The sequence below is a fragment of the Lepidochelys kempii genome, chromosome 1, assembly GCF_965140285.1.
Source record: "Lepidochelys kempii isolate rLepKem1 chromosome 1, rLepKem1.hap1, whole genome shotgun sequence".
Lineage (NCBI taxonomy): Eukaryota > Metazoa > Chordata > Testudines > Cheloniidae > Lepidochelys > Lepidochelys kempii.
In genome coordinates, this window is record NC_136380.1 from 324741090 (window position 1) to 324859722 (window position 118633).

Sequence of the window (118633 nt, forward strand, 5' to 3'; positions counted from 1 at the left end):
AATGGTGGTCTTCATACAGTAACAATGTATGTTAATAAATGTGTGATGTACAGTAATGTAATGTTGTAAAATGTATTAGATAAATGTGAAGACATGCTAATTAATTGAAACAGTGAACACATGAAAGCGGAACAGTGATCCCAGCCACTAAAGAGGAACTGCCATGAAAATGGACTTTGGTGGGTCTGGCACATTTTTCAACAGCAGCTAAGCATGGGGGAGGGGGCGAATACATCGATAACTTTGTTCCCGCTGAAGTTACTTCCTCTATTTGTTAGAGACTCCCTTCTTCTAACACACACAGATAACATTCTAAAGCACCTCATAGGACATCTACATGGGAAAAAAATGTTCCTCGAGGAGAGTCCAAAGTCATTCTATACAATGCAGTGGTTTCTTTCTAACTGCACCACATTTTGACATTTGAATTTCTCACTTCATCTTAAGCGCTACAATGAACTGTGGGAAAGTGACTCAGGTAGCATCAAACTGGGATATAGAGTACCTATTGCAGATCTTCATTGCTTCTATCCACTGTTCTTGCGTTTATCCTGTTACATGCTACGTTGCAGTGAGTATAAGAGGAAAACAGCAACATAAACTACCTAGTCAAATCAATGGGCCAAACTAATCTCTGATATATATGTGTCTCATATTTGAGGTATCTTTTGGCATTCCAGGTAACAAATGCACAGTCAGTTAACAGGTAAAACTGTATCCAGAGTAAACCAGGATGTGACAGAGGGTGAGAAGCATTAGGCTAGGTGCTTGGTAGGCATCCCCACCGAGGGCAAATTAGGGAGATAATGGGTTAAGGACTGAATAACTAACCAATTTGGACAGCTAAAAGAGAGACAGGAAGAGGAAGAGAGGTAGGTTGGAATGAAGGGCTGCTGAAGCGCAGGCTCTTAGGTAGGTGGGAACTTGCCTTCCTCTCGCCCTGTACCTAGGGAGAATGTAAGCATCTTGAGCTGTGGGGAACTGTAAATAGAGCATTGGGTGTTGAACTTGCCACAGCTTCTGTGTGAGGATTGTTTGCAGTAAGTAGAGCAAGGTGAAGGGACGTTTTCCTTTCATGTTCCCCGGACTGGCACGTCTTTAAGCTCTCAGAAAGCTTCTGGCATGGAGCAGATAGTTAACATCTTAATACAAAGGTTTCCTAACAAATCATCTCTGACATTTCCTTGTATCGTTTCCAAGAGGGCTTCGTGCTCTTCCACATTGTGCAATGTTTTCGCTTCCTAGCCCTAGTCACAAAGAAATGTACTGCCAACTAGAACTGACTGAATAGTGTTTGACAAATACACCATTCAACAAGTATCACCATTTTCAACAAGTACTTTAGTCAAGGAATATTTTGCCATATGTAACCAAGCTGTTAGAATACTATTAACTGAATGAAGTATTTGATGAAACAGTTACGTTCACACACTGATTCATTCAGGGTGAAACTAACCCCTTTGCAGAGGACCAGTGCAGGGCCTATGTCCCAATTATCAGCATCAGTAACAAACAAGGGAACTGACTTTCCATCCATTACTGTGATAAGCTTCAAACTCTTACAAACCACCACCCATCCACCACGTATGGCTGACAGACCATCCTCTAGTTCAGCTATTCTCAACCAGGGGTTTGTGGCCCCCTGGGGGTCCACTAGCAGTTTCAGTGGGTCTGTGAAAGAGGGCTGGCTTTAGGAAGCAGGACTGGGAGCCAGGGCAGAAAGCTCAAAGCCTTGAGCCCTGGCACCCTACGGCTGAAGCTCTGAGTCCGTCCTCCCCAGTCTCCCACCACATCCTGCAGGGCTAAAGCCCAGAGCCCTGGCACCCTAAGGGTCAGAACAGAAGCCCCAAGCCCAGGGCTGTCTTTAGGATTTATGGGGCCCTATGCAGTATTATTAAACTGGTGCCCTTATGCCCAATGGCAGCCGAGGCTTGCATGTGTATTTTAGATAAGGGAGGTCTTTTGAAGGATTTATTTAAAAAACTGTATGTCTGAAGATCCAAGCATTTCAGGCTAAAGATGAATACTCAGATTGTGCATCTAAAAATCTATGCAAGGATTTTTTAGAGATGTTATTTTATAATCTTCAGATCTTCAGCAACACACTAATGAAATATTTTTAAAGCAAATTTTAAACTAAGGTCCTGTAGACTAACATGTTCTGAGTAAATATTACAGTAATGCACAACTGTTTTTGTCAGTAACTTCATAAACTGACAGTATATACCTGGGAATTGGCAAATGCCTGTTAAATGGCTTCATTATCACTTGAAAGGCTCTTTAACAGTTTCAATGTTGTGCTATAGGTCTGGCAGGCTGGAAGGCTTTTTCACATTTAAGTACTAGATCCCCTCTGGAGGAAGACTTGCCAGGCTGCAGCAGCCAGCTGTGGTGGGAACCTGCAAGAAGGGTCAGAACAGGGATAGGAAGAGGCAGGAGGGTGGACACTAAGACCCAAGGGCACCCCAAATTTTTGGGTGCCCTACGCAGCCACATATGCCTAAGGATGGCCCTGCCCAAGCCCACACACCGGCAAAGTTAAAGCCTGGAGTCTAGGCACCCTGGGGGTTGGAGGCCCCAATCCCTGCCATTCTGCGGCTGAAGCCCAGAGCCCCAAGCCCCACATTCTGCAGGGCAGAAGCCCTGAGCCCCCCGCATCCCATGAGCCCCACCATCCTGCAGTAGAAGTCCAGAGCCCCAATCTCCCCTGACCCACTGGGCAGGAGCCCAGTGCTTGGCGCCCTGCAGGGCAGGAGCCCTGAGCCCCCTGGCCTCGTGGCTAAGCTCCAAGCCCCCGGCCCTGCTGCCCTGCAGGTCAGAAGCCCCAAGCTCCCTCCTTTGCCACAGCTGAAGACCTGAGCACCCGCTCCCCATCCCCTGCTGGGCCCTGGAGTTTTTATAGCATATTTTGAGGGCTCAGAAAGAAAAAGGTTGAGAACCCCTGCTCTACTTCATCTCACCACTTTTTTTGAAGAGACATCAACATGTTTCTTCTTATCTTCCGTTTACAGACCAGAGACTCAACTCTCCCCATGCCCACCCACTTACTATGGTCAAGAGACCACAAGATATCATGTTTTATTTTCCATATTCTCTTCAGTCTAGGAACATTTCCCAATCAATATTCAACTGAATCAGAAAGCCAAATCTACCCCATCCTATATGGAGTTGAACTCCCTTTATACCTTCCCTATTCACTCTTCTAATGTGACTCAGAGACCATCCTTTGACACTCCACACCTTCCTGGTTCAGACTAGATGTCCTCCTTCACCCACTGCACTCTAAGTGTAGTGGCCCATGTTCCCTCTTAGTGATTAGACCCCTTGGCACTGCTTTTGTGTTGCAAAAGGGCAAGAAAGAAGATTATCTTTCCAGTTCTCCAGGCAAGGGGGAATCCAAAGGGAAAGTAAAGTCAATGAGAGGTGTGTTGGGGTTGCACTGCACTCCAACAGCCCCAGACTGCAGACAATCCCTTTGAGGGGCCATAAAGCTTAGAGGAGCCTCTAGGCTACTCTAATCTTCACCAGGATTGACATGAGCCTAACCCCAAAATCAGGGAGTCACAACCAACTCCTTTGTCCCCACATCCCTTTGCTGCACCCAATGGAAACTTGTTGAAGCAGAGAATCTAGCCCATAGCTTGCAGACCTCAGAGTGTCGAATGCTTCAAACAAAGCTATGATGTTATTTACCTCAGAGAAGCCTGAGAATCAACATATCTGCATAGTGTGTTACATTTTTAATTTGTAACTAGTGATTTCAAAATGTCTTCTTGCTGGATAGATGGAGAATGGCTCTGGCGTAGGCAGAGTTAAGTGTTTTTTGCTATTGTACATAATTTATATGTGTACATTCATTTAAAAGTTTGTATTGTATGAACTGTGAATATATTTGAATATTTATCTACCTTTCCTTAATTGTTCATTTCCATACTTTTCAATATTTGGAGATTTTCTTAACTGTAACTTTCCTTAGTGTACATATATAGTAGCAAGCTCAAGTTAAAATTATCAGAGAAGTTTTGCTTGTCGATTTACTTGTTTTTTCAGTGCTCCATGTTTCCTTGTTCTTAGGACACCTGTTGCAGAGGAGCTGTATGAAGTTACTAGCTCACCCATCCTATCCTTTGCTTAATTAAAACATTTTTTCTTCAACTACTACCTGTGCATGAGTTTCCAAAAGAGATTTAATTTGGTAAAAAGTTTCCAAGGACGGTAATGAGCCTTTTTCAGACTAGAAGGACATGAAGAAGAATTAAGTATAAAACAAATTTCTCCCATCAGGGTAATTCGTAATTTTCTGTAATTCCAAAAGAGCATGATGTGACAGGGTCGGGCCAGATGGCTACAGAGAGTAATAGAAGTATTCAAACTTTGCAGAAGAGTTCAACTTAACTTAAAAATTATCACCTTATTGTCAGAATAAACCTGTCAATTTTTCAGGCCACCGGAGTTATGGAAAAGCTATAAATTGGTGGATTACACTGGAACTTGGTTGCAAATTTAGGATGGATGAAAATATTATCTTTTCATAACAGTTTAATTTGGTATGTAGAACATTAATAGAGTAAGATCGATCTTATGCCTTATTAGCAGATACTATTATGTAGAAGACATTCAAGTTAGACACTAACTTATTTTATTTTTCAGGAACACAAAAGTGATACGAAAGACTGCTGCTGCCTCCGTACTTGTAAGTGTATTTTGCTCCAAATAGATAGATAGATACTAGAAGCACTAACCTTATTTTAATTGCTCTTTTACTGTGGAGGTTCTTTAACTTTCATTACAGTTTGTTGAAATGTGGTTTTGAATTTTTTTTAAATGAAGTATGATTGGCTTTTTAAAAACCATACTGGTAAATCTAGCCTTGTACTTCAATAATCACTCTTCATGCTGCTATGTGGGATATCAAAACAGCCAATAGGGATATTTCAAAACCTTCTGAGTTTGAAAACCTATTGGGTGTTATTCTGTGGTCAATTTGTAACTTGAATGGGAATGACCTAACCCGCTGTTTACCGGGCAATATTTGTTCCCTGGTGTTTGTTTTCTTGCTGAAACTAATTTAAAACTCGATTTGCAAGTAAAAATGTTGGACAAGATTTTCCAAATTGACTCATGACTGTAGGTGGCTAACATTAGTCCCCTTTAAAGGAGCTTGATTTTTAGACAGTGCTGAGCCTCCCACTCTCTGAAAAATCAAGCTCCTTTCCGTTGTCTCAAGAGAACCTAAAATAATGGGACATCCAAACCTTACTAGTCACTTTGGAATACCCTGCCCATCAATCTTATCTGCAGAACATTCTAAATTATTATTTAATACAATCAGTAAAGGCACACTTTTTTCTTAACTAGTGCAGTTCAGTACAAGTCTTTCCTCACGACTGTAATCTCTCTTTTAGGTGAGAAAACGTGTAAGCTGGTGCCTACAGTCATCCAGTTTACATACAAACGTTGTAGCACTTCAGTTAATGCATCGAAATGCAGTGATCATTGCAGAAAAAAAGAAAAGTAAGTTATTAGGCTGTATTTAAATAAAATCCAACCCGATTTGTTATTGAAAATGTCTTTGTATGAGATTCTCAATTGTATAAGAACAAATTATTTGATTTTTTTAAATGATACTATAAAAGAGGGAGTGCCCTATTTCCCCCCTGTGCTTCTACAACTGAAGAAGAGACAAACTCACACTATCATGGAAAAGGTGAGGGAAAATTGGTTTCAGCGTGCATCATGGTCCCCTCTGTGCCCAGACCTGGAGAAGCCGCCATATGAGTACAGTATGGTTCTGAGTGGAGCCAGGAGTGGAAGAAGTTGGAATCTGCTGCCGTTTTTTCTGAAGACTGGTGGTTTCCCACTCGAAATCCAACTGGGAGGTGTTGATGCTTTGTAAACAGCACTAGGTAGCAGCAGAGTATGAAAGTGTAGGGCAATGGGCCTTTGCAGGTGTCCCAAAATCTGTGTGGAACCTGAGACATCTGCTGGATTAGAAAGAGGAACATTGCAGTGGGAGAGGCTCCTTACAGTGGAATGAGGAGGAGGAAATGCCAAGAATTGGAACTTTGAGTCTCCTTCCCTTCACAGGCAGGGCTGGATTAACTTTTTGTGGGCCTGGCGCCAAACATATTTGTGGGCCGCCCAGAGAATGATTGTAAAAGGGGCTGGGGGCAAAAGCATAGTGGGGTGGGAGCTAGGGTTGGTCCCTGGAGCAAGGGAGGGGCCAGGGTTAAACTGCAAGCACAGCAGGGCTGGGGAGGGGGTAAACAGAATCACCCCCCCTCGCCCCTGCTCACATAGAGCGGGTACCTACCTGGTTCTAGCCCATTCTCTTTGTCTCTCTCCGCACTGAGCTGCCCCTCCTCCCGCAGGCCCACGTGTGCTGTACTGCTCTGGTAGGTTGTTCTTGCACAGGGGAGGGTGTGGCTGTGAGGCAGAAGCTTTGGCCCAGATCCTCAAAGGTATTTAGGTGCCTATCTCCCTTTGAAATCTATGGGAGTTAGGCACCTAAATACCTTTGAGGATCTGGGCCTTTGTTCCTCACTAGTTCCATTATCTCTGTTATTTTTGATTCAGGTGTAAATCTTCACTGGAGGCTGTAAATAAAATCTCTCTGTACCTATCCAAGCAACTTTCAAAACAAAACATAAAGCAGTATCTAAAGGAGTTTGAACACACTAGAGCGAGAGGTCTTATAACCAAGGAGAATTTGTCTTTTGTTTTTGTTTTTCCTACTGATGCATCAGAGGATGAATTATTACAATAGTTAGACTTCAGGCCTGACAACATAGAATCATAGAATCTTAGGACTGGAAGGGACCTTGAGAGGTCATCTAGTCCAGTCCCCTGCACTCATGGCAGGACTAAGTATTATCTAGAGTAGACCACCCCTGACAGGCGTTTGTCTAACCTGATCTTAAAGACCTCCATTGATGGAGATTCTACAACCTCCCTGGGCAATTTATTCCAATGCTTAACTACCTTGATCGAAAGTTTTTTTCCTAATGTCCAACCTAAACCATCCTTGTTGTAATTTAAGCCCATTTCTTCTTGTCCTATCATCAGAGGTTAACAAGAAATTTTTTCTCCCTCCTCCTTGTAACAACTTTGTAGAGAACAAGTACCTTATTGTGTTAATTGTATAATAAAGACACTATTTAAGAGAGCATTTTGTTTGCAAGTAAATCATTTTCAGAAAAAAAATGAATACAATTTGTATATGATATCATGCCAGATTGATTTCCAGATGACAGCCTCTCACAGGTTTGAGAGATTTTAGCCAAAATGATCATGGTTATTACAGTTGCACTTCAGAGCCAACCCAGAATTGTGCTAGGTGCTGTACCAGCATAAGTAAGAGAGGGCCCCTGGCCTGAAGAGTCTAAGGAGACAAGAGAGACAAAGCATAGGGGAAATGAAAATAGCATACAAGCAAGTGAACTGTGTCATGGCAGCAAGGCTTATGTTAACTCTGTGATTATTTTGGTTTGGTTTTGTTATTTAAATCCTTTCAGTAGGTTATTAGGAAGGGATTAGCTAAAACCAAGGAAGGGAAGCAAATGAAAGGATTGCAGCCATTCGGCACAGGGGATGGACTGTTCAGAATGAAAACTGTAGAAAGCAGGCTGATATCATCAGTGTGTATAAGTCTTTGCTTGAACTGCTTTCTGCAGCTGCCCTGCTGGCTTCAGTCTCTGGCTAGCTCCTCCCTGCAGTTTCTTTCCCACATCACAGGCAGGAGGGGGAATGCTGCATGGCAGATTTAAGATATAGAATAATTTGGGTAAATGTGCACAACGTTAATACTGAATGGAAAACCAAACTCCTTTCTTCATGTACATTAATCAGCTCTGCTGTTTCTTTTATGGAGAATCATTCTTCCTGATCTATATGCAAGTAAGCAGTTAATTTAGACAAGAACAATTGAAAATTGTGAAATGGTTTGATTGACGAAGGTAGAAGAGTCTTACAAACAGAAAAGATAGATTCTATTGTTTCGAGTGAGCAGTTTTGAGCAAACAGGTATCTTATGAATAACACAGAATCTGTCAGACCGGTCAGCTTGCAAAATACTCTTCTTTATCTGCTTAGAGATGTCAGGCTCTCAGGTGATGTTATGAAAAACAATTTTACATTAAAGCTTGGCACTCTGAAGTTGTATTTAACATTTCAAAACAATACAATTTACCAACAACAACTTATTTCTTCCCTTTAGCTTTGATTACAAAGAACGCCAATGTTGCTGCTGCCAGGAAGATAAAACTGAGGCTCAAGTTGGTACTCTTATTTGTAACAGGGAAACTATTGACTTCAAGTACAAAAATGTCCTCTCTTGTGCATGCAAAGATTGTGCAAAACCATAAGATGTTATTATTAGCAGAAAATCAATAGTCTTTTATTCTTAAAATTATTATGTGATTTTGATCCTTTCTAACTATATAAAGCTGATTTCAGTAATGATCAAACAAACAAAAATAAACATAGGGTCCAGCTTGTTCCAGTATATGCAGGATGCACAGCACATACCCCTAGGAGCAGCCCACATGGACAGCTCTCAAGCGAGTTATTCTGTGGAGCATATCCACTCCCATTCTATACTAGCCTATATAGATACACATACGCAGCATGCCCTCAGTTGTACCAGGATGCTTAGATCCAGGGGTGTTGGAACAATTTGTATAGTGGAGGTGCTGAGAGGCATTTAACCAAACTGTAAACCCTTTATATAATGGAAGCCACTTCAAGCCAGGGGGTGCAGCTGCACCCCCAGCACCCCTAGTTCCAGCACCTATTCCTAGATCAGCATGGGGTATATCAGGGCCGAGAGCTGGAGTAATAGCTATTGTGTTTCGTTTGCAAAGAACCGTTAGTTCTCGGGGCCAGCTAGTAAGTGACACATGCCGGTCATTCTGTTTTTTGCTGAGCTGTATGTTTGTGTATAGGAGTGTTCCTTCAGCTTGCACCCTGTGTTTGGCAGGGTCCTTTATGGTATAAAGACTACCAGCTGCACCTGTGCCCATGCTGAACTGCCAGCACTGATGGTTGGCACAGAAGATGCTAGCAGGCATTATTCAACACTCACATCCATGCTAATGACTGACTGGGGGAGGCAAAATTTACATGGAGGGGTGCATGGGAAATTAACCACTCCTACCATCACGCAAGCATCCCAGGCCCTTCCCAGAGCTACTCTATACAGGGAACTTCTGTGCAGTGACTGAGGTCTTGATCCTACAGCCTTACTCAGGTGGTTAAGGGATGCAGGATCGGGCCATGAATGTGGACTCTTGTTGTGTTTTTTCCCAACATAGGCAACTGAAACACACACGTTCCTGTTTTTCACCATGGTACTGCACTGGGCCCTTAGGCTACGTCTCCTCTGCAAGTGGGCTTGTGATTGGAGCACACGTCCACATACCTGAGCTAGCTGTGTTCTAGCTAGTGCTCTCGTACCAATAACAGCGAAGCTTCAGCAGCACAGGCCTCGGCGCAGACTAACTGCCTGAGTAAGTACCCAGCGTCCCAGGTGTCGCTTCCACAGCTCATGCTGAAGTCTCTGCTGTGGAGGCTTCAGTGCTATTGGTGCTCACGTTAACTAGCGCAAAGCCAGCTCGGGTATGTCTACATGGGCTGCGCTCACACCTCTGACTGCAGTGTAGACATACCCCACGTCATGATTTCATTTCAAAACAGATGAAAATCACACATTTCTCTCCTCATTAGCTCTTTACTAATCACACCTGTCAAATAAACATTTCTTTGCATTTAAAATATGTGATGCTTAGTTCATTGTGAGCTGGTGTTTGATTTTATTGTTAATTATTTCATAGCAGCTAAGTGTGGGCTAGATGCTTCCCTGAAGACAAAGAAATACACAGTCCCTGCCTCAAAGAGTGACAGACTAAATAGCAGCTATGTGATAGAATGACTGAGGCTTATGAACAGACGGGAGGGGACAGCACTGTGATTGCATGTTGCTCGGCGTAGGAACTTGCACATCATGTACTTAAGTTAAACCTTTTGTTAGTACTTTACATGTAGGTAACTCTTCTGCCAGGTGTTCTCGGCAGCAAAAAGGGCCAGAATCAAATATCTAGAGGGGTCTTCTTAAAATTAACAAACACCACTGGCTTGAGATGCCACCCAGAAATCTGAGGAAAACTACATACCTTCCCTGGGCACACTTAGCAGGCAATGCTTCCCCTCTTGCAAGCACACAGTCTGTGTATAAAACAAAAACAATTTCATTAAGGGGGAAAAGGAACACAGCATTAATCTGGGAAAACACAACAATGCTAAATCAACTATGTGTTTATACAAATAGTAAGTAAAACACCCACTTCTACCGTATCTTGGGCAGTAGTCCTTAGTCTCTGTTTTCCACCTTGCTACTGTGAACATCTGATGGACAAATGTCCCTTTGAGACCTCATGTCCTGCCTCTTTCCCCCCTGGGGGGAAATTAATCATTAATCCACTTAGGGTTTGGTGAAGTCCCAGAGCCTGAGAGTGACGTGCACTCAAACAAGTTCAGCTCCAGGCCGAGGGGGAAGTGCTGTCTGGCTTCCTGAACAGATGCCTTGCTGCCACCTCTGCATCATCTCTCATTGTGCCCCTCTAGCCAGGATGCTATCTCTCTTACCTTGCCACCACCTCTGCCTGCAATGCCATCTCCGTGCCATCTCCTCTATCTGCCTCTATGTCTTTTCTCACCACGGTCACCTCTTATTGCAATGGCAGATGTGGGTCTTCAGGCTCCTACGCCAGTGATAGTGATAACAGCTCTTGTGGTGCTAGATCTAGGTCCCTCCCAGAGTTCACTCCGCTCTGCCATTATACTATGTGAAGAGTCTTGAGCAGAGTCTTGCCACCAGGGATTTACTCTTCCATACCAGGTAAAAGCCCCCTTCCCCTCCCTGTCTGCCCAATGGTCCCAGTTCCATTACGCAGAGGTGTATGGCTCTTTGCTCAAGGCATATTATGTACAGTTCTTTTGTGCTTTTGTCACACAATAAGGATGACAACATTTAATTACCCAAACATCCCATACTTCATTGTATTTTAACCAAAATAGTCACACTGGGAGAGCCGGTAATGAACATGCAAATGAGGTCTACTCACCAAGAGATGGGAGCTGAGAGGTCCTTCCCTAGAGCTACCAAGCTGCCATAGGCTTACATGTATAAAAACTAGAGCTGGTCAGGGTTGCATTAGAAAAACAGATATTTTTGTTTTGTTTTGTTTTCATTTAAATTTTTTGTTAATTTTTTTCAGGTTTTCATTAAAAACTCAAACCTCCAAAATTTTCCAGTTTTTGACAACCAGCCTTTTGATTATTTCAGTGAAAACCCGCAAAATTAGGACAAAAACAGAAATGTTCATGAGAAGGTCTCCATGTAATCCCACAGGCATTTTTAATCAAAAATATTCTCAATGTAAATATTTCATCCAGTTCTAATAAAAATGCAAGGACTTTAAAGGAAGGGGCCAGAATTTTGAAAGAGCTCAGGCCAGATTTTCAAGGGCTGAGGCGTCTGGGCCAGACTTTCAAACATGTTCAGAAGCCAACAGCTCTCACTGAGATGTGCTCAGCTCTGTCGAAAATCTGGTCCCTTGTTTTGGTGTTTCCTTGGGAACCAAGCTGGGTGGAATCTCAGGGATGTAAGATACGGTGAAAGTTTTGTCTGGGTAAGGACTTCAGGATTTGACCCAGGAATTCTGCAATGAGAATTGTTGAGAACATCCCATTTCCTTTTACTTTAATGGGAGGTACAGGGTCTCAGCACATAGCAATATCCAGTCCATATTTTTTAAAGTTCTTTGGACTCCACAGAATGAAGAGTACAGTATAGATGTAAAATATTACTACAGTCTAAATGAAGCCCAGCAGCCATTCCTCCATACACACCCCTTCGTCCCCATCATACTCTGGTTAGTCTTTATGAAGGAAACATATTGATTTTGTTAGCAACTTTGTGGTTTACTTATCAGGCTATATCAAGAATGGACCTTAGTCATAACAACTGCAACCATCAAGCCTGTGATGACGTGACAAGTCATAGACCAGATCCATATTGCCCTAGCTACCAGTGGAAATGATGACTCACCCTAAATCCAGATCATTTGCCAGTGCTGGGACCAGAGATGTAGGAAAGAGGTTTCTAAGTCCCTGCCTCCAGTAGTTTGAGGCCCCACTCTTGCTTGGGATCCTATATAACTCAAAAGGCTGGACCTACCTGTAACTTATACATAACATATACATCTTCCGCTAAATTCCTTTCGCACATAATTTTTCTGCAACAAAAATGTTTTTCCTACAAAATGTTAATAAAAGATCAAGCATTATTTTACAATGTAGTATTATCCTAAGAATAATATTCTCTTACAATATTTGACCCTTATCTACACTGACACCTTGATTAATCATGAAAAATAGAATGTACATCTTGTAGGAAAACTGATTTATTGCTTAATCCTTTGTGTTTATTTGTCAGTATTTATGCCCACTAAATGTAAAGCACTTCTACAATAATTCATACCCCCTGTAGATGAATACACACCAAATAAGGGATGAAGTCAGCCTGAGAAGATGTTGTGCTCCAACAAGTAATTTACAAGTGTTCCTGAGGAGAAACATTTCTAAAAATGTCAGTGTGTGAATTATTTCTGCAAAGAGCAATCCTGGTGACAGAAGAACAGTCACAACACTAAAGCCTTAATTTAGGAATGAAAGAACTTTCTGGTCACCATAGAAATTAAATGAGAGAAAGGTGATCCCCTGGTTATACAATAATGTGTATTTTGCTCATCTATAGAACTTTCTATCACAGGATCTCAAGGTATTTTACAAACAAAACAATGGATTAGGCCGCACAGCACCCATTCTATACGTAGGGAAACTGAAGCTCTGAGGATTTAAGATTAAAAATTTCAAAAGTAGCCACTGATGGTTGAGTGTCTTAGTGCCCAACATTTTTTGGGTGTTCAACATTTTTGAAAATCAGAATCAAAGTGTTTCAAACTGGGGAACCAAAATTGGAGATGTGACATTCTGTACCTTGGGGGAGCACCCTGTAACCCCCAGATTCCTCGTTTTTATATCATTGTGATCTGACATATACTGTAAAGTATGCCATGTGAGGAAAGTCACTGTTCTCTCTGCATATGCATATCTTTAGCGCATATGAAGTTATGAGATTGTGTTGTATTGTTGTCACTAAAACATGCTGTAAGTTGGGGAATCAGCCAGATATTTGCTCCTCAGAGACAACAGCCAGGAAAGTAACCAATGCCAGGGTGAAGTGTCAAACAATCATCAACAGCCCACTATCCAGCAAGGGAGCTACAATTCAATGACTCATCTTCATGAGGCCACACCAGGGGAATTGCTCAACCTTGCCTGGGGAATCAGCAATGACCCCAGACATGCCTGGACTTGTGCTCCCCAAGCACATGGGACTGAAGGTATAAAAACAGAACATATCAGGCCCATGCTTGGCCTTTCTCCTGCCCCCACCTACACTGCAAGCAACCAAGACACTCAGAAGAAAACTGAAGACTCCAACAGAGGAGGCTGGCCCAGGTTTAAGGGATAACCCTGTATATTAAGGATTGCTATATCCAGTGGGGTGAGAAAAACTGCTTAATCTAGATGTTACCCAGTCTAATAGGGTCGAGAGTTTAGACTGCGTGCTTATATTTTATTTTATTTTATTTTATTTTATTTTGGTAACTAACTCTGACTTTTTGCCTATCGCTTAATATCACTTAAAATCTATCTTTTGTAGTCAGTACATTTGTTTTATTGTTTATCTTTACCAGTGAGTTCGTATGAAGTGTGTGGCAAAACTGCTCAGGTTTACAAAGGGTGGTTTATATACACTTTCCATTGATGACATGGTGAAACAATTAATAAATTTTCACTGCTCATCTTGAGCAGTTTAGGATGGTATATTCCTGGGGTACAGTGCTGGGAGCTGAGGGGATCTGGCTGGTGCCTTTCCCTATGTGATTCATGAGCGGCTCTGGGAGCATTCATGCAATCTAGCTGGGTGTGGGGCTCCACATGCTGTTGTGCTGAGTGATCACAGCTCCCGGAGGGGCTTGCTGCTTGTTACTAGCAAGGCATTGTGAGAGACAGCCCAAGCTGGAGAGACTTCAGGGGGCACAGCGGCCCCATGGTCCCAGGCTGCACTCTGGGGATCGTGTCACAGGAGACACCCTGAATCAGTATCCACTTTTGAAAATGTGGCTGTGACTTGTCCAGAGCTACGCAGGAAATCTGTGGTAGTGCGAGGTACATGGCCAGATCTCTTAGCTATACTTGTACCACCAGCCCCTTATTTTCAGTGTGTGGTTCTACATCGTCTCCTCAGACACAAAGGATTGATTCTTTAAGTCAACGTGCACATCTGTTGGAAGTCCACTCTACTCTGGTTTGAATTGTCCCTACCCAAATTAGGGTGTTCACATGCTACTAACCTTTTGTTGTAAATTAGATATAAATACTGTATGTTGGTTCTCAGCTACAAAGTGGAACACAGAATCAAAGACACACAAGCCAGCATTTTGTGAATCGTTGACTAATTCTTAAACTAAAGTAATGCTATTTTCTGCTCTAAATATACTGATCGCTGTTTCTATTTACTGCATGTATTTGCTAATGCCAAAAACTCAGGCTGAATGAATTCATAAATCACCTCTTTGGTAGGTTTTAGACTGGTTCTCCTTTTCTTCTACGCCCAGATGCCTGAGGGTAAGCACTTTTCTTTCTTAGCTGAAACTCACTGGTATGTCTTGTCTTGCTGTCTTCATTTTGTTCCATTCATTTCTAGAAACGCTTCATCTTCCCAGGTCCAGGTAAGACCTATTTTAACATTTAACTTTCCTGCTATGCATTTGAGCTACAGCATGTCATTTTTGCTGATTGTCATTTCACATGTTAAACCAATGCAACAGCAAAGGTAGGCTTCAGTGAATATTGTTAGTGCAGCACTTTATAATATTAGTAATTCAGATACTGTAGTAGTGATGGGGCCATACAGGTACCTAGATAGATAGGTTACTATTGACACGTATCTTACTAACAGGCCAAGTGCTGTTCAGTGGCAGTACTTAAAATTGTACTTAGGTCCAGTGATGAGCTGCCAAAATCTTAACAACCAGTTCCCTATCAAAAGTTCTGATTTAAGGGATGTGCCCCAGTATATATTTTTTGTACCGACAAGGTTACCATACGTCTGTATTTTCCCGGGAGGAATTTTTAACTTTTTAAATTTTAAAAATTCCTCCCGGACGGCGATTTAAGAACCAAAAAGCCTGACCTGTCTGGGAAAATATGGGTGTGTGTTAACCCTGCCTAAAGTTCTTTTTTTAAAAGATGGGCCTGAACTAGAAATGAGCTCTGTTTCACGTGTGGGTCCCTGCCACTCCCTGGGGGTGTGCTAGGGTGACCAGATGTCCCGATTTTATAGGGACAGTCCCGATTTTGGGGTCTTTTTCTTATATAGGCTCCTATTACCCCCCACCCCCTGTCCTGATTTTTCACACTTGTTGTCTGGTCACCCTAGGGTGTGCACATATGTGGGTCCCAGCTGCTCCCTGCCCCTCCCCATTGAAGCAGGTGTGCAGGGTTACTGCCCTGGGAACTGCAGGGCACCAGTGGATGTGGGGCCAGCTGCAGACAGGGCGTGGGCCAGGGCTAGCTGGAGGCAGGGGGTGCTGGGTTGGCTGCAGGCAGGGCAGGGGGTGCGGAGGTGGCTGAAGACAGGAGGGTGCTGGTTGGCTGGAGGCAAGGGGGTGTGGGGCTGGCTACGGGCAGGGCAGGGGGTGCGGCAGGGGCTGGCTGGGGGCAGGGCACGGGGTGCGGAGCTGGCTGGAAACAGGAGAGTGTGGGGTTGGCTGGAGGCAAGGGGGTGTGGGGCTGGCTACGGGCAGGGCAGGGGGTGCGGCAGGGGCTGGCTGGGGGCAGGGCATGGGGTACGGGGGTGGCTGGAGGCGGGGATGGCTGGAGGCAGGGCAGGGGGTGTGGCAGAGGCTGGCTGCAGGCAGAGGATGCAGGGGTGGCTGGAGGCAGGGCAGGGGTGCAGGGGCTGGCTGTGGGCAGGGGTGCAGGGGCTGGCTGGAGGCAGAGGCTGGCTGCAGGCAGGGGATTCGGGGGGGCTGGAGGCAGGGCAGGGGGTGCAGGGGCTGGCTGGAGGCAGGGAGTGGGGGGGGCTGGAGACGGGCTGGCTGCAGGCGGGGGGTGCAGCAGGGGCTGGTGCAGGCAGGGGGTGCAGGGGTGGCTGGAGACAGGGGCTGGCTGCGGGCAGGGGGTGCGGCAGGGGCTGGTGCAGGCAGGAGGTGTGGGGGGGCTGGAGACAGGGGCTGGTGCGGGCAGGAGGTGCGGGGCGCTGAAGGCAGGGGGTGGCTGCGGGCAGGGGGTACGGGGGGGCTGGAGGCAGGGGCTGGTTGTGGGCAGGGGGTGCGGGGGTGGCTGGAGGCAGGGCAGGGGGTGCAGGGGCTGGCTGCGGGCAGGGGTGCAGGGGGTGGCTGCAGCCAGGGTGTGGGGGTGGCTGGAGACAGGGGCTGGCTGCGGGCAGGGGGTGTGGTGGGGCTGGTGCTGGCAGGGGCTGGTGCAGGCAGGGGGTGCAGGGGGTGGCTGGAGACAGGGGCTGGCTGCGGGCAGGGGGTGTGGCAGGGGCTGGTGCAGGCAGGGGGTGTGGGGGTGGCTGGAGACAGGGGCTGGCTGCGGGCAGGGGGTGTGGCAGGGGCTGGTGCAGGCAGGGGGTGCAGGGGTGGCTGGAGACAGGGACTGGCTGCGGTCAGGGGCTGGTGCAGGCAGGGGGTGTGGGGGTGGCTGGAGACAGGGGCTGGCTGCAGGCAGGGGCTGGTGCGGGCAGGGGTGGCTGGAGACAGGAGCTGGCTGTGGGCAGGGGGTGTGGCAGGGGCTGGTGCAGGCAGGGGGTGCGCGGGTGGCTGGAGACAGGGGCTGGCTGCAGGCAGGGGGTGTGGCAGGGGCTGGTGCAGGCAGGGGGTGCAGGGGTGGCTGGAGACAGGGACTGGCTGCGGGCAGGGGCTGGTGCAGGCAGGGGGTGCGGGGGTGGCTGGAGACAGGGACTGGCTGCGGTCAGGGGCTGGTGCAGGCAGGGGGTGCGGGGGTGGCTGGAGACAGGGGCTGGCTGCGGGCAGGGGGTGCGGCAGGGGCTGGTGCAGGCAGGAGGTGTGGGGGGGCTGGAGACAGGGGCTGGTGCGGGCAGGAGGTGCGGGGCGCTGAAGGCAGGGGGTGGCTGCGGGCAGGGGGTACGGGGGGGCTGGAGGCAGGGGCTGGTTGTGGGCAGGGGGTGTGGGGGTGGCTGGAGGCAGGGCAGGGGGTGCAGGGGCTGGCTGCGGGCAGGGGTGCAGGGGGTGGCTGCAGGCAGGGTGCGGGGGTGGCTGGAGACAGGGGCTGGCTGCGGGCAGGGGGTGTGGCGGGGCTGGTGCTGGCAGGGGCTGGTGCAGGCAGGGAGTGCAGGGTGGCTAGAGACAGGGGCTGGCTGCAGGCAGGGGTGCAGGGGGTGGCTGGAGATAGGGGCAGGCTGCGGGCAGGGGCTGGTGTGGGCAGGGGGTGTGGGAGTGGCTGGAGACAGGGGCTGGCTGAGGGCAGGGGGTGTGGCAGGGGCTGGTGCAGGCAGGGGGTGCAGGGGTGGCTGGAGACAGGGGCTGGCTGTGGGCAGGGGGTGTGGCAGGGGCTGGTGCAGGCAGGGGGTGCAGGGGTGGCTGGAGACAGGGACTGGCTGCGGTCAGGGGCTGGTGCAGGCAGGAGGTGCGGGGGTGGCTGGAGACAGGGGCTGGCTGTGGGCAGGGTGGTGGGTGCTCATGGGGAGAGCGGCTCGGAGCAGCCCGAGCAGCAGGACGCAGCCCAGGCCCAGCAGAGCAGCTGGGGACCCACCAGGCAGCAGCGGGAGCCCCAGGGCCAGGGGTCGGGGGAGCAGCAGCAGCAGGAACAGGGCTCGTGCCCAGGGCCAGGCGGCAGCCCACATGGCTCCCGCAGCACAGCATCCCCGGCAGCCGGAGGAGGAATTACATCACTTCTCGGCTGGAGCCCATCAAAGCCTCAGCGCCCCCTGCAGGGAAGCAGGTTAACAACCGGTTCTAAAACTGCTTCAAAATTTAACAACCAGTTCACGCAAACCGGTGCGAACCAGCTCCAGCTCACCACTGCTTAGGTCTGTCTGTTATTTTCATACAGTATCAAATTTTGAAGTTCAGCTCAACAGGAAAATGTTTGCTGAATTATGCCATAGGAAATTGGGTCTGCTGGAAATTCCCTTCACAGTAACTTCTCACTTAAAGTCATCCCGGTTAACGTTGTTTCATTGTTACGTTGCTGACCAGTTAGGGAACATGCTCGTTTAAAGTTGTGCAATGTGCCCTTCTAATGTTGTTTGGCAGCCGCCTGTTTTGTCCACTGCTTGCAGGAAGAGCAGCCCTTTGCAGCTAGCTGGTGGGGCCTGGAACCAGGATGGACCGGCAGCCTCCCATCAGCTCCCCACTTCCCTAAGTTCCCTGTGCAGCAGCTGCCCAGCAGGCTATCAATTGCCGGCAGTTCAGCTGTCCCTCCCCCCACTGCCATGTGCTGCGCCTGCCCTCTGCCTTAGAGCTGCTCTTCAGAGCCTCCGGCTTGCTGTGCGGGGGGTGTGGGGGGAGAAGAGTGAGGCTAATGTCAGGGTATCCCCCTTCCCCCTGCTCCTGCACCCCACTTACCCCATCTTCCATAGAGCAGGGGGGATACATGACAGGGCTCAGGAAGGAGGGAGCTTCCTGGCAGCAGCTGCTGTCTCAGCATGCTGATTAACTTAAAAAGGCAGTGTACTTAGAGTGGGGTCAGCGTACTTAAAGGAGCAACATGCATCTCTCTCTCACACACATGGTGTGTGTCTCTGTCTCTCTGCCATGCTGTCTCTCCTCCCTCCATTTATGCTGCCTTGTAGAGTGTGAGGCTACATTAACAACAATGAGTTAACCCTTGAGGACTCAGCCAATTGCTAGTTCATCATTTAGCAGTAAGGCATTCCCTGGGAAATATCCCACCCTCTGACTCCACCATCTCAACCAAGCTTCACAATCATCATTGCTGTATACAGTATTAAATTGTTTGTTTAAAACTTATACTCTCTCTGTGTGTATATATATATATATATATATATATATATAGTCTTTTGTCTTTTGTCTGGTGAAAAAAATTTCCCTGGAACCTAACCCCCCCATTTACATTTATTCTTATGGGGAAATTGGATTCGCTTAACATCGTTTCACTTAAAGTCGCATTTTTCAGGAACATAACTACAACGTTAAGCGAGGAGTTACTGTACAACTAGATAGCAAAAGGCACAACTGCACAAAGGTTACTCAGCTTCTCATACATAGTTCTTCAAGATCCTTCAAAGCTGCTGTACGCTAGGGGGAACTGAAATAATGAGATACCAGCATAGAGCACAGAAGGCTGGTTGTCCTTTTATAATTTTTTCCCCACTATTATAGCTAAAATAGCTGTGTAATTATGGAGATTGCAAAATATGCTAACATAGGACCCAATTCTGCAAATAAGTAAATGACTTTACTCATATGACTAGTTCCATGGAAATGCTTGAAATGCCACTACCCTGGTATCCTGTGGAATTTCATCTTAGCTTACTCCACATGGCAAGGGCTGTGTGGGAATTAGGATCAGGGATGGAATTGGAAAGCTGCTATTCTCTGCTACTCCACAGAAGTTAATGCTCCAAGCAGTATCAACAAGTCCTCTGTGTCTGCTTGTCCCTCTTGAAAGGGAGTGGGTTATAATGTACACCGGGGACAGCATGGCTTCATTTGAGGTGGCAGGCAAGCAGGCACAGAGACTGCCATCTGCTTTTCCAAGACCCTTGAGGTTTATAGGTCTCACTTCTTCCCATTCTGATTGCTAATCCTTCCCTTGGTAGGAAGGATGCAGAGAAAATCCCACAAGGAAAAACTTTGTCTTCCGATGATTCCCCTTCCACAGGTCTTTCTGCAGGGCACGAGCACCTGGTCCAGAGCTACTAGCTATTTTCCTCATTGCACATGCTTAATGACTCACTCATAATATTGTTTCTGCTATGCATATCGGCATGAGACAATTATCATGCCTCAGTTGATCTGCTTAGGGTTAAATGGGTTATATTTAAATGATAAGATGGGACTTCTGCTTATAGCACTTTATTTTTATTTTTAAGTGTCAACAACCTTTTGAAATCTTATCAAAAGCAATTCTGAGTTGTTCTTTTGCTTTGATGTAGCTGTTAGTCACTAGCAGGAAATCAAAGCCTGCATTTTCTTTTCATCTGCCTGTATTTTTATTTCAGTGGTATCAGTTAATGTAAGACAGCTATGAGCATAATGTATACATGAGGAGAGGTTTGATGAGGCAAACTGTTAAATGTCATAACAGGTTTCTTTTCCTCCTGCAGGTATCCAATTCGTTTGGTTGTCACATAAAAGAATGTGGCTTGAGCTGATCATTCTTTTAAAGTTTGGTAGGTGCAAATACTTTACACATGTCCAGGCTAAACCTTTTTGGTTAATATTGTGTAATTTACATATTTTCCCAGCCTTTCATTACATTGCTTCATCTTTCCTCTAGTGATACACAAAGTGTTTTCAATGGTTATTAAATTCTACTGAAATATAGTCCTGGTAAGACACAGGTGCAACACTCCAATGACTCCTCTTTCCAGTACCTGCATTCCAAAGACCTGATTCAAAGTTCATTAAAGTCAAAGGAAACCCTCCCATTGTATTCAATAGGCTTTGGGTCAGGCCCTAAAACAGATAACCCATGCCTGCCAACAGTTGATAAATGTGAATCTGGGAAGCAAAGTAGGGCAAACCAAACACTCCTATTACTTGACTACGGAAAATGCTTGTAAGTAAACTGCCTGTCTGAAGTATATCCTAAGCCATAAATTGAAGTTTGACAGTTCAGCACTCCCTACAAACACTCTTAATTGATGCTAGTCTGCTATTTCTAACACTGCATTAATAATCTCTCTAGTTTCCCTTAGAATCCTAAAACACAATTTTTATCAGAAGTTGAGCCAAGCAGAGTTAAACAATGATGCCTCCAAGGCTCCCATTCCTGTTCAATGTTTCAGGACAGAACTTGCCTAAAAAGGGTAAAACCCTGCAAGGAAAATCTTAACTTACTGGGAGGAAAATATTGAAAGTCATGTCAGGCAATGCAAGCCATAAAGCTTTGTGATTATCTGATTCCTAATTATTTCTGTTCCTAAATGTCCATCTTATCCTGGAAAATGTGGGGTATGGAGACCAAAGCTAGGGGTTCAATTCAAGTCATCTGACAAGCTGAGGAATCACTGACTTGGATTCCAATCTCAGTTACGCTGGTATAAATCTGGAGCATTTCAACTGCAATCAGCAGAGTTACTCCAGATTCATATTAATGTAAATGAGGTCAGACTCTGGCCCTGTGTATGGGGTCACCTGTGATGTTATCAGTAATACCTCATCAGTGCTTGCTATATCTACATATGAAGCACAAAGCATAACAAATTATTAGAGCCTGGCAGTTTCACATATTTATTGCACGATGTAATATTGATCAAAATTTTAGCACTGATATGCAATATGCTAGTTACCAATTTATTTATAATTATCTGCAGCAGGTGGGTTCAGACTGGAAATAAGGCACACATTTTTAACAGGGAGGGGAATTAACCATTGGAACAACCTACCAAGGGTTGTGGTAGATTCTCCATCATTGGCAATGTTTAAAAGACATGGTCTACTTCAAACAGGAATTAGTTTGGGGAAGTTCTTATGGCCTGTGTTATACAGGAGGTCAGACAAATGGTCCATTCTGGTCTTGGAATCTATGAACCTATGAATTAGAGAAGCTCTTTTGAATCCTATCAAGCAGCTTAAACAAAGGACAAAAGGAAAGTGTAGACAAAGGACAATTCAGGTGACGTTCCAGTGTAGCTGCTTTTCTCTGGAGCATATAGCTGAGTATGTCACAACACCATTACAGCTGTATTTGTCTTTTGTGTTCAGTGCTGTTTAGTCTCCTGCATGCAGAGGATGAATGTAATAGTGGCTCCTGTCATCCAACCGTTGGAGATCTTCTGGTGGGTCGCAGTGAGCAACTAACAGCCTCATCAGTTTGTGGACTGACTGGCCCTCAGAAATACTGCATTATAGGCTACCTCGAGGTTGGTTTATTCTTATTCATAAAATAACTACACAATACATAATAATAAGATGCTACATAATAATAAAATGCTTCTAGATATGTTTAAATAATTGTCAGATGACAAGAATACACCTGGTGAAATTATATATTCCATTAGGGCAGGAAGATAGCTTGGTAGTAGCCTTCAAGGTGATGTTTAATTTCTCAACAGAAATGGCAATGCATTAGTGAGACATAAGAACAGCCATATTGGGTCAGACCAATGGTCCTCTAACCCAGTATCCTGTCTTCCGACAGTGGCCAATACCGGGTGCTCATGTTGTAGGAGCAGCAGTGATCTGTATGCTCTGTATGACTATGCTCTGTATAACCTGTAGGTTCAAAAGGTCTGTTACACCTCTTCCCCCCCTCCCCTTTTGTCTCCTCTCCCTTTTTGAATACCTGTGAAGTGGCTTTCCCCCTCCCCGCTCCTTCCTGGAATGGTTGTGGGATGAATGGGCTGCTTGAGCAGCTGGAAGATCAGAAGAGCTTGCAGGTAGACAAGGTGGCTGGGACTCTGATTAGGCAGTGATCAAATGCCCAATGTATGGACACTACCCAAGGTGGAGTGTAACCAACCAGATGTGGCCAAGTCATCTCTAGTCATGGGCCATGAGGAGCAGGTCCTTAAAAGGGGAAGGGACCATGTGCTCGGGAGTGCACTCATAAGATTGTACCTCCTGTGAGGGCCCTTCACCCGGACTGCCTGGCCAGTGGTTCGCCACATTGCATTCCATCGTGCCTCGGGAAGACTTACCTTCATCGCACCATCCATCGCTGCACTGTGGGACACTTACGTTGAAGGATCCTGACACCTCCAGTGCTGTGCCTGTGCTGGGTGTGTGAGTATGCAAGTGTGAGTGTGACCCCCCACACACACACTTCTTCTGAGCTCAGCTATCAGTATAATAAACGTGCTGCTTTCTGCCAAACTCTGGTGGGTCATTAGTCCTCCCTAAGCTTACTAGCTGGCCCGATTTCAGGTAACATTTCAGAGGGAATGAACAGAACAGGCAATCAGCAAGTGATCTATCCTCTGTTGTCCACTCCCAGCCTCTGGCAGTCAGACGCTAGGGATACCCAGAGCATAGAGTTCATCCCTGACCATCTCGGCCAATAGCCATTGATGGACCTATCCTCCATGAACTCACCTAGTTCTTTTTTTAACCCCGTTACAGTTTTGGCCTTCACAACATCCCCTGGCAACAAGTTCCACAGGTTGACTGTTCAAGGAAGTAGTGTGATGAAGTACTTCCTTTTGTTTGTTTTTAAACCTGCTGCCTATTAATTTCATTGGGTGACCCCTGGTTCTTGTGTTATGTGAAGGGGTAAATAACACTTCCTTGCTCACTTTCTCCCCACCATTCATGATTTTATAAACCTCTATCATATCACCCATTCGTCATCTCTTTTCAAGCTGAAAAGTCCCAGTCTTTTTAATCTTCCATACCCTTAAATCATTTTTTTTCCCTTCTCTGTACCTTTTCCAATTCTAAAATATCTTTTTTGAGATGTGGCAACCAGAACCACATGCAGTATTCAAGGTGTGGGTGTACCATGGTTTTATATAGTGGCATGATGATATTTTCTGTCATCTTATCTATCCCTTTCTTAATGATTCCCAACATTCTGTTAGCTTTTTGGACTGCTGTTGCACATTGAGCAGATGTTTTCAGAGAACTATCACAATGACTCCCAAGATCTTTTTTGAGTTTTGACAACTAATGTAGACTGCATCATTTTGTATGTATAGTTGGGATTATGTTTTCCAATATGCATTACTTTGCATTTATCAAAATTGAATTTCATCTACCATTTTGTTACCCAGTCACCCAGTTTTGTGAGATCTCTTCGCAGTCTGTCAGGGACTTAATTATCTTGAGTAGTTTTATATCATCTGCAAATTTTGCCACCTCACTGTTCACCTATATTTTTTCCAGATCATTTATGAATATGTTGAACAGTACTAGTCCTAGTACAGATTCCTGGGGGACACCACTGTTCACCTCCTTCCATTCTGAAAACTGACCATTTATTCCTACCCTTTGTGTCCTGTCTTTTTTTAACCAGTTACTGCTCCGTGAGAGGATTGTCCCTCTTATCCCATGACTGCTCAGTGTATTCACAAATGAATACATGAATCTCCAGTAACACTTTGCTGCTGCTGTCCTCAAGTAGTTTTCCTGTAAAATGCCTCATAAAGGCAAACATACACCGTATATGTCAGTCTGATGGGCATTCATGCATGTGAAGAATGTAGTTTTGTAAGGCTACGTCTACACTTCAAGCTGGAGGTGTGAATTCCAGTTCAAAGAGACATGCCCTCACTAGCTCTGATTGAGTCAGCACACTAAAAATAGGGTAGCTGTGTTGTTGTGAGGAGCTAGCCACCCAAGTACATACCTATCTGAGAAGCATATATTTGAGGTGGCTAACTCTTCCCATGGCTCATGCCACCACAGCTATGCTCTACCTTTAGTGAGCTAGTGTCATAAATATAAAGGGAAGGGTAAATACCTTTAAATCCCTCCAGGCCAGAGGAAAAACTCTTTCACCTGTAAAGGGTTAAAAAGCTAAGACAACCTCGCTCGCACCTGACCACAATGACCAATGAGGAGACAAGATACTTTCAAAGCTGGAGGGGGGGAAACAAAGGTTCTCTCTGTCTGTGTGTTGCTTTTGCCAGGACCAGAGCAAGAATGCAGGTCAGAACTTCTGTAAAAAGTCAGTAAGCCATCTAGTTAGATACGCATTAGATTCTGTTTTGTTTAAATGGCTGATAAAATAAGCTGTGCTGAATGGAATGTATATTCCTATTTTTGTGTCTTTTTGTAACTTAAGGTTTAGCCTAGAGGGATTCTCTATGTTTTGAATCTGATTCCCCTGTAAGGTATTTACCATCCTGATTTTACAAAGGTGGTTCTTTTACTTTTTCAATTAAAATTCTTTTTTTAAGAACATGATTGCTTTTTCATTGTTCTTAAGATCCAAGGGTTTGGGTTTGTGTTCACCTATGCAAATTGGTGAGGATTTTTATCAAGCCTTCCCCAGGAAAGGGTGTGTAGGGCTTGGGGGGATTTTGGGGGGGAAAGACATTTCCAAGTAGGCTCTTTCCCTGTTATATTTGTTAAACGCTTGGTGGTGGCAGCAATAAAGTCCAGGGACAAAAGGTAAAATAGTTTGTACCTTGGGGAAGTTTTAACCTAAGCTGGTAAAAATAAGCTTAGGGGGTTTTTCATACAGGTCCCCACATCTGTACCCTGGAGTTCAGAGTGGGAAAGGAACCTTGACAGCTAGTCTGGGTATGTCTTCTCGAGCTGGGAATTACACCTCCAGCCCAAAGTGTAGACATACCCCCAGTGGCAAGATTTTGTTTCTTGTGTACTGCACCTGTAAGTCTTTTGGGTGCCTAAATGCCTTTCAGGATCTAATCCTAATGCCCACTGACTTCAATGGAGTTAAGCACCTAAACACCTTCGGGGTTCAGGGCCTAAGAGTCTGCTGGATGCAGTTGCCATTTTGTGTTCAGTTTAGATGTAATGTGTTGCAGAGAAGACACATACACAATGTGCTCTCTTATGTTGTTTTGTTGTGTAATTTAAAATAAAAAGTAATTAATTGAGCAATCATTATTTGTGTATGAAAAACATAACAGTGTGTGTATGCTCTTTGACTGTGCAGGGAGGTTGGGCTGATCTCCCTGACAGTTTTTGTGAACATAAGAGAGGAATAGGAGCCAGCATGAGCAAACACAGCATTCCCCTGAAAAAGCTGCTAAAGCTGTCAGTTCTGACATTGAGATACATTTATTTGGGTTGTTGTAATTCAATGAGTTGCAATGAATTCAAAGCTGTTTGCACTAGAGGACCATACACTCATTACCTTGACAGATGCATCTTGTCCTCTTCCACATGGCTGCAGTGGGCCTCGCCTGCACTAAAATCAGTCTGGCTTTGCCACATAAGGGGCTGGATGCATAGAAAAGTGCAGAGGGAGTCTGCACCCTCTGGATGCCATGGAGCCCAGCTCTGAAGGGACCCACATCTCTGTGCAGCCGAGCTTAGGTGACAGGGAAGTGATGGATAGCGCTATGCGGATCCAACAGTCATTGCCTCTTATCAAACTTCCTACTGATATAAATGGGAGTTTCCCTGAGCAAGGGTTTCAGGACATGGTCCCATGAAGTTAATGAATCATCATGAGAAAATATTTTTCACTAAATACCAGATGTGAACTGCAGAGGAAGTTAATGAGACATTACTCATTTTAGAGGTAATTTTAAAATGACTATTTATCACCTTCTGGTCAAGGACTGTGACATGTTTAAAGTATAATATACTGCAGAAGTAAGAGAGTCGGACGGTACATATCAAGCTAATGCAGGTCAACTTATTCATTGTAAATCAGTGATCTGATCAATTTAACCACTTTTTCCATTCTCAAATAGTTTGTGAATCAGTCCTATTTTCTGTGAATCTCTTCACTTTTTGTAATTATCCACCAAATAGTGTGAATGAACAATTCTCAGGCAACATGGTTATTCATGAGCTATTCCCTATAACTATTTACTCTGTTTTTTTGTGTGGCCTCAGATGCACATGTTGTTTCTGATCCCTGACTGGTTGACTGCAACTTTTTAACGAGGAGATTGAAGAATGAGAAATAATGAATAGTAAATAATCTTGTTTCTTCATGCCTACCTTTGATATCGTGTGAATATGGTATTGTTAAGATGAACAGCCATTCTTGAGACATTAGTACAATGATTTGTGTGATTTGACACTGGTTAAGTGTCATGTCCTCTCTAGTTATTATTTTGCATAGAAGATAAGAGCCTACTACTGCTATCACCTAATGGGATTATTCCTTCAAATCAAAGAGTGGAGGCCTGTGCTTTGGGGGCTTGACTCTTGTGACAGGGTCAGGCCAGATGGCTATAGGAGAGTAATTTTTTTTTGAAGCAAAAGATATTTTTATTTGCATAACACACTTACAAAGTAAAAACAGCAGCATATGCAATGTGTAACACAGCAACCTATCACAATTGTTTTCTCATTAGCTTCAGGGGAGGGAAGTGTTCAAGCTTGCCTGGGCCCAGAGTGGGGGGCTTCCTCAACTCTTGTGGTCTTCCACCCTTCCGAGTTACTTGGTGGCCCAGAGCGAGGGGACTTCATTGACTCTCGTGGTCTTCCACCCCCTCGAGTTACCTGGCGCCACCCCCGAGCGTCACCAACAATTCCCTCCTCTGAAAGCACCCGACAAGAGGGGCAGGCTGTGGGGTGGACAATCTGGGGGGGGGCACGTGCACCCACGTGTGAAAGGACCCCTCTAGGGTGGTGATGTCCGCAGCAGCAATGGCTGGGGCTGGGGTCCCTTACTCTCTCCCCCAATCAAAGGGTCAGACAAAGGGACCCGGATGTGGACACCAAGCAGAGAACCTCGGACAGCGTCCACCGCTCCTTAAAAGCATCAAGGGAGTCGGTGGACGCCGCCCAGAGGAACTCCGCCCAGATACATGAATGGACCGAGGATCGTAAAACAGCTCCACAGTCACAGGAAACTCCATCGGCTAACCTCCTTTTTAGCCAGGGCCAGGAGGAGGTTAACTAGGAGATCCCGCAACTTTGTGAGGCCACAGATGGGGAGTGCATAAATAAAAAGGTGAGGGGAAAAATGCAACCAAAAACATAATAGGAGATTTGTGAGGAGCTGGAACAGGGGCTGCAGCCTGGCGCACTCCAAATATATGTGCGCCAGGGTTTCCCTCACACCACAAAAGGGACAAGTATCTGGGATGGGGGTGAACCACGCCAAGTACATGCCCGTGCTCACAGCTCCATGAAGGAACCGCCAACTGATGTCCCCAACGGGCCTCGGAACCAAGGTGGAATATAGGCTGGCCCACCAGGGCTGCTCACCCTCCAAAGGTGGCAGAAAGTCTCGCCACTTTGTGTCGGGGCAGGACACTAGGGTGAGGGCGTGAAGGTTGTGGAGCGCGATGTTTCCTTGGCTCGGTTTAGAAGCGTATCGGCTGCAGTTCATGCAGCCGGCTCGCAGTGAAGGGGTGGGGGGGTAGATTGGATCTGCGGGGCAGGGGTCCAATTAAAAAGTCCAGAGGGCCTGGGGTAGAGGGTGGGCGGGGCGTGTCCTTGAGCAGGACCTGGTCAAGGTAAGCTCGAGCAGTGGGCGGCAAAGCGGCCTTCACCTCCTGAAGTACGTGCCGGAGGGGTACAAGGTCTGGAGAGCCCCATACGCCGGGCGAGCATCAGGGGATCCAGCCAGTCTCCCCAGTCGTAGTCCAGGAGGTCTCCGACTCTCGTGACTTCTGCCAGGATCAAGCTCTGGCGCATCGAGCGGGACTCCGCTACCTGCACACGGAGCTGGGGGTTGTGTAGCAGAGGCTCCGCGAGGAGATCTACTCCCTCGGTGGCCACCATGGACCTGGTCGTTAAAAACAGTTTCCAAGTCCGGAGGAGGTCCTGGTAGAAGACTAGCAGCCCGAAGAGGTCTTGCGGAAGACCTCCCGGATGGAGATAAAAGAGCTGCCGGTCATATCAGAGCCCTCAGATGCAGCGCAGGATGGCGTGCGCCAGTGTGCTCCACGCCGAACTACTTGCACCATAGAGGAGCCTCTGTAGGGCCTGGAAGCGGAAGACACGGACCTGAGTGTGTAGACACTTCAGGCCCTGTCCTCCTTCCCTCAGGGGTAGATGAAGAACCCCTACAGGGGCCCAGTGTGTTCCTGACCAAAAGAACCCCAGAATCGATGTCCGGAGGTTGGTCAGGAAACCCGGGGCTGGGATCAGGGTGTTGAGCCAGTACCAAAGCATGGACAGGACTAGTTGATTAAGCACCAGCGCTCTCCCTTGGAGGGAGAGACATCGGAGTAGTCCTGTCCATTTCCGGAGCTGCTCTATCACCCTGCCCCTAAATTTTCCCAGTTCTCCGGTGGAGAGGGATGCATGGCAGAAAGGTAAATACCGAGGTAGAGCAGCGGACCCGCGCTCCACCAGATGGTCTGAAGCGCGGGTGGGAGGGAGCTCGCCTGCCGCCAGTCTCCTACCACCAAGCCAGAGCTCTTGACCCAGTTGACCCGGGTGGAGGAGGCTGCCGAATAGATGGCCTGGCAAGCCTCCACCCGCGCCAAGTCGCCGGGGTCCTGGATCACAAGGAGCATGTCATCGGCGTATGCCAACAGGACCAGCCACAGCTCCGGCTTCCGCAGCACCAACCCTGTCAACCTCCTGCGGAGGAGAAAGAGGAAGGGCTCGATTGCCAGAGCATACAGCTGGCTCGAGAGGGGGCACCCCTGCCGTATTCCTCGCCCGAAGCTGACCGGTTCAGTCAGGGTCCAGTTGAGCTTAACCAGACACTCTGCGGAGGTGTACAACACCCGGAGAAAACCCACAAACTGGGGTCCAAAGCCAAACGCCTGCAGAGTGCTCAGGAGGTACCCGTGGTCCACCTTATCAAATGACTTCTCCTGTTCTAGGGACAGGAGGACAAACGACAGACCGTCTCTACACCCGAGTTCCAAAAGGTCCCGAACCAGAAATAGGTTATCAAAGATACTGTGGTCTGGGATGGTGTAGGTCTGGTCTGGGTGGATCACGTCCGCCAGCACAGACCCTAGCTGCAGCGAGATTGCTTTTGCTACGATTTTGTAGTCCGTGCTGAGGAGTGAGACGGGACGCCAATTTCGTAAATCGCGGAGGTCCCCCTTCTTCAGCAATAAGGCGAGCACAGCTCGCCTGCACGAGAGAGGGAGGACCCCGCTCTGCAGAGACTCGGCCCAGATGGTGACTAGATCTGGGCCGAGGACGTCCCAAAACACGTGGTAGAACTCCACAGTCAGCCCGTCCATGCCTGGAGACTTATTGGTGGGCATATGACAGAGGGCTTCCGAGAACTCGGCCAGAGCGAGAGGCAACTCTAGCTGGTCTTGGTCGCTCGCGCTGACCGTAGGGAGCTCCACCCAAAGCACTCTGCAAGCGCTAGGGTCGGTCGGATCCGGGGAGAAAAGACTTGCGTAGAAGGCTCGGGCCCTCCCGCACATCTCTGCCGGTTCCGTGAGGGGGGTGCCGTCTTCTGCCAGGAGGCAGGTGACGTGTTTCTTGGCCCCCTTTGTTTTCTCCAGGGCATAGAAGAAGCGGGAGCTGTGATCCATCTGCTGAAGGAGGCAGATGCGGGATCGAACAAAGGCGCCCCTGGCCCGATGGTCCTCGAGGGCCTGGAGTTCCTTCCGCTTCTCCCAGCACGCTCCGCAGAGGAGCGGGTCTTCGGGGCTGGCGGCCAGACGCCTCTCCAGCTCTAAGACCTCCCGTTCCAACTGCTCTATCGCCGCATTTCTCTGTCGGCTGGTGCCCCGAGTGTAGTCGCGGCAGAAAAGCTGGACGCGCACCTTCCCCAGGTCCCACCATTGCCGCGCCAAGGGAAAGGCATGCCGCTGCCCTCACCGGGCCAGCCAGAATTCCCAGAAGGACATCACGATGCCCTCATCCTCCAACAGGCTGTTGTTAAAATGCCAATAGGCCGGCCCTGGCCTCTCCGCACAGAGGGAGGCTGTCACGGTGGGTAGGTGATGGTCAGAAAATGGGGCCAGCCGAATGCTGGAGGAATGGGCTCGTGAGAGATGGAAGCGTGATAGATAAATGCGGTCCAACCGGGAGTGGCTCGACCGATGGGCTTCCACCCGGACAAAGGTGAACGTGGAAGTGTCATCCGAGTGGTGGTCATGCCTGATGTCCACTAGGGAGTGATGTTCAACTATCTCCCGGAGTGTGTCCATGGTGGCCAGGCACTGCTCAGTCCCTGAGTGGTCTCGCTTCTTGAGGGTGGTATTAAAATCCCCTCCCAGGACCAAGCACTCGTGAGAACCTAAGGTGCCGAGGAAGGCGGACGCCTGCTGATAGAATTGCAGCCACTCCGGGCCCGATGTTGGGGCATAGATGTTAACGAGGTTAACCACGAGCCCCTCTATACGGACCTGGAGATGCAGCAGGCAACCCTGCATGGCCTCGGCAACCCCTAGCACCTCGGGCCGTAGGTCGGGGGAGAACAGGGTCACCACTCCAGCTTGCCGAATCGTGGAATGGTTAAAGTAGACCCTGTCCGGAGGAAAAAAATCCCCCCATCGCTGGAGAGCAAGCTGTTGCGGGAGCCATGGACATCCTCTAAAAACTTCCGCAGCTCTCCTCGCAGCTCATGGGGAGGTGGGGTTACGGTTTCCCAGTTGTTCCCCGGTGGGGCCCTTGGTGCAGCCCTGTGGTCCACTAAAATGGACAAGCAGGGTGCGGACCCCCGACGGGGTGCCTGATGGGCTGGAGCTTCTAGGCCCACCTCAAGCTCTGGGGCGATAGGGGGCAGTGGAGGGAAAATAGCAGCCCCAATGGGTCGGGGCAGGAGAACGCAAAGGCCGCTCCCTGGGGGTCATCAGTTGGAAAAGGGAAGGAGACAGCCCCGGGGGCGGCAATAACATCGCAGGAGGTAGACTGGATAGGGATAGGGGCAGGGGCAGGGCAGAGGCATGGTTCTGGGTTTCGGGAGGCAAGCAGCTGGATGGTGGCGCCTCCTGATCAGGGTCAAGGGTTAAGAGGGTGGGGAGGGAGCTCTCAGTGACACTGGGCATGCTCTCTGTGGTGGATTTAGCGGCCACAGCATCAGGAGGTGGATTATCTTCTGTTGGGCCCCCGCCCAGGAAGGAAATCAATTGCTCCGCACCAATGGGGGGTGCCCCTGGCGGCCCCTTGCCCCGGCCGCATGGCGCTGGTTGTCACCTGGGCAGGCTCGGTCGTCGTCAGCGGGGTGCCCTCAACAGCCGGGTCAATGGAGGAGTCCAGGGGCTCCTCAGAAATGGGAGCAGAAACAGCAGTTAGGGGGAGGGAGCATAGGGAAAAGAGAGGTGGAGTGAAGTTGCCCAAATTGAGGTTTTCTGGCAAAAGGTCGTCCTCCCCCTGGGTGACCGGGGTCAGATCTAGGGCCTCGATCTCCTCGAACATGGAGGAGAGGACACTTTCCGTCGCCCCAGGGTTCTCCCCGCTGGCACCTGCCACGATGGTTGCCTCGGGGTTCACGGGGGCTTCGGGTAGTGTCGGGACAGAAGGGGCTTCCTTAAGGGTCTCGGAGGGGAGGGTCTCCCTTGGAGGGGAAACACTACCTTCCAGTGCTACCACGTCTTTCCCGGCTGACACTGGTGGATGGGACGCACTTGTGGGCAAAGCGGAAGGTTCGGCATTGGTGCCCCCCTTCCTGGTCTTCCGGGGGGCCTCTGCCTTGGGTAGATGAGGCGGAGCTCGAGCCTTCCGCTTGCCTCACTTCCCCTGGACTAGGGCCCAGCCCTCCATGGCATCATCTGGGGGCTGGTTAGCAGGGGTCGTATCAGGGGGTAAAGACGATGGCTCAGGGGCTTGGTGGAGGGACGGTGGGGTGGCATAAGGGAGGGAGGATTCTCCCTGGGGCAGACTTTCTCCCATGCCTGGTGGTATCTCTGCCACACCCTCCTCCATAGGCCCCGCCAGATTGTCAGCAGCAAAGGCGGGGTTCTCCCTCTCATCTGGGCGTTGTAGGGGAGGTGCCCCTTGGGCCTGAGCGGGAGAAGTGGTGGTCCAAAGAGGAGAGGGGGCGGGTTCGGGTATCAGAAGGCCAAGGGCGTCAGCAATGATGGGGCCAATGTCCTGCCAGGTCTTGGGGATCCCAGGTGCTCATCCTTGCTGGGCTAAGGGGCAGTCCCTCCAGACATGCCCTGACGCCTGGCAGAGGTAGCACCAGGCTTCCCCCATGGAGAAATACACCCGGTAATGGGTCCCCTGGTGGGGGACTAGGAAGGACCCTTGAGCGCCTCTCCATCACGCGCCGCCGATGGCAGTAGAAGCTGCACTTGCCGGCGGAAGGAAAAGATGTGACAGAGGGTGGGGTCCTTGCAGCCCAACAGGAGAGGGCTGATGACAGAATCAGGTTTCCCCAGGGTGGAAAGGGTGGGTAACAGGGCAGCATCGGGGAGAAAAGGAGGGACAGAGGTCAGGACCAGGTGGACGCCCAGGTCCTCCAGCAGCTCTAGGGGGACAAACACCCTGCCCCACCGCCAGGCCCCTCTCCACTACCTCCTGGGCGGCAGCCTCTGATGCTAAGAAGAAGACGACCTTCCCATACATTTTGGAGGCCGCCACAATGGCCGAGGGCCCCACCACCCTTGCCAACGCCCGCACGTAGGTCTCCATGTGGGGCAAGGCGGGCACCAGGAGGCATCGGACACCATGCTTCCTTGTCATGGTGGGGAAGGAGCCCCGGCCGCTGTTGATGGAGGCGGAGGTGGTGGACAGGAGAGATGACGAGGCAGCAGGTGGGGGGGCTGCCGCCGCCCGGGTATACATCCTGGGGGGGTGAGGGAGGGACACCTGCAGAGCCGGTGGAGAGGGCAGTGGGGAGGGATGCCGTGGTCGATGGCGGGGCCGCAGCAGTGGGGGTGGCCCCTGCCACGGAGGGCCTGGTGGTTTTAGCGGGGCCCTTCCCCTTCTTCTTGCCCTGGCCTTTCCTGCCGGCTGGGGGGCTCTCCTAGAGTCTGGGGAGGTGGTGGGCATAGCAGCGGCGGAGGTCACCCTGGTGTCCTCCATTGCCAATGCCCCAGTGGGGGCGGTGGCAGGTGGTTAACTGGAGTTGGGGTCAGGTAAAAAGGGACAGACTGTGGGATGGGCAGTTCGAGGGGGGGCACATGAACCACCATACGCTTGTCCAGAGAGTCCTGTTTGGTTGGCTGGTGCTTCTGGCCCACATGGTGGAATCAGGGCAAGCAGCTAAGTCCAGAGGCAGATGTTAAACAGCCAGCAATGACGATGGAGGGGGCAGTGATGAGGATAGTAGTGTGTGGGAGGGGGGAGACACAGATGGATCGGGGGGCAGCTCCGTGCCACATCCCCTGTGTCTCTACAAACACAGTCACGACACAGTCAAGGCCTCCCCCCACACAAGAGCACAGTTTGAAAGTTACTCAGTCTTGGGCCCCCTCCACAGCGATTTGTAGATTCCCTGGGAGGTGTTCCTCCGGTAGACGGCTATTTCCCTTCCTTGTCCAGGCTTTCGTTTTCGCAGCTCCAACATTCCAGGGATGCCGGAGCAGGTGATAAGAAATTCTCTCAGCCGGAGATGGGTCCACAAACAAACAGCAAGCGGCTGGGTCTGGGGGCTGGGTCCTTCCACTCCCCCCCTCCGGGGAGCGGGTCAGCAGGCCCCCCTCTATCGGGGGGGGTTCAGCTGGAGCAGCAGCAGCGTCCGAGGGCGGGCGGGCTGGGAGGGCGGGGGGGGCTAACAGCCGGCCGGCAGCTGGCCAGCACTCTAGCAACAGCAGAGAAAGAAAAAGAAACAACAAAAGAAAAGAAAGGGGGAGAGCATCTGGCCCGGTCGGGGGGGGAGCCGAAGCAGGGGCAAAAAGCAAGAAAAGCCCAGGCCAGAGGGCAGCAGTAGGAGAGCAGGCTATGTAGGTCCCTTTTCCCTGGGTAAGGTAACAGGGAAGGTGTTTTGTTGTTTTTTTAAACAGAAAAGAAGTTTATTTGTAACACTTACAAGAATTACCAAAGGAAACAAAACAACTATGCAACAAAACAACGCAAACAGAAGGTATAACACAGCAGCTTTCAGGAGGGAGAAGTGTTCAGGCTAGCCTGGGCCCAGAGCGGGGGGGCTTCCTCGACACTCATGGTCTTCCACCCTCCTGAGTTACCTGGTGGCCTAGAGCGGGGGGGCTTCCTCGACACTCGTGGTCTTCCACCCCCTCGAGTTACCTAGTGCCGCGCCCAGTGTCACCGATCCTCCCTCTCCTGAGAGTGCCCGGCAAGATGGGCACAGCTGTGGGGTGGGTGGTTTAGGGGTGGGGGGTGTAGACACCCATGTATTATAGGATCCCTCTTAGATGACAGTAATGATGGTATCCACAGCAGCAACGGCTGGGGCTGGCGTCTCTCGCTCTTCCCCTCAATCAAAGGGTCAGACGGAGGGAACCGGACGGGGTCACTGAGCAGAGAACCCCGGACAGCGCCCACTGCTCCTCGAAGGCGTCAAGGGAGTCGGTGGACGCCGCCCAGAGGAACTCTGCCCGGATACGTGAATGTACTGAGGATCGGAAAAAGGCCCCACAATCGCAGGACGTTTCATGGGCCAACCTCCTCTCTCTGGTTTTATAAATGGCTGTTTTAGCCAAGGCTAGGAGGAGGTTGACCAGGAGATCCCGCGATTTTGTGGGGCCACGGAAGTGTATAAATAAAAAGGTGAGGGGAGAAATGGAGCCAGAAGCGTAATAAAATATTTGTGAGGAGCCGGAAAAGGGGCTGCAATCTGGCACACTCTAAATATACATGCGCCAGGGTTTCCCTCACATTACAAAAAGGGCAAGTATCCGGAATGGGGGTAAACCGTGTCAGAAACACGCCCGTGCTCACAGCTCCGTGAAGGAGCCGCCAACTGATGTCCCCGACGGGCCTCGGGAGCAAGGTGGAATACAGGCTGGCCCATCGAGGTTGCTCACCCTCCAAAGGTGGCAGGAGGTCCCACCACTTTGTATTGGGGCGGGGCACCAGGGTGTGGGCGTGAAGGGTGTGAAGCGTGACTGTGTATAAATATTTCTGTGGTGCTATTTGAAAACTGACCGGCTGCAGTTCATGCAGCTGGCTTGCAGTGAAAGGGTGAGGGGTTTGTTGGGATCGGGAGGGTAGGGGCCCAATGGAGAGGTCCGGCGGGCTTGGGGTAGAGGATGGGTGGGGTGCGCCCTCGCGCAAGGCTCAGTTGACATAAGCCCGAGCAGCGGGGGTCAGAGCGGCCTTCACCTCCTGAAGCACGCACCGGGGGGTACGAGGGCTGGAGAGCCCCATGCGCCGAGCGAGCGTCAGGGGATCCAGCCAGTCTCTCCGGTCATAGTCCAGGAGGTCTCCGACCCTCGTGACTTCTGCCAGGACCAACCTCTGGCACACCGGGCGAGACTCCGCCGCCTGCACACGGAGTTGCGGATTGTGCAGCAGGGGCTCCGTGAGGAGATCTGCTCCCACGGTGGCCGCCACGGACCTGGTCATTTGAAACAGTTTCCAGGTCCAGAGGAGGTCCTGGTAGAAGACCGGCAGCCCGGAGAGGTCTCGCGGAAAACCTCTCGGACAAAGATAAAAGAGCTGCCCGTCGTATCGGAGCCCTTGGAAGCGGCGCAGGAAGGCGTGCGCCGGTATGCTCCACGCCGAACTACTTGCACTATAAAAGAGCCTCTACAGGGCCTGGAGGCGGAAAACGCGGACCTGAGTGTACAGACACTTCAGGCCCTGCCCTCCTTCCTTCAGGGGTAGATGAAGAACCCCAACAGGGGCCCAGTGCATTCCTGACCAGAAAAACTCTAGAATCAATCTCCAGAGGTGGGTCAGGAAACCCGGGGCCGGGGCCAGGGTGTTGAGCCGGTACCAGAGCGTGAACAGGACTAGTTGGTTAAGCACCAGTGCTCTCCCTCGGAGGGAGAGACATCAGAGTAGCCTCGTCCATTTCCGGATCCGCGCTATCACCCCGCCCTCTAAATTTTGCCAGTTCTCCGGCGGGGAAGGGTGCGTGGCAGAAAGGTAAACGCCGAGATAGAGCAGTGGACCCGCACTCCACCAGATGGTCTGAAGCGCGGGTGGGAGGGAACTTACCTGCCGCCAGTCCCCCACCGCCAAGCCAGAGCTCTTGACCCAGTTGACTTGGGCGGAGGAGGCTGCCGAATAGATGGCCTGGCAAGCCTCCACCCGCGCCAAGTCGCCCGGGTCCTGGACCACGAGGAGTACATCATCGGCGTACGCCGACAGGACCAGCCGCAGCTCCCGCTCCCGCAGCACCAACCCTGTCATCCTCCTGCGGAGGAGACAGAGGAAAGGCTCAATCGCCAGAGCGTACAACTGGCCCGAGAGGGGGCACCCCTGCCGCACTCCTCGCCCGAAGCTGACCGGTTCAGTCAGGGTCCAGTTGAGCCTAACCAAACACTCCGTGGAAGCATACAGCACCCGGAGAAAACTCACAAACTGAGGTCCGAATCCAAACGCCTGCAGAGTGCTCAGGAGGTACCCATGGTCTACTCTATCGAACGCCTTCTCCTGATCAAGAGACAGGAGGGCGAAGGACAGGCCATCTCTCCGCCCGAGTTCCAAAAGGTCTCGGACTAGAAATAGGTTGTCAAAAATGCTGCGACCTGGGACAGTATAGGTCTGGTCTGGGTGGATCACATCCGCCATCACGGACCCTAGCCGCAGCGAGATTGCTTTCGCTACGATTTTGTAATCCGTGCTTAGGAGTGAGATGGGACGCCAGTTTTGTAAATCTCGGAGGTCCCCCTTCTTCGTCAATAAGGCGAGCACCGCTCGCCTGCACGACAGAGGGAGGACCCCGCTCTGCAAGGACTCAGCCCAGACAGTGACTAGGTCTGGGCCAAGGATGTCCCAGAACGCGCAGTAAAACTCCACAGTCAGCCCGTCCATGCCCGGAGATTTATTGGTGGGCATGTGACGGAGGGCTTCCGAGAACTCGGCCAGGGTGAGAAGCAGCTCTAGTCGGTCTCGGTCGCCCACACTGACAGTGGGGAGTTCCTCCCAGAGCACCCCGCAAGCGCCAGGATCGGTCGGATCCGGGGAGAAAAGGCTTGTGTAAAATTCACGGGCCCTCCCACACATCTCCTCCGGATCCGTGAGGGGGGTGCCGTCTTCCACAAGAAGGCAGGTGACGTGTTTCTTGGCCTCCCTCGTTTTCTCCAGGGCATAGAAGAAGTGGGAGCCATGGTCCATCTCCCGAAGGAGGCGGATGCGGGACCGAACGAAGGCACCTCGGGCCCAGTGGTCCTCGAGGGCCCGGAGCTCCTCCCGCTTCTCCCGGCACGCTCCGCAGAGGAACGGGTCCTCGGGGTTGGCGGCCAGGCGCCTCTCCATCTCTAAGACCTCCCGTTCCAACTGCTCTATCGCCGCATTTCTTCGTCGGCTGGTGCCCCGGGTGTAGTCACGGCAGAAGAGCTTGGCGCGCACCTTCCCGAGATCCCAACATCGCCGCACCGAGGGAAAGGCACGCCACTGCCCTCGCCAGGCCAGCCAAAACTCCCGGAAGGACGTCATGAAGCTCTCGTCCTCCAACAGGCTGTTGTTAAAGTGCCAATAGGCCGGCCCCAGTCTCTCTGCACGGAGGGAGACTGTTATGGTGACTAAATGATGGTCGGAGAATGGGGCCAGCTGAATGGCGGAGGAGTGGGCCTGTGAAAGATGGAAACGGGATAAGTAAATACGGTCCAACCGAGAGTGGTGTGACCGATGGGCCTCCACCCGGACAAAGGTGAACGTGGAAGTGTCATCTGGGTGATGGTCACGCCAGACGTCCACTAGGGAGTGATGTTCAACTATCCCTCGAAGAATATTTGCGGCGGCCGGGCTCGGCTCGGCCCCTGAACAGTCCCGTTCCTCGAGGGTGGTGTTAAAGTCCCCTCCCAGGACCAGGCACTCGTGCGAATCTAGGGTGCCGAGAAAGTCGGACACCTGCTGATAGAATTGTGGCCGCCTTGAGCTCATTTGCGGGGCATAGATGTTAACAAGATTGACCACGAGCCCCTCCATACAGACTCGAAGGTGCAGCAGGTGGCCCGGCACGGCCTCAGTGACCCCTAGCACCTCGGGCCGTAGGTTGGGGGAGAACAGGGTCACCACTCCAGCTTGCCAAGTTGTGAAGTGGCCAAAGTATACCCCGTCCCCCCACTCCAGCCGCCACCTGTCCTCGGTGGTCGGGTCCGTATGGGTCTCCTGCAGGAAAACTACAGAGTACCCCCCTTCCCGAAGGTAAGAGAGCACCTGGGACCTGCGGAGAGCCATCCTACAGCCCCTGGTATTCAGGGTTGCAATAATAAGAGGCGTCATGCGGAGGGCTGGGGGGGTGGGGGTTTCTTGTTGGTGGGGGTGTTCATGGCCCCCGGCGGGTTGCACAGCAACCCGTGACCCATCCCGTGGATGAGTAGATCGTTTCGGAAGACGCGGGCTCGCTTGTAGGCCGCAGCACCGCGCCTTCCTAGCCCCCTGCCCTCCTGTATAAGGGCCCTTATGGCCTGGAGGATTTGGTCAAAGTCCCCCCATAGCTGAATAGCCAGCTGTACCCTATTGCGGGCGCCACGGGTGTGTTCTAGGAACTTCCGTAGTGCATGCCGCAGCTCATGGGGGGGTGGGGTTACGATTTCCGGGGTATTCCCTGGTGGGGCTCTTAATGCAACCTCGTGGTCCGCTAAGGCGGGTAGGCAGGGTGCGGACCACCGACGGGGCGTCTGACAGGCTGGGGTTATTAAATTCATTTCACGCCTTGGGGTGGAAGGGGATGGCAGGGAAAAAATTGTAACTCCTAATGGGTCGCGACTAGAAAGTGCAAAGACTGCTCCCTGGGGGGAATCTGCGAAGGGCGGGAAGGAAATAACCCCAGGGGTGGCATTAGCATTGCAGGAGGAGGGGAATTGGGCAGGGATGGGGTGGGGGCAGGGGCAGGGGTAAGGCTCTGGGGTTCAGGAGGCAAGCAGCTAAAGGAAAGTGCCTCCTGAGCAGAGTCAAGGGTTAAGGGGTAAGGGAGGGGGCTCCCAGTAATGCTAGGCGCTGGCTCCGTGGTGGTCTTGGTAGCCATGGCATCAGGTGGTGGACTACCTTCTGCAGGGTGCTCGCCCGGGAAGGCAATTAGGGGGAGGGAGCATGGGGAAAGGAGGGCTGGGGTGAGGTTGCCCAGCTCGAGGCCAGCTGGCAGTAAATCATCCTCTCCCTGGGTGACCGGGGTCAAATCTAGGGCCTCAATCTCAGCATACACGGAGGAGAGGCCAGCTCCTGCTACCCCAGGGGCCTCTCCTCTAGGGCCCGCCTCAATGGTCACCTTGGGGTTCGCGGGGGGTTCGGGTGGTATCCAGGCAGAAGGGGCGTCCTCAGGAGTCTCGGAGGGGAGGGTCTCCCGTAGAGGGGGGATTCTGCCCTCCAATGCCAGTCTGTCTTCCCCTCCCGACAGCAGCAGATGGATCTCACTCGTGGCTGTAGCAGGAGGCTCAATATCAGTGCCTCCTTTCCTGGTCTTCCAGGGGGCTTCCGTGTCGGATGGATGCAGAGGAGCTTGAGCCTTCCGCTTGCCTCGCTTCCCCTGGACTAGGGTCCAGCCCTCCATAGTGTCGTCTGGGGGTTGGTTAGCAGGGGTCGTGTCGGGGGGGCGGAGGCAATGGTTCAGGGGTTCGGGGGGGTAGCGGTGAGGCAGCATGAGGGGCAGGGGGTTCTCCTTGGGGCGGGCCCTCTCCTATACCCGGTAATATCCTTGCCACACCCTCCTCCATAGGCTCTGCTGGATTGGTAATAGCAAGGGTGGGACTCCCTTGCTTGCCCGGGCGTTGTGGGGAAGGTATCTCTTGGGCCCGGACGGGAGCAGCGATGGGTCGAGTAGGAGGAGGGTTCGTTTCAGGTGCCGGGCAGCCAGGGGTGTCGGCAACGACGGGGCCGATGTCCTGCCGGGTCTCGGGTGCCCCTCCCTCTTGGGCCAAAGGGCAGTCTCTGCGGACATGCCCCGCTGAGCGGCAGAGGTAGCATCGGGCCTCTCCGGTGGAGTAACAGACCTGATAGCAGGCTCCCTGGTAGGGGACTAGGAAGGACCCCTCGAGCGCCTCTCTGTCACGCGCCCCCGCCGGCGGTAGAAGCTGCACTTGCCGGCGGAACGAAAGGACGTGACGGAGGGTGGGGTCCTTGCAGCCCAACGGGAGAGGGCTGATGACAGAGACAAGTTTCCCCAGGGTGGAGAGAGCGGGTAACAGGGCAACATTGGGTAAAAAGGGAGGAACGGAGGTGAGGACGAGGCGAACGCCCAGGTCTTCTAGTGGCTCTAGGGGGACAAACACCCCCCCACCGCCAGGCCCCTTTCCACCGCCTCCTGAGCGGCAGCCTCCAAAGCTAAGAAAAAAATGACCTTCCCATACATCTTGGAGGCCGCCACAATAGCCGTGGGTCCTACCACCTTCTCCAACGCCTGCACGTATTTTTCCACGTGGGACGAGGCGGGCACCAGGAGGCAACGGACACCGTGCCTCCTGGTCAAGGCGGGGAAAGGGCCCCGGCCGCTGGTGATGGTAGCGGAGGCGGGGGGGTGGGGCGAGATGACGAGGTGGCAGGCAGGGGGGAGCCCGTCACCGCCCAGGCATACGTACTGGGGGCCGGGGGAGGGAGAGTCGCAGAGCTGGTGGAGGGAAATGCAGGGAGGGGCGCCACGGTCGATGATGAGGCCACAGCTGTGGGGGCAGCCCCCGCCATGGAGGGCCTAGTGGTTTTAGCGGGGCCCTTTCCTTTCTTCCCACCCTGGCCTTTCTGGCCAGCTGGGGGGGGTTTCCTAGAATCTGGGGGGGGCGGTAGGCGCAGCAGCAGCAGTAATCACCCCGGTGCCTCCTGCTGCCGGTGCCCCAGCGGGGGAGGGGGTGGCAATGATTTTAACAATAGTGGTGGGGGGGGACCTTGGGGGTCGGGCGGGGGGGAGGTGGGGGAGGGACAACTGATTTTGTTAGAGGGGCCTCACCCCTCTCATTCCCCGCCATTGTGAGCAGGGAGAGACGGGGAGACACCGGAAGGAGGAGGAGGGAGGGGGAAGCAGATTAACCACTCCTCCCTGCTGGGCTGCAGGCGGGGGGCGGGGAATGCCGAAGGGGTTGGACTGGGAGGGGGGGGAAACAAAATCGGGGTCCGGTAATAGGGGCAAGCTGTGGGATAAGCAATCCGGGGGGGGTGCAGACCCACGCACATTTGTCCAAAGAGTCTCGGTTGGTCGGCTGTTATGTCCGGTCCAAAAGGCAAAGTTCAAAGCAAACAGCTGGATCCGAAGGTAGATGGCAGGTTGCCAGCAGGGATGGACGGCGGGGGGGCTGTGACAGTTGTAGTAATGGTGGGGGGGAGCACCGATGGATCGGGGGACAGCTCCGTGCCACACCCCCAGTGCCGCCACAAATGCAAGTAAACCACAGTCAAACTGCCCCCCACAAGAGTATAATTCAGAAAATTACTCAGTCTTATGGCCCCCTTCATGATGATGTGTAGCTTCCCTGGGTTATTTCTCCTGTCTTCTGAAATCTTCTTCTCCAGCTGTGTTGGCTGTGTTCCAAGGCTTCCGGCATGCTGAGAATGTTGTAAAGATAAGAAGTAAAATCCGAGCTGCCAGCAAAACGGCTGGGTCTGGGGGTTTCCACTCCCCCCTTCGGACAGCAAAATCGGCAATCTTCCCCCCCCTCCTCCGGGGGATTCAGCTGAGGCAAATAGCTGCGCCCGAAAGCAGGCGTGGGGGGGGGGGCGGGTGCTGGCGGCAAGCTGGAGGCCGACCAGCACATAAACGGCAAGAAGAAAAAGCAACAAAAAATCAAACCAAAACAAAAAGCATCTGGCCCAGTCGGAGGGGAGAAACTAAGGCAGATTCAAAAAGTAAGAAAAATCCAGGCCAGGGGGCTTTAGAAAAGAATAGAAAGCAGAGAGCTGAGGAGCAAGCAAAGGACGTTCCGTTTCCCAACAGAGAAGTTTTTTTTTTTTGAAACAGAAAAGAAGTTTATTGGTAACACTTACAAGAATTACCAAAGGAAACAAAACAGCTATGCAACAAAACAACGCAAACAGAAGGTATAACACAGCAGCTTTCAGGAGAGAGAAGTGTTCAGGCTAGCCTGGGCCCAGGGCGGGGGGGCTTCCTCGACACTCATGGTCTTCCACCCTCCTGAGTTACCTGGTGGCCTAGAGCGGGGGGGCTTCCTCGACATTCGTGGTCTTCCACCCCCTCGAGTTACCTAGTGCCGCGCCCAGTGTCACCGATCCTCCCTCTCCTGAGAGTGCCTGGCAAGATGGGCACGGCTGCGGGGTGGGCGGTTTAGGGGTGGGAGGAGTAGACACCCATGTATTATAGGACCCCTCCTAGATGACAGTAATGATGGTATCCACAGCGGCAACGGCTGGAGCTGGCGTCTCTCGCTCTTCCCCTCAATCAAAGGGTCAGACGGAGGGAACCGGACGGGGTCACTGAGCAGAGAACCCCGGACAGCACCCACCGCTCCTCGAAAGCATCAAGGGAGTCAGTGGACGCCGCCCAGAGGAACTCCGCCCGGATACGTGAATGTACTGAGGATCGGAAAAAGGCCCCACAATCGCAGGACGTTTCATGGGCCAACCTCCTCTCTCTAGTTTTATAAATGGCTGTTTTAGCCAAGGCTAGGAGGCGGTTGACCAGGAGATCCCGCAATTTTGTGGGGCCACAGATGGGAAGTGTATAGATAAAAAGGTGAGGGGAGAAATGAAGCCAGAAGTGCAATAGAATATTTGTGCCAACAGAGAAGGTTTTTTTTTTTATTTCTATGCATAAATTTTGTTTTGTATTTATAACAAATATAAAAAAGCAAACTTCAGAAGTTGTACATGTATAGAGTGACAGGGTCGGGCCAGATGGCTACAGGAGAGTGATAGAAGGCAGATATATTAGCCCCAGGTTAAGTAGGTCCCTTTTCCCTGGGTAAGGTAACAGGGAAGGTTTTTTTTTTTTTAAATAGAAAAGAAATTTATTGGTAACACTTACAAAAATTACCAAAGGAAACAAAACAACTATGCAACAAAACAACGCAAACAGAAGATATAACACAGCAGCTTTCAGGAGGGAGAAGTGTTCAGGCTAGCCTGGCCCCAGAGCTGGGGGGCTTCCTCGACACTCGTGGTCTTTTTGTAAAGTGGTCAGGTACACTGACAGTGCTCTATAAATAGTTAGTACTAATAACCTCTGTGTCTCAGTTTCTTCATCTGTAAAATGAAGATACTAATATTTCCATACACAGGCTGTTGTGAGGTTCAGTTTGAGGCCATGAAATGGAAGATGCAAAGTACTCAGTACCCTTATTAACCTGACAATGGGGACAGAGAGTGCACTGATAGCTTGTCTTGCTTATTCTGTTTTTCAGGGTGAACAGAAATGCTTCCTTTGTGATTCCAGATACCCATATAATCCCTATACCCATCCCAACAGTCACCCAATTGAAAATGTTCTCACAACTTTTGAGCCAGACCGGAAAAAGAAGTGGTGGCAGTCAGAAAACGGTAGGTTACAGTCAAGTAATGTTTCTCAACTTGGCTAGTTTAGCTTATTCTACTCAATATGTGCAATCATCACTTTATGAAACTATAAGACAATATGGCAGGAGTTCTCAACCATTTTCTTTCTGAGCCCCCCCTCCCTTCCTCCGCCAACATGCTTTGTGCCCTGGGCAGATCCCTTCTAAAGCCAGCCCTGCTTTGTGGACCCTCTGAAACCAGCTCATGGCTCCCCAGGGGCTGCGGAGCCCCAGTTGAGAACCACTGCTAATGCCACATCGTGGTTTGCCATGTCATAGAGCCTGAGCACGAGCATGAATATTCATGCCAATTCCCAGCCTTTTATGCCCAAATCTAAATTCCTCCTCCGCATAATATTGGGGTGCACTTATTCTATAACCTAGAGTATCCGTACATATTAATACCAATTAGCTCGTTCTCAGACCTACCACTTCTTGTCCAAACTGGTTTATGGTGGTTACTTCCACGTTCCTGCTGTGTTCCCTGGGGTCGCCGTCTACCATTAAGTTACGACTCTTACTCTGAGGCCTGTTATTAGTGCAAGGCCTTGTGGAAGTAGTTATGCTAACGGCTATGTTTTAGCTGAGAAAAGGGCAGGTCTAAGACAGTAACCCCTGGTCATAAATTCTGCACTCTCATATGGAAGGATAAACAAGTAAACACAAAGAATACAGTACACCAAAGAATTCTGCTAGAAGGCAGTTTTTGAGAAGGCTTTAGCAATCTGGTTACTAGACAGTTGGACCACAAAAACTTATAGGAATGATTAAGAAATGAATGATGTGGCTTGTTAATATTAAGAGGTGTGATTGTGGACCCCAGATATACCACATATTGATGAGGGGTAGATATTAATATGTTATGGTCACAGAAGATGATCAAATATGGTTGGGTTTTCAAAAAATTAAACAAAGGGATATAAAAGATCCGGTCTAGTTTCCTAATTTTGAGGTTCATCAGTTTCCCAAGACAGTGTAAACTGAATCCCTCCCTTCGGATGGGCTGCGCTTACTTTTCCTTCCCATCTTTGTTTTGAATGGTCCTCACAATGTAAGATTGTAAGTATGAAAATGCAGGAAACTGCTTTACTGTACTGATCTTATTTTTATACTTGTGCAGACGGATTTTTCTCTTATTTCAATTATATTTGTCTACATTCACTAAAAATTCTGTCTCTGCTTCACCAAATTTTATCTTCTTAATTAACTCCAAGTAGCCACCTGAAAAAGAACATGTTATCAGTGACAAATGTATGTTAATTTTAATAATTAATACAGTGGCATCACAAACAGGATTGGTGAAACACACAACAGAGACCCTGTGGCAGGGACGGTGGGGGGGTCCTTGTGGGGGCTATAGCTACCCCAACATTTGCCTTAGCCCTCCCCTGTAGTCACCCCATAACAGTTCCCGCTCTCCAGTCACCCAGCTCTCAAGGCAGAGCAGAGAGAGTGGTGGCTGCTGGCCAGGTGTCCAGCTAAGAGACTCAAAAACTCAGAAGTAGAAGAAACAGCAGAATAATGGTAACCAGTGGTTCTCAACCTTATTCTTTGCAAGCCCCCCCCCGCCCAACATGCTATAAAAACTCCAGTGCTTGGGGAGGGGGCTCAGGACTTCTGCCCAAGGGGTGCTGAGCTCCTGCCCCATGGGTTGTCATGGCTTGAGGGTTTAGCTCTGGGGGTGGAGGGGCTCGGAGCTTCTGCCCCACAGGGCAGGAGGACTCAGGGCTTCGGGCTTCAGCCCTGCAGCTGGGGGGGCTCGGGGCTTCCGCCATGGGGTACCAGGGCTTGGGGCTCCAAGCTTTCTGCCCTGGGCCCCAGCCAGTCTAAATCCAGCCCTGCTTCATGGACCCCCTGAAACCAGCTCACGGATCCCCTGGTTGGGAACTGCTGCAATACAGTACATTCTCTTTCTCTCTGATTTATAATGTTGGAGCAAAGATTTACAATGATTTAGATCTGTTCATTTGTAACTACACAGGATTTCAGAAGCATTTGAAAAAATAAATAACTTATCTATAGAGAAATTGTAAGCACGATACCTTGAATCAACTTATCTTCAACAGCTGAACCAAAGGAACTATAGCAGGATTGAATTACCTACCACAGAAATATATGTTTTCATATAACCTCTACTTTTAATTTAAATCTGTTTTTTGTGACATAACCTACAGCTCCATAAACCACAATGGCAGGTTGTGTACCCATAGGAAAGACAACTAATTTTACATCATTGATCTTCACTGTTTTTTAATTCCTTTTCAGGCATTGACCATGTTAGCATTAGACTGGACCTAGAAACCTTATTCCAGTTCAGCCATCTTATACTGACTTTTAAGGTACGCTGTTTAGATATTTTACTTGAGCCTTCACATAGCTTTATGTAAAGAACATCATGGTTGAAAAGTCAAGTACTCAAAAGTTAGAAATGACAGAATTAAGGTTGCCTGTGCAACATAAATTTGGCCCCTATGCAGGGGTAAAAGTAAGTTAGAGGACTTACTCGTACGCCAGAGTCCTGAGCAGGGGGTGTGGCCTCAACCAGAAGAGGCGTGGCCTTAACTGGAAGAGGCAGGGCCTTAAATCCCCGGGCCCTTTAAATCTTGATTTAAAGGGCCAGGGCTCCAGCTGTGGTAGTGGTGGCTGGGAGCCCGGGGCCCTTTAAATCACCGCTGAGCTACCAGCTGCAGAGGCAGCTGGGAGCCCCAGGGCTTGGGGGTGATTTAAAGGGCCCAGAGCTCCAGCTGCTGCTACCACAGCAGAGCCCCGGGCCCTTTAAATCACTGAGAAGCCCAGGGAGCTCCCGGCTGCCACTGCTACCCCGGGGCTGTGGGCTCTGGCAGAGCTTTAAAGGGCCTGGGGCTCTGCTGTGGTAGCGGCTGCCCGAGCCCTTTAAATCCCTGCCGGAGCCCTGCTGCCCGAGCCCTAGGGTAGCGACGGCCAGGCTCCGTCGGGGATTTAAAGGGCCAGGGCGGTAGCGGCGGCTGGCACTCTGGGGCCCTTTAAATCCACGCCAGAGCCCCGCCACCGCTACCCCAGGGCTTTAAATTGCCCTCTGGGAATGCCGGTCCCGGTACGGCGCACAGGCTCTTACCAGTACGCCGTACCGGGGCATACTGGCTTCCTTTCACCTCTGCCCCTATGTGTGTATGCTTTATGTTATAGTCTTTAATTACATGGTCACGTACTATTTTTCCCAAAGCACCCCTTCTTGGTTCTCTTAAAATTGCTTATTCACCATTGTTCCCAGTTTTGGGTAGTACTAGTGATTCATTTTTGTTGAGAGAACTCAGTTGATGAACCCTGTTTCTTATGTGCTTCAGTTCATACTTAATCACTCTATTTCAGAAAATCAAGTATCCCAGATAGTTGACTGGGGAATTAATCCTGCAAACCTGCATGCTTGGAATTGTCATTAGCTGTTATTGGAGTTCCATGTGCAGAGGGCTTGTAGGTTCAGACCTTAGGGCTTATGAAAGCAACATAAATTAAACCAGAAAAGGCATAATTTGGAAGGAGTATTTGCCAGGAAACTTCCCCTTTCAGAGAGAAACCCTTCTATTTAGGGTATATCTAGACTGCAGTTGGGGACATACTTGTGTTAACTTTGACATAGCTTGAGTAACAATAGAAGTGAAGCCATAGCAGTACAGGCTTGAGTGTGGACCCAGGGTCCTGAGTGGGTGGGGCTAGATCAAAACTAGCTTGGGCACGTCTCTGTGTGCTGCAATCACACTTGCCATTTGCAGTGTAGACATACCCTTAGTTCTATTAAAAACTTTCTCCCAAAGTCTGTTTAAAGAATTATTGCAACAATGTTTCTTCCAGACATTTCGGCCTGCAGCCATGTTGGTTGAGCGCTCCACAGACTATGGTCACACCTGGAAGATATTTAGGTATTTTGCACAAAACTGTGCTGAATCTTTCCCCAACATCCCCTCTGGTCCGGCAAAAGGAGTGGGAGATATTGTTTGTGATCCAAGATATTCAGACGTTGAGCCCTCCACTGAAGGCGAGGTATTACTTCGTGTTTGTGCTTTTTTTACTTCAAATTACACTGATTTTTTTCTCATGGCAATGAGATATCAGTGAGCTAGTTTGTATCCCAGGTCTGATTCGTCTCTCACACTGGTTTTACAAGGGGAAATGCAATGGGTTACACTGAGAAGAAAACCCGACCACTGAGTTTTATTTTGAGTTTCAGGTTCAAATGAACACCTACAAAATCTCATTCAAAACTATGTAGTTTCTCCAGGTTTCCACTCTAAACCATAAACCCCTCCCCACAACAGGTCTTTGCTCCCCCTAAACTTCTGCTGACCTGTGCAGAATCCTATTCTCTGGTATCTGCAGGTGACAGCTAGCTGGCTCCCTACTGTAGCTTCAATCTGTGGGGCTCGAGGCTGGTCTCTCTAACAAATCCCCCAAAAGGGTCTTCTGTCTCCCACACCAATTTTTCAGTAAGAGGTCTCAAAAGCTTTACTGAGTCCCAAGGGACAGTGATGGCAATTGAGTGTCATAAAAGTTTGCACAGCTCTGCTTATAATACATAAAAATCATGCTTCATGAAAAAGCTAGCTGAATATTATTTGTTACATAATATATTAAATTTTGCATAATTTTATTAACATTTTTGTTGTTTGCCCAGAATCTAAAACTGGGAAAAGAATTTGTGAATACTCACCAATATTTACGAATTTCATGAACATGTTCCAACAAAATATTCGCAAACAATTTTTAAAATGAATTAGCCATTTTTAACATTATTTTTTAAGAAAAATGTGTTGTATTCACCCAGCTTTACTTCATACAACCTGTACGCACACAGCTAAATTAAATGTTTAGGTGTCATAATGAATCACTAATAACTGTATACAAGATATTAGCTGCTCATTTTAGCTCTGTTGCTATATACTGATATTTAGTATTAATTAACCTTGAAATATTTCCAAATTTATACAAAGCACTGTACTAGGAATTTCTTTTTGTAAGTTTCATAGGGCTAAAAATAATATTTAAAAACAAGACTTACACTAAATTTCACAGCAGTTTTTGATTTTCAGTAGAACAGGTACCATGATTCTCAGAGAAATGAAGATCACATATTTGCAAAAACCATTAGACTCACCAGCAAACATTTATATAGGATACCCAAGAGGATTCCACTTAAATTACTGAACTTCTATTTCCCTTTGTCACAGGAATCAGCTTCCAGTTCCCCACTTCCTCTTAAAGGGCCCAGTCACCCTGTGACACCCCCCATTCATCTCTTCCGCTTCAGTATCGTATGTTAGCTACTATCCTAAAGAGCTTGTTAGCAATTCTCCATTTCATTCCCTTCTGAATCCTGTACATCAATGTAATATTGACCCTCAACCCAGCTTTACATAGAGCTGAGCTAGCTATTTCTTTAACTCCATACCCCTACTCCCCTAGACTAATTTGGGTCATGCTTTGCTACATTGCTACAATTTCAGGCCTCAAGTCAGCAAAGCACTTAAGCAGATGCTTAACTTCAAGTACAATTGTAAGTGCTTTGGGCCCTCATTCAGGAATGTAGTTGTGTCCAAATTCAAACATCTGTGCAGGCCTCACTGAAGCCAACAGGACTATTCATATACTTTGTTAGACATGCACTTAAGTACATTGCTAAACCAAGGCCTTACTGAATAAGGGTGGACTTACATGCTTAAGTGCTTTGCTGAATCAGGGCCCTAATCCTGTTCTTTCTCTTATATGATTAACAAAATGGCAAGCAATTTGATTAATCATTATCTTATTTCCAATAGGTATTAATTATACAGTGATAAATTTTAGCTAAAATATTTGCCTTTATGTACTAAAATAATACTTTGTATGCTTAAATATACATTCATTTGTTTTACAGGTTGTCTTAAAAGCTTTGGATCCCAGCTTTGAAATAGAAAATCCTTATATCCGATCTATCCAGGGTATGTATAGTTTGGGTTTTCTTTACAGATAGTTATTTGTTTGTCTTGCATGTTAAAGACAGTAGTCTAGATCCTCAGCTAGTGTGAATTGGTGTAATGTAGCTAATTTACAGCTGAGCACCCTGTAGATTTTCAAGTGAACAGAGCTTTTAGGTTAATTGTGGTTCTGGATTTCCTTTCTCTTATCCCAGATCTCATCACCTTAACAAACCTGAGAATAAACTTCACAAAACTCCACACTCTTGGGGATACTTTATTTGGAAGAAGGCAAAGTGATCTCCTTGAAAAATATTATTATGCAGTTTATGAAATGGTTGTCCGTGGAAGTTGCTTTTGTAATGGTCATGCCAGCCAATGCAGTCCAGTGCAGAAACTGCGGGGTGATGTTTTCTATCAGCCTGGAATGGTAAGCTATAAAACTTCCACTCCTAAAAGGGGATTCCCTATGTGGTAATTTTTGGATGATTATCCTTGGATTGCAATTTGTAATTCAACATTTTAAAAACATTTTAACATTGCTTCCTCCATTCAAAACACTGGACCAGATTAAAAAAGACCAGAATCTGACCCCTGTTGGCACTAGGTACTGCATCCGATGAAGTGAGCTGTAGCTCACGAAAGCTCATGCTCAAATAAATTGGTTAGTCTCTAAGGTGCCACAAGTACTCCTTTTCTTTTTGCGAATACAGACTAACACGGCTGTTACTCTGAAAACTATAATAACTGACACACAAACATGTTAATAATAGCATGAAAATACCAGAGCTGTAATGGTGCAAATGTAATCCAGTAAGTAATTTGTGTTGTGTGCAGATTCAAATGGCTACTTCGTTGGGTACATTCCATAACACCAGTAGGGCTTGGTGAAAACTCTGCTGCATGAAAAGTCATCAGCACAAAGAGAATTCCCTGTTTCTACATTAAAAACAAACAGACTGGTGAACAACAGATTGTCCAAGAAGTCAGGAACAGAATAAAGTGTACCTTCATATTTGGAACCAGTGTTTTTTCCTGGATAAATTTTATATAAGTGTTTAAACCTCAGTTTCTGTCAGTAGAAGTATCTTTTTTCTAAAATTTGTTCAATATCTTTAAAACAGGCTGGTTGTTGTTTCCACACGCTGTCCATGTCTCTTGCTCATGTAACTGAGAATTGTTTGTCACATGAGGGAGCCAGAGGGCTCTGAATTTCTCTGCTCATGATGGCATATCACAAGCCTAGGTATTTTTACATGGGAACATTTTAGGTTGGCATATAGCATTTTGTGGGGATCTATCCAACCATGCGAGTACATAGGACTCTTCATGTGATGTAGAACTGTCCAATTTTGGCAAATGATAAATTTGTAGATTTGAAGCTTATCTCCGCAAAGAAGGCAAATTCACTCTTGAAATCAGTTACTTTCTAGAGACGAAACAAACATCAGGAATACCGTGTTTCATTATAATTAACATACTAAATTTCTCCCTCTAAGAGGGAGAGGCAACCTGATCTGGTTCTGGCACTAAGGAAATTTTCAATTTTCAAGAATCAAAAAGTAATATATTATCCCACATGAAAGAAAACTATATTGGGGTGGGTGTGGGTGGAGTGTTTTTCCTGCCCAATGTCCCAAAGACAATGGACTAAAGAAAATTCACTTATTTTTGTTGTTGTTGACATGTTGCAGGTTCATGGCAGATGTGTCTGTCAGCACAACACTGATGGCATGTCCTGTGAAAGGTGTAAAGAATTCTACAATGATGCTCCCTGGAGGCCAGCCGAAGGATCACAGGATAATGCTTGCAAATGTACCTGACAAATAGTTACTTAATTTTCATCAGATAGATGATAGCACAGTACAATCCCATGCATTGCCTACAAGGACAGATAAGCTTTCACATGGGCTCGTTTCTCGTGCTTAAATGAGAATAGGATATCCTAGATGGATTCAGGTGTCAGCGATGCATTGTCAGGCGAGATGTGTGGCAACTGTTCTGCGTCCCCTGGTGGTATAACCGTATATCTAACATTTGTGTTGCTCTCAGTGAAGGAGAGCTATTTCAATTTCCAATTCTCTGTAAAGAGTAAAAGTAAAGTGAACAAGAAAAGGCAAAGAAGGCAAAAGGGATTATTCACTGGTTAGGGTTCTTGTTGCAAATGAGAATATTATTTAGACAAAGCTGTATTCTTTTCAGTAGATTACTAGCAGATTACTAAACCATCTTCAGTACACTAGAAAATTGTGATGGCCACAGGGATCTAAGATATTCTGGGCCAGATTTACCTTTACGCCCCAGCTGCTTTGCATCACCCTAGTGATGTAAAGCAGTCAGACCATACAGCTGAATCTGATCTGTAAATTCTGTGCATCTGATTGTGTTCTCAGTTGTTATATCAGTGAAAATTGTGAGTCGCTCCACTGAATTTTCATGCTGGTAAAGACAGTGTGAGATCAGAATCAGACACTTTACTTCAGCTGTGACATTCTTCATCCCCACTCCCAGGCTTGCGGGGAGGTCAGACCCAGGAACTATTCACCCCACTGCCAGGCTTTTGAGTGGGGTTGTCAGCTCCAGGTCTTTTTCATCTTCCCTAAGCCTGAGTTGGAGAGGAAGGGGTGCTGTTCAGTTCCAGTTGTGTCTTCTTGTCCCTCTTCACAGGGGTAAAGAGGAGCTGGCTCACTTTCTACAGGTAGGGGGGGCACTGCCTGCCTCCTGCAGCAGCTCTGATTGGTTGTTCTTTCCCAAGAGATAAGGAAGTGGGGAAGGCAGCCAATCAGAGGGGCTTTTCCCCGGGCATGGCAAGACAGCCCATGAAAACTGGCTCCAGCTGTAACAAAAATCACATTACTCATGATCAGATCATGAGAGTTGGCAACACTGCTTATTGCTCTCACTGAAACCACTGGCACTTTACACTGATTGACTGGTATTTTAAAAAACTCACATCCACACCAAACCAGAGTTTGTAATTATTCACAATTATCAGTTATGCATATTGCTAACGTATGTAAACAAGTGAACTTATTATTTTTACCCTCATCCTCCCACTCCGTTCCCTCCTATTGTTTGTCACACTCACTGGTTCCATTTTGTCTTTGATTAGGCCCCAATCCTGCAAACTCTCATCCACGTGCTTAGCTTTTTGCAAGTGCGTAATCCCTCTGAAGTCAGTTGAACTACTAACTTGCATAGTGTACTTCTTTGCAGGATCTGGGCCATACATTGTAATCTCTCTGAGCGTGGTACTATGTACAGCTCCTGGACTTGTAAATCACCTGGCATAATGGGGCCGTAGTCATGAGTGACATATTGGGGCACTACTGTAATAAAAATTTAAAAATAATATTAACATTAATAATTGATTTCAGTGGGAGCACGAGCAGAAGCATGAATCAAAATGTGCCGGCTCTTAAATAAAGCACACTTTGTTTTCTGTTTTAGCGTGTAAATGCAATGGCCATTCGGACCGATGCCATTTTGACATGGCCGTGTACATAGCTAATGATCGCATCAGTGGTGGCGTATGTGAAGACTGCCAGCACCATACCATGGGGCAACACTGTGATCAGTGCAAGCCCTTCTTTTACCGGGATCCCCTCAGAACAATTTCAGACCCTCGTGCCTGCATCCGTAAGTGCGCTGTTCTTTCCCCATTTACAAATGGCTAGCAATGATTGGCTCAAAATTAAATATTTCTAGTTCTCTTTGTAAGCTGCTACCCTCTCCAAGTGCTTTCTTCATCAATACACTTAATAATCAATATAGATGTAAAAATGTTTGCCTACCTTAGAAGCAGAAGCATTGTATAGACCAGTTGATTAACAGCATTTTCAAGCTAATGGGGAAAAAGACCCTGCATTAATTTCAACTATGGCTCATCACTGAAGTCAGCTTTGAAGTCCGGCAGGGAGGTTATCTTTCTTGTAACAAATCAGGGTAAATATGAATAGCCATAAATGGCCAGAGTCCGGCCAGCCCCTGCACAGATGGAAGAGAAGAGGTGAACACAATGAGTTCCCTATAACCTTGCATCCTTCAAGATGGATTTACCAGAACCCTATTCAGGAGTGTATTGCTTGCTTTTTCCTACCATCCTGGAGATGCTAGGTACCTGAAAGAGGGTGAGGAATGACTAGGATGGGGCTATGACTCCTCCCTCTGCACAAAGAGAAGAGGGAAGCATTTGCATTCTTCAAGGGATGAGTAACTCCCCCTCCAGTATGTTTTGCCTGGAAGGCCCTTCGAATAATTCTGGTTAAGATGAGGCTTTGCTTGTAGAGTGTCTAACACCCTGGGGCCCTGATCCTGGCAGGAGTCTCTGGGCACTACCTGAATACAAATATTTAATAAATAATAGCAGTTATGGGACCTGCATTTTAATGTATATTTCTAAATATCATTATTTCCACATCTCCATTTGCATATCTGTGTTTGTAGCCTGTGATTGTGACCCAGAAGGCACATTATACAGTGGGTTGTGTGAAAGCTATACAGACCCTATTCTTGGAACTATTGCTGGTCGGTGCCTTTGCAAGGAAAACGTTGAGGGAGTCCGCTGTGACATGTGCAGGCAGAACTACTATGGGCTGAGTGGCAGTGATCCTCTTGGCTGCCAGCGTACGTAAACTATGATCTTTTTCTTTTTTCCTTTCAAAACTTAATTTTATGTGACAGAGGCAGATAAAAAATAAATCTGGCCCCTTTACAAGTCACATCAGGTTGTCTGCCGTCACTTATTGCACCAGATGATATTTCCTGGAAAAGATCTGAAATGAATCAGAAATGTAGGGCTGGAAGGGACCTGAAAAAGTCATCCAGTTCAGTCCACTGTACTGTGGCAGAACCATGTAAACCTAGGCCATCCCTAACAGATATTTGTCCTACCCAGAGGTGCCAATTCCGTGGGTGCTCCGGGGCTGAAGCACCCAGGGGGAAAAAATAGTGGGTGCTCAGCATCCACTGGCAGCCCTGCTGGTCAGCTCCTCCCTCTTCTCCCCCCTCCCTCCCCAGTGCCTCCCATCTGCCAGTGGGCCCTGCCGATCAGCTCCTCCCCTAGTGCCTCCCACCCATCAGTGATCTGCTGTTCAGTGGCATGCAGGAGGCAGTGGGGCGGGCGGGAGGAGCGGTGGCAGGAAGAGGGGGAGCAAGGGCAGAGTGTCCTTGGGGAGGGGAGGAACAGGGTAGGAAGAAGCAGGGTAGGGATGGGATGGGGTCTGGGGTGTAGCAGGGGTCAAGCACCCCCAGGGAAACCAGAAAGTCAGCACCTCCAACCTGTTCATAAAAACCTCTAGTGACGGGGATTCTATAACTTCCCTTGGAAGCTTATTCCAGAGCTTCACTTCAAACAGATGATATTTTTATTTATATTAAACAAGTATCAGGGTAATTTGGTAATCACGAAGGAGACTAGCTTGAATCGCTCATAGGGCAGGTAGGCTTTATTCAAGACTTCCCCAGCATGCCTCCCCCAATGCACCGCCCTCCTGGCTTGCAACATGCATGCTGTCCCAGGTTGTAATGTTCTGCTGTCAGTTTGTAAGGTTGTTAGTGACACAGACAAATGTCCATTGCAAGCACCTTACATCAGATTTTGCAGAGTCATGTCCTGGGTTAGTATTTCAAAAACATATAGAAACTATTTACCTGGGCAGGTAAACCAGTGCCTCTTAAACAGAGGAAAAGGGGAATGTCCTCAAAATCCCTAGCTGAACATTCATATTCATGGTTTTTATACCCTAAAAATATGAATGGAAATCCATAGAAACCCACCTGGAACAGAAACAAAACAGATGAGGTCTGCATTACCATGTGAGAGCACTCTTTTGGGGATGATTTAGGAGGCCTTGCACTTTGGGCTGGTAAAGATCAAGTAGGCGGCAAACCTGACATGCTGGGTATCCAAAGGCTGCAGACTGCATTACTCTTGAACTTTCAGCCAATCGCTTCTTTGAACCAGTTTCAAGTGAAATTGTGCATCTTTGTCCTCCTCAGGGACTGTCAAATTTTGCAAACACATTGTGCTGATCAAAGAATAAATAACAATAAGGCTAATAAAGGCAGAGGTTAGGCTCAGCAATGGTGAGAATACTACAATGGAGCAAAGATGAAGAATGCAGCAGAACCCACTGCGCAGAACTTCTTCCAGGAGTCCAACATGTTTTGCCAGAGCCATCCCTTGCACACCAGCAGAACTTCTCCTTTCAGATGCCCACCACAAATACCTGAGGAAAATGATCTGCCCCTCAGAAACAGCTGGTTTGCGAAGTGTTAATTGGATTCTGAAGCTGGTCTTCTGCAGTTTGTTCCCCCGATAGTTGAGTGCAATGGTTATTTCGAATTCCCACCAAAAGTCAGTGTAGGGCTCATTCCTGCAGTGGCACTAACGGAGGTGATTATGTGTTTCTTTCCTTGCAGCCTGCTCCTGCAACCCTTCTGGGAGCTTGTCTTTCTCCATGTGTGATCCAGTGACTGGAGAGTGTCTCTGCCAGCGCTTTGTCACAGGGCCACATTGTGAAGAATGCCTTGTATGTAATCGGGAGGCTTTTATTATTGCTTCATGTAGCATCCTGTTTTACACCTCCTCAAATGTCTTCCCCTTGCCCATGTCCTGCCTCCTTATTTGCCTCTGCTGTGGACATCCTGTTAAAGGGGAACACAACACGATGCCAAGTGGAAATGGCCCATAGGCCACAACATTTATCATAGAATTAGACAAAAAAGAGTGACAGGGCATGAGAACAAATAGTCCTTGCTACAAGGAGCCCTCAGATGAGTCTCTCCACCCATTCTAATTAAAGCAACCTGGAGACGGTCCTCTGTGGTGCTTCAATTGATTCAGCCTGGTCTGGCTGGCTGGCACATAGCCGGATTCTGCTCTTACTGAAGTCACTGGCAAAACTCCCATTGTTTTCAATGGAGCAGGATTGAGCTGTTAGATGACTAAACCAGCAAATGCTGTACCGCTGTAGAGATAGTTAGATTGCCCCAAGTACATCCCCCAGCAGACTCCAGTGGGGATGGGGCAGGGGGCTACTGCCTTGTGAGTGACCTCTGCAGTTTCTACCATGTCCCCACTGTGACAGCCCTGAGTGATGGTGGAGATAATTCCTTGTGAGAGTACCTATACTCACCGCTGTTGAAAACACTTGATGGCTTGTGCCCTCTGTTCTTTTATGGGGGAAGTTGTCATGGCTGAAAATGTAGGTGGGAACAGTTAGGGTTGGACAAGTACTGAAAAGCATTGTCTATGCATATTCACTTGACACTTTAAATGACTGAGCTTCATCCGTGATTGGGCCTTTTTGTGAACATTTGTGCAGCCAAGTTTACTGGCACCAGCTTTTGCAGAAAGAAAATGAGTGAAATCGATAGTCCCAATGAAAGCAGAGTTTCTTTTAGTCAAAAAGGATTGGGCTTTTTATTATTTAAGTTGTTAAATATTCCCAGTCAAAAATCAATACGTTTTCCTTTCTTATCATAGGTAGGATACTGGGGGCTTGGGAATCATTTATATGGCTGTTCTCCGTGTGGCTGTGACATTGGTGGAGCCCACAATAACTTGTAAGTCATTTAAAGTATCATTCTCCTTTTGATGGTAATGAATTAACACCAGCACATATTGCACCTTTTTGATAGGGTCATAGGATCTCGTGGTTAATGAAGAAGCCAAGTAGTTTAGAGACAGAGGCTCATCATGTGTGAGCAATGTAAAAACACCCTGGTGTATAAGGTTTTGTGACTCTATTAGCGATGTTTCAATGGATTTGAGTCTGACCAGGAAATGTCAGTACGAACTAAGGAACTTTTAGTGTGCAGCAGCAGGGTCCATGTGTACAGTTTGTGCGCAGCACACTGGACGGCTGTAGATTGACACCTTAGCTTGCTATGCAGTAAGTGTTTATGTAGATGTGCCCTTATCTTTTTCTCTGAAGCAAATTGTCAGTCATTAAGATTCAAGATCAGTTAAATGAAAAGTACAAACCACCCCAACCTGACTCCCGATGCACAGGGCCCCCAACGTTGTACAGTTAGTTAGGGACAATATTTTTGAACTTGGGTTCCTACATTCATGTTTAGGCACCTAAATAAATAGCCTGGTTTTCAAAGGTACTGAGTTCCCATTGCTTTAAAAAAAATGCAGGACTTTAGGCCACTCACATTTGAAAACATTAGCCCTATACTTTGCTGGGTCAGGGTCTTTATTACTCCAGGAAAAAGGTTACTAGAGTGCATGGTGTGGTCCCATATAGTAACTCCTACAGTACGTTTCTATGCACATGGTTAGGTAAAACCAAGCTAGTGAATACAGGACATATTGCAGTTTGTGGAATTGGTAGAGCGAGCAAGGGTGACAAACACATACCTTTGCCAGCTGATTAATAAGGAAGCACTGGAATAAACTCCAGCATTACAAGCAAGAAATAGCAGTTGCTGGAAAAATATTTTAAAATTGAGTTAATTTTACAGTGAAAGGAACAATAAGAATAAAAGCAAAGGTAGAATAGCTACTGCCTATGTATTGTACATAAACATATGTGCATTGGTGAGACTCTTACCCCTCTTCTTTCCCACCTGTTCATCCAGGTGTTCATCGAGCGATGGGCAGTGTAAATGTCTTCCTAACATTGTGGGCCGTCAATGTACAGAAGCAGCCCCAGGCTACTTCTTTTTACCATTGGATTATTATATCTATGAAGCAGAGCATGCAAAGCCGCTTTCCAGATCTGCACCTTTGGTATGTTTCGCTTTTATGTGCGGTATTCAGAGGTAATGTGTAAGGGAGTCTAGGTTGGTGTCAGTGGAATGCTGAGGGCAAAGGGGAGAGTGCTGTAGTGGGAAAAGCAACCTAAAGGAGGATGGAAGATGATTTCATGTCAAGTGGGTTCCTCACCCTCCCCTGTAATTTTAAATGACACTCCTCATTGTGTAAATTACACTGACTGACACTCCCTGGCCCTAGTCTTTGACTGTAACCAGAGAGCCCTTGGAGAAGTGCCCACAGGTGTCCTCCGTGTTCCCCCAGTCTTGAGTTGTCCAGGTACCTGGCCAGTCCTGAGTGTAAATTAGAGCATCCTGAACATTTATGCCAGCTGCCAAAGAGCCCGAGAGGCCATGATGGCAGCTGGATACTCTGGAGTGCTGAGGTGCCTGGCACAGACCTTCATCTCTGGCCAAAGCACTTGATTAGAAAGAACCTTTCAGTGGTTCTATCCCAACTGTGGCTTCCCGTATGTGAGGGTGGGGGTCTTCCTCTGTTCATTAATGCCAGCTTTAGAATAGCTCTAATGGACTTGTTTAGACTCGCTTACACCACTACATACACTGACTCTGAACTTAGTCCAGATTCTTCAAAAGTACACATAACTGAGCCAGTCCATATGTCTTTTAGAACATTGATTTTAAAATAGTTTCTTAATATAGACATTGCTGTTGTGCATCCACAATGCAAGCTTTGGTTCTACTGGAATGTGTTCTCTTCTTCCGCCAAGATTTCTACAAATGTTTCCTCTCACGTGTCCTTGAGAAGCCACAAGCAGGGGATAATTGTAACCCTTCTGCCCGTCAGAGTTGGCAGCAACAAGGGCCGGGTTCAATATCTAGGGGTTCCATTCCAATAACACAATGCAAACCGGCTCGAGCCCCCACCCAGTGACCTGGGACAAATATATACCACCTCCGCTGGGCGCCTCCAAGAGGCAATACTTCCCCTCTCGCAAGCACATAGTCTGAGTGTAGCAAAAGTCTTTTAATAACAGAAAGACACAATGTGGCATTATGTTGGGGAAACACCACCAACAGGATTCATAACACAACCCATGAGCAAAAAAAAAACCCACCCCAGGCAAATTGGGGCATGCCCTTTTCCCTTTGGTTCTTGAGTCCAGCAACCCCAAATCACCCAAAGTCCCAAAAGTCCAATGCCCCAAAAGTCTCTGTCCCTGGTCAGGGCAGCCCCAGAGTTCGAAAGTTTATCTGCGGAGCTTTACCTCCCAACCTGGGTGGAAATGGGGCGGGGGTAAGAGGTACCTTACATGATCTGAAGCTGACCGCCCCATAGCTCCATAGCTGCGCTCCGCTCCGCCAGCCGCCCCACAAACTCCTTCGCTCCACTCCACTCCGCTCCGCTCCGCCAGCCGCCCCATGAACTCCTTCGCTCAGCTGCGCTCCGCTCCACCAGCCGCCCCACGAACTCCTTCGCTCAGCTGCGCTCCGCTCCGCCAGCCGCCCCACAAACTCCTTCGCTCAGCTGCACTCCGCTCCGCTCCGCCAGCCGCCCCATGAACTCCTTCGCTCCGCTCCGCTCCGCCAGCAGCCCCACGAACTCCTTCGCTCAGCTCCACGGCCCACAAGCAGCTCCTGCCATCCACACACTGCTCCGCGTCGAACTGCTCCACAATATATCTTCAGGCTCCCCCACTACTTAACACAACGCTCAGTGATTTCAGCTCTTAGGTGAATTCAGCTTGTAGTAGGGGAGCCCCAGTGCTGGTGCACTGTCAGCCCAAAGTGAGCTCAGCAGCCTGTAACTAGACTTCTAATGAAATCAAAATTAGCTCTGATATTCCACAGTGGAGAGAGGAGGAAGTGCAATTAGCATGTAAGGCCCTCACCAAGGGGCCCATGCCACCAAGTATTAATACTTGTCCCCAGCCTCTCTCCATTCACACAGTTTTGGAACCCATGACCCTTGCCTAGCAAGTGCTACTTAGTTGATGGTGAATCCCTCCATCATAACAAAAGGCCACGTACAGTTCCAAGCACAGTTCCCATAATCAGGATAATAACAATTTATTCTTCCTGCCCCAATAACAGAGACACTGGGGATCCCACAGCAGCCAAAGTGACCATTTGGGCAGCTATGGTCTCATTCTAGGCGTGGTGGGTGTGCCTATGCAAATGAGATCGGCCCCTGAAGTTCTTTTCCACAACTTGCCACACCTCACCACCAGATGTCAGGGTGGAGCTCATCCTGACACTGCTTACATCATAAAAAATTATTTATTTGCTTGGCGTATCTGCAAATAATCCGATATAATCGCAAGCAGTAATCAACCTACGTTCCAGTAATGAAATAGAAAACAGATTTTTGGGACATAGTGTGGAGTGCCAATTGTCTGTGGCAATAAAAGCTGGTTGGAACAGTGGTTATGTCTTCACTGCAGATAAAAGCGTGTTCTTAACTCGAGTTACCTAGCTAGGGTTACACAGCAGTGACGACATGGCAACTCTGCTTTTAACTCATGTTACCAACTCGAGGGGGACTCTGGGGTTGAACTTGAGCAGCTAACCCGAGTTAAAAGCTGAGGTGCTGTGTCTTCACAGCTGTTTCAACGCAAGTTAGCTAATTCAGGGTATTTGCAGTGAAGACGTAGGCATTGCAAAATAGATATATTTTCAGTGCTTATTGAGCCAAATTCTTGGAGCTGCCCCCATTTACACCAGGAGAGACTGTAGCCTATTGTTTGGATTTTCATTTTTACATAGTCATCTATGCTTAAAGATTATTCAAACTGCGCTGTCACATAAATCATCCATTTTTGCTTTTAAGGTTAAACCAACAGCTTTACCAAGGTGTGATGTCTATTTTCAGCAGCAAGGATATGATTTCACTATTGAAAATGGAAATATTGTATTAAACAGGAGCAAGAAACGAAGCGTAAGAAAACCGGGGTTGGAACAGGTAAACAGATACTACAGTAATCATTCAACAAAGAATTGCAACAAATGCTGCTAATGTTTAATATTGCAACAAGAGTTTTGGTTTAGGGAATGGATTAAACCACTGGTGACTATGAAATTGGAATTTACAGGCCTGTGTATCAGAATCCTTATGCCAATGGGATACATTAATTCATTAATACATTAATTCAGTTGTTGATATACAATTGGGCTGGATATTTTATAATTCTCTCTCTCTCTCTCTCTCTATCTCACACACACACACACACACACACAGTCTTATTTTGCCATGTTTAGTGGACAAGCTGTAGGACAAATTCAGAGATTTGTTTAGAAACAAAAATGTGACAAGGGAAAAAAGTCCATTTTTTTTCCCTCCTAGTAGGGGGCTCATTTTCAACTTCTGAGACTTACATAGATACTTGCATCATACCTATTAGAATCATTGCAATTTAAGCCATTGTCAGCTTTCTTCCCATTATAAACATCTACAGTCATGGATAATAGACTGCCCAGAAAAATGTGTCTGTGAGTGAACAGCCTGAAATGTCTATTAAACATATTTTAAAATAGATTATAGTTATGTCTAGAAAACAGAGAAAGAAAGACACAGAGAGAGAGAGATGACACCTTTATTCACATAAAATTACATTAAAACTATTTTAATGTTATAAAATTGCACTATATAAGCAAAAGGCATGAATAAAATAAAGCAAAACACATTAAGCAAACATTAAACATGGCTCACTAAAGCATCATCATGAAGGCTAAGATTTTGTCAAGGATATTTTTAGTAAAAGTCACGGACAGGTCACAGCAAAAAAAAAAAAAAAAAAAGAATTCATGGAAGCTGTGACCTGTCCATGACTTTTATTAAAAATATACCTGACAAAATGGGGATCTGCGGGTCCCCACACCGCCTGAAGTTTGGCTGCTGCAAGGGCTAGGAGCTGCCTGCAGCAGCTGGGTGCTGCGGGGTACCCCTGCAGCTTCAGGGGTCCCCTACTGCCCGTGGGGGCTGGAAGCTGTGAGGTGCCCCCACCTCCCATGTCGGACAGGAGCTGCGGAGTACCCCCAGTGGCGGTGGGCCGGGAGCTGCGGGGGTTCTCCTGCGACAGCCAGGAACTGCAAAATTCCCCAGCCAGGAACTGGAGGGTTCCTCCGCCAGTGGCTAAGGGCTCAGATTTCCCGCCGCCCATGGGGGTCCTCTGTTGGGGGCTCAGCGATTCCCCCATTGCCCACGGCTGCCAGAGGCTCAGGGGTTGCCCTGCCAGTGGCCGGGGGTTCCCCCACTGCCCACGGCGGCTGGGAACTTGGGGGTTCCCCCACTGCCCGCGGCGGCTGGGAGCTCCAGAGGGGCCGGGGGTACCCCGCAGCTCCCTGCTCCCACTGGAGGCAGGGGACCCTGCAGCTCCCAACCACCACAGGCTGAAATCATGGAGGTCACTGGAAGTCATGGATTCTGTGACTCCTGTGACCTCCGTGACTAAATCGTAGCTTTAATCATCATCACCAAGTTCACTCAAAATATTGTTAATACACCAAGTCAGCCAAAAAGTGTCCAAGTTGCAAGTCAATTTGATTACACGTTTTATAATCTGCAGCTGGGCCTTCAGCCAAGAGTACTTCCTAACAGTGAGGTGAGAGGGCCTCCAAACATCTACTAGTCCAAAGGTCTACAGGAGACAGTACAGTTCCATGCCTGACTAAGGGTCTGGCTCCTCATGTTTCCTGTCTAAAACATAATCTACACTGCAACTGAAATCCGTTTCAAGCACAATGGTAGTATCTGGGTCATAGCCAAACATGGCATAGGCAAGTGTCTATAGAAAGGAGACACGATCTCACCCCAGAATAGGGTCATACACAGAAAAAAGATTTAAAACAATAGTGCCAATTTGTGTATCCACCTGGAGAAGCCGCCCTTGCATAGTCTCCTTCACAGAGCAGATCTGTGCCCCAGTATCCTGGGAAAAGAGAGCAGCTACTTCAGCAGTGACATTGGAACCATGGCTCAGGAAAGTTTCACTTTTCCAGTCCTTCAACCAGTTCCCCTCGTTATCGGGGTCTGAGTGTGTCTTTTGCAAAAGGACCACATCAGCCCATAGTTGTCTGAGAAATTCGAAGAGTTGTGCCCTTTTATGACCACCCCGGCACCCATTACTATTTAGAGAGCCAAAATTGAGCAGCACCATAGTGACTAGGAGAGCGCCAAAAGCAGAGAGAAACAATGGAAAGTGGAAGTACTTTTAACAAAATAAGCCATGGAGAGGCCAGTATATCTTGAACAATCCCTGAATGCTTCCTCACCTTACCCAACAACTTTTTGAGATGGAAATGATTCCTGCAATCAACCAAGGTATCTCTCGAGACAAAGGCGGCTGAGTGAACAAAGCACTGTAAATCAGGAATATAGGCCCAACCTCAACTCGCTGCTTCCCTTTAGTGCAGGGGTGGGCAAACTTTCTGGGCCGAGGGCCGCATCTGGGTGGGGAAATTGTATGCAGAGCCGGGGCAGGGAGTTGGGCTGCGGAAGGGAGTGCGGGGTGTGGGAGGGGGTGCGGTGTGCAGAAATGGGCTCAGGGCAAAGGATTGGGGCAGAGGAGGGGTGCAAAGTGCAGGATGGGTCTCAGGGCAGGGGGTTGGGGTGCAGGGTGTGACGGGGCTCAGGGAAGGGAGTTGGGGTGCAGTGTGCAGGCAGGGGGCTTAGGGCAGGGAGGTGGGGGGTGGGGTGCAGGAGGGTTTTGGGGGGCAGGCTCTGGCCTGGTGCCACTTACCTAAAGCGGTTCTGGGGTGGCAGCAGTGCCACTCTGGGAAGCAGCTGGAACCACGTCCCTGCACGGCCCCTGGGGGAGGGCGTGGCACAGGGCTCTGAGTACTGCCCTTGCCACGCCTCCAGGTACCTCCCCCAAAGCTCCCATTGGCCACAGTTCACCGTTCCCAGCCAATTGGAACTGCGGGGGGCGGTGCCTGGAGGCAAGGGCAATGCACAGAGCCCTCTGCACCCCCCACCCCCAGGGACGTGGTGCCGGCCGCTTCTGAGTGGCAATCCTGTGGGCCGGATCCAAAGTCCTGAGGGGCTGGATCCAGCCCACAGGCCGTAGTTTGCCCACCCCTGCTTTAGTGCTATCCAAAAAATCACTTATCTCGTTCTCACTGTACCACCCTTCCTATGTAGCTGACAGACTGGGACATCTGGAACCAGTGAGAAGTCAGAGATCATCATTATCCTCTTCATCTCCCTCAGACTCAGCCAGCTCAGAAGAACATTGGGCCACCACTGTAACATTCTTATCATTCATGCAGAAGAGAGATTCAGTGGGAGTAGCTGGCATATCTGTTGCCCCAAGAGTGTTAGGCAGTGCATGCGCAGGAACCCCTCAAATGACCAGGGTCACCAGACTAGAGACATTTCATGTTTTCAGTGGTATCAAATATTGTATAATCTATGTGGTGCATTAAAACCAGGTTCGAGAGCTGTTCCAGATTATTTAGAACCATATACAACTGGTGGCAGAATGACACAACATGCCCCACATCTGAGTTCTTGCAGCGTAACAGAATCATCCTAACAGCAGAAACTATCTTCCCGTAGTGGGAGAGAGCAGATACCAATGTCTTGTTGTGAAGGAAGGGGGGACATTGGAAAAAACTACTTTATTAGCAGGAGTAAACAAGGGAAATACTTGAAGAAAAGACTCCTTGACCCAGAGTCCCTACTGTACCAAACAATTCACAAACTGCTTCTGGGCCAGGAAAGTCACTATAGATTTGCTCATTCAAGAGGCAGATTTTATATTAGCACAGCCAATAACCTTACCGACGCTCAGCACCACATCCTCTGCAGCGTAGGAGACAGCAGGCACACCCCGAACCCCATGCTTGCAGGTCAAACCACTAAACCCATCTGAAATGAACCCCATGGAGAAAACCACCCACCCACCCCAAGGGAAAAAAAGGAGGAACCAACAACACCCCTGAAACAAAGAAACAGAAAGTAACCAAACAGACTAACAGAAATCCAGCTAAAGCACATAACAGACACAGCCTCACTTCTAGAACCTCCCACAATCCCCAGACAAAGAGCAAGAGAGGTTTTCTAGCTGTGACTATAACTTTAATTTATATATATATATGAGTTTTTTTAGGGGACCAAATCTTCAGCATGTTTACAAAATGATGCTGACTAGTTGCAGAAACTAGGAATCTGCACAGCAGAAGCACCTATCTTTGTCCTGTATTTATTGTTCACAGTGTCACTATCTCCTTGCAGGGCTGGGTTCAGTCTGGGAGGAACTCTGCTCTGGACATTGTTTTCAGGGAGCCCACCCCTGGCAAACCTGTCACATGGACAGGTCCTGGCTTTGCCCGTGTCCTGAATGGTGCCGGATTAAGGTTTACTATCAGCAACATTCCCTTTGCGATGGACTTTGATATCGCTCTTCGTTATGAACCTGAGGTATTTGAATTCAGACCTTTAATTCACCATTAACACTTTCCTAAGAGATGCTGTTCCAGAGCAGGGTCTCTTTCACTTTTGGTAGTAATATGACAAATGAACAAGAGCTTTGGACTGACACATCTGTTTTCAGATTTGTACAAAGGTTTGGAGCAAAACTATCAGCTTTATCCTATCATATTTTTGTCCCATAAATAGAAGATATAGGGCCCAAAACCTGCCAGGTGTTTCACAGTGGCCTGTAAGGAGGAAGTAATTATGCATCAACAGGCTCTGATAACCAACCTAGCACTAGGACAAGGTTCTGGCTACTGGACCCACTCGTGTACCACAGCCGGCTAGTGCATATGCTGCCACAGGCAGCACATGCTAGCTAGGAACACACACTGTCCTTCTGAGAGGGCAGCAATGGATTTCTCCCCACCCCCTCCACCACCACACACACACACACACACACACACACACACGTGTTCCCTGGTCACCTTGAGCCAGTCTGCCTTGTACCCAAGCAGGATTGTTCTGCTTTCTGAAAGCTGGTACCATTCTACTTTGCCCCCTCTCCCCAGCCTTGCTGATCCATGCAGGACAAGATTTGCCCCATAGTGCGACTTTTGAAGCATCTTTAATGATAAGGTTGCTTGAGGAAATGAGAGATTTCCTCCTCTTAAGCTTAATGTTCAAAAAACCCAATATTGTCATTTTAAACTAAAAAAAAAGAGATATGGCCTTTTCATCTTTTTCAAGGGAGCAGTAACATGCACCCCACACAGCAATGCAAGTAGGATGGTCCGGTCCACTGTACCAGCAAGGTATTTATAGCCAGTACGGTGTACCGGAAAGACACAGGAGGAGCTGGTGGCCCCACACCAGCAGCTTCTGTGGCGCAGCTGTCCCACCCACAGCCCCGCCCTTCGGCCTTCAACGGAGCTGCGTCTCCTCTGTCTGTACAGCAGCAGCCCCGCCGGAGGACAGGGCTGGGGGGCCACAGCTGCAGGAGGAGCTGCCAACGTTCTGCTCCTTTCCCTGCTGGGAGGAGCAATGGGGAAAGGAGCAGAACACTGGCAGCTCCACCAGCCCCATCCCTGTCCTCCGGCGGGGCTGCTGCTGCTGTATAGACAGAGGAGATGCAGCTCTGTGGAAGGGCAGGGAGTGGGGCTGGGGGATCTGCTCCTTTCCCCACTGCGGTTCCCAGGAGAGCCCTGAACCGCAGGGCTCTTCTGGGAACCACAGTGAGGAAAGAAGCAGAACCCCCAGGGCTCTCCCGGGAACCACAATGGGGAAAGGAGCAGAAAGTGGGGCTGCTGGGCAGCCCCACGCAGGCAGCTCCTCTGGCTCAGCTGTACCACTGCCAGCCCCACCCCCCAAGCCCTGTCCTCCGGTGGGGCTGCCGCTGTACAGACAGAGGAGACACAGCTGCCTGGAAGGTAGGGTTGCCAACTTTCTAATTCCAGAAAACCGAACACCCTTGCCCCGCCCTCTGTCCCGCCCACTTCCCCGCCCTTCCCTGAGGCCCCACCCCTACGCACCCTTCCCAAGGCCCTGCCCCCTGCTCATTCCATCACTCCATGAGGGGGATGGTGGTGTGGGGGCTTGGGGAGGGAGGCAGTGAGGGGGATGGAGGTGCGGGGGGTGGGACAGGGAGGGGTGCAGGGCTCGGGGGGAGGAGTTGCCTAGAGTCCGGGGCTACTGGGGCCAGTGGTGGACTCAGGGGTGGCGCTGCTGGGGCAGAGGCGGTGTTGCTGGGCCGGGCCTTCTCCCAACTCCCCGAGCTGGCTGAGCCGGGCCGGGCTGGGTGCTGGGTTTGTCTCGTTCTCCTCCCCTCTCCTCCAGCAGCCCCATTCCCAGTGCTAGGAGACGGGGATACATACCTTGAACTCCTGGGTGCCAGCAATGGGGCAACAGACTGGTTCACCGCAGGGCACACACCACAGCTCAAGCCCAGCCACAGGAGAAGCATGAGAAGGAGAAGAGGGCTGGCAGCAGTGGGAGAGGTGTGCGCCATGACCCCTCAACAGCCGCTTGCTGAGTGCTGGCAAGTCGAGCTAGTTCGTCCCCTGCCCTGACCCGGCCAATGGGAGTTGTGCCTGCAGGCGGAGGGTGGGGCGGCACGCGGACCGCCCTGGCCACCCCTAAGCCTAGGAGCTGGACATGCTGGCTTCTTCCCAGGAGCCACATAGCGCAGAGGCTAGCAGGGAGCCTGCCAGCCCCGCTGCACAGCGCTGCCAACCGGACAGTCAATGGCCTGGTCAGCAGTGCTGATTGGAACTGCCAGGATCCCTTTTCAACCACGTGTTCCTGTTGAAAAACAGGTACATGGTCACCCTAGTGGAAGGACAAGGGGCGGGGCTGGGGGCTGTAGAACTGTGCTGGAGGAGCTGCTGGCGTGGGGCTGCCCAGCGGCCCCATGTTCTTCTCCTTTCCCCACTGCGGTTCCGAAGTCTCCAGCGCAGCAGGAAGAAGACAGAGCTCTGCCCCGGCCCAGGTAACGTGGGATGGATCTTGGGGAGGGAACGGGGAGAGCGTGGGGGCCCTGGACTGGGGGTGGGGCAGGGAAGAGTCACATGGAGGGTCACGTGGGGAGGTCACATGCCCCCTCCCCCTTAACTGATGCCCCCCCATACCAGTAAGAAATGGATTCTACTTGCACCACTGACCCCACATGATCCCCCTGCACCACATACCATTGTCATTCATAAAATAAAACAGAACCAGAACTGGAGAATATTTTCTGGGCAGCCTCACCCTCCAGAATTCCTGATCTGTGTCCCCTGATTTGACTTCATCTTGTGCCCATATATTTGACACATGAAAAATGCATAATCATTTTAGATATGATTAAACAGTTGGCAATTATTCCTATAAGCCACATATGTGGTCTACATGGCCCAGTAGAACATCCCTTTTTCCTTCACTTCTCAGATATTTACAGTAACAACACCATTCAAGTTATCAGTTATGACTGTTATACTTTAAACAGTCTACTAATCTATTTAAAGATCCGCTCCTATCATTCTGAGTCAGGCAAAACTCCCATTGATTTAGAGTGCAAGAATCAGCTCTGAATGAATCTGTGATTTTGAATTGTGCTGCTATGATATAAATTTTCCCAGGTAAAGATTTAGACAATACATTTAGAATTTTAAGAACCTCATTACAAAGTTATTTCAGTTCATTTTTACTTAATAGCAATTTGAGCAAAGTTATGTGCTGAATTCTGTATTATAACCTCTTGGGACGTATCCTTAACTGGTGTAAATGGGCACAGCTCCACTGACTTTGTTGGAACGATACCCATTTACATCAGTTCAAGATCTGACCCTCCATTTTGAACTTATTTGGATTATACTAACCATTGTTTTTCTCCTGCACTTTTCAGTAAAGAACATTCTAAAAAACATCATGTAATGAACAAAAGGGAACTTGGTGGTTATTACTGCAATATGTTATAATTTAGTTTGGCTCTCAGTAACATTGGCAGGTTGATGTGCATGTGAGAAAGAATTTTTCAGGTATTTTTTGAAAACGATCACAACTTTCTTCCCAAATGTGTAGTCTTTAGAAGACTGGATAGGAAGTATTGCGGTCAACCCCTCTGGTGCTTTGACAAGTGATCACTGCAGAAACAAGGCACTTCTGCAAGAGCCACACACATTGGCTCTGCCAGCTACAAAGAGGTCAGGATGTTGTTACCTTCTTTACAACTCTAAATATTCAGTGTTCAATGCTCTTCTCGGAGGTGTTTTGTAGCAAAGGGATAGATGCATGGGAAAGTGAGAATATGAATGGAACATACTCAGAATTAGAACAGGGCATGTGGCCTTTCGCATTGCTGCTACACCAAAGAACAGAGCAGCAGTAGGATGCAATCTGAGGGCCTGATGCAGCAGTCCTGATTTAGGCAAAACTCCACATAAGTCAAAGGTTTGCCTGAGTAAGGAATGCAGGCCCAGCTCCTGACAGCAACCCTTTTGGCTACTGGACCAATAACTCGACACAATGTTGGTCTTTAGAACCTACCTCATTAAAGAGATGAAATATTGGCCAAGAGACCCCAAGGATGTCCTTGGCTTCGCCTATTTTCAGAACTGCCTTAAAGTTTTTAACTTGCACTTCCATAGCTAAAAGAAGGAAACAGCTTCAGTTTAATGTCTCAGCCAAAGAATGGTAGGAAGTGCACAAATGTGAATAACGAGTTACAGACTCCACAAATATCCTCAGAATGACCAGGTGGACATTGCTCATGACAGATCCAGAACTGGGATACCAGCAAGAAATAGAATGTTTTTAAAAGTTCATCATCTTAAAAATCACTCTACAGTGATCATTACAGTGAAGGAATGGTTGCCACTTATTTCGATGAAATTAAGCCATCAAATGGATTATTTATTATTTATATTATTGTCACACATAGGAGCCCCAGTCAATTGCATCCTCCTCCATCTCAAACTCCCACACAGGATCTAGTCTCTCCCGATCATGTGTGTGTAACTCCCGTTGTTAATAAGGCATGTGAACACAGAAGACTTATCCAAATCTTTATTTACATCCTTTATATATTTTCTTAAGCAAATACTTTATACCTATTAACTCTCTGATAAAGGAATATTGACTCCTATATTTATTCCTTCTAAACAGAGTTGCACTTCTACATACTCCTTTCTGCTTAGACCCAGGAGTAGAGTATTTTGTAGATGTTTATTTATCGCAGCCTTCTGCCTCTGATCCAAAGACTATATCATACATCTTGATTGATTCAGTAAGTAATCCTGTTACATATTTCTTTTTAATAATATTTATACCTGTTTCACGCTCCTTGACAGAGGCATATTCAAAAATATTTTGTGAACAGACTTTAGAACTCTTATTTTAACCATTTAAAATAAAATTTTATCCAAAAAAATCAGAAAAGCATGCCTGTGGTTACACTAATTTGTACTGGGTGTACATATTTTCATGTTCAAATACAGATTTGTATTTGTGTTCTAAGTTCTGTGTCTGAATATTATAACTGTATGTCCAGTCACAGTATTTGCACACGTTACTAGCCAGTTGGTTGTATAATTGATCATTTGTTCGTTTACTGATGATGTGCAATCATTAGTAGGGTAAATGCACACAGGTCTTTGGGCACAGCTTCTCTACAAAATCTAAGCTAATATGTGTGATCCTCATGGAAAATCTTGGATATGTGTAGAGATGGATCCTGGAGTTTGGATCTAAATCTAGATCTGAATTTTCCCAGAAGTGTTCATATTTGAGTTTTGGAATGGTTCATTGCAGAGCTGGGAGTCACACTTGAAATTCATATCCAAACATTTCCCAAGTTTAAAGGAAGTTTTGGAGGGGGGTATTTGGTTTGTGCTCATTTCCAGATAAAATTTTAAAATAGTTCAACATCAGTTTCTCTGATAATCTTCGTAAAACTGAGTTTGATGGAAGGGGGAAGGGGGAAGAATGAACAAGTTTGGACTTCAGTTCTTCAAACTACTTTTCTCTCTCTCAAGAATGCATGTAAAAATGTTGGCCAAATTCTGCCTTTAGATTCACAAGTGCAGCTGCCGCTGACTTCATCAGCAGTTCTGTACATACATCATTCTGAGGACATACCATAATTTGGTTTTCTATATACATAATGCAGACTCATTTATCTCAAAATCTAGGGCAACACCCAAAACCTTAGAATAAATGGGGATTTGGGTGATGGAACAGTAAGATGGAAGGTCTAGAAATGGCTGAGCTCAGGGTTTCCAACCGTGAAGCGCAGAGTTGAAGTAGCAGAGTTTGGTAAACTACAGTTTTCTGAACGCCCTTTCCTTTCTTTGTCAACTCCAAAGCTTGGACTTATTCCCAGAATCAGTTCTGCGGAGAACCTGTGCAGTCAAAAAGATCTAGATGAGTACCAGCAGTATCACTGTGTCGAAATTGCTTCAGAAGTTGGACCTCATATTCTACCTGAAGTATGTGCAAGGCTCACAGTTAGCATGTCTGCTCGTATTCACAATGGAGCAGTTCGTAAGTATCTGTACTAACAGCATGGTACAGACACTTCTACTGATGGCTGACTTTACATCAGTGGTTCTCAAACGTTTGTATTGGTGGCCCCGTTCACACAGAAAGACTCTGAGTGCGACCCACCTTATAAATTAAAAACAATTTTTTTTTATATCTAACACCATTATAAATGCTGGAGGCGAAGTGTGGTTTGAGTGTGGAGGCTGACAGCTTGCAACCCGCCCCCATGTAATAACCATCCAATCCCTTGTGGGGTCACAACATCTAGTTTGAGAACCCCTGCTTTACATGCTCTCGGTAGACTATTGTTATAGGTGCGCTATAACTGCGTAGATATAAATAGTTAATAAATAAATACAGTGCCAATAGATGGCACTCCAGAGCATGTTGCATAGTTTCCTGGATTTTGTAGGACTAATAAAACTTGTCGTGCACTTCAAATGGCTTCCTCTGGCAGCTGTTTGCATCAGCACTGTTTGTTTGCATGATCAGAGCCTAGGATTGGTGCTGGAAAAAGATAGCACGACTGCCATCCTTTCACCCATGTCCTACTGTGGCAGGAGCCAAAAGACTCAGAGAAATTTGAGCTGAAACAGTGATTCCTAATCTGGTGGCTGTTAGCAAGTGCTGCAAAAATACCCACAAGTCATACTTAACCTGGCTTGCTCAGTATGCTGAAAAGTATTGTGTGTCCTTCAAACAAATGTCTTATTGCTTAGAATGAGCAACCCAGTTCAGATAAAATAGGCTCCAAATATGACCCTTTCTTCAATCTAAACCAGAAAATATTTCTGCCATTTGAAAAATTCATTGCCACTCTGTGAGTGGCTGTGCACATGCATTTGTGCATGCGTATCTGTGAAAGAGAGCAAGAGATTAATTCTCACACAGAGAGCTAGTTGCATAATGGGGAAAACATTCACAAGTAATTTGTACACAACTGACAGAAAATAATCATCAAATGAATTATCTGCTACATATTATTCCACCATCTATAGTGCAGGTTAAATTATGAGGGAAAAATCATTGCATCCCATAAAATAAGCATTGCCGCTAGGGCCTACAAATGCTATTATGGCTAACAAAAATGTGAACATTCATCAGGTACATTACTTGCAACAAATAATTCAATCATGTCTAATTATACAACTCTTCTCTTCCTGGTGGTAACCAGGACAGAAAGCAGAATTACCACAAGTGATGTAATTATCAAGGTATTTCCATTTTTTATTTTTTTGCTGAAACATGATGATTTGTGATTTGCTCTTACCACCTCCATTAGTTGATGATGTCTGTAAGTGGATTTGTGAGCAGGTTCAAAGTCCAAACATTAGCAAACCTCTCTTCAAAAGTATTAGCTAGAGCTAGACCTTAACCAAACACCTCAGACTTTGAGCATATTTATATCTGGATCCAAATTTGGCAATATCCTGAACTTTATAGATCCAGATTAGAACTTTAAGGCTCATGTTGCTGACTGGTCAAATAGTTCAAAGCACATAATTTGGTGGCAGATAAACCCCTGGTTCTCAGGACTCAGACTCTGCTTTGTTCTCTTAGCACATCTCTGGTAACTCTAAGTATAAAAAGAAAAGGAGTACTTGTGGCACCTTAGAGACTAACCAATTTATTTGAGCATGAGCTTTCGTGAGCTACAGCTCACTTCATCGGATGCATACCGTGGAAACTGCAGCAGACTGTATATACACACAGAGAACATGAAACAATACCTCCTCCCACCCCACTGTCCTGCTGGTAATAGCTTATCTAAAGTGATCATCAAGTTGGGCCATTTCCAGCACAAATCCAGGTTTTCTCACCCTCCACCCCCCCCCCCCCCCACAAACTCACTCTCCTGCTGGTAATAGCCCATCCAAAGTGACAACTCTCTACATAATGTGCATGATAATCAAGGTGAGCCATTTCCTGCACAAATCCAGGTTTTCTCACCCCCCCCACCCCCATACACACACAAACTCACTATTCTGCTGGTAATAGCTCATCCAAAGTGACCACTCTCCCTACAATGTGTATGATAATCAAGGTGGGCCATGTCCAGCACAAATCCAGGCTTTCTCACCCCCCCCCTTTTTTTTCCGGGGGACACACACACGCACACAAACTCACTTTCCTGCTGGCAATAGCTCATCCAAACTGACCACTCTCCAAGTTTAAATCCAAGTTTAACCAGAACGTCGGGGGGGGGGGAGGGGGGGAGGAAAAAACAAGGGGAAATAGGCTACCTTGCATAATGACTTAGCCACTCCCAGTCTCTATTTAAGCCTAAATTAATAGTATCCAATTTGCAAATGAATTCCAATTCAGCAGTTTCTCGCCGGAGTCTGGATTTGAAGTTTTTTTGTTTTAAGATAGCGACCTTCATGTCTGTGATTGCGTGACCAGAGAGATTGAAGTGTGTGTGTTTTTTTGGAGGGGGGTGAGGGGGTGAGAGAACCTGGATTTGTGCAGGAAGTGGCCCAACTTGATTATCATGCACATTGTGTAGAGAGTTGTCACTTTGGATGGGCTACTACCAGCAGGAGAGTGAGTTTGTGTGGGGGGGGGGTGGAGGGTGAGAAAACCTGGATTTGTGCTGGAAATGGCCCAACTTGATGATCACTTTAGATAAGCTATTACCAGCAGGACAGTGGGGTGGGAGGAGGTATTGTTTCATGTTCTCTGTGTGTATATAAAGTCTGCTGCAGTTTCCACGGTATGCATCCGATGAAGTGAGCTGTAGCTCACGAAAGCTCATGCTCAAATAAATTGGTTAGTCTCTAAGGTGCCACAAGTACTCCTTTTCTTTTTGCGAATACAGACTAACATGGCTGTTACTCTGAAATCTAAGTATAAAACCTGCTAAGGAGGGGAAAAGCATGAAAATAGTTAACTTCATTTTTCATTATATATATATTTTTTTATATAGCGTGTGTATGACTTTTTCTTGCCAACAGCATGCAAGTGCCATCCACAAGGGTCCCTGAGCTCCAGCTGCAGTCAACTTGGAGGCCAGTGTCAATGTAAACCTAATGTTGCGGGCCGCTGTTGTGACAGATGTTCTGCAGGAAGTTTTGGTTTTGGTTTCCATGGATGTTACTGTAAGTAGTAAACAGTGAACATTAAACAGTGGTTCATATAAAAGCAAACTGAATCTTTACCCATTCCTCCAAGTGAACCTCATTTGAGATTCAAAGAGCACAATTAGCTTTCCTCCCAACCCCCACTTCCATATGACTCTGCGCTTCCTGGCTCCCAGTGGCAATGGAAATGGAAGTGCTGAAAAAAGGATTGCTCTGATGGTAATTCCAGCCTGATTGGAAACAGACAATTCCAGAAGGCTTATTAGAAGGCTCTTCTCGTGTGATTCACAACCCACTTGTGCAGGCCAAAGAGGTTCAGATAAGCTAATGCACACCAAATTTTCTGGGATTTCCAGCCACTGATGTGCATGAACCTACAGTGATAATATCAAAAATGTTACGCCTACAGCCCCTGCTGCACATCTAAGTGAAGCCACATCTCAGTCTTATGGCCTCAGATGGTGACCAGTTTCAGGAAAATACATTTAGAATTTAGCTGATCCTTAACATGGCATCTGCTTTTTCTTGTGTTTATCTAGCATGTGAGTGCCATCCTCAAGGCTCAGTGAGCACTATGTGTGATCAGCTGACAGGACAGTGTTCATGCCGCCGAGAGGTTGATGGTCGATGCTGCAATCGGTGCCTGGCTGGGTATTTTGGGTTTCCCAACTGTCGTCCGTGTCCATGTAATGGCTACACAGAGCTTTGTGACGCAGCGACTGGTGCATGTCTTAGCTGCCGTGGGTTTACAACTGGAAGTAGGTGTGAAAGGTATGCAAGGGCTGTCATCTAGAAAGTGTCTGAATGGTAGTGGATAGTTTGATATGCATCTTTGGGTGTGAGGCAGTGCCATGTCAAACCTTTAGAGCTGGGTAGCCAGAGAGTTGCAGTTGCTGGCCGAGAGCCCAGCTCTGAAGGCAGCAGCGGAAAAGTAAGGGTGGCAATACCATACCATGCCATGGTGCTGCTGGCGTCAATGCTGCCTTCAGAGCTGGCCTCTCATCCAGCAGCCACCGCCCTCCGGCAGTTCAGCTCTGAAGGCAGCGCTGCCGTCAGCAGCAGCACAGAAGTAAGGGTGGCAATACTGCAACCCTCCTGCAATAACTTTGCGATTCCCGCACAACCTTCTTTTGGGTCAGGACCCCTACAGTTACAACACTGAAATTTCAGATTTAAATATCTGAAATCATGAAATTTAAACTTTTAAAAATCCAATGACCATGAAATTGACCAAAATGAACCGTGAATTTGGTAGGGCCCTACCTATGAAGTTCTGTGTGCTACCTGCAGGGACCTGAGTATCTTTACTCCACTGAATTCAAGGGACGCAGCACCTGGTAGGAGGCGTGAAGCACCTCACAGGATTGACTCCTCAGTATCTTGATGCATGTGAAAAGTGCTGCATATATCTTAGAATTGTGAATCTTACCAATTATTAAAGGAAATTTTCCAAAACAATAATAATTCTCAATACTTGTTCTCTTACTTTGTGTTTGCAATAATCCTTGAGGCGCCTAAATGAACAGTTCTCTGTCTACTGGTTTATAGCTTTTCCATATGAATGACAAATTATTTCCCCCCTATGTTTCTAATAGGGCTGGAAATCGTTCTTCTTTTTGTCTGTTCTTGCAGCAACAGAAGTGATGTCAGTACAGCTTTGGTACAGTAATAGGGCTGGTTGGCTGATTAGTTTAGTTTGGCTGAGTCATCTCCTCTCATTCAGTTTAAGGAGAACTTCCCTTTGCATTCTATGGGGAGTTCTTCTAGAAAATGGTTTAGACAATAGGAACCTTAGGCTATGTTTTGAGTTCTGCTGGCCGACTAGCTGTCTTAGAAGTAGTAGAACAAAAATATGGTGGGTCCTTTATAAATAACAGTTACTCAATGCATCAGAGATCGTGTGGGAAATTTAAAATACATACATTTAGAAAATTTTACATTACCAATTAGATTAAAAGGGTCTCTGAGGAGGTGGATGATTGAGCCAGAACTATTTGGCAATGCCCCTTGAACATAAAATGAATAATTTGCTCCACGTTTGGGGAATACAGCAGTGTTTCTAATTCCTTTAATCTCTTCAAGCCTGGACACTTCTGTACCAAATAATGGGAGTGGCATCATATTAAGTGCTATCATATTTTAAAACATGGACTTGAATGAACCAAGCTATTGGCATGGACTGAGAGGTATATCTGTCAGGAGGATAGTTTAACGTGTCTCTGTGGTGACTGTTTTGACAGGTGTGTCGATGGTTATTATGGAAATCCTCTCACAAGAGAGCCTTGTCGCCCATGTATGTGTCCAGAGTCCCCTGAAAGCAACAGATATTTTGCACATTCCTGTTACCAAGATCCTCACACTTTGCAATTAGTCTGCAATTGTCATGAGGGCTACTCAGGTATGAAACATATTGTTTAATTTTCAGCATATTACAGTTCTTAAGGAAAGATTGAAAAATTACAACTAATTCCCACCCATCTGCTCAGCGACAGAGTGGAATAATGAAAATAAGGTACATAAATAAGGCTAGTGTCTGGTTTATTGGGACAAAGGGGGAAATCATGTAGTAACTGATCATCCAGCGACAGCAAATAGTACTACAAAATTAATGTTCCAACAAGGAACTAAGGAAACCAGAAGAAACCCAAGAAAACTGGACTCAGTGAAGCAATTAATTTATTTTTACTTTCATTTATTACTGATTAAACCTGTTGTCTGTCCTTCTATTAACTCCTTATGCATTAAAGCTCAGATTTGAGAAAGTGTGCTCCAAGATCGGCCGCTCAATCTGCGACTCTTCGGGCAGATCCTCAACTCGTGTAAATTGTCATAGCTCCACTGAAGTCAATAGAGCTATCACAGTTTATAATACCTGAGGATCTACCCCTTCACACCCCATTTTCAGTGGTGCTGAGCTAAAGTCAATGGGAGTTGCAGGTGCTCATCCTCTCGGAACTAAACAAGCCCTGGATACCCAAAAACTGAGGCACCCAAAGACTAAGTAGTGAACTGTTTTGAAAATGTTGGTTTAAAATGCTGCCCCATAAGAGAAAAGCTCTTTATACGTGAGTTTTGACCTGATCTCTCAATCACTGCAGAGTTTTTTCTTACTTCGAACTATTGTTTTGCAACTGGGTGGTTTTGTTCTGGGTTATTTTACATGTTGCTGTTTTGGTAGCAACTTGACTCTATTTCTTAGTGTCAAATTAGTCTTAATCTCCAGGGGGGAAATGAAAGTGCTTTTCCACTGCTTTGTCCATCAGAATGAAACCAGCTTATTTTTGTGAGATAGAAAAAATTACCTTAAATGAACGCTTAAAACAGAAAATAAAGTTAGCTGGTGTTTCTATCCAAAGATCCTCAGGAAAAACATAGTTGATACTTTTTTCTTTCACCAGCTATTCCTAAAGGAGAAGGAGTCAGGTAGAAATGGCAGTGCTAGCCTTATTTCCTATTTGTAGCATGTATTTAAGACAAAACCTTTCGTTCTCAAAATATGCTGCCAACTTCTGACATAGTATCCACCTTTACTTAGTCAAAACTAAATAGCAAGACATGCAAACACTGTGTCAAATTCCATAATCTTTATTCAGGTCAAATGCCCTTTGCAGGCCTGATTAAACCCTGAAGGATTGTACTTGTTCTGACCAGTACTTATCCAGGGGACTTCTGCCATGAATAATTACTGCGGATCTGGTCGTACCTCAAAGATCTGCACTCAGTGAGAGATCTCCACAGTTAGTCACCTGTCTGCAATATCCCACTTCCTAAGAGCCTGTGAAAGGCTCTGGAGACTGTTATGGACCAAGACCAGGGAGTGGACAGGTGTTGGTTGGGACTGAGCCAGCCAGAGGTAAAGTGGAGTCACACTGGCCCCCAACCAGCCCATTAAGATTTCTGAGATAAAGTAATGTAGCCTCTTGGACAGCTGCAAGTAGGAGGGGCCCTGGAACTCCATTGCAGCTGTAATACCAGGGTGAGGAGGCCCAGAGCCAATAAAGAAACAGAGCCTATATGAGGATGGCCCTGGCTAAGTCACTCAGGAGCTGGAAGGATCATGGGGATCTGTTGGGTTCTGGGACAGATCTGTGGCTCATGCCATGAGTGTGGAAACCCCCTAGCTTCCCATTGGGTGTTTGGGGGGAAATCTCCTCAAAAAGATTCCTTCAGAATTTTCCAACTCCTAAAACCACTCTCATAGGGACTTCCTTGGTAAGAGATGTTGCGGTGGAGGAGGGAGGGAAAGGGCTGCACATTTCCAGCCTCTGGCCAATGTGGTACATATAATCTTAACCTACTGTACAACTAAAATGCAACAATGTCCAATTGGATGATATAAGGTTACTTGGGAAACTTGCATCTAAATCTAGGTTATCACAGGCAGTAGGAATTGTCAAACAGTTTTGTCAAAAAATGATTTCACTTGTGTTCCTAGCACTCAGCAATTGATTTTACCTTCCTTTCTGGCAGGCAATCGGTGTGATGAGTGCTCCAGTGGGTTCTATGGGAATCCAGGAAGACCAGGGGCTCAGTGTTTGCCATGTTCCTGCAATAATAATATCAATGTGATAGATCCAGGATCCTGTAACAAGGTTACAGGAGAATGCTTAAAATGTTTATACAACACACAGGGACCAAACTGCCAGTTCTGCAAACCAGGTCACTTTGGGTCAGCACTTCTTCAGAACTGCAGAAGTAAGTAAACAATTCAATTGCAAGTAGATATTATCACTAAGAACTAAGATCTGCCTTAAACAAATCATGGTGCACAGAGGGGTTGGTTTTTACAGAGCTAGTAAGACACATGATGGAAACTGGACAATTTATGTAATACTGTCTTCAAAGTGCTGAACAAAGACTCATTAATTGTGCCTGCACTGTCAGTTAAATTGCCATTCCTAGTCATTCTTCAAGAATTCCTCCCAGGGTATATGGCTCATATGAGAGAGTCCACTATGAAATGAGATGTAGTACAGTACTATGCTCTAAGAAAAGAAGCAAAAACTTGTTCCCTTCACAGAGAAATAAGAATTAAAGGTATTAAAATGCATTTTTAACATTCTCTTATTTTACCCAATATAATAACTGGCATTCTCTTTCCAGGGTGTACTTGCAATTTTTCAGGTGTGAACCCAGCAATATGTCCACCTGGAAATGGAGTTTGCCTGTGCAACCGAATGACTGGAGTATGCCCTTGCTTACCTAATGTAATAGGTTCTACCTGTGACCAGTGTGCTTCTGGCTACTGGAACATGTCTAATGGAATAGGATGTCAGTTCTGTGACTGTAACCCAAGAAACTCTCAAAGTAACCAGTGCAATCAGGCAAGATAACGACTCTGCTAGATGGGAGATGTAATGTTTGAAGTTACAGGGACATTTTGAAAGAATCTCTCATAAATTATCAAAATCTTTTGTTTTTCTCATTGTTAATAACAATTTCTTAGAAGTTTGAAGCTGTCACAAATTAATTTATCTTTTTTTTTTGTTTGGGTGCATCATACAATACATGCTGTTTTGTTATGGAGGGTTTGCTCATGAACAATGAGCTCTTTGCGTTCATGTATCTTCCTGAAATGGAGCACTGAAGCATTTTGTGTGGAAATGGCACACACAGATTATATGCCTTTATAATAAGGGGGAAGGGGGAAGAATTAGTCAAGTGTGTAAGGGGGAAGAATTAGTCAAATTTTGAACCCAACAGGCAAACTCGACAGTGTCCTTTTAAGTGTTTGTTTGCATGTGGTAGTAACTGAAGTCATGTTGTTGTAGCCACGTTGGTCCCAGGATATTAGAGAGATAAGCTGGTTGAGGTAATATTTTTGACAGAGGCCACTTCACTTTGAATGGTCTCTCACAATATGTTAACTACTTGTGCTAAACAATCCATTCCACCTCGCATTTTGCATCTGAAGAAGTGGATTTTTACCCACGAAAGCTTATGCCCAAATAAATCTGTTAGTCTTTAAGGTGCCACTGTACTCCTCCTTGCATTTTGCTGTGACACTGGGAGGACCTTTCGCAGAAGGTGATCCAATAAAAGATATTGCCTCACTCATCTTGTCTCTCAAACTGAAGTCATGTCATTGGTTTATATCTTATCATGAAATGAGTTGTGTTTTATCATATTTAATCTATATGTACTTCATAGGGCTCAGGGGGGTCTGGAAAAATCCAAAGTTTTTCCAAGGCTGAATCTGTGGTTGAAATTCTGATCCCTTTGAAATCAGTGGGAGTTTGGCCACTGACTTCTACGGCAATGGGATCTTATCCCATAGTTCTAACAAAAAGAATTTCAGATTTATTTTATAAGTGTTTTCTGTTTGTTTGTTCTTTAGTTTAATTGTTGGAATTGTAATTTTTCCTAGTCAAATTAGATCTTAACCTTTCGAAAGTTAGTACAGATTTCACCAGTTAATTTCACCAGGTTAATTTTATTGTTTTAATTCCAAAATATGTTTTCTGGGACAATTTGCATAGTGTAACCTTGAGCTTCTAAGTTACAGTTACTGTATCCCGAAACTGGGATCTAAAGATCAGTAGTTTAGCCTGGAAGGAATAAGAATTAGATGAAGCAAATTTTCTATATACAACAGAAAAACCCTGCCTTAGATGAGCTGAAAATAGCCAGGGGATAGCTGAGTTTAGGAACGTCTACCATTCATCTTCTCAGAGGTCAATAATGAGGTCTGGCACATGTGAAATCCTTCATCTCAGTAAACTAAGGGCATTTCCATGCATCCATTTTGCTTTCACTTCCATCTGTGTGATTTCCCAACTTTTAATCATATGTCACTAAGCAGCTGGAGCATGGTAATATTTTTTGGGAGATTTGAGTCAATCCTATAACTCATTCTGTTCTTAAAAAAAGCATGAGAACAATCCCACTACATCTTTTGTGCAGCTGTATGTCATAAATCACAGAGGAAAAAAATGTATCTATTGAATTAAATGTTTATTCAGTTGGCTCGTGCTATTTCTTCCAAATCATATTCCTGAGACAAAGTGGGTGAGATAATATCTTTTATTGGACCAGCTCCTGTTTACCACACTCACCTTGTGTCTCGAATATCCTGGGACCGACACAGCTACAGCAACACTGCATACATAATCATAGTACTGGCAGTTGTTTACTGAAGGCTGTCTTTGCAGTTCACAGGCCAATGTCCATGCAAACTAGGCTACAGTGGAAGACGTTGTGATGAATGTGAGGAAAATTACTTTGGCGATCCACGGATGTATTGTATTTGTAAGTATTATTAGGGGGGATGTAGTGTATCAGAAATCACAATATTTTCTGTAAATGTTAGACCTTCATCTGAATATAATAGACAAGACATACAAATAGAGAAATAGTTTTGATTTAGCTTTTTTTCTGGAATATGGATTAAAAACCATTACATAATATTTACCATGTTTGTCACCTGTAAGGTTATCATAGATTCATGGAAATTAGAGTTAGAAAAGACCTGTTAGATCACCAAGTCCATGTCTATGCAACTCCAGCATTGTTCTCTATGGTACATTTTACAGCATTTTGATTAGTCTAGTTTAAATGACCCATGAGATGTGGCATTTAGCCGTTCTCTAAGGAGATTATTGCCCAGCCTGACAGATCTCACTGTTAGATAATAATAGTATATAATGGTGCATAAAAGAAACCTGTCGTACAATGGTTCATAAACTTTTTCCCACTACAAACCCATCTTAGTGAATTATTTCTGTCCAGGATCCCAGACAGCATGGAGGACACAATTTTGTAGAGCAAAATGCATTGTGACCTCACACACTGTACATGTGAGGTCATACTGTGAGGAGCAAAATGGTGTCCTCTACACAGTAGGGGTTGCCACAACCCCATCTGCTGATGACGCAACCCCATTGGAGTCACGACCCACAGTTTGGGAACCACTGGTATAGCAATTATTTGTATAAAAACTGTGTTTTGCTTATTGTGATCAACATGGCAATAGTGTTTAGGACTAACTCCCTTAGGTGCCTTGAAAATCCTAGCCTAAATGGCCCAATACCAATTTGTCAGTAAATGGCAAAAAAATGTTTATTTGTATTGAATTGCATTATCTTTCATGTTTTACCCCTATAACTTAACTAACAACTAAAAGAAACAATGTCATGTTCCTGTCTCCCCCTGTAGCATGTATGTGTAACCAGGAAGGAACTCGCAACCCCAAGTGTGACAAAGAGACTGGAGCTTGCAACTGCCGCATTGGTGTCACTGGAAAGCTCTGTGATCAGTGTGGTCGAGGCTTCAAACAAGAATTTCCCATATGCTCTCGGTGTCACCTTTGTTTTGATCAGTGGGATAATGAAATTACTACCCTATCTCAAACTGTTCAGGGGTTCATGAGATTTGCTGCAAATCTAGAAGATAAAAGAGACACAATGCCCAGCTGTGATATGCGTTTCAAAGGCTTAGAAGATAAGATTTCTGAAATAGAAAGAATTTTAAAAACTCCTGTTCTTTCATTGGAGACATTCTTAAACATCAAGGATTTTCACGACTACATTCGGTAATATTTTCTCTTGTAGAACAGAAGGGCGTTATAAATGTCACTGAATTGGAAAAGCAATCCTCCACTGTACTTTAATAGTTGTGCAATGTATTTATAGTTCTGTTTGTGATCACCATGCAAATGCTGGATTGTCAATTAATGATCCTAAATCATCAATAGATTTATTATTGTGTATCCTATTAACAGCTCAAATCCTCAGCTGCATCACAGCACTGTCGGATGCAGTTGAGGAGAGGGGGGGCCAAGTTGGCTATAAAACACTTTTTCACTTCCCTGAACCCAAGGTCAGCTTCAGGCTGGTCCATCACACCAGCATAATTTAGAACAACTGCAGGTCTGCTCTGAGCTGTGCCCAGCTGGAGATTCAAGCAGTTCCAAACTTTAGGTGCTCAGAGAAACTGAACTTCCAGCTGACCAAAATCCTTTAAGATGCCCACAAAGCCTGCAATAGCCGTAAGAGCCTTTCAGTGAGCAAATACAAGCACCCCAGAGTCCTGGATTGCGTGTGCCTGAGACGCCGGGCTTGTCTACACTTACAGCCCTGCAGGGGCACTGCTGCACTGTTGCAGCTGCATCGCTGTAGTACTTAGGGAAGGCGCTACCTTCACCAACAGGAGGGCTTCTCCCATCTGCATAGGTACTCCACCTCCCTGAGAGGCCGTAGCTGCGTCGACAGGAGAAGCCCTCCCGTTGACATACTGCTGTCTACACCAGGAATTAGGTTGATGTAACTACGTCGCTCGGGCCCGTGGATTTTCCACACTCTTGGGCAATGTAGTTATACCGACATATGTTTGTAATGTAGACCAGGGCACAGACTTGCACATAATTCAAGTGCATGTATAAATCATGCCTTTGCCGTACACTTTCCCTGAAAAGCAGGGAGGCTTCTATACTCACAAGGGAGTCAGTATCTGAAGCTACATATAATAAATACATAGATTAATAACTGACTAATGTACAAGAGCATCACAGCATCAGGATGTTATGCTAATATATAAGTGAAACTAATGGGTATTGGTATCCCATCAGAATAATGGGAGAGGTGAAGCAATCATGTTGACAATCCAGTCAGAGCAAGGTGAGCACGAAGGGAGGAAAGGCTCCAGTGTAGCACGTCCTAAAACTTACAGTTAAAAACACTTCAGAAAGAAGCTCCAGGCTGGGAGGAAGCATTGGAAGAAGGAATGGCGCAGTGACTAAGGCTGAGTCTACACTACACAGCTTTTAGCGACACTGCTGTGTTGCTATAGCCGTGCCGCTAAAAGTCGTGCAGTGTAGCCGCTGTTTGTCAGCTCTCCTGCTGACAAAATCTTCTAGCCCCAATGAGCAGGGTTAGCTTTGTTGGCCGGAGAGCGCTCCTGATGACCAAAGCACTGTTCACATCGGTGCTTGAACGACAAACATTTTGTCTTTCAGAGGGGTTAAAAAAACACACACCCCTGAAAGACAAAAGTTTTGCCGACAATTGCCAGTGTAGACATAGCCTCAGGACCCATAACAGTCAGGAGATTCACTTGAAAAGACTTTAAGAGGCCTGGATTTAACACCCAGACTTTCAAAAAGCGTGTGATTGCAAAACTACAATGGCATGCTGCAAACAGGTATTTGCATGCACAAATAGAGTGGCTGAATGCCTAATTAGCCAATCAGATATGCATTCACCCACTCTGCACATGCAAATTCATATTTGAACATGTGAATCTGGGGGTTTGCCAGGCGTTTGGTGTTCAAACATTTTTGCGGGAGCATTGTCTGCATCCTTCACTGGCAATTTTTAACAAAATTCCATGATTTCAAGCATTTGAGGAATGGAAGATTGATAAATCTCCACAGCAGGTTTTATCATGACCAATCTGAGCTTGAAGCACGCAGAATGGCATCCTTTCAGAAAGTGTCAATAAAATTGGGAATGTAAATGCTGGCTTTTTTCACTTAGTCCTCTGACCTTCCTAATATGATGATGCCACAAGTGAATGTTTCCTTCTGGTCTAGGGTAAACAGTTGTCATCTAAAATAACATGTATCTCATTCCTAGATTAATAATAAATCTTGAATGATTACTGTACAATTGCACTTTGCTCCTGTAGACAAAAAGTTGCACAAATGGACCTATATCGCAATAAAATGGATGAATTTCCCAACCTGAATGGGATCATACATGACATTAGGAAAGAAGCTGACCAGCTATATGAAAGCCTGAAACAGAAAATACATCTATATCACAGTTTGAATAATTTGAGCCACAAAGGTAAGAAGACCAACAGCTAATCAAAATAAGAGAACATTTTTCATGACGTTTCACACAATTTTTCTCCAATTTATTTTGCATGGTTTTAAACCCTCAGATTTCAGCTTTCCATAACATCTCAAGAGTTTAAAAACTGCCATCATTTTTTCACATATCAACTTGCAAATCCACTTCTAGCTCAAAATTCCATGACTTCAAGCATTCAGAATTTAATACAGAAGTACCAGAGCAGCCATGTAAAAAGGCAGAAGAAGGCCTCAAAAGCCCCCTGATTTATAATGGGTTGGGAGTTAAGAGGACCTGGGTTCTGTTCCCTCCTCTAACATTGACTGGCCTTAGTAATATTTTGTAAAGAGCTCTATAAATGCAAACATTATTTAATTAAGAAGCAGGTCATATCAATAGCATACACTGTGGCCAAAAGGGCTAATGTGATCATTGTATGCATAAAGAAGGGCGTCGCGAGTAGGAAGGTTATACTACCTCTATATTTGGCAATGATGCAACCATTACTAGAATACCGTATCCAGTTCAGGTATCAACAAGTCAAGAAGGATGTTAATAAACTGAAGAGGGTTCAGAAAAGACATTTTGTATAGGGATAGACTCAAGGAGTTTCATCTATTTAGCAAAAAGAAAAGGAGTACTTGTGGCACCTTAGAGACTAACCAATTTATTTGAGCATGAGCTTTCGTGAGCTACAGCTCACTTCATCGGATGCATACCGTGGAAACTGCAGCAGACATAATATACACACAGAGAACATGAAACAATACCTCCTCCCACCCCACTGTCCTGCTGGTAATAGCTTATCTAAAGTGATCATCAAGTTGGGCCATTTCCAGCACAAATCCAGGTTTTCTCACCCTCCACCCCCCCACACACAAACTCACTCTCCTGCTGGTAATAGCCCATCCAAAGTGACAACTCTCTACACAATGTGCATGATAATCAAGGTGGGCCATGTCCAGCACAAATCCAGGCTTTCTCACCCACCCCCACTTTTCCCGGGGACACACACACACAAACTCACTCTCCTGCTGGCAATAACAAAGCCCGTTGCCAACTGTGCCCACATATCTACTCAGGGGACACCATCACAGGGCCTAATAACATCAGCCACACTATCAGAGGCTCGTTCACCTGCACATCCACCAATGTGATATATGCCATCATGTGCCAGCAATGCCCATCTGCCATTTACATTGGTCAAACTGGACAGTCTCCACGTAAAAGAATAAATGGACACAAATCAGATGTCAAGAATTATAACATTCATAAACCAGTCGGAGAACACTTCAATCTCTCTGGTCACGCAATCACAGACATGAAGGTCGCTATCTTAAAACAAAAAAACTTCAAATCCAGACTCCAGCGAGAAACTGCTGAATTGGAATTCATTTGCAAATTGGATACTATTAATTTAGGCTTAAATAGAGACTGGGAGTGGCTAAGTCATTATGCAAGGTAGCCTATTTCCCCTTTTTTTTTCCTACCCCCCCCCCCAGACGTTCTGGTTAAACTTGGATTTAAACTTGGAGAGTGGTCAGTTTGGATGAGCTATTGCCAGCAGGAGAGTGAGTTTGTGTGTGTGTGTGTGTGTCCCCGGGAAAAGGGGGGGGTGGGTGAGAAAGCCTGGATTTGTGCTGGACATGGCCCACCTTGATTACCATGCACATTGTAGGGAGAGTGGTCACTTTGGATGAGCTATTACCAGCAGGAGAGTGAGTTTGTGTGTGTGTGTGTTTTTGGAGGGGGGTAGGGGGTGAGAGAACCTGGATTTGTGCAGGAAATGGCCCACCTTGATTATCATGCACATTGTGTAGAGAGTTGTCACTTTGGATGGGCTATTACCAGCGGGAGAGTGAGTTTGTGGGGGGGGGGTGGAGGGTGAGAAAACCTGGATTTGTGCTGGAAATGGCCCAACTTGATGATCACTTTAGATAAGCTATTACCAGCAGGACAGTGGGGTGGGAGGAGGTATTGTTTCATGTTCTCTGTGTGTATATAAAGTCTGCTGCAGTTTCCACGGTATGCATCCAATGAAGTGAGCTTTAGCTCATGAAAGCTCATGCTCAGATAAATTGGTTAGTCTCTAAGGTGCCACAAGTACTCCTTTTCTTTTTGTGAATACAGACTAACACGGCTGTTACTCTGAAACTCATCTATTTAGCTTACCAAAAAGAAAGTTAAGGGGTAACTTGAAGTCTAGAAGTACCTACCTGAAGTACAAAAATTTGATAGAGGGTTCTTCAGTCTAGCAGACAAAGGTAAAACAAGATTCAATGGCTGAAAGTTGAATCTATATACATTCAGATTGGAAATAAGGTGAACATTTTAAACAGTGAAGTTAATTAACCATTGGAACAACTTACCAAGGCTTGTGGTGGTTTTTCTAACCATGGCAATTTTAAAATCAAGATTGGATGTTTTTTTCTAAAAGATCTGCTCTAGGAAGTATTTTGGGGAAGTTCTATGGCCTGACTTCCCATATAACATAGACTTGATGATCACAGTGATCCCTTTGGCCTTGGAATCTGAATCTGAATATTCTCACAATATACATCTGGGGAAAACAGAGCTCAGAGTGGTGAAGTGCCTTGCTTAACATCACAGAAAATTGCAGTTTTAGAACAAGGTTCCTGTTCGCACTGCATTCTTAAGTGAATTATGCTTAATATTAACGCATGCTAAGTAGAATCTCCATCAGCTGGTAGGAGTAGCAGGAATGATATCCTCATAGGCCAGCTTCTAGAGAATGAGGCAGAAACACTGAGCAGATGTTAGTCCATCCATTAAGAGCAGTGGAGTACATACAGTACAAACCACCCTACTGATTGATCAAAACAAATAATGCTCAAGACAAGAAAGATCTTGGATTCTGGAAGCCTATGGCTGGAATGTCAAACACCATACAATACAATAAAGAACCTAACTCTTATTTCTATAATACTGTCAGAAAGATGTAAATTGATTCCAGCCTATAGAATATGTGTACATTCAAAGTGGGCTTGCTGTTGTTGTTGTTTTATTAATGTGCTCAGTGCTTACATAAAGCAAAATACCAGCACTTCTCTAAATTCAAAGTTTCTTGCTGTTTTATTTCAATAAGAATAAAATGGAGCTAAATAAGATTAAAAGAATGAAACAGAGGATGAAAGATAAAGCTGAAAGAAAGAAGGAAGGAAAGAAAACGACTAATTGTAGATGATCCACTCTGCCACACCCCTTTGTGCCTGACTCCTCCATTCAGGCTGGTGCACTAGTGTTTCAGCACAGCATGGTGCTATTCCCACACTGATCACTTCCTGCTCAGATTTTCTCAAAGCAATCCATAAAGCTGGAGAAACCTATTCAGAGCAGGGCTAAGAAAGAACATCTTATGCAAAGTGGTAAGCAGGTCACTGATTTATGTACCTTGGTAGCTTAACCCATTGATGCCGTTTGGTCAGCTTCAGAGGCCTTTTCATACTTTCAACCTTTTGGAGACCAACAGTCAGACATTCATATATAACACCCATAATTGAGGTCTCTGGTTTATACTACATACGGAGTCATGGCCCTATGCAGCCATTAGCCCTGCCACCAAGTATCTGACAGCTCCAACAATAAGCACTGCCACCGGGCTGCCAGTTCTCTCGTGAGCCTTCCTCCCTGTTCAGTTTGTTTTTTCTTTCCCTGCATCTATCCTCAGTTTGGTGCCAGCACCACGTCAGAATTGTTTCCCTTTGGTGTGATGTCGGTCTGGTGAGGTTAGAAAGCCTGAGCCATGGGTGGGGAATGGAACCCCACACATCTGTCTTTGCATAAGACCCTGAAAAACAGAGCGTCAGTAGTGCATAGATCTCCTCCTAAGTATTTGTTTGGCTAGCAGTCTAGAGCATGTCAATATTATAGTGGTTAATTAAAGTTGCTGGAAAGACACAAACATCAATGTCCTTAAAATGAATATTCACAATTGATGCATACTCATTAAATTAACTTTCCAGCTCCGGCTTTGCAGCTTGATTCAAAACCTGTTGAAGTCAAAAGTTTCATTAACTTCAGTCAGCTTTGGATCAGGCCTCTAGTATCCAGCTGAGGCCTGGTCTACACTAGAAAATTAGGTCAGCATAACTTCCTTCTCAGGAGTGTAAAAAATTCACACCCCTGAGCGGCGTAGTTAAGGCAGCCTAAATCCCTGCAGACAGCACTAGCTTGATGGAAGAATTCTTCCATTGGCCTAGCTACTCAGGGAGGTGGATCATTTACACCAATGGGAGAATCTCTCCCATCAGCGTAGGTAGTATCTATAGCGCTACAAAGGTGTGGTTGCAGCAGCGCAGCTATGCAGCTGTAGCTTTTTAAGTGTAGACAAGCCCTGTATTTGGTTACGAAAATAGAAACCTATGATATGCAATGACCTATAAATAATATCTCATTGCAATGAAGCCACTTGAGTCTCTACTCCCTGCACACGCTAACAGGGTGGGAGAACACAGTGCAAGCTGTAGTTTTTATGAAACTTTTACAACTTTTTCTTTACATTTTAAGTTTTGCAAAATGTGTTGAGTTTCAGAAAAAATTTCCTTTAAACTATTGTGTTTCAATACAAATTTGAGAGCTTAAGATAAGGAAACAAGAAAGGTTCTTTCTTGAAAGCATTTCTTCTCTTGTTTATGGGATTAACAGGGGAATAAAAAAAATGTAAGAATGCATCAAATCTAAAATTGCATTTTTCCGAAACCACATGAAACCCCAGAAATTTCAATCTCTGTTCTACATTTATGTCCCAATTCAGTAAAGCACCTCTTTAACTTTTAAGTGCTATGATGAATAGGGATAGGATTAAGTGCTTTACTGAATTGTGATAATAGAAATGACCATTTTTAGGGGTTTTTCAATTGGCAAAATTAATTCTCCCATCCCATCCTCAAAATAGCAGAACATAAGAACTGCCATACTGTGTCAGACCAGTGGTCCATCTAACCCTGTATCCTGTCTTCTGACAGTGACTGGTGGCAGAAGTGACTGGATGCTCCATCTAGTCAATAATTCCATCAGCTGATGAGCCCTTGATACAAGTAAATAGCTGTCTGAGTCATTAATCAGAACCCGTTCATACACCGGAATCTTTATTTGTCTGCCCCATATCTTGGACATCCAAAAACGATGTGGGAACCATCCCTGTTGTATCTGTTTTTAGGCTTTCAATAGCTAGAGCTCTAAAATAAAAACTCCATAGCTGGCTGAATAAAGGATTCACAAACCTGACAGAAAATCACAATCCCTGGCTTACCCAGCTTAATTTCCTTTCTCATGCAGAGTCAAGAACCAGCTGACAACCTAGCAAAGCTACTGCCACTCATCATGTATCAAGAATGTATTTGTTAGATACAGTAAAATATGGTCTGCCTCTCATATTAAATGCTATTTCTCTTCATGTAGATTCCTTCAGCAACATCAGGAAGTATTACCAAATGTCATCATTTGCTGTAGAGAAAATCAGTGGAGCAATCCCCATCATAAGATATTCAGAAAACACCAGGGATGGCATACTTGCCATGTTAGGCAATCGAACCTCAAAAGAAAACTATACCTTGGAGCAGCTCAGAATATTCAAGATTCCAGATATCCAAAAACTGAATGAAAAGGTAAAATGCTATGGATTTTATTTTTAAAAGGGAGATAAATAAAATACTTACTTTTGCTGTTGCCAATCAGTAACACTAATATACACTCTTTTTTCTTTCTTTCTTTCTTTTTTTTTTTTTTGTGAAGGAATGTTTGCAATACTTTTAAATCTGGAAAAGGAAATCTCAGGGTATGTCTACACTGCAATTAGAGACCCGTGGCTGGCCTGTGCCAGCTGACAGGCTCACAGGACTCCGGCTGCGGGGCTGTTTTATTGCAGCATAGATTTCTGGGCTCAGGCAGAAGCCCAGGCTCTAAGATCCTGTGAAGTGAGAGGGATCTTGGGGATGAGGTCTTAAAAACAGAGGTACTGTCTGCTCTGTATGGACACTAAGGCCCTGTCTAAAGGTCATATGAGATAAAGCCATGTGAAAGAACCTGGTTACAATTCTGTTGTCTAGCCTGGTTACAAGCATGGTTCAGTTTGGAACACAGATTGGATCTTAACCATGTTTTATAACTCAGTTAGACCTATGGTTTCATGGTTAGGCCATGGCTTTACTCACATAGTTAAGGTTCAGCCTACACTTCAGATGTGAACCACAGATGTAACCAGGCGAGGGGATGAGCCAGCTCTAACTGCATTCCTTGACATGACTACATTTATACTGTACACAGAGCCTCAGCATCCCACAGCACTTTTTGTAAGACTAACTGTTTTCACTGTTGTCATTGTCCAGAAGGTTCCCCCACTTCATCAACTATTATATAGTGTGTGTCAGCTGGCTCACTGCCCACTATCCCAGAGGTGCCTCCCTCTCAGTCGCGTTGTATTTTGTGAAGTATTTTCGGATCCTTTAGGAGAAAAGTGCCATTATAAATGTCAAATATTCTTCCTTGCTCCAGTATTACATTTCAGAATCCTGAAAAGCTCAACACGTGTTGCTTCTTGCCATTAACGTGCTTTTATTGCAGAGTTGTGGGCTACCAGGAAACCTGCCGTGTGTTATAACAGCTTGTGGGGGAGCTTTATGTCGAAATAGCAATGGAAATGAACAATGTGGTGGCCCAAACTGTAATGGAACTCTTCCTCTTTCTACAAACACAGTCAAGAAAGCTGAAGAAACAGACATGCTGTTAAATAATTTGACCAGACACCTACAAGAGTCTGAAAATCAGGTGCTGTATAACCGAATCTAGTGTATTCTGAGGAATAATTTGGCAGCCAAATGTGATGCAGGAATTAAGACAAAGAATCTGACTAATCCAAACGGTCATGTCCAGAAGGTAATTGCACAATTTATTATAAAAGGGACAGTGTCAAAATTAGAGAGACAAGGTACATCAGGTAATATCTTTTATGGAACCAAATACTGTTGGAGAATGAGGCAAGCTTTTGAGCTACACAGAGCTTTTCTTCAGGTCTGGGAAAGGCACTCCAAGTGTCCCAGCTAAATACAAAGTGAAACAGATTGTTTAGCATAAGGAGTTAACACATATTGTGAAAGAGGATTCAGAGTGGACCATTAAAACCTTTGCAGGCGTAGAACAAAAAAAGGGGAGGGTAAATGGTTTACAGATTGTTATAATAAGCCGTCTTTATTAAGACCATGATTTTTCATTTCAGAGTGGTAGCTATGTTAGTCTGTATCAGCAAAAAGAACTTTTAGTGTCTAGCATAGTTATGATTTTAAGCTCCGAGTCTCATGCTATGAAGGTTTCCTTTGAGGCCAAGGACTGAGAGGTCAGATATAAAGTGACTACTTTGTGACAAGTGTTCCCTCACAAGTGGTGCAGTGTTTTTGTGTTTTATCATTTTTCTGTGTGACTGTCTAGTTTCACCCACGTAGTTGTTATTAGGGCATTTAATCCACTGGATGAGGTATACCACACGTTGTGATAGGCATATGTAGGACCTATAGATCGTGAAAGGTGTTTTGTGGGGGGTTTTGATCGTTATAGCAATGGAGAGATGTCTGCAGGTTTTGCATCTGTTGTTATGGCAGGCTCTGGTGCTGCTCTGAGTTGGTGGGTCCTGGTCTGTGGGGAGCTTCCTTCTGATGATGAGATTGTTGAGGTTGGGGGGATGTTTGAAGGCCAGAAGAGGAGATGGGAAAGATTGATTTCAGGATGTGGTCCCAGTCGAATATGGGTTGTAATTATTTAATAATATACCATCTGGGTTCCAGTGTGGGGTGGAAGGTGATAACTAGGTGTGTGTGTGTGTGCGTGCGTGTGTTTGATCAAAAGTTGTTGTTGTTTTTTTCTGTATTGAAGCAGGTTCTTTTGCGGTATTTGAGTGGCCCATTCTTGAAGCGATCTACTTGTCTTGTGGAGTGTCCTTATATGGTGAAGGCAATTTTAAGTGTGCTAAGATCTGTATCCTGGACTTCCTCCTAGGAGCATATTCTGTGGTATCTGAGGGCATGGCTGTAGATGACAGATTTCTTGGGGTGGTTACTGGATCTTTGAAGGTAGGCATGGTGGTCCATGAGGTTCTTGTATACAGTTGTCTGTAGAGTTCCATTGTTGAAGCTGATTGTAGTGTCCAGGAAGTTGATGCTGATGCAGGAGTGTTTGAGAGAGTGTTGGATGGATGGGTGGTGGTTGTTAAAGTTGTGGTGGAAACCTGAAGGAGTTAGGTCATCTGTCCAAAGGATGAAAATAGCATTGATGTATCTTAGGTATATCACAGGGTTCATGGTGTTTTCAGAAATTCTTCCTCAAGGTGACCCTTTTGGGGAGCCATCCTAGTACCCATGGCTGTTCCCATGGTTTGGACACAGTATTTGTTGTTGAATGTGAAATTGTTATGGGTGAGGATGAAATGGATGGGTTTAGTGACGTGTTTGGGGTGGATAGCTGAGTGTTGTCCGTTGTTTGTAGATATTTGAAGGAGGCAGTGATGCATGTTGTCATTGCGAGGGATGTTGCTTTGTAGGGAAGTGACATCCATGGTGGCAATGATGGTATTTGGAGGGAGACTGTTAATGTTGCAGAGGTTCTGGAGGAAGTCAGTTGTGTTCTGGAGGAAGCTGGCCCTTTGTGTGGTGAGTGGTTTGAGGATGATCTGATGAGTCCTGAGATTCCTTCAGTAAGAGTGCCAGGGCCAGATATGATGTTTGTATATCTCGGCAAGCATTAGCAGGTCCCTGGGGTGTGGTCATGGGGGATGAAGTTTGTAGAGTTTCTTTTGGATTTGTTTAGGAAAAGATTTGGTGATATCTTCACACACAAATGTAAATTGTGCTGTGGGATGGTCTTTGAGTTCTTTATAGTAGATGGTGTTGGAGAGTTGTCAGTCGGCCTCTTTAACGTAGTCATCATGGTTGGGAACTACAGTGGTGCCTTTGGCACATCACATCTACCACAATCTCTCCACTGTCAGGAGGACAGCTATGCAGTCCCTGAAATCCAACCACCAGATAGTGATCAAATCAGCAGACACTAAATTTATGATTTATTAGAACAATCTGTAACCCAATAACTCCCCTTTTTTGTCCTATGACTGCAGAGCTGTTAATGGGCCACTTTACTCTGAATGAGCTCTCACAATATGTGTTCATTAGTTATGTAAAACAATCTGTTCCACCTTGTATTTAGCTGTGAAACTCTGAATACCTTTCCCAGCCATGAACAAGAGCTCTGTGTAGCTTGAAAGCTTGTCTCTCTCACCAACATAAGTTGGTCCAATAAAAGATATCACCTCACCCACCTTGTCTCTCTAATATTCTGGGGCCAACATCTGCCCACAATACTACAAACAGTGGCAAAAATGTTGATGTGCTGTCATTGTCTTCTAAAGTGAACATCTACCTCTTTTTTGTCCCAATGTGCCTTTTTACATCAAGGAAGAAATGTCATCTAGTGGCTAAAGCACAGGACTGGGAGTCAGGAAAGCTAAATTATATTCCTGCCTGTGCCACAGACTTGACAGGTGACCTTGCAAGACATTGGTCCTGATCCTGCCAAGACTTAACCACTTGCTTAACATTATGCACCTGAATAAGTCCCACTGCATGCTCATTGATATCAATGGGATTCCTCATGTGTATAAAGTTAATTTAAGTTCACAAGTAATTTTTTTTAAAAAGCCATTCTCTGAAGGCACACTTTTTTTAAATAGTTTGTCTTTCACTTTTAAAAATGTCTTTACAAATATGAAGTGTTCTGTTCCTGTGATGTTTTATAAGGATCTCTTCAGTTGCCAGGTCTCCCTTGCTAACTATGCAACAAAACAGTGAAAATGACTATACATAAAATCCTGTTAAATGCACAGTAAACAAAGTGGAAAAATATTAAAAATTTGTTCTCGTTACTAGTTTCTTTCAATCCTGATAATCTTAGGTGATACTTGTGACAATAATAGGTCCAACATTTTCAGACAGAAACTTGATTTTTCAGGTTGACAATGTCCCTTTAACCTCTCTGGGCCTCGGTTTCCTCATTATAAAATACAGGTGATATTTACAGTACCTTACAGGGAAATTGTGAGGATTAATTAATCTGTTTGAAACACGTGTGAAGCATTCTCTCCCTGGATTATGGAGAACCAGTACATAGAAGTTTCACCTAAACACAGTATGGCCTCCAGCGAAACAAACACCTGTTTTGCTGTTTAAAAAACTGTTGAAATATAGCTAATTAAAATAAAACCGTCAACTGGGGCCTGGTCTTCAGTAGGAAATTAGATTGGTATCGCTACCTTGTCAGAGGTGTGAAAAATACACAGCCCTAAGCAATGCAGTTAAACCAACCTAAATACAGCACTAGGTTGAGGAGAGAATGATCCCATTGACCCAGCTACTGCCGTTCGGGGAGGTAGAGTAACTACCCTGACAGGAGAATCTCTCCCATTAGCGGTGTAGGTAGCGTCTTCACTGAAGTGCTACAGTGGTACAGTTGCACTGCTGCAGCATTTTAAGATTAGACCAGCCCTAAATGATTATGAATGTAGTATTGATGGAAACATTCAACTTTTAAAGGCATATTTCAAACCTACTGGCCTTGGCACCATCCTTTATGTAATAATTTTAATAATAAATGTAACAATGTTACATTTTACACTGATTCCAAGCAGAAATGGGGGGTGTAGCTGCAATTATTAGATATTCCTCTCCCTCAGCCTGAATGTCCATATCATTTTAAGAGTGAGTGAAGTGCAGCATCTCGGTTTTTAACCGTGGACACTTTTTGCCCTCAAAACAATAATTGTTTAACAGTCTTTGAAAATGGAAGGAATATGTTATGTCGTCTTTGGTGAAGGTCCAAATGAAGTCAATGCTATAACGCCCACTCAGTTTAACAGGCCAAGAAGCTGGGCCGAAGTCTTTTATAAGTATTGTTTTAATATATCCCGATGGGAGCCAAGCTTGCCAAAGAATGACATTTAAACCCTAGAAAGGATAACACTATATTTTAAAATATTTCCAGATTGAAAGCATCAGAAAAATGGCAGAAGAGACCAAGACAAAAGGCTCACGGTTACACGGGAAACTAGAGAAAGCTAAGAATCAAACTGAAATTGACAGGGAGGACGCAAAGGAGTTCATCAGAAAAGTTAAAGACTTTTTGTTAGGTAAATATGCATGGAAAGTTCTTCTTTGTATCCTGCTTCCTGTATTTCAGTATCATATGGCATTTACCTCTCTGCTCTGTAACGTGATGCCTCAGCCTGGGCACCCCCAAAATGCACTGGCATTTTCAGCTTTAAGAGCCACACTGCACACGTCTGATTTGCTGTCTAGACTTGAATCGATCAATCTCTTTCAGTGATGCTGTTTAACACAGCTCTCCCTCCTATGGCATATCAGTATGTTGGACTATTTCCCTGAGATCTATTAAATCCCAACCCTGTGACGACTTATTAATGGGCTTAATGTTAAGCATGTGGATGCAAGTGGTCCAGATGGTTACTGCCTTACACAACTAACTGTTGGTCCAGTCATGCCCACAAGCTCCAGAGCATTTCCCACGTGGAAGGTTCTCTATGGGGAGCCACACGTAGGAAGTGACCACATAGGCAGGGCTGCCAGCTGAAGGCAAAAGGCACATTCAGCCTTCCCCCACTAGTCCTGCAGAAATCAGGACACAAAGTGATACATTCCCCCAGCCCTGAATAGGCTGGCAGAAGGTGACAATGAGGATGGCTTGGGTGGGGTGGGGAGGATCCACATTTATGCAGCTCTAACAGTCATAAGTAGGGCAGAGCATCTGCAACTCCAGTCTACAAGCATGGGGCCTTCTCTGCTCTGCATCCTCACCCCCTGGGAGTTGCATTTCATCTCCCACTCTTCTGCACTTCACCTGCATAAAGCCCAGCGACCCCCTAACAATGCAGTTTTCCATGCTCACTAAGAGGCACCAGGTTGACTGTTGCATGGTAGGGAGGGAACTGGGGACTTTCCTCTCACCCCTCCCTTGACCTGCTTCCTCTCCTTTTTTAAAAATAGCTAGGACAGTGAACACACCAAATCAGTGTTGCCAGCCCTTGTGAATCTCACAATATTTGTGTTCTTAGAGCCCTAGACCTGGAGTCAAGTGATTACAGCAGAATCTCTGCTTTCATTTTAAAATAAAGTTTCCAGCCCTCATCGCTGTGGAAAAAAAATTAATCCTAAAGGTTCAAAAAACAAACAAACAAACAAACCCAGAAGGCAAGTAAAAAACCCCAGCTTTATTGATTTCTCAAGATTTTTAAGCCAGTCTTGTGGTTTTGATGGCTTGACTTATGATTTTTGAACATTTGGGGTTGGCAATCCAGTAGCATCCAGTCCACTGTGGTGGAGTGACAGCTGGGAACAGAGTTCTCCTTTGTAATGAGATAATTAAGTTACTTTATCAAAAATAAAGGCAAAACTGTGCATAAGTCCTAGTGATTCATAGATTTTGTTTACTTGATAGCAACGGTGAATGAATCATTTATAATTGGTTTTACTCACAAATTAAAAAGGCAGGAAATACAACAGTTAAGGTGCCTATGGCAATGTTAACTCAGCCACACTGAGCATTGCCATGTGTACTAGCTTTTGTTTCTGTTCTTTGTTGTAAAATATTTCTAAGAAAATTACCCTTCGGGAATGAAGGAGTTAACGGTGCCCCCTGAACAGCACACCACAATCATTTCTAGTGTTTAATCTTTGGTAGGTTGTTTTGCAACATTTGCACAAACTTTTCCAATGTTTATTTCCACACAGTCTTACTTGTTAACCATTGGATAGGTGTTATAAAGCCACCTTCCAAACACTGTGGCCACGTTCACACAACACTCCCCTTGGTGTCCCTTTGATCGGGTGCATGGGGGGAGAAATGGGCTCTGCACAACACAGCAAATGTGTCAATGATTTAGAGACAGGTTTCAGAGTAACAGCCGTGTTCGCCTGTATTCGCAAAAAGAAAAGGAGCTCACTTCACTGTAGCTCACGAAAGCTTATGCTCAAATAAATTGGTTAGTCTCTAAGGTGCCACAAGTCCTCCTTTTCTTTTAATGATTTAGAGAGACAAGGAGGGTGACGTAACATCTTTTATTGGCCCAACAGAAGCTGGTTCAGTAAAAGATATGACCTCACCTATCTTGTCTCTCTAATATCCTGGGACATGGCTACAGCAACACTGCAAACATCCATGATTTAGAGCCCTCTGGGGATTGAGTTTTACACCCAAATTTTAATGCATCAGTTCAGAGTAGGCTCAAATCCATTTTTATCCTGCTCTGACAACAGATTAGCAGCACCTTGAAATATAACATTCCACTACAACAAGTGCTTGACCCCTCCTTGCTGTGGTTTGTCAACTTTATTAGCCAGCATAACTCAGCATATATGACACTGTATCAATGTTTAAATTGCACTGTGCAGAAAGGTACATCTTATTATGTTCTGTACTCTATTTGTTAAAGATGAAAGTGCACCTCCAGAAGACATAGAGAAGGTGGCAAAGCATGTTCTAGTCATAAACCTTCCAAGGACTCCACAAGAGCTAACAAATATGCTTGATAAAATCCAGAACCTTGTAACACACTGTGAGAACTATGAAATAAATGTGAACAAGTTAAATAAACAAAGGAAAGATGCCCAAAAACTTCTGGTGGAAGCCAAACAAGCTGAGTGAGTGGAATATTCTCTTACTGATGTGATAAATCTAAATGAAATTGCAGTGCACATACCTAGGGCAAATTCATTAGTGAAGTCACTCAGTATGCCAGCCAGCAGGTGGAAAGGCTACACAGCAAATAAAGTTCTGGACTTTCATTACAGCATGTTCCTACTTTTCATTTGCACTGGGGCCTCTCTCCAGTGGTAATGATCTGACACCTTTCTCACTACGCAAAGCTGTGTAAATCATCAAAAGCTACAGCCCAGATCCTCTCATGTATTTAGATGCCTAATCCCCATTGATAGAAGTTAGGCTCCTAAAAACCTTTGAGGATCTGAGCCTACATCTCTGCTAGATCTTGACTGCTCTGCCTGCTGAACTAGCCAAGCGGACTTGTCAACCCAAGGAAGCTCTTCACTTCATTTGGGACCTCAGTCATTGGGCGGTTTGAATGGTGATACGCAACCAGAGGAGGAATGTGGGGAGGAGGAAAATGTATTCAGCTTCTTGGCCTCCTGAATGGTAGCACAGCATCAGCCAGCCTGCCGCATCACACACCCCAAACTTAACTTTCAAGTCCATGTTGATTTCTCTTTTTGATGGGTTGCTTTCCCATCCCATTGGGAGCAGCAATTCTAGATTTTTGGAAGAGCTGGTGAATGCTGGACTCAAGGAACCAGGGGACTAGTAATGCATTTCTGGGTTTGGGGGTATAAAGGGATTTGAGGAGATGCCTTTTACTGTGCTTATACATAACAATATTATACAACTATTTACTTTTATTTTAGGGAAGCAGCAAAAGCTCTGCTACCTCTTGATGAAATGATAAATAACCTGAAGGAAGCTGAAAGCACGAAAGGACAAACCAAAGACACCTTCATAAGATTAAATGGAGAGATACAAGAAATTAAGACAAAAATCTCACAGGTATCTTGATGTACAATATAGCCAATGATTTTAGTTTATTATCCATTTATTGTGTGATGTTATGATTCTTGCAATTCACTTAAATTACAGCCGGTTTCTAAAACCTAGATTGCAATGCAAAGATCCCAAAGACATTGTAAATTTAGACCAGTGTAACTGTGAACAGATTTTGGCCCAGATATGGCACCAGTTCCACTTTAAAGGGGACTCGTTAATCTGTTTGCCTTAATATACTTCAGTGGTGAGTTTTGCAGGTTAGTTATACATTGCATAAAGGGAGTATGACTTTCTGGTTGTTTTCCTATAGGCTGAGAATCAAGTGAATAAGACAAGTGATGAACTAAAGGACTTTTCAGATAAACAGTCTGAGCTGGAAGATGAAATTACCATGCTGCAGAAGAAAATGCTGATGAATGGGAACCAGGCTGCAAATGCAAAAGCAGATGCAGAACAGGCACAAAATCAAGCTATGGACACAGATAAAGTAATGTATTTCCGTATTCTGTCACATATTCAAGAAAATCGCTGTCCTTCCCACATGTTTTGCACTATTTTTTAATGAAAAGTTTACTGTAAATATGCATATATGCTCCTTCCATGGTTTATTTAAATTTTCCATTATGCCATCCAATTTAGAGTTGCACAGAATTAGAAGTGTTTCCTGTCCATTTTAACTTATCCAGCAAACAATAGTCCTGTTTACTTACATCAATTTAAACAAACACAAATCTTGGGCCAGACTGTGATATCCTTACTCTCATTGAATAGTACGTTACATCATGGGGCAAGGTACTACTCATTGTGAGTGAAGGTATCAGTCTTGTCCCTTGCATTTAACACACTTGACTTCAGAGAAAACTGTCTTGTTTTTTCCCCTTGATGCTCAATATAGCTCAAATTCTTAAGTACCCACTAAGTAGAAATTTTCCAGAATTCTGTGTATGGATAACAAACAGCCACAGATCAAAAGCCAAAGTATGCACTGAATGAGCCTCCACACTACAAGAAATCCAGCAGAAATCAAACTGCAACCTTCACAGGAACCAAAACCAAGTAGGCCCAGAGCTAGAAAGTCAATATTATAAAACCAAATTTATAAAAATTATGCTATGCCTAGTTCATTAAAACTGAATTGAGCCTTGTGTCTAAAATGGAAACAAACCCAAAATCAATAACGGGAAATAAACTAGGAATAACACAATCTTTTAAAATCCTGCTTAAATTATATTTATTATCCAGCTCTATCCTCTCTTTATTTTGGATTGTTCAACAGGAAAGATTGTTTTTATTTTGATTTCTGCTGGATTTTGCATTTTCAGGGCTTCATTCAATGCATATTTGTCCCAAGTGAGTTTTAGATTAAAAAGAATTAAAGACATAATGTGTGATTCAGAGAGGAGCGGTAAATGAGGTAGAAAAATCTCTGCTTTCTTCGTAGGTCAAATAAATTACAGGGCACGTCGTTACACAAAATAAAGTGGGATTTTTTTGTTTGTTTGTTTTTGTTGTTGCAGGAATTTACCAACCTTGAGAGAAAATACACCATTCTGCAAGAAAAAGTAAAAATGAAAGGGCTTCCCAGAGAAACATTAGAGAAACTGAAGCAGCTGAAAGAAGCAGCAGAGAAACTGGCTGAAGAGACTGAAGAAAACATCAAAAGAATAACAGGTGTCCCCCTTTCATTTCTGTGCCCAGCAGTGAAATACATATGAAAATGCTGAAAGACGGAAATATAACCTGAAGGCCTTGTCTACACACACAGTGCACTGCCTTACCTACAATCAGTTTGAAAAACCAGCGTAGTTAAACTACTGCAAACAGTTTCAAACTCGTTACCTTGGTTTAGTTTGTGCCTGTCCATTTTCTAACACAAGCTGCTATAAGCCAAGTTTAAATCAGTGTAAGTGTGTCCACACAGGGTTTTGCAACGATTTTACTGAATTGATTTAAAAACACACTGCTCGCAACATTGTACCCGAAAGCACAATCCTGCCCAGTGCTGAGCACCTTTGGTTCCCATTGGAATCAGCAGGTTTGCCAGGGGAATGGGGAAAAGTTATTCAAGTGGTGAAAATTTGGGATGGGTTGGGGGGGGTGGAATACAACAAGCTCCACTGGAGCCAACGGGAGGTGAGGCTATTCGGCACCTTGTAAGATGAGGCCCTTTTGTCCTGATGGGTTCTGTGTACATCTGTAAAGCACAACTGATTGCAAACACCAAGTGGCTGGGACATGCTGGTGGGATGCTGTTTGAGCATTAGGCTTTTGACTTTTATGAGCATTACAGTCTGTGTGTCAATAGTAAATCACAGTAATATCCCCACGCTAGCAAACCACCAGAGTGCATAGCACCAGTCTACTGACTGGGCCCAATCCTGCATCCATTGAAACATATGGAAGTTTTATTACTGATTTCAAAGAAAGCAGTACGGGGCTTGCTCCTACCAGGCTCAGCGGCCTATAGAAATAACCGAACAGCAAATGCCAGCATGGGAGTAAATTCTTTTGGATGTTAATGGGGGGTAAGAAGGGGAGCACAGGAGGGAATAAACCTTGAGAAAAGACACTGAAGAAAAATAACCCTGTTCTGTTGTCTCTGAGCATTCCCCAGTCCAAAGGCCCCGAAACCATGACGATGGGGCTCTTAGGACTGCACATCATGAAGAAATGCAGTTTTGATTCATCATCATTGCACGTGTTTTCATGATAAAGACTGGGGGCCTCTGAACAACCCTTGTGTAAATCTGGAGTAACTGCATAGAAGCCAGTGGAATTACCTGCATAAAACTCCCATGAAGGAGAGTAGCATGAGTTATTTGGAGCCAGACTGTGAGCCTTTACACTGCTGAGCACTCAGTTTGAGTCATCACCACTGAAACCAGCTGACCAAGACAAAATCTCCACAGACTAAGGCTATGTCTACACTGGCAAGTGACCGACAAAACTTTTGTTGTTCAGAGGAGTTAAAAAAACACCTACCCCCCGCCAAAAAAGACAAAAGTTTTGTCAAGGAAAAGTGCCAGTGAGAACAGCGCTTTGTCAGCAGGAGTGCTCTGCTGCCGATAAAGCTAACACCGCTTGCTGGGGATGGAAGTTTTTTGTCAGCAGGAGAGCTCTCTCCTGCCGACAAACAGTGACTACACGGTGTGTCTTTTAACAGCATGGCTGTAGCGGCATAGCTGGGTCACTGAAAGCTGTGTAGTGTAGACAAAGCCTTACTCACAATGGCTAACAATAAAAGCACACTTGGAAAAATAAACATCTTGAAAGCTGTTGTAATCTGCAGATAAAACACACGTGTTCTTGTCAAATAGTTTTAGCGACAACACACATTTCTCCAAGGGAATCTTAACAGTTCTGCAGTTTTTACTTGCACAACAATAAATGCATCATTAAATGTTACTTTCTTCTTTCAGATTTGGCAAAGAAGCTCCAAGATCTGAATCAGACTAAACAAGATAAGGCTGATCAACTAAAGCAACTAGAGGATCAAGTAATAGCCATAAAAAAGGACATTACTGAGCAAGAAAACAAATACGCTACTTGCAAAAGTTAGGACTTGGTAAAACATCCCGTCTCAAATGGCAATGGAAATTGGCTCAAGCCTCTGTTTTTACCATTTTCTGAACTTTTCAGAATTGAATGGCTGTATTCTGCTAAGCCAGTGACGTGTACAGTACTTAGATACATGGAATCATCTAATTTTCTGCTGGTTTTTAGTCCAGTTTAATTTACATGGCACTAGGAAAAAACCTTTTAATAAAATACTTGAAGAAGTTAGCAGGGGCTGTTTTTCATGCTGAGTCTTACAGACACTGCCAGCAGTAAGCCCACTAGCTCCTCTTGGTGAAAAGGGGAGAATCTGAATGTAGCTCAGCCAGTGACATAGGCAACAGGCTCAAAGGATACGGTCACCACAAGGGCTATTCGCTACCAGGTTTGTCACCTGTTGACAACCTACCATCACCACCAGGCCTTTCAGTGATCCTCCACTCATCCCTGTGCAATGGCCCTCTGGTGTGTGAGTGACAAATTATACAGGGTGATGTGGAAGCTGAGAAGTGAGAGGATGGAGAGTTTGCATGGCTGAAGAAAAGGCACCCTTTTCTTTGTCACCCTCCCCTGCACATCCTCTGAATGCTAAGCAGAACTGTCCCCTATGTATCCTCACCACCACCCCTGTCCCCCCATGACAGGGGTCCCAGGATTCACTTCGAAAATCTGGTTTCAGAGTAACAGCCGTGTTAGTCTGTATTCGCAAAAAGAAAAGGAGTACTTGTGGCACCTTAGAGACTAACCAATTTATTTGAGCATGAGCTTTCGTGAGCTACAGCTCACTTCACCTTTGCTGGGACAAAGCAGGGAGGAGCAAGCCTTGCTCAGCCCAGTGAAGCATGCAGCCTGTTTGTTCACTGAAGGTATCCTCATGTAGCATTGGCCTATTAAAGGACATAGGTTATGGGTTTCAGAGTAACAGCCGTGTTAGTCTGTATTCGCAAAAAGAAAAGGAGTACTTGTGGCACCTTAGAGACTAACCAATTTATTTATGGGTTGCAATTTTCCTCTCACACACTAGATGGCTGTATACAGATGTTTAAATCCAGTCTTTCCAATGTGACTAGAATAAGTTGTAAATTCACTAACTTTGGTTAAAGAAATGTTTTGATCAAAAGCTCGTGTAATATAATGTATCTAATCCACATGAAAAAAGCCAGGTTACAGCGCTGTATAATAAAAATGTCATAGCGATTAAAAACCAATGATGCACCTGATTCTGCAAACACTACCAGGCATAGTGATTACTACCGGAGCAGTCCGTAGTGAGCACTTATGTTTGGTTGGCCAGGTCTACGCTACACTTACTTTGGTATAACTACATTGCTCAGGAGTGTGAAAAATCCACACTCCCGAGTGACATAGTTATACTGACCTAACCCCTTGTGTAGACAGCGCTATGTTGGCGGGAGAGTGTCTCCTGCTGATGTAGCAACCCCCTCTGGTGGAGGTGGAGTTATTAAGCCAACAGGAGAGCTCTGTCCTGTCAGCTTAGAGCATCTTCACCAGAAGAGCTACAGCAGCGCCTATGGCAATGCAAGTTTGTAGTGTACACCTGATCATAGTGTTTGTGGAGCAGGGCCCTATATCATAGAATATCAGGGTTGGAAGAGACCTCAAGGGTCGTCTAGTCCAACCCCCTGCTCAAAGCAGCACCAACACCAACTAAATAGTCCTAGCCAAGGCTTTGTCAAGCCTGACCTTAAAAGCTCTAAGGATGGAGATTCCACCACCTCCCTAGGTAACCCATTCCAGTGCTTCACCACCTTCCTAGTGAAATATATCACAAAGGGTGTGGCACTTAAATGGTCAAACAAGATACTGAGGGTTAACTCAACCCACTCCTGGGGTTCATAAACCCACATCTCGAAGCTCTGATCCAAGATGGGAAAGACCCGTTTAGCTCTAATTAATCTACAACTGAATCAGTGTTTTAAAAAAGTACTAACATTGCAATGAAAGTACAATCTTAACAGAATTTGAAATCAATACCTTTATAAGCTACAGCTTGTTTGGTTACTATTCATGAATGCTGAGAGGTATTAATTTTGCCACTGGCGATTGCCCACATTTTTTATTAGTGCAACAAAATATATTTTGATAATATTTATTATTAAATAGTGAATATAAAGGACTATGAAGTTTTGAAAATCTATGTTCTGTGGTTCCTAATATCTCCATTGATGCAGCATTTTCAGAAAATCAGTTTTAACATGCTAAGACTCGCTTTTTTTCAACAAGAACATGAAAAGAATGTTAGAATATAAGACACAAGGTATGATTTTTTTTTTTATTTTTTGGTTACAGGGTTGACTAAGCACAGGAAAGAGAAAGCATCAGGCTGGGATATTCAAAGGATCTGGAGGGAGTTAGGCCTCCAAATCCTAGGATTTGAAAATCCCAGTCTCAGTGCTTGGTATTACCAGGCAGTACTTCAAACCCCTCTATAAATTTCTGTCTTCTCTGTGTGGTAACAATGGTTCTAACTTGGCTAAAATTACTACCGTTACCTCTCATCTCACTTGTCCAATAAAGGATATCCCATTATCTACTTTGTTCAGTTTTTCTGAAGGGCCTATATGGCTACTGCCATGTGCAAAGAGCAGCGCTGAGTGTTAAAATGAACCCCAGGCTCTTGCAACCACACCAATATTTACAGAATTCAGAACTTTCTGCAGTAATAAAAGGCTCTTAACATTACATGTTCTAATGCTGGGGTGTTGCGTGAAATATTCCTTATCTAAAGGCAAGCAGCATTTTGATCCATTAAAGAGAAAATTCCAGAGTTGTAACTTTACATTTATGAGAGCTCAGGTAGTAGGGTGGGAGAATTACTGGAATAGATAAGATTGTAGAGATATTCTTATTATTCAGTGCAAATGTGCCCCAAGGCAATGCACAATATGTATTAACAGTACAATAGCTTTCATTGTGAAAATGATGGAGCCAAACTACAACTTTGATTAACACTAACAAAGGCATCTTAATGTAGGTATGCAAATAATTTCTGGTTTAGTGTTTTACATTTTTATCACTTTTTTAAAAAGTGCTATAACAAAATCAATCAACTCTTGTAGTTGGAAAACACTGACAATCTGAGCTGTTTCCATAAATACATCTCTGTCTAATTCTAGAGAAAAGGCGCTCAACTTTCTTTTAGCTTTGAACATGGCCAACTACATTTTAACTAAAACAGGTCAACTAAAATTGTTTACAGAAAATTAAGAATGAATATAAAATTGCTAGTCCACTCCTGGCTTTGAAGATCCAATTTTCAAGCTTCTAGAAGGTGGAGGGAGAGGAGAAATTGTCAACTGGATTTAGTATGAGCAGTGTGATAATTGCTATATTGTTCTTGCTAAGCTATAAGGAAGAGTATGTATGGCATAAGGAAGTTGGATAGAACTATGTTAAACCTCTTCAGGGGGTACAGCGAAAATGGTGGGCAGGAAAGCGAGAAAGTAAAGAGAATCTCCCAGAAGAATGAAGTCAGCTTAGCATCCAATGCAGTCAAGTTACATATGGCCATGTCAACCATGGTAGCAGAGCGGGCTGCAGGATCACAATTCCATTTCACAACAACTTTTGAGGTTTCAAAATTTGTTTTCACTCACTGAATGAAAACAAAACCTTTCCACCTTTTTTTTACAAAATGGCATTCTGCTGACAGGTCCATTTTCAGATCCATAAGATCAGATTTTCCATTTGGGTGACCTGAGAGCTCTGGAACTCAGAAACTTTCCTGTCAAAAATGTATCCAGATTTGATACATCTCTGCAAAACATTTCAACTTCTATGAAACAGTATCATTTGGTCATTTAGTCAACTATATTCCTTGTTATTCATACAATCACTGTAGTAGCGTACAACATATTGGGTGAAATCCTAGCTCTGCTGGAGTCAAAGGGAGTTTTGCTCTTGACTAGTGGAGCCAGGATTTCAACCATTGTTTTGGTTATATCCTCCATACACTGAGCAACAACAGAAATTCAGGCAGATGTCTTATTTAGATTAAGCAAAACAAGAAAGACAAAAAATAAAGTTCCCACAAGAGGGCAACATATGTACACTTCCTCAGATAATGTATTGGGACACCTAATTGTCTATTTTCTAAACAGATTTCTAATTTCTATTATTTAATTCTTCTTATTGTTAATAATAAATTTGTAAAGGATTGTTAGAAGAAAGATGCTATATAAAGTAAGGATTGATATGATATAACATCAAATATAAGTCAGCCATGTACATTTAACAGGTCAAGTTTCACAGAATCTGGTGTTATACTAAATCCAAGTTTTTAAATGTAAATTTCCCACGTATATTTTAGATACATAATGGGCTGGGCACGGGGGTGAAAGTAACTTAAAGGACTTGCCCATATTGAGTCCTGAGGAGGGGGCAGGGCCTCACCCAGAAGAGGCATGGCCTCTACCAGAAGAGGAGGAGCCTTTAAATCCCTGGGCTCTTTAAATCAGGATTTAAAGGCCCAGCACCTGGGAGCCCCGGGGCCTTTAAATCACCCCTTGAGCTCCCAGCTGCAGAGGTGGCTGGGAGCTCTGGGGCTCAGGGGCAATTTAAAGGGGGCCATTTAAAGAGCCTGGTGCCACTGGGAGCCCCAGGCCCTTTAAATTGCCACCTGGGGAAGCCAGTCCGCCCCGGTACAACGCACCGGCTCTTACCAGCAGGGGTGGCAGGTTTGTAGAAATTTTGGTGGTGCCCAGACCTGCCTCTGCCCAAACTCGCCCCCCCCCAAACTCCACCCCCCACCTGCCCAAGGCTCTGGGCAGGAAGTTTGTGTGGGGAGGAGGTCTGGGGTGCAGGCCCTGGGCTGGCGCAGGGGATGGGGTGCAGGAGGGGTGCAGGGTGAAGGCGCTGGAAGGGAGTTTGGGGATGGGAGGGGGTTCAGGTTCTGGGAGGGAGTTTGAGGATGGGAGGGGGTGCAGGGGTGAGAGTTGTGGGGTGAGGCTGGGGATGGGTTTGGGGTGTGGCTGGGGATGAGGGGTTTGGGGTGTGGGAGGGGGCTCAGGGCTGGGGCAGAGGGTTAGGGTGCGGGGGGGACGAGGGCTTTGGCTGGGGCTGTAGATGAGGGGTTTGGGGTGTTGGAGAGGCTCAGGGCTAGGGCAGAGGGTTGGAGTGTGGGGGAATGAGGGCTTTGGCTGGGGGTACGGGTCCTGGGGTGGGGCCAGGCTGGGGGTGTGTTTGTGGTGCAGGCAGGCTGCCTGGGGACTGGAGCCAGAGAGGAGGACTCCCTCCAGCCCTCTCTCCGCTGGCAAGAGTGAGCTCTGGGGGAGGGGGCCCCCTCTCTCCCCCCGCCCAGCAGCACACTCACCCCCACCACTGTCACTACACATGCTCCTAGGGCCCCTCTCAGGTCCAGGAATCTCCCTCGCCTCCCTTGTGGTGGGTGCTGCTGGGGGTGAGGGCTGCCATCACATGTGCACCTCATCCTCTGCTGCTGCCCTTCACTGTAGCCCCACTGGGGGTGGGGGAATGGGGCTGCTCCTTGCCCAGTGTGGGGCAGGAGCGGTGACTGCAGGCACGGGGGGCGGCTGTACTGGTGGAGGGTCCCGCTGGAAAATGAAAGGGTCTGAGGGGGAAGGGTAGGGGAAGGGCAGCGTGCCCTGCCACTAGGAGGTGGGAGGCACTAGGACCCGGCAGCGGCAGTTGATGCAGGGAGGCAGCATGGAGCTGCAGGGGAGAGACAGGGACACTGTGCTCTGGGAGCCAGGGAGGTGCAAGGGGGCAGCCCGGGGGGCAGGGGACACTCGGGGGAGGCGTGGGAGGGCAGCAGGTGAAACCGGGGGGAGACCCGGCCCCGAACATTGGTGGAGCCAGGCCCCCAGGCCCTCAATATTGCTGGAACCACGAGCCCATATAACTCATCTCTGCTGCTTGCCAGTACGCTGTACCAGGGCGTACCGGCTTACTTTCACCTCTGGCTGGGCGTAAGATGAATTGTGATTCAGTGAAGACACTTTTAACTCATGCAATTAGATCCAACACACACACACACACACACACACAAGACTGTAAAGCTGCTTCACCAACCGGAGGAATATGGTATGCTACAAAATGTCATTTTAAAGCTATTTTAACATTTTAAGACACAATCAAGTTAAAATGCCCAGATTTACTTTCTGGTTCTCAAGCTGTATCCTAATGTTTTGCTTGCTAATACTGCAAGGAAATAATTAAATCAAGCACGGGCAAACCCATTTTTCCAAATTTGCAAACATGCTAGGTTTTGAAAGGCTGACTTGTATTCTGAGGTTATGTTTTAGAGTATTATTGTGTTTAAACAGGATTCTGAAAAATCAAGATAGCTAGTATGGTTCATCCTGGTCTACACTGACCATGAAGTCAAGGTGGTCATCATCATCCGGCCAGCTAACTCGATTCTTCACAACCAGCCCTAAAAGACTGTGAAAAAAGAAACAGAGAGAAAAATTCAGTGAGCATGGAGAGTGAAAAAAACAGATAGAGGTTACTTTGAAAAAAATTTATGACAACTACACACAGTGCCCACTGTTCTATACTTATAGTTTGGACAGAGTAGCCTTTTCTTTTAGAGGTGTGAAGTTCTATCTGTAATTGGTGTTTAACCTTTAGGGAAAATCATCTGGTATTTCTATGTTTCAGTTTATCCATCTGTAAAATGAGGATGACTATAATTGTTGGATCATATTAAAGAAGTTCTGTATTAAAATCACAAATGAGTTTGATTCCCCAGAGTTTCAATTCCAGGGTATTACTAATTAAGAGGTCTCTTGGGTTTTGGTACTGTTTCTCTCCCTCTATGTGTGAAACTTGCAAGCTGCTAATTGCGTTAGTACATTCTAAGACAGAGTCTGTTCTCAAAGCAATTCACACAGAGAGAGACTCAAAGCAATACTCTAACAACAGAAACAGCACCCAGAGACTCCCCGCCCTTTTGTTGTATTAACAATTGTGATTAAAATAGAGATAGAGGATGTATGTGGATGGATGCTTGGTGTGGATAATAACTGAATGATCAGGGAGGTGCCAGCCTAAGAATCCAGTGTCCATCGGCTGAAGAAGGCGTCAATTGGAAATAACCAGAGGACCCCCCGGAGGGCAGACTGGAATCCACCCAACAGACTCAAGGATGGGAGAACCAAAGAACAAGATAACATCTTGGAGCCGTCAGGAATGTGCTATCTGCTGATTGATTCAGCAACAGCATGATGAAGCAATTCCCATAGACTGGCATAGGAAGAAATTCCTATAAAAATAGACTCTAAAAAGTGAGAACTTTGGGGTCTGATTCTGCAAACCAACTTCCAGGAGCATCTGGAAGGCCCTGCTCCTTCCTCATGTCCAGGCCACCTGGCCAGTGGCTTGGCATGAGCAACTCTAAGGCTGGTAACTATGATAACAACCTTGCAGAACCTGTGTGTGTGTGTGTGTGTGTTTGTATGAATGAATGTGAGAATAAATATGAGATTGAATGGAATGTTATAGCTATAACTAACTGCTTACTATGATTCTTTCTGTATTCACAATAAATGTGGTATTTTGCCTTTTTCCCTTTAATAAGATCCTGCTGGTTTTTATTTTATTGGTACAACATAATTACCTACCTCAAAGGGCAACAAGGTGGCTGAGGTCATATATTTTATTGGATCAATTTAATTTGGTTAAAGAGACAAGCTTTCCAGCTTACACACAGCAATTCTTCAGGTCTGGGAAACTTACTCAGAGTGTCACAGATAAATACAAGGTGGAACAGATTATTTAGAATAAGTAGTTAACACATATTTCAAGGGACCATTCAAGGAGAAGCGACCCATTAACACCCCTCCAGTCCCAGGGAGGAAAGGAAGTGGGGGTTGGGGAAGAAATCTGTTCTGCCTTGTATTTAGCTGTGACCAGGGCGATCTCTAGGGGGGTGCACTCCATCCCAGGCCCCACCACCACTCAACCCCTTTCCTCATGCCCCCGCCCCAACCCCGCCTCTTTCCATCTTCCTCCCACTCCCCTGAGCAATGCTGGGAGCCGGCGGGGAGGAGCAGGGTGGGCTAGGGCCAGGTCGCTCGATGCTGCCTGCCCAGGCCCCCCGCTAACTCCCCAGACCACCCTAGACCCCACGTCCTGAAGCATGGGGTCCCCCAAAGCGCAGGGACCAGGGAGGTTGACACTCTGAGCCCTGGTCTACACTACAGAGTTAGGTTGATGTAAGGCATCTTACATCAACCTATCTCTGTAAGTGTCTACACTAAAATGCAGCTCCTACCGATGTATCTCATCTAGCCTTAATAACTCCACCTCCACGAGAGGCGTAGCACTTGGGTCAATGTAGTTAGGGTGATGCAGTGTTAGTGTAGATACTGCGTTACTTACATCTCCTGTTGCTGCCTTTCAGAAACCATCCCACAATGCCCCACACTGACGGTTAAATCCGTGCAAGCACTGCTGGTGAGGACGCACACCGCCGACACAAGAAGCATAGTGTGGATGTTCAAAAGCAGTTTAATTACTGTGGTGGCTGTGAGTTGATGTAACTTAGGTCAGTGGTTCTCAATCAGGGGTACACGTACCCCTGGGGGTATACAGAGGTCTTCTAGGAGGTACATCAACTCATCTGGAAATTTGGCTAGTTTTACAACAAGCTACATAAAAAGCACTAGCTAAGCCAGTACAAACTAAATTTCACACAGACCAAGACTTGTTTATACTGCTCTATATACTATACACTGAAATGTAAGTACAATATTTATATTCCAATTGATTTATTTTATAATTATATGGTAAAAATGAGAAAGTAAGCAATTTTGCAGTAATAGTGTGCTGTGACATTTTTGTATTTTATGTCTGATTTTTTTAAACAAGTAGTTTTTAAGTGAAGTGAAACTTGGGGGTATGCAAGACAAATCAGACTTCTGAAAGGGGTGCAGTAGTATGGAAAGGTTGAGAGCCACTAACTTAGGTCGACTTAATTTTGTACTGCAGACTTGCCCTTAGTAAGTTTCCCAGACCTGAAGAATTGCTCTGGGAACTCAAGGCTTTGCAAAGGGCTCTGAGATTCCAGGATGAAATATACCATACTGTAAAAGTCCAAAATATTCCTCACAGCCCCAATCCAGAAAGGATTTGTGCATGAGTCATACTGTCTGGAGTGGTTCACGACAGAGCAGACTATCAAAAACCCAGGCAGGCACCCCAAATTGGTGGTATGTTCTATAATTAGATTTCACCAACCCACTAACAAATGTGATCTCCTGAAGCAGTATGCCAGTCTTACCATGGAGTCACTGAAAGTCCCCTTGGGCATTCCAGTCTATCTTGCCACACAGGCTGGACATAGAGATAAACAGCCACTTACACCCAAGATCACAAAATATTCAGGTTGCTCCCAGTCCCAAGAGACCAGTCACTTACCCCAGATCAATTTGTACCTTAGATCTCGCACCAAAGACCATGCTGGTAGCCAATCCTATCGTCCACTAATTAAGAATTTATTAAATAGGAGAAAGAAATGAAAGAGTTATTTACAGGCTAACAGAGGCAACATATATGCACAAATGAGTTACAGTCTACTATGGTTCCAAAAGGTGACAGAGAAGCAGTAATCTTTCCACTGAATGTCTTTTAGGGCTTACCCATGGTGGCCCTTGCAATCTCTGCTTTTGTTTCTTAGCTCCAGCCCTTGTGAAAGTCCAAACAGAAAAGAGAGAACTATTTCTTCTTGTGAGCATCTTTATATGCCCTTCCCCCAGAGTTCAAACTCCTGTGTGTAATTAGTGGGGCAATCAACAAAGTTTTTGTCCTACAATGACCCATTTACTTTTGATAGTCCTGCTTGATGGTCCTGCAGTCTGAGTTCACAAGTTCAGAGCAGGCATTTTTACAATTATAAAGCAAAACTTTCATTATTACCTTCTAGCAGGGGATACAGACATTACAGGTAAGATTAATGCATAAAGCAACTTACAAGCACTTTATAGAGTCTAAACACTAAACACACCTTTACAAGTCTAACACCTAACTCAAACAATAGTAACATATAGGTGAGCTGGTCTGGTTCCTAGCTATGAATTTGTCAGTGCTCAGCTGACATAACAACTAGTGCCTGGTCTACCAGCATCACGCCAAGAAACTACAAAACCTAGAACAAAACCTAGGAGCAAGCCCAAAATCAATGCTATTAACACTGAAAACCAGAGGAAATGCCAGGAGTTTGTGAAGGCTTTTGAACTTAGCATGCATGGGAAGTCATTACCAGAGAAGGCAGAGGAATTTTGGGAAGATTTAAGAACAACAATCCATGAAACAGCCTAGCTACATTTTGGGGAAAGAGACCATCAAAAAAGGACTGGTTTGAAGAAAATGAAGTGGAACTATTACCTCTCATCAATATTAAGAACACAGCCTTTCCGGAACACAACAAAAAGCCAACAAAGAGCACCAAAGTGAGACTTCAACATGCAAAAACCAAGGTACAGCGAGCAAGCAGACACTGTGCAAATCATTACTGGATCAACCTCTGAGAAGAGATACAAACAGCCTCAGACACAGGAAACCTCAAAGTCATGTATGATGGCCTGCAGAAAGCTCTCGGTCCCACTGTCAACAAGGTTGCCCCTCTCAAATCACACAGTGGTGAAATCATTACAGATAAAAGCAAGCAGTTGTCTCATTGGGCTGAACGCTATTCAGAGCTATATGCACAGGAAAGAAACATCACCAGCGAATCACTGGACCAAATACCAGCTCTACAGTCCTGCCAGAGCCTAGATGTGGAGCCCACTGTAGAAGAGCGAAGCAAGGCCACTGATTTGCTATCAAGTGGCCAGGCTCCTGGAAAAGATGGCATCCCAGTGGAAATCGGCGACTGCAGGAAAGACAGTCTATTACCATATCTTCATCAGCTGCTACTTAAATGCTGGAAAGAGGGTGAGGTACCACAAGAGATGCGTGATGCAAACATCATCACTTTGTATAAAAATAAAGGTGAAAAGGGCGACAGCAACAAATACAGGGGTATCTCGCTACTAAGTGTAGCAGGAAAAGCTTTCGCAAAAGTCATCTTAGTGCCCCTACAACAGCTGGCGAATTGTGTCTACCCCGAATCACAGTGCAGATTCAGGGCTGGAAGATTAACTATAGACATGATATTTTCTCTGTGTGAACTCCAAGAAAAGTGCAGAGCGCAAAACCGACCATTGTACATCACCATAGTGGACCTAGCCAAAGCATTCAACACAGTCAGCAGAACACGTCTATTTGCAACACTAGAAAAGATAAGATGCCCACCAACCCTGTTAAGTCTTATACGTTCATTCCACAAAACATGAGAGCAACTGTCCAGTTTGACGAGTCCACTTCGGACAGGTTTGAGATGAAAAGCGGAGTGAAGCAAGGATGTGTTCTTGCCCCTACACCCTTTGGAATCTTCTTCTCGGAACTCTTGAACTGTGTGTTTAAGGACATGAAAGATGGAGTGTATCTCCACACAAGATCAGATGGAAAACTCTTCAACCTTTCCCGACTTAAGTCAAAGACCAAAGTAAAAAGGGGCTAATCAGGGAACTTCTATTTGCTGATGATACTTCCTTCATAGCCCATAATGAAGATCTACTACAAGAACTCATGGACCGCCTTTCAAGTGCCTGTCGGGCATTTGCTCTCACCATCAGCATCAAGAAAACGGTTGTATTAGGACAGGGGGTTCCGCAAGATCTTCATGTGAGCAGGCTCACTGATTTCTCATGAGCATAAATTTGGGCATCTGTGTAAGCCTTTGCAAGACTGGGGCCATATTCAATAAGTACCTCTGAATTACCAGTCCACAATTATGCTCTACTTTCAGCCTAAATGTTTCCTCTCCCTGTTCTCACAGTTTCCAGAAAGCAGCAACCACAGCAGGAGGCAAATACTCTCATCTTTCAGGCCAGCCATTTATTTACTAGTAAAACTTTCCTCTCAGCACTAAGCTAACTTTGTTGCCTAATGATTAAGCCCATATGTGCCCCTTTCTGGAGCCCAGAGAGTTTAATAATTAGGTCAGAAGAAGAGGAGTAGGAGTTGAGAAGTGACTGTTTGCCCCTCTCAGCTGCTCAATCCCCTCCCCCCTGCCTTCCCAGTGATTGATGATGAGGTAGGAAAGCTACCATTACAATAACAAACTCCTCCACTCTCCCAGCAAATCCTGTCTCACCCACATCCCCTCCTGCCCCCACAGAGTCCAGGGGAAGAAAGGAGAATTCTGCATTCAGAAGTGCTCAGTTTCAATGCTCACCACTAATGAGAAACAGCCTTAGGGCCAGACTGCACTTCAAGTAGAACTGTGACTGAGAAGCCAGCTGCAGCATGCTTCCACTCGGTAGATGAGACCTTAGACATGTACCAAAACATGAGCAATATCCTCACGTACATTCAGAGGCCCCATCCACACACCAGCTTTTTACAGTGGTGCTAAGGAGTTGGGGCATGGCTGGTTAAACACATGATTTGCATCCCAACAGCATATGCTTAATAATCAGTTACTAACTGGTGAATATTAACTGTGCATTTAGCTGCCTGATCTGGGACATGGTTCAGTTCCTGTCAGCAGTGATGCACACCAGTATTTTATTGCATTGACAGACCATTCCACCCATGCTAATGTTAACTAGTAAGCGGTCAGACATCCATCCCAGAGTGCACATTCCCTCCATCATGAGGGTGCCATTTGGTGTGCCTGATCTCTAAGGACTCTGCCCCAGAGCGTGTAGCTGGCTTCTTCACCCAGAAGATGTGGGCTGATTTAAAATTCACAGCACTTTCTCTTACTGGACATTGTCTAGATAGTTGAACATTGTGAGCTGCAGAACAGCCTCTTCTTCCCATAAATCTAGGAAGAAGGGGAAAGGGGGAACAAAATCAAAATACCCAGAGGTCTTGGCACAAGCAGCTGCTGCTGAGGCACTATGGGATACTGCGACACAGAAGTCCATCTGTAGTTCACTTACTCTGTGTCAGCAATTTTTGTCAGGCCTGCCAGACTCACTACACCTAACACACTGTTGTCATGATGTAGACCCAAAAGATGGCAAGTAATATAATTGGAAAACTAATAGATCATTGATATTCTTGTGTGGTGTATGTACAGGGCATGTACAAAGAGTTATGGATATGTGCTAGAATTATGTTCTTAAAATGTGTCAGGCAAGTCATGCATAAGGCCAGTCTGCCCTAAACAGTGGAGTGTGTATTTGCTTGGCTGACCATCCTGGTCATCAGGCAGAGACAATGAAGGTGTATTTATATAAAATGGTAAACAAAGCCATCAAACTGACATGAGGAGGAGGTAACGACTCAACTGTCACCGACGGGGTGGGAAGAACCAGTATGAAGTCTTCACCAGACCACATGGCGTCTTTTCCCATAAGTTGTGAGTTTACTGAACTTTAAAGACGGGGGTCTGAACCTCAAATGATAAATAATTGAATCAACTGACTGTATACAATATTACTGTACTATAAAAGTATGCCAGGTAAGATCATTTATGAAAGCTAATGATACACTGGTGATTAATATCATTGCAAAATGTATGTACTAACACTATATAAGGACAGGTTTCAGAGTAACAGCCGTGTTAGTCTGTATTCGCAAAAAGAAAAGGAGTACTTGTGGCACCTTAGAGACTAACCAATTTATTTGAGCATAAGCTTTCATGAGCTACAGCTCACTTCATCGGATGCATACTGTGGAAACTGCAGAAGACATTATATACACACAAAGCATGAAAAAATACCTCCCCCCACCCCACTCTCCTGTGATCACTTTAGATAAGCTATTGCCAGCAGGAGAGTGGGGTGGGGGGAGGTATTTTTTCATGCTTTGTGTGTATAAAAGATCTTCTACACTTTCTACAGTATGCATCCGATGAAGTGAGCTGTAGCTCACGAAAGCTTATGCTCAAATAAATTGGTTAGTCTCTAAGGTGCCACTAGTACTCCTTTTCTTTTTACTATATAAGGAATTATGAATACTCACTTATATTATTCTTTAAAGTCTGTGACCAAAAACAGGTTTTTTCCCCCAGACAAGAGGGAAAGCAGCTATCTACCTCTCTGCAATGAAATTAAGCAAGATGTGACCAAAAAACAATGGACTCCCTATTTACATACGAATCAGCAAGGGGATGAGAAGTCCACAGGAAGGGAAGAACAGGA

The 118633-nt window shown here is 46.0% G+C and overlaps 1 protein-coding gene and 1 long non-coding RNA gene across 2 annotated transcripts; one reads left to right on the top strand and one right to left on the bottom strand.

The window, feature by feature from the left end:
* Window positions 1-454: 454 nt before the first annotated feature.
* Window positions 455-104457, top strand: LAMB4 (laminin subunit beta 4). The gene is made up of 34 exons (XM_078852687.1): window positions 455-478; window positions 14834-14858; window positions 22074-22207; window positions 44168-44303; window positions 46583-46656; window positions 48146-48334; window positions 50205-50268; window positions 50460-50674; window positions 51939-52059; window positions 53695-53883; window positions 54691-54870; window positions 56668-56777; window positions 57734-57813; window positions 58837-58987; window positions 66206-66391; window positions 69944-70065; window positions 71027-71147; window positions 72226-72403; window positions 75358-75501; window positions 76023-76254; window positions 77724-77881; window positions 79954-80178; window positions 80587-80807; window positions 82635-82731; window positions 83638-84013; window positions 86107-86267; window positions 91695-91900; window positions 92856-93059; window positions 97314-97458; window positions 99778-99985; window positions 100763-100901; window positions 101209-101385; window positions 102416-102569; window positions 104318-104457. The coding sequence occupies exons 1-34, from the start codon at window positions 455-457 to the stop codon at window positions 104455-104457; spliced, it is 5286 nt and encodes a 1761-aa protein (XP_078708813.1).
* Window positions 104458-105223: 766 nt separating this feature from the next.
* LOC144930121 (uncharacterized) lies at window positions 105224-114329 on the bottom strand. Its single transcript, XR_013635214.1, has 4 exons — window positions 114077-114329; window positions 113856-113920; window positions 110810-110876; window positions 105224-105340 (listed from the first exon to the last, which is right to left on the bottom strand). It is a non-coding gene; the product is annotated as an uncharacterized LOC144930121 (long non-coding RNA).
* Between the last annotated feature and the right edge of the window lie 4304 nt (window positions 114330-118633).

Bases quoted from the DNA above. Each gene is read 5' to 3' on its own strand.
- LAMB4 (XM_078852687.1), top strand. From the start codon at position 455: ATGAACTGTGGGAAAGTGACTCAG. The intron at 56,778-57,733 runs GTATGTAATCGG...TTCTTATCATAG, and splicing joins CACATTGTGAAGAATGCCTT to GTAGGATACTGGGGGCTTGG. The intron at 102,570-104,317 runs GTGTCCCCCTTT...TTCTTCTTTCAG, and splicing joins AAACATCAAAAGAATAACAG to ATTTGGCAAAGAAGCTCCAA.